Here is a 142403-nt window from a genome sequence, read left to right as displayed (position 1 = left end):
CAACAACAACGTGAGATACTGAAGATAAGCCTACTATCTTTTTTAACCTTAAAGTTCACAACGTTATTTGAAATGTCCCGGAGTTCTGGAAGAACAGGACGAGGACTGTCACGGTCGCTGAAGGTAAAACCTAAGGGCGCTGGAGTAAAGCCCTTACTGCTTAGCGGCAGCATCAATCTAGGTGTGGTGCAGGCCATTGAAATCCCATACCCTGAAGGTATGGATTCTGAGGCTGGGAAACATCACAAGGGGGTAGTCTTGAGGAAACATCCTGAGACTCTGACAGTGGATTACAAAAAAGCACTGAGGAACAGAGTCAAAACCAACTATGTTTTCTACACAGCGCACCCCACAGCCTGGCGTAGTGCCCTGCACCAAACCTACCCCGACACTGAAGAGAGAGACATCAACAATGCCGTACAGGTCAAAGCGTATGTGGATGACAGTCACTTAAAGGTTATTACAGTGAATCTTTATCACACCGGTACCGTCGTGGTCCAAGGCTCTCAGACCCAGCTCAACAACTTTCAACAGGACTTTCAGGAACTGAAGGAAAAAGCTGAGCTGAATAAAAGTATTGTCACATACCAAGGAGCATGTTAGAATTGCAAATGTATTGTGTTACATTTGTGGAAAATATAGTGTGTGTTTAGATAAGAAACATCTTAAAAGCATAAATGTGTACTTAATTGTCAATAATTGTATGCACTCATACATGATATAAAATATGTATTTTAAAAACAAAGAGACAGTGTGTGTGTGTAATACTGCCCTACCAAAAAAAATAACAGCCCCAATTTTCTCCAGAACACAATAGAGGCAGGATACTTGTCCACATGATTAAGCATTACATGTATTTAATGTAGCAAAATGACATGAACTCCTATCAACCAAATGAACAGCTACTGCCTTTTTGATTGGTTGGGCAGAATACAGCTACTCACTGGTCCTGTAGGTTGTCTGAGTTGGGGTGGCACTGTGTGTATAATACAGCTACTCACTGGTCCTGTAGGTTGTCTGAGTTGGGGTGGTACTGTGTGTATAATACAGCTACTCACTGGTCCTGTAGGTTGTCTGAGTTGGGGTGGTACTGTGTGTATAATACAGCTACTCACTGGTCCTGTAGGTTGTCTGAGTTGGGATGGTACTGTGTGTATAATACAGCTACTCACTGGTCCTGTAGGTTGTCTGAGTTGGGATGGTACTGTGTGTATAATACAGCTACTCACTGGTCCTGTAGGTTGTCTGAGTTGGGGTGGTACTGTGTGTATAATACAGCTACTCACTGGTCCTGTAGGTTGTCTGAGTTGGGATGGTACTGTGTGTATAATACAGCTACTCACTGGTCCTGTAGGTTGTCTGAGTTGGGGTGGTACTGTGTGTATAATACAGCTACTCACTGGTCCTGTAGGTTGTCTGAGTTGGAGTGGTACTGTGTGTATAATACAGCTACTCACTGGTCCTGTAGGTTGTCTGAGTTGGGGTGGCACTGTGTGTATAATACAGCTACTCACTGGTCCTGTAGGTTGTCTGAGTTGGGGTGGTACTGTGTGTATAATACAGCTACTCACTGGTCCTGTAGGTTGTCTGAGTTGGGGTGGTACTGTGTGTATAATACAGCTACTCACTGGTCCTGTAGGTTGTCTGAGTTGGAGTGGTACTGTGTGTATAATACAGCTACTCACTGGTCCTGTAGGTTGTCTGAGTTGGGGTGGTACTGTGTGTATAATACAGCTACTCACTGGTCCTGTAGGTTGTCTGAGTTGGAGTGGTACTGTGTGTATAATACAGCTACTCACTGGTCCTGTAGGTTGTCTGAGTTGGAGTGGTACTGTGTGTATAATACAGCTACTCACTGGTCCTGTAGGTTGTCTGAGTTGGGATGGTACTGTGTGTATAATACAGCTACTCACTGGTCCTGTAGGTTGTCTGAGTTGGAGTGGTACTGTGTGTATAATACAGCTACTCACTGGTCCTGTAGGTTGTCTGAGTTGGGGTGGTACTGTGTGTATAATACAGCTACTCACTGGTCCTGTAGGTTGTCTGAGTTGGGGTGGTACTGTGTGTATAATACAGCTACTCACTGGTCCTGTAGGTTGTCTGAGTTGGGATGGTACTGTGTGTATAATACAGCTACTCACTGGTCCTGTAGGTTGTCTGAGTTGGAGTGGTACTGTGTGTATAATACAGCTACTCACTGGTCCTGTAGGTTGTCTGAGTTGGAGTGGTACTGTGTGTATAATACAGCTACTCACTGGTCCTGTAGGTTGTCTGAGTTGGGGTGGCACTGTGTGTATAATACAGCTACTCACTGGTCCTGTAGGTTGTCTGAGTTGGAGTGGTACTGTGTGTATAATACAGCTACTCACTGGTCCTGTAGGTTGTCTGAGTTGGGATGGTACTGTGTGTATAATACAGCTACTCACTGGTCCTGTAGGTTGTCTGAGTTGGAGTGGTACTGTGTGTATAATACAGCTACTCACTGGTCCTGTAGGTTGTCTGAGTTGGGGTGGTACTGTGTGTATAATACAGCTACTCACTGGTCCTGTAGGTTGTCTGAGTTGGGGTGGTACTGTGTGTATAATACAGCTACTCACTGGTCCTGTAGGTTGTCTGAGTTGGGATGGTACTGTGTGTATAATACAGCTACTCACTGGTCCTGTAGGTTGTCTGAGTTGGAGTGGTACTGTGTGTATAATACAGCTACTCACTGGTCCTGTAGGTTGTCTGAGTTGGGGTGGTACTGTGTGTATAATACAGCTACTCACTGGTCCTGTAGGTTGTCTGAGTTGGGGTGGTACTGTGTGTATAATACAGCTACTCACTGGTCCTGTAGGTTGTCTGAGTTGGGGTGGTACTGTGTGTATAATACAGCTACTCACTGGTCCTGTAGGTTGTCTGAGTTGGGGTGGTACTGTGTGTATAATACAGCTACTCACTGGTCCTGTAGGTTGTCTGAGTTGGGGTGGTACTGTGTGTATAATACAGCTACTCATTGGTCCTGTAGGTTGTCTGAGTTGGGGTGGTACTGTGTGTATAATACAGCTACTCACTGGTCCTGTAGGTTGTCTGAGTTGGAGTGGTACTGTGTGTATAATACAGCTACTCACTGGTCCTGTAGGTTGTCTGAGTTGGGGTGGTACTGTGTGTATAATACAGCTACTCACTGGTCCTGTAGGTTGTCTGAGTTGGGGTGGTACTGTGTGTATAATACAGCTACTCACTGGTCCTGTAGGTTGTCTGAGTTGGAGTGGTACTGTGTGTATAATACAGCTACTCACTGGTCCTGTAGGTTGTCTGAGTTGGGGTGGTACTGTGTGTATAATACAGCTACTCACTGGTCCTGTAGGTTGTCTGAGTTGGGATGGTACTGTGTGTATAATACAGCTACTCACTGGTCCTGTAGGTTGTCTGAGTTGGGGTGGTACTGTGTGTATAATACAGCTACTCACTGGTCCTGTAGGTTGTCTGAGTTGGGGTGGTACTGTGTGTATAATACAGCTACTCACTGGTCCTGTAGGTTGTCTGAGTTGGGGTGGTACTCTGTGTCAGTACTCATGTTGTTGTAGCGACCACACTGGTCATCCAGACTGTAGGCCTGGTACTTATCAGACCAGTCCAGCTCCAGAGTCTGCTTGGCATCTCTGTTACACCTGATACACACACACACACACAGTAGGAGACAGTAAGGGGCATAAAGCCAGTGTGAGGGTCTGCACTCAGGGTACAATGGATAGTGGTCGGTGCGAGGGAACTCTCACTCAAACTATGAAAAGGATAAAACGAGGCGGCCTTGATACAAAGTGATAAAATGTGATGAATAAAAAGGACGTTTGGGCTTCAATGCCTTAACATCAGTGCTGTTTATCACCTGTTAGCACTTTTCATAGGCACTTTTTGCATCTCGGCCTCCTTGGTTTTTCCTTTGCATGCTTTGCGGGTGAGTAGCTACGTATTACAGACAGTACGGGGCGCCATAAGACAAAAAAAAGACATTGTTACCATATCAGGATCATTATTCATTAGCGTACACAGGAGCAAAACGTAGGCAAACAATTTGCACTGGAAAACGGAAAGCAGCGTTTGTTATTGGACAACCTCAGGTAGTCCCTCCCTGTTAGTACATTTTCCTTTGTTTGGTACCTAATGAATAGGCTGCTACAAAGATGGCTGACAAAAATACGAGGATGGAAGCAAATGTAAGTGATTATAACGTCATAACAAATCGTGCAAAAAATGTACAATTGACAGGAATATGTTAGTTAATGTAGAGACAAACGATTATGCATATTTTTTTGTCATAAAGTTCATTTACGAAAATCGCGATTTAGCAAGCTAGTTGACTAGCTAACATTAGCCAGCTTCATGGGCGTTGTGACATATGAGAATGACATTGTCATTTGTGTTTGTTTTAGGGACTCCTGAAACAACCAGCAAACCAGGCTGTTGTCTTGTGAAACAGCGGACGTAAAGAATCTAGCTAACTAAAGCATTTACTGCAAATTGAATGTACCATTTTGTAAGCTTGCCTTGTTGATAACGTAACTAGCTAACGATTTTCTTGTTTATTGTGCAGTGGAGGATAAAAATACCCGTATGCCTATGGATGTGTAGCTAGCCATCTAGCCGATCTGTGAATGGACCCAAACGTTTGGTATACATATTAGTTCAGAACCTATGAACCTCAGCTATCATAGCCGGTTGTATCGACTTCAAAACAGTCTGAATGACATCAATGAAGCCGATGGATTGAGTAGAATATAATATAACTTTGTGCCAAGGATGCAAGTCATATCTACATGCAGTTATTACATGCATGAGATCCCCACATTGTAGTCTGTACATTGAATATATTCACTGATCATGTATTCTACCTTGGCAAATAAAGAGATTTTTCAGTCATATCCAATACCAGGAGTATCAAACGGCATTCTTTGAATGATGCTGTGTCTGCATGTATGTATTACAAATATACACTTCAACAGGGTTTACCAATCCTGGTCTTGGGACATCAATGGTTGGTTACACATTAACTATGCAATAGACTACAAACATGATTTAACTAGTTAAAAGGCTGATTTGTAATTCATATATACAGAAACAGAATTTAAAAAAACTGTACACTACACTTCCTATGCATCATGTAAATAAGTTCATCTATCTAATTTCCTTCATCTGCACTGATCTGAGGACAGGATAGGTGTGGTATTTCATCAAATGAGAGACTTCAACCAGTAGAGAATGTAAACCACTTTATTGAAAGAAGTTCATTATCCAAGTGTTATAAATAAAACATATAATATTTATAGTGTAATATTTTTTTTTTTTTTAAATACAAGTACAATCTGTACTTCAATGAACTGCTATTTCGCAGTATATAAACAGAGGAAGAAAGGTGGGGAGAGAGGTGTGAGTGTAAAAGACAAAGGGAAAGAGGTAAGAACAGAGGAGCAGGGAAGGATTACAGTGCTACTAAACTTAATTACATAAGTGTCTCTAGAGATGTCTCCTAACCAGCCTTGGGCCCCAAGTTGGCCTGAAGGTTATCTTAACAGCGGGTGAGGTGGCGATGATGGGTCTGGGGGTTGGCATCCTCTCTCACATCAAAACATACCTGCAGACAAGAGACAGAATAAAAAAAACAAACAAGGCTTAATCATGCTATCACTGTCAGTCATCATAATCATCAGGGGGTAAAATTCTAAAACTCTGGGACTACTACATCTCTATTTCAATGTAAAGCACTCTTTAATAATACTTCCCGTTGACCCAACCAAGTGACCTCTCACCTCTGATAATGCTGTGCCCTCTATGAAGCCAGTTCAGATGCAGGAGGGGTTCACCGACACAGCTGATATAACCTACAGCAGGTATTCCCAAACGAGAACGCCAAATAAAAATGTGATTCACATTTCAATAACACATTTATTTTCAATGAACAAAAGGTTTTATATGTAAGATGGTTAAATAAATAGCAAATGTATTGAATATTATTATATTATTTTGTGCCCTTGTCCTATAAGAGCCTTTTGTCAATTCCCACGAGCCAGGTTGTGACAAACTCACACTCATTCTTATGTTTAATAAATGTATCGTATAGTGTGTGTGTGGCAGGCTTACAATGATGGCAAAAAACAACATTTGAGAGTGTGCTGACCCTGGTGCTAGAGGGGGTACGCAGCCGGTGGTTGAATGTTTGAAGGGGTACGGGACTATAAAAAGTCTGGGAACCACTGACCTAGAGGATTACAGGAGAAGGGGAGAGAGGGATGGAGTGAAGGAGACTGTTATTGAGAAAATAAGTCAGTTAAAGAGACGGTGTTCAACAGGAATCTGTGTGTGGCCTCACCTGGTGTCCACACTAAGTGGCTGCAGAGTACTTTATGTAGACACTCAAGTACAAACAATTTAGCGTAGTTATATAAATAATGAAGTGCCTTACTATTTCTCCATGGTTTGTCCTCTTGTCTATTATTTGAAGGTGGAAGGAGCCACAGTTATACACCTGAGCCTGCTTACTGCACAACACCATCAATCAGATCGATAGACAAGTGTGTAGGTGTGGGTTATAGGGTGTCTAATTGTTCTAAATGTTTTCAAAATGGGTGAGAGCCTGTTTTGTTTTTGTACAGACATCACTCCTACCTAAACAGCACCCTCACCTGCAAAGTAGAAATCAAAGGGAGAGAAACTGAATTGAATAACTGCAGTTGACATAGCTAAGTAAATGGAAGAACACTTATTGCAATGTGAGCCTTTGGTTGTGCATAGTGTAGTCTATGGTGTTGCCAGGGAACACCATAGAAGTAGGAGGTGAAGGTCTCCCGCACACAGATTGCCTCCTGTGCTGCATTGTCGGCCCCCATCCTGGCAACATCCTGCAGAGCAGCAGACCTCTCCTCTGGCACATGGTGGAGAGTTGCAGGTCCCCTCCTATTCATCATCATGAAGTTATGCAGGACACAGGTAGCCTTCACAGATGCCTGAAATCCCCCATGAGACAGTCCCAGATTGCCCTGGTCACCCAACTGTGCAGTGCCCTAAGCAGTAAATGTAGGCAATCATTTTGAAGAAATCTCCAGTTGCAAGGCATCTGTAGGAATATGGAAGTTAATGCCATTAGACTTTTACGTCACCAGGTCATTGTGGATTACTAAAGTATAATATATCTTATAACAAACATGATAACATTGGATAGATGCATGTGTAGCATGTGACAACAGCAGGATCATATCAAGGATAGCATCACAATACCACTTGAAGCTTGATGATGACTTGATCATTTGAATCAGCTGGGTAGCACTAAGGTAAAACTAAAAATGTGCACACCTTTGAGACCCCAGGAACAGGACTGGGAACCATTGCTCTTCATCTGCAGACAGGGTTTCACAGTTCTGTATCTGAGGACAGAAAACAGACTTCGTTATACTAAAATTAGACCGCACTGAATATTATGTTACTATTATCTCCGTCCTCACTTCTTTCTAGGGAGTGGAACTACACAACAGTACCTGCGCTATCCAGAATAGCCTACTCTACCTTTGACAGTTGGAGCAGCTATCCTTTCACTCACTTCAATGGCTGTTAGCTAGCTACCTACAAATGCATTTGGAGTTTGTTTTACAATGACAATTACATCAGGATAGCTAGCTAATATGAAGTTAGGTAACAGGTGATATTTAATTCAGTTAGCTAGCTATACAGTATGTAAAGTTGGCTAGATAGCTAGTTACGTTAGCAGCTCATTTGAGTTAACTTGCACTGTAGCTAGTTAGCTAATAATACAAACTGTGATCAAATACTTATACTTACCGCACTAACTATACTATATTTGTGAAGTAAATTGACTGTAGTATGCATATTGGTTATAGTTAGTCAACCAAAAGTTCCCGCATTTCGTACTTCATTCCCCAAAATTCAAAGTATACAAGCAGTTGACAACATTTCCGTGCTTTTAGGGCCCATAATGCAGTTCTTCCGAAAATGGGCGTGGCTTCAACGTTTTCAGATTTGAAGAAAATGGCGGAAAATATGCTGGCGAAGTCCGACGAGATACGAATTCATTGCTTTAACTAATTATGACAAATGCTAAGAAAATGTCGAGCAATGTAATAAAGTAATTACTTTTCAAGTAAGTTACACATGATTTTGCCAGACGATTTGTTAGCTACGCTATCCTTAGGAACCTCATAGCATATCAATACAGCACTATGTGCCGGTGTAACCGATGTGAAATGGCTAGTTAGTTAGCGGTGGTGCGCGCTAACAGCGTTTCAATCAGTGACGTCACTCGCTCTGAGACATGAAGTGGTTGTTCGCGGCTTTAGGGACGGAACCTACACGCGGCATGTTAGCTAGTTAAGTAACCCGTTAGTTGGCTACTAATACATCGAACTTGCCAGTATATTAACTCATTTATATGCTCTCTAACTACCCAACTGTGTGTTCGTAAATTGCATTTTGCTCTTGAAGCGTTCAGAGCGCACACTGGACGCTCACAATGGCAGTCAAGCTAACACTGGCTAGCTACTTCATTTTACTCGCCCTAGCATAGCTGGTTAGGTTGTTTTCGTTTTGTCCAGAGCGTTGGTGTCCAACTGTGCTGCTGGCAACAATTTAATTACGCCTTTTTGCCGATGTTTACTGACACCGGCCATATTCTATGGGCGTTAACTTAGGCGTTCGTAAATTCGTCAGTTATTCTTCGCTCTGGCACAGACGAGTGCTCTGAAATCGGAGTAGAGAGTGAATTTACATACGCAACCTACCGACTTGATTATTCACCTAATTCTTAGCGGTATAGCCGTTGAGCGTTTTTAATGGACATTGTTAATGAAGTCGTAAGAGGTCTTGTCATTTGTTTTACTAACAAGCTAGAAAGAAGTTGCATAGTAACAGCATCAACTTCCGAATTGGAAGGATACCTTTCGTTTGCTGTTTCCTAAAATTAACTAATAGTATATACACTCATTAAAGTATCTAGTATACATTGTTATGGGTATTCGAATAGTCTTTTCCCCCCCAAAGTGTATTTACTTGAATAGGTTCTCCCAGCAGCAATGTGGCCGATTGGAAACAGGGCAGCAACGTTTGTCACCAGAGCGGTTTAGAGCACTAATTTAACTGTTTATAAATGAATGAAATGTTGAATAGATTTAACTATTTACCCATTTAAAAACCAGATCTTCATACAAATTTACTCTGCTGAATTATTGTCGCACAACCGAACTGCTGCTGCCAGGATGCCCACAAGCGAGCCACGCGGTAAACAATTGTACACAGGCCATAAAATATCATTTTCATTTCATGCACTATACACACACCGATACACACAGTATAAATGACGCGACACACAGCTTTTGTTTCTTATATCCCATATATAACTGTATTGCAGAAATACAGTTTGACATTTGCTATCATTGTTTTCTATGTTGAGTGCACGCTGCATAGTTTACGTGGTAACAGTCATTGGTATAATTTAACCATTATCATTCTCAAGTAAATAGTCACAGTTCAAAGTAATGTCTTGTTTGCGTCTATTCCTCAGCAGTGATGGGTGCCGCGGTGTTCTGATAAAGGAGGTCCGACCTGGATCCCAGGGTTAAAATACGGTTCCGGAAGGGCGTTGGGAAATGCCCACCCTCTGCTCACTCCAGTGGAACTCTTTTTCCCTTTGACGAGTTTAAAATAGCTAAGTACAGTTATACATTTATATTGTGTACTGTTATTGCTAAAATAATGCATTTAACGTTATATCATTATTGTCTAAATGTAAAACTTGGTGGTTTGCAGACTTGCCTTGGAGCTGGCCACTCCCCTTATAGTCTCTGTGGAACGTCCCATCAGTGAGTTGATTTTGGTTTATGTACTTTCTGTTCCTGCACGTTATAGCTTAGTTCCTTTTTAACTTAATACTTTATAGGACAGTCCGTTTTTCAAGTCATTTAGCCCTTGGTATATTTTAAAGCACTTTGGTTTATTTCCTTGTCATAATTTGTATCATCCGAGTTTTGATAAATAAAAACCCTTATTGTTTAATTGTGACACTCACTTGATTTGATTGACAGCCTGACTCAGCGTTTTCTTCAACAGAGCCTGGATGCTGCTGATCAACTCCACCTCCTGCGGTACACAAACACAACCATCACCTTATTTTCAGATTGGTTTCTAGTGAAATCACGTCTAGGCAACATTTAGTAATGATACAAGTATTTAGGTGAACTAGAGCAAAGACAAGTCGATGTTATTGTTTTAATCACCTTAAGCAGCTCCTCCTCTACGCGGTCTTTAACCAGGTCGGGCCCCAGCCGCCGTTCTCGACAGGTTAGGTTATCCGTGGCAATGGCGAACGGGATCTCGGTGGCGTCCAGCGACTTCAACAGCCTTCTCTTCTGCCCCAGGAGGAGGTCTGTCTCGGCCACCAGCTGTTCGATGTGCCGCTGCAGCGCCGACTTCCAGAAGTGGATATGCTGTAGTCTCTCGCCCAGGTGCCGCGTCCCCTCAGCTTGGGTGTGCAGAGTCCCGGCCTCGGTCTCCTTATACAGTGTTTTGGAATCATGCCGATTCCTCTCTGCGTTGTTTGTCTGTAACCACCTGGTGAAGGGTAGAGAAAGGCTTGAAGTGCCATGCCTCCGGGCTGCCATTCCTCTGAACGGTACCCCGCGGTAGCCAAGCCGGAGGAGGGATACAAGTGTATGTGGGCGGGAGGCCACTCTAAAAGTGTGCAATGCCACAGATGTCTCAAGTTGAGGGAGCGTGCAATTGGCATGCTGACTGCATGAATGTTCACCAGAGCTGTTGCCAGAGAATTGAATGTTAATTAAAACTGTTGAAATTGTTGCATGTTACGTTTATATTTTTGTTCAGTATACATTCTCAGGTAACAACAAATGGTGCATGGATGAACACACACACTTTTCTAAAATGTATTCACCTGAAAATAGGCCTCTGTTCTTTTTTCAAACACTAATGGACCAATGTTAGTAAAGTAATGACTGTCTAGTCTGGATTATGTTCTAACAAATAGTCTAACTGAAGATGAGTCATGGTGATAATAGGCTGCTCATGCATGGTTAATGCTCTGCTGGCTACTAGGTCTTCTGTCTTCTCACTAACAAACGTATTTTCCGACCACAACGTTGTTTGTCGAGAACTATAAACACATTAACTCACCACAGCCACAATTTCCCCTCCAAACACACACACACGAACACAGCATATTCACACCTCTTCACTTTAAAACCCTTTAGTGAGTCAGAGGTCTCTGGTCTATTGATGGGAATCAGTGTCTTCAGGTCTGCATCCCAAATGACATCTGTTCCCTAGATACAGGAGTGTACTTCATTTGACCAGGGCTCATTGTCATTTGGGAAATGCCCCTGGTGTGAGTGGAATTTCCTGTTATACTGGGATTTGTAGTCACACAGTGATGATGCAATTACCCTGGAACTAGTGATTGGTCAATGGGTGTAGTTATTTTCCATCAGGCTTGTGTTCACTATTCAGCCACTTAAGATAACGTTGTTGCCTCATCTGCCTCACTCCTCCCTCCCCTCTGTGTATGTGCTCGTTCTCGCTCTCTTTCCTACTTGGTTCACTTTCTCACGGTCTCTTGAGGGTGTAGCAGGTCTGATCTTTAGCTCCACACAGTCCACAGTACCTCATCTCCTCCAGGAAACCAAAAAGGTAAGGGGCTGTCGCTCTGCTCGTGGCTGGGAAAGGGTGCTCTGAGTTGGGGGGTTTCAGAGTGGTTCTTTGCAGGATATAATAAAATATGAAAGAGTTGTGTGTAGGACTAGGAATATCTGTGTTTGTTTTGTGTGTGTTGCAACGTGAGAAGGAAAAGACTTGTTAGAAGCGGGTGTTTTTAAAAAATCAGTTTAGAGAAAACACAGCACCAGTCACCCTACCTTCTAACTCTGTCTTGGTGCCTAATGTTTGACAGCGCTGTTAGATGTGTACACACAGACAGTGGCAAACTGTACTTCACACATCAGTGAATTTATAGCTAACCAAACCATGATATCATTAATGGGGAAATGTCCAGCTGTTCTGTGAGATGTTGGATTAAGGAAATGAAAATAAAGCCTTGCGTAAATGTTTAACTGACTAGAATGTGTGAGTTTGGGTTTCTGCCCATTGTAAATGGGTATAGTAAAGGTCAGGGTTGGGGTCAATTTGAATTGAAGTCAGTTAGTTTAGGAAGTAATCTGAAATAATTTTTAAAAGGAAATCTATATTAAATGACTTCTCAATAAATGGAAGAGAAGAAGCCATTTATTTTAAAGATGTTAAATGTTTTACATTCTTTATGAAGCATGTGACAAATACAATTTGATTTGATTTCCATAATGAACTTTCCCAACTTCACAGTACAGCCCCCCAACTTTCTTTCTCTCTCACACCCACAATCACACACAAACACATTAACACACGTACACACAGACTTCTTTTGCATCATTTTATCTTGTCAATCACATTTGCAAGAAACGCCTCATCTAAGAATTTAAACTTCACTTGATGGCCCACCCAACTTTAACTGTCTTGATCAGTTTCTCTCTCTCTCTTTACTCTCTCACACACACCATACAGCGAGCGGGCAGTCTGTATCAGGCTCCATTGTGTAGTGTACTACTGTTGACCAGGGCCCATAGGGTAGAGTCCTACTGTTGACCAGGGCCCATAGGGTAGAGTCCTACTGTTGACCAGGGCCCATAGGGTAGAGTCCTACTGTTGTCCAGGGCCCATAGGGTAGAGTCCTACTGTTGACCAGGGCCCATAGGGTAGAGTCCTACTGTTGTCCAGGGCCCATAGGGTAGGGTACTACTGTTGTCCAGGGCCCATAGGGTAGAGTCCTACTGTTGTCCAGGGCCCATAGGGTAGGGTACTACTGTTGACCAGGGCCCATAGGGTAGAGTCCTACTGTTGACCAGTAGAGAAGGTGGGGGCAGAGACATGTGTTTTCTAAATGTGAAAACACAGCACCAGTCACACTACCTTCTTCTAACTCTGTCTTGGTGCCTTATGTTTGACAGCGCTGTTAGATGTGTACACACAGACAGCGCTGTTGGATGTACTACACACAGGCAGCGCTGTTGGATGTACGACACACAGACAGCACTGTTGGATGTACTACACACAGGCAGCGCTGTTGGATGTACGACACACAGGCAGCGCTGTTGGATGTACGACACACAGGCAGCGCTGTTGGATGTACGACACACAGGCAGCGCTGTTGGATGTACGACACACAGGCAGCGCTGTTGGATGTACGACACACAGGCAGCGCTGTTGGATGTACGACACACAGGCAGCGCTGTTGGATGTACGACACACAGGCAGCGCTGTTGGCTGTACGACACACAGGCAGCGCTGTTGGATGTACTACACACAGGCAGCGCTGTTGGATGTACTACACACAGGCAGCGCTGTTGGATGTGTACTACACACAGGCAGCGCTGTTGGATGTACTACACACATCAGTGAATTTGATAGCTAACCAAAACATGATATGGGGAAATGTCCAGCTGTTCTGTGGGATGTTGGATTAAGGAAATGAAAATGAATCCTTGTGTAAATGTTTAACTGACTAGGGTGTGTGAGTTCTGGTTCCTGCCCATAGTAAATGGGTATAGTAAAGATCAGGTTTGGGGTCAATTTGAATTGAGGTCAGTCAGTTCAGGAAGTAATGTGAAAAAATCTATATTCAATGACTTCTCAATAAATGGAAGAGAAGCTATTTATTTTAAAAGTTGTAACATTTTGTATTTAAAATTCAAAACACTTCCTGAATTGGGTGTCTTTAATTCTAATTAACCCACTGTTGACCAGGGCCCATCGGGTAGTGTAGTAGTGTTGACCAGAGCCCATAGGACTCCGATTTAAAAGTAGTGAATGACAGTATATAGGGAATAAGGTGTTCCCTCTCATTTTTTCATCACTGAGCAAATTTCAGGTCTGCTGAGCACAAACTTCAACATTCTGTGCAACTTCTGGTTCGCGTTTACTGTGACCACTGAGGCTGTACACACTTTAAGTTAGTTTTAACCAGGGGCGCAACTTTCACTGGGGACATGTCCCTCCCACATTCTGAAATTCCATTTCGCCCCCCCAGTTTTATCATTGGAATGTGATACAAAATGAGGCAACGTGGTCAGGGTGGTTGTTTTGGAGTGTTTATTCGAGCAGATGAAAATAATACAATTATGTCTCCCCCACTTCTAAAACCAAAGTTGCGCCCCTGGTTTTAACAGTGATCAAGTAGACTACTATTTGGTCACAATGTAGACCTACCAGTTTGGTCTACCATCAAAAACAATGGAGAAAATGCATCCCATAACATTTTAACATGGAAATAGCTGTTCTATCATTCAGCCTACAGTAGCAGCCAATGTGTGGTGTTCAGACTTTTGAAAAAAAAACATTCAGGGCTTGACATGAACCTGTTTATCCACTTGTCCTTCAGACAAGGAGGTGACTGAACATGTTGTTGAGTCGTTAGTGCACTGCTTTTGACAAGGGCCCATGGGGAATAGTGTGTCATTTGGGATTCGGAAAGTATTCAGAACCCTTGACTTTTTCCACATTTTGTTACGTTACAGCCCTATTCTTAAATTGATTAAATCGTTTTTTCCCCCTCATCAATCTGCACATAATACTCCATAATGACAAAGTAAAAACAGTTTTTTAGAAATGTTAGCTAATGTGTAAAAAACCAAACAAATGAAAATATAACATTTACATAAGTATTCAGACCCTTTACTCAGTACTTTGTTGAAGCACCTTTGGCAGTGATTACAGCCTCGGGTCTTCTTGGGTATGATGCTACAAGCTTGGCACACCTGTATTTGGGCTTTGGCTGGGCCTGTCTGGGCTTTGGCTGGGCCACTCAAGGACATTCAGAGACTTGTCCCGAAGCCACTCCTGCGTTGTCTTGGCTGTGTGCTTAGGGTCGTTGTCCTGTTGGATGGTGAACCTTCACCCCAGTCTGAGTTCCTGAGCACTCTGGATCAGGTATTCATCAAGGATCTCTCTGTACTTTGCTCCATTAATCTTTTCCTCGATCCTGACTAGTCTCCCAGTCCCTGTCGCTGAAAACCGTAGGGATGGTGCCAGGTTTCCTCCAGACGTGACGATTGGCATTCAGGCCAAAGAGTTCAATCTTGGTTTCATCAGACCTGAGAATCTTGTTTCTGATGGTCCCAGAGTCCTTTAGGTGCCTTTTGGTTAAATCCAAGCTGGCTGTCATGTGCCTTTTACTGAGTGCTTCCATCTGGCCACTCTACCATAAAGGCCTGGTTGGTGGAGTGCTGCAGAGATGGTTGCCCTTCTGGAAGGTTCTCCCATCTCCACAGAGGAACTCTAGAGCTCTGTCAGTGACCATCGGGTTCTTCGTTCCCTCCCTGACCAAGGCCCTTCTCCCCCGATTGCTCAGTTTGGCCAGGCGTTCAGCTCTAGGTAGAGTCTTGGTGGTTCCAATCTTCTTCCATTTAAGAATGATGAAGGCCACTGTGTTCTTGGGGACCTTCAATGCTGCATATTTTTTTGGTACCCTTCTCCAGATCTGTGCCTCGACACAATCCTGTCTCGGAGCTCTACGGACAATTCCTTCGACCTCATGGCTTGGTTTTTGCTATGACATGCACTGTCAACTGTGGGACCTTATATAGACAGGTGTGTGCCTTTCCAAATCATGTCCAATCAATTGATTTACCACAGTTGGACTCCAATCAAGTTGTAGAAACATTTCAAGGATGATCAATGGAAACAGGATGCACCTGAGCTCAATTTCGAGTCAATTTCATAGCAAAGGGTCTGAACATTTATGTAAATAATGTATTTCTGTTTTGTTTTTTTGAAATTTGGAAACATTTTAAAGAACCTGTTTTTGCTTTGTCATTATGGGGTATTGTGTGTAAATTTAGGATGATTTTTAAAAAACATTTTTTTAATCCATTTTAGAATAAGGCTGTGATTTAAATAAATGTGGAAAAAGTCAAGGGGTCTGAATACTTTCCCGAATGCACTGTATTTATAGCGCAGCAGTATAATCTATGCATTTCCTTATGATGTGTAGATTTTAATGAAAGATAGTTTGTTCTTAACGACTGACCTGGTTACTGTAAGTAAAGGTTATTGATGAGCCTGAGGTTAGAATGAATCAGGAAGTTAGAATTTGTATTTATTTATTGAACCTTTATTGAACCAGGATGTCCCATTGTGATCAGAAGACCTGTTTTCCAAGGGAGACCACATAGATCAATTATGTTTAGATGATGTGATGTATTATAGCTGATTCCAGATGACATACTGCACTGTGTAATACAGCTGATTCCAGATTACATACTGCACTGTGTAATACAGCTGATTCCAGATTACATACTGCACTGTGTAATACAGCTGATTCCAGATGACATACTCCACTGTGTATTATAGCTGATTCCAGATGACATACTGCACTGTACTGTTATAGCTGATTCCAGATGACACACTGTACTGTGTTATATAGCTGATTCCAGATGACATACTGCACTGTGTTATATAGCTGATTCCAGATGACATACTGCACTGTGTTATATAGCTGATTCCAGATTACATACTGCACTGTGTAATACAGCTGATGACATACTGCACTGTGTTATATAGCTGATTCCAGATGACATACTGCACTGTGTTATATAGCTGATTCCAGATGACATACTGCACTGAGTTATATAGCTGATTCCAGATGACATACTGCACTGTGTTATATAGCTAATTCCAGATGACATACTGCACTGTGTTATATAGCTGATTCCAGATGACATACTGCACTGTGTTATACAGCTGATTCCAGATGACATACTGCACTGTGTAATACAGCTGATGACATACTGCACTGTGTTATATAGCTGATTCCAGATGACATACTGCACTGTGTAATACAGCTGATGACATACTGTACTGTTATATAGCTGATTCCAGATGGCATACTGCACTGTGTTATATAGCTGATTCCAGATGACATACTGCACTGTGTAATACAGCTGATTCCAGATGACATACTGCACTGTGTAATACAGCTGATGACATACTGCACTGTGTTATATAGCTGATTCCAGATGACATACTGCACTGTGTAATACAGCTGATGACATACTGTACTGTTATATAGCTGATTCCAGATGACATACTGCACTGTGTATTATAGCTGATTCCAGATGACATACTGCACTGTGTTATATAGCTGATTCCAGATGACATACTGCACTGTGTTATATAGCTGATTCCAGATGACATACTGCACTGTGTTATATAGCTGATTCCAGATGACATACTGCACTGTGTAATACAGCTGATGACATACTGTACTGTGTTATATAGCTGATTCCAGATGACATACTGCACTGTGTAATACAGCTGATTCCAGATGACATACTGCACTGTGTAATACAGCTGATGACATACTGTACTGTTATATAGCTGATTCCAGATGACATACTGCACTGTGTTATATAGCTGATTCCAGATGACATACTGCACTGTGTAATACAGCTGATTACATACTGTACTGTGTTATATAGCTGATTCCAGATGACATACTGTACTGTGTTTGCCTATGACTGAGTACAGTGTCTCAACTATCTCAGGGGTCCATAATATGGCTTGGAACCTTTTACTGCAGTGAGTGATTCTTGGTAGTCTTAAACAAATCTACTTTGAAACCAAAGTATCCACCTCACACACATGGTTATGGACTTAAAAAAGAGGACACCTGTACCATGTCAGATATAGAGTTGAAATGTATTCAGTTCTGAGTTTGCATCCCAATACTACACTTTATATACATCACAGAGGACTTAAATATAACAAAACCGTTTGACATAGAAACACTGGATTTTCGTCATGAATAACATTCCACCCATGAGGTCACAGAGGGCACTTCTGGACATTGACTGCAGGAAAGGGCCATGAGGTCACAGAGGCCACTTCTGGACATTGACTGCAGGAAAGGGCCATGAGGTCACAGAGGGCACTTCTGGACATTGACTGCAGGAAAGGGCCATGAGGTCACAGAGGGCACTTCTGGACATTGACTGCAGGAAAGGGCTGCCTCTGTATTTTGTATTGTCAACTGATGTGTCATTGTGGATTGACACGTAAACGTTTTCTAACTGTTGATCATCCACCAGTAACATAGACCAGGGTTGGGGTTATTCTGATAGATTTAGCTCCGTGGTGAGTATACACAGTGGGTGTGTGGCATTCATTAGTGGTGGTGTTGTTATAGGCTTGTACTACTCAGATTCTAAAGGCCAAGTCTTTGTCCAATGAAATGTCACCACTCTAGTTATTTGTCCAATGAAATGTCACCAAACCTGCCCGGTTGAATACAGGGGTGTGTATCATTGTTATAAGCAACAGCTTGAACAAGGTGTGTGTGTGTGTGTGAGAAGGTGGGGGCAGAGACATCTTTTCTAAATGTGATATTTTCATAAGGCGTGTTCTCTCTCTTCAACCCCACCCAAGACAGTATGGAGAAGAGCCAGTTTGGACCCCCGCAGGACGCGTCGGCTCCCCCCTACCCCGGCCTCCCAGTGGGCTACCAGGGAAGTGACGGGGGAACAGCCTACCCCCCTCAGCCTGGCTTCCAGGGAGGTAAGAGATCAGATCTACACTGATACACTTAGGGACAGTGTTAAATTTACACTTAGAAAATAAGGTGTGATCTAGAACCTTCCTGGAACCTGAAAGGGTGCTCCTATGGGGACAGCCGGTGTGTGTGTCACAATAGCCATAGATGTCATGAACATCATTGTTAAGTTCTGGCCAACCACTCTGTATCCCTGGGTTTGTGTTCCCATAATGCTGGCCAACCACTCTGTATCTCTGGGTTTGTGTTCCCATAATGCTGGCCAACCACTCTGAATCCCTGGGTTTGTGTTCCCATAATGCTGGCCAACCACTCTGTATCCCTGGGTTTGTGTTCCCATAATGCTGTCCAACCACTCTGTATCCCTGGGTTTGTGTTCCCGTAATGCTGTCCAACCACTCTGTATCCCTGGGTTTGTGATAAATGACACAGTGTATTGATGTATTTATCTATCCCTTATTTATCAGGTCCCCAACCCGGCATGTACCCACCACCTCCCCAATACGACATGGGCATGGCACAACCTACAAATCCCCCTGGGGGTGAGTCACACACACACACACACACACACACTGAATAAAACTCCAAACTGACCAAAACTACCTTAATCGGTTCCTTATTTTATTATTCACAGTACCCCGTGAAAAACGAGAGCCAAGTTGTACACACACAAGGTATTGGCTGGACGTCCTGGCCTTAGCAACACCCAGCCTTAGCAACCCCTCGAATCCTCTACCTCTGTAGGGGTGTGAAATATAGAACTAACAACAAGCGACACCATTTTTTGGGGGCCTAAGTTGTTCTATCTAGCTCTGTCCAGTTCTATCTGGTTCTGACCAGTATTTCCCTCTCCCTACAGTAACCCGGGTGGTGGTGATTCTTTCTAGTTCTATCCCGTTCGATCCAATTCCATGAAGTTCTGACCAGTTATATCTGGTTCTAACCAGTATTCTCCTCCGTCTGCAGTAACCCAGGTGGTGGTGATGCAGCAGCCGCTGCCTAGAGACGTACCCGGCCAGATGACGTGTCCCCACTGTCAGGTCCAGGTTCTGACAGAGACCACACACACCACTGGACTGCTCACCTGGCTCATCTGTGGATCACTCGGCTTCTTCCTGTAAGTTGTACACACACACACACACACACACAATCACACATGTACCATATGCAGACATGTGGCACACATTCTTTTTTTCTCTCTCTCACAAACACACACACACTGAATCCCTTCTTTTTTTCTCTCTCTCTCTACCCCACCTCTCTGTCTCTGTCTCTCTCTAGGTGCTGGCCATGCTGTTTGATTCCGTTCTGTGTTGACTCCTGTAAGGACGTAGAACACCGCTGCCCCAACTGCAGGAGAGTGATCCACATCCACAAACGCATGTGAACACACCAAGATGAGACACCTGCCACAAAGTGATCCACATCCACAAACACATGTGAACAGACCAAGATGAGACACCTGCCAGAAAGTGATCCACATCCACAGATGAGACACCTGCCACAAAGTGATCCACAAACACATGTGAACAGACCAAGATGAGACACCTGCCACAAAGTGATCCACATCCACAACTAGCACCGGCCCACAGCCACTGCTGCCACAAAGTGATCCATACCTTTATGAATCCATTCCAATACACCACTAGTCTACACCACTAGTCTACACAACTACTCTACTCCACTACACAACTACTCTACTCCACTACACAACTACTCTACTCCACTACACAACTAGTAGGTCCAAGAACGCTTTTAGTACCTGAGTAATGGTGACTCATATTTCCAACCATAACACACACACACACACACACACACACACAATTGTGAAGCAACGTGCTCCTCATGAAAATGGAATGGCTGTTGATGAGAAGTCACAGTGTAAAGACACTAGTCTGTCTGTGGCTGAGATGACTACTGGAAGACCAGCTTAACATAGCTTGTTACACACTGACACTAGTCAAAGGCCACTTCTAGCAGACCTTTACACTGATTGTAATGTATGTTTGCTTTCGTTCTGTGAATCTTCATGTTAGACAAAGTATGATTCTATTTGTATTGATGTTTGGTATCGATTGGTTGTTGGGTTTTTGAAGGGACAGTCCACAGTTGAAACAATAAAAAAGCTGAACCCTGCCTCTGTTTTTATAAAAAGCTGCGGGATGGGGCTGGAGAAATGTAACCGCTCTCAATGACAGAGCTATGCATGCAATGACTGATCATCCTAAATTATAGCTTATATTTTGGGTTCTGATGGGGTACAACAGTTGAACTAAGCACAAGAGGCAGTCATAAGTTATATTCTTCAAGATCCAAAAAAATTATGTATTAATTGCGGATTGCCCCTTTAATTGATTTACAATAGTTGTTTTAGTAAAGGCAATAAAAACTTTGACTTTTGAGATGATAGTGGCCCTTTATTTCAGAAACACACTTTAATATTTATTTCTAAAATGTATTCGTCTGAAAAAAGGCCTGTGTTAGGTGGGTTATCTACCTTTTTTCCAAACACCAATGGACCAATGTTAAAGTAATATCTAGTCTGCATTACGTTCTAATAATCTAACTGTAGCTTTCTCATCATGATGATACTGTTTCATGTTTGATGCTCTGTCTGCTCACCAAAAACCGCATTTTCCAACCACAACAATTTGTTTATCGACAACTAACAGCATAACCACTATGTCTAAATCCCCCCACACCACACACACACACACACTCTCTGTCTCTCTCTCTCTCTGTCTCTCTCTCGGTGCTTGAGTTTCGTTGTCTCTTGAGGGAGTTGCATTTCTCATCTGTTGCGCTACAGTACCTCGTCTCCTCCAGGGCTCCAGACAGGTAAGGGACTGTCACTCTGCTCCTGACTGGGATCGGGTGTTCTGAGCTGGGGCAAGGTGGGCTGGGATCGGGTGTTCTGAGCTGGGGGAAGGTGGGCTGGGATCGGGTGTTCTGAGCTGGGGCAAGGTGGGCTGGAGTGAGGGGGTTAGAGTGGATGAAGAGAAATACTTGTTAGAAGAGGGGTGTCTTTTAATTTTGTTTAGAGAAAACACACAACTCGTCCATACCTTATTTGAGAGGTGAGGATTTTTTTTGTATGGATGTCAATGAGAGAGTGTTCTATTTGGTTAACAAAAACTGCAATGGCTTAGTTGCAATGTGTGGCTTATTTGATGGAGATAAGTTTGGTAATGATTAAGTCGTTACAAGAGTACTGATATAAGTAAGACGTGATATCCCGACAACTTTGAGAAAAAACACTTTATATCAGTATTGTGCCTGGTTACTAGTTACTACAGCCACAAAGTCCTAAACCCCCACTTAAAAATCTATCTTCTTAAAATGTGATTTTAAACCGAACCCTAACCACACTGCTAACCTTATATCTAACCCTAACCTTAAAAAAATACCAAAAAAGCAGATTTTAGTTTTCATGCATTTTTTTACGATATAGCTCATTTTGACTCTGTGTCTGTGGTAACTAGTATAAACCGTTGTGTCTGTTGTTCACACGTGTATCTATCTAGAATGTTCTCACCTGATCTTGCTTTTTTTTTTTACAACTCCTCCCGACAGCACCACTACACCAGCCCCCTGGCAGCTAAAGAGATATTTCACTGGAGATTCAATAGAGATATTTATTGGTGGATTTATTCATTGACATTTATCTCTTATTATCAGTTCTCCAACCAGACATGAACCAACCACCTCCCCAGACACAACCTACAATCACCCCTGGTGGTGAGTCTCACACACACACACACACACACCCTGAAGTAAACCCGTAACTGATGCACCAGAACTAACTAAATCGGTTCCTCATTTTGTTATTCACAGTTCCCCATGTGGAAAACCAGAGAACAGTTGTTTGTGGCAGGAAATTCTGACATAAGCAACACCTGGTCTTAGCAACCTGGCCTTAGCAACCCCTCTGACATGATATGAGGTCGTCGGGGTGCTAGTTCCTCATCCTCTACCCCGCATCTCTGAGGATGTGTGACATAGAGATCAAACAACAACAGAAACAGTTAACTGTAGTTCAAGTTCAATCCACTATTAAAATGGTAATCTCCCATAGAAATATCATCTCATTCTAGTTCTGTGATAACTCCATCCAAAGAGGTTCCATCCTGTTCTGACCAGCTCTATCCTGTTCTGACCAGTTATATCTGGTTCTAACCAGTATCTTCCTCCGTCTGCAGTAACCCAGGTGGTGGTTCTGTCCTATTCTATCCTGTTCTGACCAGTTCTATCCTGTTCTGACCAGTTATATCTGGTTCTAACCAGTATTCTCCTCCGTCTGCAGTCACCCAGGTGGTGGTGATGCAGCAGCCGCTGCCTAGAGACGTACCCGGCCAGATGACGTGTCCCCACTGTCAGGTCCAGGTTCTGACAGAGACCACACACACCACTGGACTGCTCACCTGGGTCATCTGTGGAGCCCTCTGCTGCTTCATGTGAGTTACATATATATATATATATATATGGTGGTTGTTGTCCTTGATTATCTTTTTGGCCTTCTTGTGACATCGGGGGGTGTGGGTGTCCTGGAGGGCAGGTAGTTTGCCCCCGGTGATGCGTTGTGCAGACCTCACTACCCTCTGGAGAGCCTTCCGGTTATGGGCGGAGCAGTTGCCGTACCAGGCGGTGATACAGCCCGACAGGATGCTCTCGATTGTGCATCTGTAAAAGTTTGTGAGGGTTTTTGGTGACAAGCCAAATTTCTTCAGCCTCCTGAGGTTGAAGAGGCGCTGCTGCACCTTCTTCACCACGCTGTCTGTGTGGGTGGACAATTTCAGTTTGTCCGTGATGTGTAGGTTATTTTCCTGACACCACACTCTGAGGGCCCTCACCTCCTCCCTGTAGGCCGTCTCGTCGTTGTTGGTAATCAAGCCTTCCACTGTAGTGTCGTCTGCAAACTTGATGATTGAGTTGGAGGCGTGCATGGCCACGCAGTCGTGGGTGAACAGGGAGTACAGGAGAAGACTGAGAACACGCCCTTGTGGGGCCCCAGTGTTGAGGGTCAGCTGGGTGGAGATGTTTCCTACCCTCACCACCTGGGGGCGGCCCGTCAGGAAGTCCAGGACCCAGTTGCACTGGACGTGGTTGAGACCCAGGGTCTCGAGCTTAATGACGAGTTTGGAGGGTACTATGGTGTTAAATGCTGAGCTGTGATCGATGAACAGCATTCTTACATAGGTATTCCTCATGTCCAGATGGGTTAGGGCAGTGTGTAGTGTGATTGCGTCGTCTATGGACCTATTGGGGCAGTAAGCAAATTGGAGTGGGTCTAGGGTGTCAGGTAGGGTGGAGGTGATATGATCCTTGACTAGTCTCTCAAAGCACTTCATGATGACGGAAGTGAGTGCTACGGGGTGATAGTCATTTAGCTCAGTTACCTTAGCTTTCTTGGGAACAGGAACAATGGTGGCCCTCTTGAAGCATGTGGGAACAGCAGACTGGGATAAGGATTGATTGAATATGTCCGTAAACACACCAGCCAGCTGGTCTGCGCATGCTCTGAGGTCGCAGCTAGGGATGCCGTCTGGGCCGGCAGCCTTGCGAGGCTTGACACGTTTAAATGTTTTACTCACATTGGCTGCGGTGAAGGAGAGCATGCAGGTTTTAGTAGCGGGCCGTGTCAGTGGCACTGTATTGTCCTCAAAGCGAGCAAAGAAGTTGTTTAGTTTGTCTGGGAGCAAGACATCGGGGTCAGCGACGAGGCTGGTTTTCTTTTGTAGTCCGTGATTGACTGTAGACCCTGCCACATACCTCTCGTGTCTGAGCCGTTGAATTGCGACTCTACTTTGTCTCTATACTGATGCTTAGCTTGTTTGATTGCCTTGCGGAGGGAATAGCTACACTGTTTGTATTCGGTCATGTTTCCGGTCACCTTGCCATGATTAAAAGCAGTGGTTCGCGCTTTCAGTTTTGCGCGAATGCTGCCATAAATCCACGGTTTCTGGTTGGGGAAGGATTTAATAGTGACCGTGGGTACCACATCACTGATGCACTTGCTAATAAACTCGCTCACCGAATCAGCGTATACATCAATGTCATTGTCCGATGCTATCCTGAACATATCCCAGTCCACGTGATCGAAGCAATCTTGAAGCGTGGAATCAGATTGGTCGGACCAGTGTTGAACAGACCTGAGCACGGGTGTTTCCTGTTTTAGTTTCTGTCTATAGGCTGGGAGCAACAAAATGGAGTCATGGTCAGATTTGCCAAAAGGAGGGCGAGGGAGGGCTTTGAATGTGTTGCGGAAATTAGAGTAGCAATGATCTAGTGTTGCCAGCCCGGGTCGCGCATTCAATATGCTGATAAAATTTAGGGAGCCTTGTTTTTAGATTAGCCTTGTTAAAATCCCCAGCTACAATAAATGCAGCCTCAGGATATGTGGTTTCCAATTTACATAGAGTCCAATGAAGTTCTTTCAGGGCCGTTGAGGTGTCTGCTTGGGGGGGATATACACGGCTGTGATTATAATCGAAGACAATTCTCTTGGTAGATAATGCGGTCGGCATTTGATCGTAAGGAATTCTAGGTCAGGTAAACAAAAGGACTTGAGTTCCTGTATGTTGTTATGATCAAACCACGACTCGTTAATCATAAGGCATACACCCCCGCCCTTCTTCTTACCAGAGAGATGGTTGTTTCTGTCGGCACGATGTGTGAAGAAACCAGGTGGCTGTACCGACTCTGATAACATATCCCGAGTGAGCCATGTTTCCGTGAAACAGAGAATGTTACAATCTCTGATGTCTCTCTGGAAGGCAACCCTTTGCTCGGATTTCGTCTACCTCATCAAGAGACTGGACATTGGCGAGTAGTATACTCGGGAGTGGTGAGTGATGTGCCCGTCTACGGAGCCTGACCAGAAGACCGCTCCGTCTGCCCCTTCTGCGGTGCGCCGTTGTTTTGGGTCGCCTACTGGGATCAGATCATTGTCCTGGGTGGTGGGCAAAACAGAGGATCCGCTTCGGGAAAGTCGTATTTCTGGTCGTAATGTTGGTAAATTGATGTTGCTCTTATATCCAATAGTTCCTCCCGACTGTATGTAGTTTAAACCTAAGATTACCTGGAGTAACAGTGTAAGAAATAATACGTAAAAAAAACAAAATACTGCATAGTTTCCTAAGATCGCTAAGCGAGGCGTCCATCTCTGTCGGCGCCAAAAAAAACATGTGTGTGCCAGGCGCACAGGAATACACACACACACAGTTTACAGGAATACACACACACAGTTTACAGGAATACACACACACAGGTTACAGGAATACACACACACAGGTTACAGGAATACACACACACAGGTTACAGGAATACACACACACAGGTTACAGGAATACACACACACAGGTTACAGGAATAATCACACAGAGGTTACAGGAACACACACACACACTGAATCTCCATCTCTCTCTCTATCTGTCTCTGTCTCTCTCTCTCTCTCTCTAGGTGCTGGCCATGCTGTTTGATTCCGTTCTGTGTTGACTCCTGTATGGACGCAGAACATCGCTGCCCCAACTGCAAGACAGTGATCCACATCCACAAACGCATGTGAACAGGCACACCTGCCACAAGTGATCCAAATCTACAAACCTACTGTATATTTGAACAGACCTAGTCACAACCCACTGACAGTTCAGTGCGTCATCCATATCAGAAAGACAATAGTCTCCTGTCTCTCTGAAATGACTACAGTAGGGCAGCTTCCTCTACTGTCTCTCTGAAATGACTACAGCAGGGCAGCTTCCTCTACTGTCTCTCTGAAATGACTACAGCAGGGCAGCTTCCTCTATTGTCTCTCTGAAATGACTACAGCAGGGCAGCTTCCTCTATTGTCTCTCTGAAATGACTACAGCAGGACAGATTCCTCTACTGTCTCTCTGAAATGACTACAGCAGGGCAGCTTCCTCTATTGTCTCTCTGAAATGACTACAGCAGGGCAGCTTCCTCTATTGTCTCTCTGAAATGACTACAGTAGGGCAGATTCCTCTACTGTCTCTCTGAAATGACTACAGCAGGACAGCTTCCTCTCTGTCAATGGGAATGTGTGACAGGGTATTCTTCACCATATGGGGCGGCTGCAAGGTAAAAATTTACTATAAGTTAAAAATTCATGAAACCAAAAATGTGCTTTTTGGTCTTAATTTAAGGTGAGGCATTAGGGTTAGCAGTGTGGTTATATTTGATGACTTTGTGGCTGTGCTACTGATTGTAAACAGAAAGTATTGTTCTTTGCAATGAATAAAGGTCAAGTTTATTGATTGGTTGTTTGCTTTAAATGATTGATGAGTAACAAGGATTTGAATCATCTCAATAATGACTTAGACTTTTGAGATGATCATGGTTATTGTATTCTTTCAGAAACACACACACATTCCACACACCACACACCACCTACCACACACACACATTCCACACACCACACGCACACACACACCACCCCCTCTTCACTAATCTGTCTGCACTCTAACCCTTTAGTCACTAAAGCTTAGTGAGTCAGAGGTCTCTGGTCTGAGGTCAGTTTCCTGTTCCGTGGCATACTGGGCGTTGTCTCACAGTCAAATCAATATAGATTTGCAGATATTACCACAGGTGCAGCGAAATGCTTGTGTTTCTGGCTCCAACAGTGCAGTAATATCTAGCAATACAAAACAATACACACAAAAACCACAAAGTCCAGGATATACAGAGCCTTCAGAAAGTATTCACACCCCTTGACTTTTTCCACATTTTGTTGTGTTACAAAGTGGGATTAAAATGGATTTAATTATCGTTATTGATACACACAAGAAACTGTTGAGCGTGAAAAACCCAGCAGTGTTGCAGTTCTTGACACACTCAAACCGGTGCGCCTGGCACCTACTACCATACCCTGCTCAAAGGCACTTAAATGTTTTGTCTCGCCCATCCACCCTCTGAAGTGCACACATACACAATCCATGTCTCAATTATCTCAAGGTTTAAAAATATTTTTTTTTAACCTGTCTCCTCCACTTTGTTAGGTTCTAATTCTCAGAGTAAAAAACTCAACAGACATTTATGAAAGCTTAACCAAGTTTATTACCCAGAGGGTCGATACAGCTGCATTCAGACAAAGACAAGGTTTCCCCTGTGGTAGTATTCATACCCCACTTTGGGTGGAGTCTCCTCCTCATCTCTAAACAGTGCATCGTTATTTCTAGTCAGGGAGCTGAGTGATCTGGGCCTTCAACTGTTCCTCCCCTTATCAGTACTGCCACATGCCATCGTGTTCCCTGCACTCAGCCCCTCCCAAGCTTCATTATGGCATCCCTCACGTCTCTTTTCTAACTAATGTTCCTATATTTCTGAGTATAACAATGTTCCAAGCTTAACCCCAAAACCAACACCTTCGTCTACACTGATTAAATTGGATTCAACAGGAGAACATCAATGAGGGATCATAGCTTTCACCTGGATTCACCTGGTCAGTCTATGTCATGGGAAGACCGTCTTCTAGATGGTAGAGGGGTGTACAGGCCGTGGCTCGTTTGGAGCAACTTAGAAATTTGCCGTTTGGAGAAACGTGGATAAACGTCAAAGGCTGAAGTCCAATTGGTAAAACTGTGAGATCTTGTTGAGATCAAAGCTGAATGTCTTCAAGATTACATCATGTCAGCATTCTACATAACACAACCCAATATAATAGCCTAGTATAAAGTTGCTGTAAGACAGAAAATACCACCTCATTTCCGATGAGATTTTAGGGTGATATTGCTCGCAGTTCTCTCCTGCGGCCAGAACTCAACAGCGCACGCCACTCGGAAAAATATGCGCTTTAATTGACACTAAACACAGGTATGCTACAGTTAGTTAAAACCATCTTCTTTAAAATGTGCTCACTGTACATAATTCAAAACAACACTGTACAACTCAACAAGATCTAAATACAGATCCCTGTTAAACTGATGGAGAACAAATGGTTGGTATGCAGAAGCTGCATGGACATTTCACTGGTAAAACAGGAGGAATTATCATTCACCATTGACAGTGAGAAATGTGAAGGGAGGGTGACCACAACAATGTGTGTGTAAAGTAGAGGTAAAGAGACACAGAATGTGATCAGGACCTTCAGCTGTTGGGAAGAGGCTTCCAGGAGGGCTGGACGGGGCGGGACAGGGAAGGGGAGGGACAGGGGCGGGACAGGGAAGGGGAGGGACAGGGGCGGGCCAGGGAAGGGGCGGGACAGGGAAGGGGCGGGACAGGGAAGGGGCGGGACAGGGAAGGGGCGGGACAGGGAAGGGGCGGGACAGGGAAGGGGAGGGACAGGGGCGGGACAGGGAAGGGGAGGGACAGGGAAGGGGAGGGACAGGGGCGGGACAGGGGCGGGCCGGGGGCGGGCCGGTAACCTACAGACGTTTTTTCCATCAGGCTTGTGTAGCTCATCATCACTATTCAGTCACTTCAGATGAAGTTATTACCTCCCTAGCAGCTTAGCCTGCCCCCCTCTCTCTATTGGTTACCTACAGACGGTTTAGCCTCCCTAGCAGCTTAGCCTGCCCCCCTCTCTCTATTGGTTACCTACAGACGGTTTAGCCTCCCTAGCAGCTTAGCCTGCCCCCCCCTCTCTATTGGTTACCTACAGACGGTTTAGCCTCCCTAGCAGCTTAGCCTGCCCCCCTCTCTCTATTGGTTACCTACAGACGGTTTAGCCTCCCTAGCAGCTTAGCCTGCCCCCCTCTCTCTATTGGTTACCTACAGACGGTTTAGCCTCCCTAGCAGCTTAGCCTGCCCCCCTCTCTCTATTGGTTACCTACAGACGGTTTAGCCTCCCTAGCAGCTTAGCCTGCCCCCCTCTCTCTATTGGTTACCTACAGACGGTTTAGCCTCCCTAGCAGCTTAGCCTGCCCCCCTCTCTCTATTGCTCAGTTCAATTCTTTATTGGCATAGGAAACATATGTTAACATTGCCAAAGCAAGTGAAGTAGATAATAAACAAAAGTGAAATAAACAATACAAATTAACAGTAAACATTACACTCACAAAAGTTCCAAAACAATAAAGACATTTCAAATGTCATATTATGTGCAAATAGTTAAAGTCTGTGTTTGTATGTGTGTCTTCCTCTCTCTATCACACTCTCTCTTCCTCAGTGCTTCAGTTTCTCTCTCTCTCTCTCTCTCCAGTTTCTTTGTCTCTTGAGGGAGTAGCAGCTCTTATCTTTAGCTCCACATTGTCTCCTCCAGGGCTCCAGACAGGTAAGGGAGTGTCGCTCTGCTCCTGGCTGGGAAAGGGTGCTCTGAGCTGGGGGTAAAGTGGGCTGGGATAGAGGGCTCTGAGCTGAGGTAAGGTGGGCTGGTATAGGGTGTTCTGAGCTGGGGTAATGTGGGCTGGGATAGAGTGTTCTGAGCTGGGGTAATGTGGGCTGGGATAGGGTGTTCTGAGCTGGGGTAATGTGGGCTGGGATAGGGTGTTCTGAGCTGGGGTAATGTGGGCTGGGATAGAGTGTTCTGAGCTGGGGTAATGTGGGCTGGGATAGGGTGTTCTGAGCTGGGGTAATGTGGGCTGGGATAGGGTGTTCTGAGCTGGGGTAATGTGGGCTGGGATAGGGTGTTCTGAGCTGGGGTAATGTGGGCTGTGAAAGGGTGTTCTGAGCTGGGGTAATGTGGGCTGGAATAGGGTGTTCTGAGCTGGGGTAATGTAGGCTGGGATAGGGTGTTCTGAGCTGGGGTAAGGTGGGCTGGAATAGGGTGTTCTGAGCTGGGGTAATGTGGGCTGTGAAAGGGTGTTCTGAGCTGGGGTAATGTGGGCTGGGATAGGGTGTTCTGAGCTGGGGTAATGTGGGCTGGGATAGGGTGTTCTGAGCTGGGGTAATGTGGGCTGGGATAGGGTGTTCTGAGCTGGGGTAATGTGGGCTGGGATAGGGTGTTCTGAGCTGGGGTAATGTGGGCTGGGATAGGGTGTTCTGAGCTGGGGTAATGTGGGCTGTGAAAGGGTGTTCTGAGCTGGGGTAATGTGGGCTGTGAAAGGGTGTTCTGAGCTGGGGTAATGTGGGCTGGGATAGGGTGTTCTGAGCTGGGGTAATGTGGGCTGGAATAGGGTGTTCTGAGCTGGGGTAATGTGGGCTGGGATAGGGTGTTCTGAGCTGGGGTAATGTGGGCTGGGATAGGGTGTTCTGAGCTGGGGTAATGTGGGCTGGGATAGGGTGTTCTGAGCTGGGGTAATGTGGGCTGGAATAGGGTGTTCTGAGCTGGGGTAATGTGGGCTGGGATAGAGTGTTCTGAGCTGGGGTAATGTGGGCTGGAATAGGGTGTTCTGAGCTGGGGTAATGTGGGCTGGAATAGGGTGTTCTGAGCTGGGGTAAGGTGGGCAGTTTTTCTTCAGCTTGTGTGTGTGTGTGTGTATTCTGCATTTGTGTTTGTCTGAAAGAAAAGAGAACGGTAGGCAAGTTAGTTGAGAACTAATTCGTATTTACAATGGCGGCCTACCACGGCCAAACCCGGACGAAGCTTGGCCAATTGTGAGCCGCCCTATGGTACTCCTGATCACGGCCGGTTGTGATACAGCCCAGGACCGAACCAGGGTCTCTAGTAACACCTCTAGCACTACGATGCAGTGCCTTAAACCTCTGTGCCACTCTGTCCATGCAATGAATAAGACTTATTCATTGCATGGACAGATCCTAGAACAGGACTCCTACTGTGAGAGGCTTTGTGGATATGGGCCCAGGACCCTTCTGCCCATGTAATCAGATTTTCTATGATATGAATGGCAAAACTGATGCTAGATCAGTACTGAGGCATCGTACTGCCACGGCTGACCCTGTAAAACAACACATTACTGAACCTATCCAGTGTATGTGACAACAGAACCTGGATAGGTTTAGGACACACCCATAGATAGAGAGGAGTTATATAACCTCTGCATTTCCTTATTAGTTCAGATTGTTATAAAATATGTTCTCAAGACTGACCTGGTTACTGTTAGTAAAGATTAAACAGATTGTTTTATAATACAAGGTTAGTATGAATCATGAAGTTAGAATTTCTATTTACTAGTTAAACTTTTATTGAACCAGGAAGTCCCATTGAGGTTAGAAGACCTCTTTCCCAAGGGTGACCTGGCTAAGAAGGGCAGCTCAGTAAAAACACAGATCAGTGATGTTTAGATGATGTGATGTATTATAGCTGATTCCAGATGACATACTGCCCTGTGTAATACAGCAGATTCCAGATGACATACTGCCCTGTGTAATACAGCTGATTCCAGATGACATACTGCACTGTGCAATACAGCTGATTCCAGATGACATACTGCACTGTGTTATATAGCTGATTCCAGATGACATACTGCACTGTGTTATATAGCTGATTCCAGATGACATACTGTACTGTGTTATATAGCTGATTCCAGATGACATACTGTACTGTTATATAGCTGATTCCAGATGACATACTGCACTGTGTTATATAGCTGATTCCAGATGACATACTGCACTGTGTTATATAGCTGATTCCAGATGACATACTGTACTGTTATATAGCTGATTCCAGATGACATACTGCACTGTGTAATACAGCTGATTCCAGATGACATACTGCACTGTGTAATACAGCTGATTCCAGATGACATACTGCACTGTGTAATACAGCTGATTCCAGATGACATACTGCACTGTGTTATATAGCTGATTCCAGATGACATACTGCACTGTGTAATACAGCTGATTCCAGATGACATACTGCACTGTGTAATACAGCAGATTCCAGATGACATACTGCACTGTGTTATATAGCTGATTCCAGATGACATACTGCACTGTGTAATACAGCTGATTCCAGATGACATACTGCACTGTGTTATATAGCTGATTCCAGATGACATACTGCACTGTGTTATATAGCTGATTCCAGATGACATACTGCACTGTGTTATATAGCTGATTCCAGATGACATACTGCACTGTGTATTATAGCTGATTCCAGATGACATACTGCACTGTGTTATATAGCTGATTCCAGATGACATACTGCACTGTGTTATATAGCTGATTCCAGATGACATACTGCACTGTGTTATATAGCTGATTCCAGATGACATACTGCACTGTGTTATATAGCTGATTCCAGATGACATACTGCATTGTGTTATATAGCTGATTCCAGATGACATACTGTACTGTGTTATATAGCTGATTCCAGATGACATACTGCACTGTGTAATACAGCTGATTCCAGATGACATACTGCACTGTGTAATACAGCTGATTCCAGATGACATACTGCACTGTGTAATACAGCTGATTCCAGATGACATACTGCACTGTGTTATATAGCTGATTCCAGATGACATACTGCACTGTGTAATACAGCTGATTCCAGATGACATACTGCACTGTGTAATACAGCAGATTCCAGATGACATACTGCACTGTGTTATATAGCTGATTCCAGATGACATACTGCACTGTGTAATACAGCTGATTCCAGATGACATACTGCACTGTGTTATATAGCTGATTCCAGATGACATACTGTATTGTGTATTATAGCTGATTCCAGATGACATACTGCACTGTGTTATATAGCTGATTCCAGATGACATACTGCACTGTGTTATATAGCTGATTCCAGATGACATACTGCACTGTGTATTATAGCTGATTCCAGATGACATACTGCACTGTGTTATATAGCTGATTCCAGATGACATACTGCACTGTGTTATATAGCTGATTCCAGATGACATACTGCACTGTGTTATATAGCTGATTCCAGATGACATACTGCACTGTGTTATATAGCTGATTCCAGATGACATACTGCACTGTGTAATACAGCTGATTCCAGATTAAATTCTGCACTGTGTAATACAGCTGATTCCAGATGACATACTGCACTGTGTTATATAGCTGATTCCAGATGACATACTGCACTGTGTAATACAGCTGATTCCAGATGACATACTGCACTGTGCAATACAGCTGATTCCAGATTACATTCTGCACTGTGTAATACAGCTGATTCCAGATGACATACTGCACTGTGTTATATAGCTGATTCCAGATGACATACTGCACTGTGTTATATAGCTGATTCCAGATGACATACTGCACTGTGTTATATAGCTGATTCCAGATGACATACTGCACTGTGTAATACAGCTGATTCCAGATTACATTCTGCACTGTGTAATACAGCTGATTCCAGATGACATACTGCACTGTGTTATATAGCTGATTCCAGATGACATACTGCACTGTGTAATACAGCTGATTCCAGATGACATACTGCACTGTGCAATACAGCTGATTCCAGATTACATTCTGCACTGTGTAATACAGCTGATTCCAGATGACATACTGCACTGTGTTATATAGCTGATTCCAGATGACATACTGCACTGTGTTATATAGCTGATTCCAGATGACATTCTGCACTGTGTTATATAGCTGATTCCAGATGACATACTGCACTGTGTTATATAGCTGATTCCAGATGACATACTGCACTGTGTAATACAGCTGATTCCAGATTACATTCTGCACTGTGTAATACAGCTGATTCCAGATGACATACTGCACTGTGTTATATAGCTGATTCCAGATGACATACTGCACTGTGTAATACAGCTGATTCCAGATGACATACTGTACTGTGTTATATAGCTGATTCCAGATGACATACTGCACTTTGTATTATAGCTGATTCCAGATGACATACTGCACTGTGTTATATAGCTGATTCCAGATGACATACTGCACTGTGTTATATAGCTGATTTCAGATGACATACTGTACTGTGTTATATAGCTGATTCCAGATGACATACTGCACTGTGTAATACAGCTGATTCCAGATTACATACTGCACTGTGTTATATAGCTGATTCCAGATGACATACTGTACTGTGGTTGCCTATGACTGACTACAGTTTCTCGAAACTCCATCTGATTGGTCCATAATATGGCATTTGAAACTGTATTTAGTATTGTCAGCTGATGTGTCATTGTGGAGTGACGCTTAAATGTTTTCTACCTAACTTTAACTGTTGATCATTGAATAGTACATTGCAAATTAACTGATTTTGAACATGGACCAAGTTTATGTTTTCTCTGCAAGACAAGTGTTACGTTCTGGTGATGTTAACTATGTCCCCTTTAAGGACGGAGCGCCCTTATATGGTTCTGATTATGAGCTGGGTACGTCATGTGATGTTTGCTGAAGATTTATTAGTAATAGTGCTGTCATAAATGACGCTCACTGGGAGAATCTCAATTGCATGCTCCTCGCGTCGTCTCTCCTCGCCTCCTTCTCAAAACCCATTGCAGGAGAATGAGGAGAGCAGAGAGAGAGCAGAGAGAGGAGAGAGTAGAGAGGACCCCATTGAGATTCTGACACTGTGTTCGCTATCTCCCTCTCTCTTCTCTCTCTCTCTGCTCCCTTTATCTCTCACTCTCTCCCACCTGTCTTCTCTTTTTCCCCGACCCCTCTCTCTCAATTCAATTCAATGGGCTTTATTGGCATTGCTAATGCAAGTGAAGTAGATAATTAACAAAAGAGAAATAAATGTGCAAATGGTTAAAGTACAAAAGGGAAAATAAATAAACATGGGTTGTATTTACAATGGTGTTTGTTCTTCACTGGCTGCCCCCCCCTCGCTCTCTCTCTCCCCCTCTCTTTCTCACTCCCTCCTCTCTCCCCTCAGCTCTCCCTACCTCTCTCTCTCTTCCCCCACCTCTCTTTCTCACTCCCTCACCCCCTCCTCTCTCAACTCTGCCCCCCCCAATATATCTCTCCCCCTCCTCTCTCAACTCTGCCCCCCCAATATATCTCTCCCCTTCCTCTCTCAACTCTGCCCCCCCAATATATCTCTCCCCTTCCTCTCTCAACTCTGCCCCCTCCCCAATATATCTCTCCCCCTCCTCTCTCTCTCTCTCAAACCCTTCCCCATGAAATTATTAAGTTGTCTTAACCTGGATGTCTTCATCCTAGGGCGACACTCCCCTACCCCGACAGTATGGAGAATGGTCAGCAGTATAGAAGTCAGTATGGATCCCCCCAGCACATCCCAGCTCCCTCCTACCCCGCCCCCCCAGCGGCCTACGGCGTACAGGGAGGTGACAAGGGTGGAGCCTACCCCCCTCAGCCTGGCTTCCAGGGAGGTGAGAGACCAGATCTACACTGATACTCTTAGGGACAGTTTAAGCCCTAGACTAAAGAGCTATTTCAATAGAGATTCTCCATTGAGCATGCTTTTCAGACCAGGACTAGGTTTATTCTGTGTTCAGGAAACCAGCCCTTACTCTTTATGTAAATTAAAATGTTACTGGACAGCAACTCCCTTCAGTAGTGTTTTCATTAAGTGTTTTGGAAGTGTGTCACGATAGCCATAGATGTCATGAGCATCATTGTTAAGGGCTGGCCAACCACTCTGTATCCCTGGGTTGTGGTACATTACGCTGCCCAACCACTCTGTATCTCTGGGTTTGTGTTCCCATAATGCTGGCCAACCACTCTGTATCCCTGGATTTGTGTCCCCATAATGCTGGTCAACCACTCTGTATCCCTGGGTTTGTGCTCCCATAATGCTGTCCAACCACTCTGTATCCCTGGGTTGTGGTACATTACGCTGGCCAACCACTCTGTATCTCTGGGTTTGTGTTCCCATAATGCTGGCCAACCACTCTGTATCCCTGGGTTTGTGTTCCCATAATGCTGGCCAACCACTCTGTATCCCTGGGTTTGTGTCACCATAATGCTGGCCAACCACTCTGTATCCCTGGGTTGTGGTACATTACGCTGGCTAACCACTTAGTATCCCTGGGTTTGTGTTCCCATAATGCTGTCCAACCACTCTGTATCCCTGTGTGGTGGTACATTATGCAAGATGGTTTCTGTTTAATTTATTGATGCATTTATCTATCCCTTATTTATCAGGTCCCCAAGCAGGCATGTACCCACCACCTCCCCAATACGACATGGGCATGGCACAACCTACAAATCCCCCTGGGGGTGAGTCACACACACACACACACACACACACACACACACACACACAGTGACGTGATTATTTAATCAAAATAGCTGTTATGAAAAGCCAAATTAAAAATGAAATTATATTTTCAATAATTTTTCTAAATTCTCACAATATCAAAAGTAATTTGTCTGATGATTCGGGGTTACAGCTCCTTCCGACCAGCAGACTGTAGACACAACGTTGTGAAGACAGAGTCACGGTTTCGACGGCTAGCTAGCGAGTTTGTGAGTGAAGTAAACAAAGCCAGGTTAACTGTGCCAGATGCACACAAGTGTTGAGTAGTGCAGACATTTTTGCTAATTTATTGAAAATGAAATACAGAAATGTCACATTTACATAAGTATTCACACCCCTGAGTCAATACATGTTAGAATCACCTTTGGCAGAAATTACAGCTGTGAGTCTTTCTGGGTAAGTCTCTAAGAGCTTTGCTCACCTGGATTGTACAATACTTGTCAATTATTCTTAAAAAAATTTTAAAAAAAATTCAGAAATAACTTATTTACATAAGTATTCACACTGCTTTGCTATGATACTCCAAATTGAGCTCAGGTTTATCCAATTTCATTTGATCATCCTTGGGATGTCAATATAACATGATTGGAGTCCACCAGTGCCCAATTCAATTGTTTGGACATGATTTAGAAAGAAACACACCTGTTGACAGAAACTGTACCATGAAGTCCAAGGACCAGTCTGTAGATCTCCGAGATAGAATTGTGATGAGGCATATATCTGGGAAAGGATATAAAATAATTTCTAGAATGTTGAAAGTTTCCAAGAGCACAGTGGTCTCCATCATTGAGAAATAGAAAAATATGGAAATATCCAAACTCTGCCTAGAGCTGGCTATCCGACAAAACTGAGCAGGCAAGAAGGACCTTGGTCATGGAGGTGACCAAAAACCCAATGACCACTCTGACAGAACTATAGAGTTCTTTGGCTGAGATGGGAGAACCTGCCAGAAGGACAACAGTCTCTACAGCACTTCACCAATCTGGGCTTTATGGGAGAGTGGCCAGACGGAAGCCACTCCTGAGAAAAGGCACATGACAGCACGTCTGGAGTTTGCAAAAAGGCACGCGAAAGACTGAGAACATAAGGTAAAAGATTCTGTGGTCTAATGAGACAAAAATGAAACTCTTTGGCCTAAATGCAAAGTGCTATGTCTGTAGAAAAACCAAGCACAGCTCATCACCCATCTAACACCATCCCTACCGTGAAGCATGGTGGTGGCAGCATAATGTGATGGGGATGCTTTTCAGTGGCAGGGACTGGGAGACTGGTAAGGATAGAGGGAACAATTAACGAACTTGGAAAATTAAAAGAGACTGAAGTGCAAATTCAGGTGGACCAATCAGTTTGACCACACTTCTGCAAAAGCCCACCAAGTGCCGTTCCCACTACAACAGACGGTCGAGGCAGAGCTTGACAGGCTCCAGACCACTGGAATACTCTAACCAATCTCTTACTTTGAGTGGTCTGCCCTCATTGTCCCAGTAATGAAGCCTGATGGAAATATCAGGATTTGTGGAGATTACAAGCTAACCGCCAATGTAGCTTCCAGGCTGGACCAGTACCCACTGCCAACAATAGAGGAGCTATTCACAAAGCTATTTGGTGGGACATGCTTTTCCAAGCTGCCAATGTCTCACTCATACCAGCAGTTGGTGCTGGCTGAAGAATCCTGCAAAGTGGCTAGAATTAACACCGACAAGGAGCTGTTTCAGTACACATGCCCTCTGTTTAGTGTCTCCTCTGCCTGAGTGATCTGTCAAAGCACAATGGAGAATCTGTTAACAGCACACTACTGTATAGATGGAGGATATCCTTATCACCGGTGTCATGGAGGAAGACCACCAACAAAAATAAACTTGAAAGATTAGTGTCAAGACTGGAGAGCGCAGGGCTTCTCCTGAAGAAATCAAAGTGTGTTTTCCTGTCCCTGAAGTGGAGTACTTGGGGCACAAAGTCCCTGCCAAAGGGTTTCAAACTCTGGACAATCAGAGGCCCCAGAACCCAAGGATATGAGTGACCTATGGGCCTACCTTGCGAAGTTAAACTACTATGGCCATTTTCTTCCTAACCTGGCCTCTGTCCTAACCCCACTGCAATAAATCTTACAAGTATGCGCATGGACGCCACATCAACATCCAAACGGAACATAAGCCCATGTTAGGGCTCCTTGGTGAGCTGAAGAACATACACCCATCCGCCTCCGGACGACTCCAAAGACCCTCATGTTAGTTCAATACCAATATGAGTTGCTGTACAGACCAGGCCCCTCCATCGCCAATGCTGATGGTCTCAGCAAGCTGCCACTTCCAGACATGCCCAAAGACCTCAAATGTCCCCTTGGATTGGTGTGCTTGCTGAAACAGCTCCAATAGACCATCGCCAACCCAAGAAATGGACCGTAAGAGACCCTCTTCTCTCCAACATCAGCCGCTTAGTCCAGGAGCAATGGCGTGTCCACTGTCCTGATTGGACAAAGTGGTGGAAGAGCAGGTGCAGTCTTGTGCTACTTGCCAGCAGGTATGAAATGCTCCAGCACAAGGGTCCCATAAGCCCTTGGGTGTGGCCTGGAAAACCCTTGACTTGCATTCACATTGACTATGCAGGGCCTTTCCTTGGGGGAGATGTTCTTGTTGGCTGTGGATGCTCACTCAAAATGGCTTGAAGTTTTCCCAGTCCACACTGCAAACTCAGCAACAACAACTGAGCATCTCAGGGAAGTATTCAGTACTCGTGGTCTTTCCCATACTGTCACATCAGACAATGCAGCCATCTTTATGAGTGGCAACCAATGGTATTCGCCACATTACCTCCACCCCTAGCACCCTTCCATGAATGGCTTAGTGGAGAGGGCAATCCAGACAATGAAAAGAGCCTTGGAAAAAGCAGCAGGAGGCACACTGAAAACCAGAGTTTCCCCATCCCTGGCAGCCTACCGCTGTACACCACAACCGGGATGTCTCCAGCTAAGATTATGTTTGGCCACCCTGTTCGGACCAGGTGTCAGCACAAGAGTTCTCCGCAGTCAGAACGGATGGCTACCAACAGGAAAAAACACCAAATCCACCAGGTCGCTGGAGGCCGGATCGCCCGTCCGGGTCAGAGACTTCTCAAGGAATGACAAATGAACACCAGGAGTGGATGTCACCACTACAGCTCCTCTCTTATACAGAGTGGATGTTGCTGAGAAGGTGGTGAGGTGGCGCCACATGGTTCATCTGCTGGCGAGGGGGGAAGGTGCCCAGGCAGCCTCAGATCGTCCTCCCATCTGGGACGATGATGGAGCGGCAGTGGAGCAGCCCCAGATACCCGTCCCAACCCCAGATACCCCAGATACCCGTCCCAACCCCAGATACCCGTCCCAACCCCAGATACCCCAGATACCCGTCCCAACCCCAGATACCCCAGATACCCCAGATACCCGTCCCAACCCCAGATACCCCAGATACCCCAGATACCCGTCCCAACCCCAGATACCCCAGATACCCGTCCCAGCCCCAGATACCTGTCCCAGCCCCAGATACCCCAGATACCCCAGATACCCGTCCCAACCCCAGATACCCCAGATACCCCAGATACCCGTCCCAACCCCAGATACCCGTCCCAACCCCAGATACCCCAGATACCCGTCCCAACCCCAGATACCCGTCCCAACCCCAGATACCCCAGATACCCCAGATACCCGTCCCAACCCCAGATACCCCAGATACCCCAGATACCCGTCCCAGCCCCAGATACCCCAGATACCCGTCCCAGCCCCAGATACCCCAGATACCCCAGATACCCGTCCCAGATACCCCAGATACCCCAGATACCCGTCCCACAGGCAGCTCAAGTGCCTGCTGTGAGGTAGGCAGAGGCAGCCCTTGTCCAATGCTCAGATAGAGCCAGCAAACCCCCAGAAAGATTGAACTTATAGTTAGTTACTGGGCAGTACACTTCTGGGCCATTCCTACCAGAACTGGTTAGTTCCCCCTTTTGACTCTGATTACAAATATATCCCCCCTGGTTTCCCTTCCCTTGGTTAAATATGTTGGGACTATGGGCGGAGGGACGTGGTCACCTGAGTTATGAGTTAGTTCTATAGGGAGTTGTCGATGTGGCCATAAGGGACTCAATGCTGTAAAACAGGAAATAAAGCAGTTCAGATTTACCTTGAGAGGGAGTCAATGAGCCTAGCATCGAGTCTGGTCAAGTTTATAATAGGCTTCATCCATGTTGATTTTTTAGTATTATCTTTGGTAATAGCCAGTGCTCAACCACTGACCTCACCGCACATCACACACACGCATGCACGCACACACACACACACACACACACACACACACACACACACACACACACACACACACACACACACACACACACACACACACACACACACACACACACACTGAAGAAAACTAACTTAATGGGTTCCTTAATTAGTTGTTCCCAGTTCCCCAGGTGGAGAGAAAGTGAACAGCTGTACACACAGGGTGTTGGCTAGATCTCCTGACTTTACCAACACCTGGCCTTAGCAACCCCTCTGACAGGACATAAGGTAGTCGTGGTGCTAGTTTCTAATCATCGACATATGTGGAGGTGTAGAGCAAAAAAAAAATAAACGGTTAAAAAATGTTGGGGTCGTTGTAGTAGCAGTTCTATCAAGTATTACTATAGAGGGTACTCCATCCTAAGGTGTTCTATATGGTCCTGTCCTGTCCAGTATTACAACAGCAGTACTCCATCCTAAGGGGTTATATATGGTCCTGTCCTGTCCAGTTCTATCAAGTATTACTATAGTATTACTCTATCCTAAGGTGTTCTATATGGTCCTGTCCAGTCCAGTATTACAACAGCAGTACTCCATCCTAAGGGGTTATATATGGTCCTCTCCAGTTATATCTGATTCTATCTGGTTCTGGCCAGTATTTCCTCCCCCTTCCCTCTGTAGTAACCCAGGTGGTGGTTCTGTCCTATTCTATCCTGTTCTGACCAGTTCTATCCTGTTCTGACCAGTTCTATCCTGTTCTGACCAGTTTTATCTGGTTCTAACCAGTATTCTCCTCCGTCTGCAGTAACCCAAGTGGTGGTGATGCAGCAGCCGCTGCCTAGAGACGTACCCGGCCAGATGACGTGTCCCCACTGTCAGGTCCAGGTTCTGACAGAGACCACACACACCACTGGACTGCTCACCTGGCTCATCTGTGGAGTCCTCTTCTGCTTCCTGTGAGTTGACACACACACGGGCCGACACACACACGGGCCAACACACACACACACACACACGCACACACACACACACACACACACACACACACACACACACACACACACACACACACACACACACACACACACACACACACACACACACACGTACATACAGGAATACACAGACACATAGTATTTGTAGCTTTTTTTCTCTCACACACACACTGAATATCCTTTCTCTCTCGCTCTCTCTCTTTGCCCCCCCCCCTCTCTCTCTAGGTGCATGATATTCTCTTGCATTCCGTTCTGTGTTGACTCCTGTAAGGACGTAGAACACCGCTGCCCCAACTGCAAGACAGTGATCTACATCCACAAACGCATGTGAACAGATCTAGACCAGACACCTGCCACAAAGTGATCCACATGCACAACTAGCCCAACCCCGGCCCACAGACACTTCTGCCACAAAGTGATTCTTACCTATATTAATCTATTCCAGTAGTGTTGATCCTCTTAGGGAAACTGCAAACCCAGTTTAATGCACCAGGATTGAAAGACAATGGGCTACTGTCTGTCGCTGAGATCACTACTGCAGTACCAGCTTTTCATCTACTGGGAATGTGTGACAGGGTATTATTATAGTCATAATTTATTATATCGTAAAAATTCATGAAAACAAAATGTGCTTCTTGGTCTTCATTTCAGGTTAAGGTTAGGTATTATGGTCAGCAGTGTGGTTATATTTGATGACTTTGTGGCTGTGCCAACTAGTGACCCCTCTACAGAGCTGCCTTCAGGGCAAGATTCATGACAATAAATGCCAACCTGCCCCTAATTAGGGGGAACGGGTTAAAGAGTAGACAGCCATACAAATGTACGTGCAAAGACCACGTTTAATAGGTTTTTATACTAATTGTAATGAAGTTTTTCAATTAAAACAGATCGTATTGTTCTTTGCAATGAATAAAGGTCAAGTTTATTGATTAGTTTTTTCTTTTTAATGATTGATTAGTAACAAGGATTTGAATCATCTCAATAATGACTTAGACTTTTGAGATGATCATGGTTATTGTATTCTTTCAGAAACACACACACACATTCCACATGGTGGTGCTATTCCACATGAACCACACCACCTCCAAACCACCTGTAGTGGTGTTAATGATGTAGCTGGATTGGACTGGACTGATCTGGGCCTGTATTCACTAAGGGTCTCAGAGTAGAAGAGCTGGACTGGACTGATCTGGGCCTGCATTCACAAAGAGTCTCAGAGTAGAAGAGCTGGACTGGACTGATCTGGGTCTGTATTCACTAAGAGTCTCAGAGTAGAAGAGCTGGACTGGACTGATCTGGGCCTGTATTCACTAAGAGTCTCAGAGTAGAAGAGCTGGACTGGACTGATCTGGGCCTGCATTCACTAAGAGTCTCAGAGTAGAAGAGCTGGACTGGACTGATCTGGGCCTGCATTCACTAAGAGTCTCAGAGTAGAAGAGCTGGACTGGACTGATCTGGGCCTGCATTCACTAAGAGTCTCAGAGTAGAAGAGCTGGACTGGACTGATCTGGGCCTGCATTCACTAAGAGTAGAAGAGTAGAAGAGCTGGACTGGACTGATCTGGGCCTGCATTCACTAAGAGTCTCAGAGTAGAAGAGCTGGACTGGACTGATCTGGGCCTGCATTCACTAAGAGTCTCAAAGTAGAAGAGCTGGACTGGACTGATCTGGGCCTGTATTCACTAAGAGTCTCAGAGTGAAGAGCTGGACTGGACTGATCTGGGCCTGCATTCACTAAGAGTCTCAGAGTAGCAGAGCTGGATTGGACTGATCTGGGCCTGCATTCACTAAGAGTCTCAGAGTAGAAGAGCTGGACTGGACTGATCTGGGCCTGCATTCACTAAGAGTCTCAGAGTAGAAGAGCTGGACTGGACTGATCTGGGTCTGTATTCACTAAGAGTCTCAGAGTAGAAGAGCTGGACTGGACTGATCTGGGCCTGTATTCACTAAGAGTCTCAGAGTAGAAGAGCTGGACTGGACTGATCTGGGTCTGTATTCACTAAGAGTCTCAGAGTAGAAGAGCTGGACTGGACTGATCTGGGCCTGTATTCACTAAGAGTCTCAGAGTAGAAGAGCTGGACTGGACTGATCTGGGCCTGTATTCACTAAGAGTCTCAGAGTAGAAGAGCTGGACTGGACTGATCTGGGCCTGCATTCACTAAGAGTCTCAAAGTAGAAGAGCTGGACTGGACTGATCTGGGTCTGCATTCACTAAGAGTCTCAGAGTAGAAGAGCTGGACTGGACTGATCTGGGCCTGCATTCACTAAGAGTCTCAGAGTAGAAGAGCTGGACTGGACTGATCTGGGCCTGTATTCACTAAGCGTCTCAGAGTAGAAGAGCTGGACTGGACTGATCTGGGCCTGCATTCACTAAGAGTCTCAGAGTAGAAGAGCTGGACTGGACTGATCTGGGCCTGTATTCACTAAGAGTCTCAGAGTAGAAGAGCTGGACTGGACTGATCTGGGCCTGTATTCACTAAGAGTCTCAGAGTAGAAGTGATCCTAGATCATCAGTGCTTTATGAATACTGGCCCTTATCTATATGGTGCTGAAAGCTTCTCTGGCTGGAGAGATAGAGAGAGAGACAGAGAAAGAGAGAGAAGGGAGGAGCAGAGAGAGAGAGAGAGAGAGAGAGAGAAAGAGAGAGAGAGAGAGAGAGAGAGAGAGAGAGAGAGAGAGAAGGCACAGCAAGAGAGCAGAGAGAGAGATGGATGGAGAGAAAGAAAGAGATAAATATATAGAGAGAGAAAGAGAGGGAGAGAGTAATGTATATGGACAAATGATTCACTTCCTGTACTAACTGTTTACAAGTTACTTTAACATCTCAAAACAGCCAATCACTAGTAAGTAAGTGGTTGAGGAGAGGTCAGACAGGAGAGGATGACCTCAGAATGACCCACAATGACCTTTGACCTAGAGTAATGTCCAAGCTATTTAGCCCCTCTACACACGCACACCTACTATACTGTGTGTGTGTGTGTGTGTGTGTGTGTGTGTGTGTGTGCGTATGGGGGGCTCGATCAAAACGTCAACCTCCCAGCTTTACAAAAAATAGACAGGAGAAAGAGTGGATGAATGGAGGGAGAGAAGAAGGGATGGAGTGAGGGGGAAGGGAGGATTATGGGATGTCCCATACTTCACAACCGCAGGGTAATGACGAGGTAATCACCAAGCCAGCACTCTACTCCTTCATAATCATTATCCTCTCTCACTCTGTCTGAGACTCTCTCTCTCCCCATCTCCCTCTCTCTCTCGCTCTCTCTCCCCATCTCGCTCTCGCTCTCTCTCTCCCAATCTCCCTCTCACTCTCTCTCCCGCTCCCTCCCTCTCTCTGACCCTCTCCCCCACCCTCTCTCTCCCCCTCTCTCACACTCTCTCTCCCCCGCCCTCTCTCTCCCCCTCTCTCACACTCTCTCTCCCCCCTCTCTCACCCTCTCTCCCCCCTCTCTCACCCTCTCTCCCCCTCTCTCTCCCTCTCTCTCCCCTTTGCTCAGAGGTCGACATCGTTCACACCTGTTGCATGGTGCTTATATCCCGATTTGCAATTTGTTGAACTGTTTAAGTGTTGTTAACTGACACACATAGTCATTGAAATTGACTGATTGATTTTCGTCTCACTACACCTTTACACATCGCTACACATTGGAGTTGAGTTTGAGAAAGACCCAACACTGCATAAAGCCATATCAGTCCATTCACCCAGAGCTCTCCTGCTCAGACCTACTCAGGGACGGATTGGACACATGGCAATTCTGGCAAATGCCAGATGGGCAGGTCCATCTGTAGCCTAGTGGGCCGGTCTGGATAGTTTTTTCTTCTTCTGCAGAATGACCATTATTTGGCTTATAATGTGGGCTTCAAGGGAAAAAAAGGCCCGGTCTCGGGGGCCCAGAGGAACAAAATGGGCCAGTGTGGGGGCCCAGAGGAACAAAATGGGCCGAAATACCTGGGACAATTTGTGGTCCGTCACTGGCCCCATTCATTCAGGTCATCATGTTGTTACTAGGCTAGTTGAGACATTAGTAGACACACTAATCTGCACTACTGACGTGTGTGTGTGTGTGTGTGTGTGTGTGTGTGTGTGTGTGTGTGTGTGTGTGTGTGTGTGTGTGTGTGTGTGTGTGTGAGCTACTGGAGATGATGACAGGAACCTTCTATGTTTAGCCTCTATTACTGGCATCTATTAAGAACTCTATTGTCTATTCATTAAGATCACTGCTCCTAACGACTCTCTCAGTACAGTACAGGGGCTGATCTAGGACCAGGTAACGACTCTCTCAGTACAGTACAGGGGCTGTACTAATAAACAGTCTCAGGGTAGGAGGGCTGATCTAGGACCAGGTAACGACTCTCTCAGTACAGTACAGGGTCTGTACTAATAAACAGTCTCAGGGTAGGAGGGCTGATCTAGGACCAGGTAACGACTCTCTCAGTACAGTACAGGGGCTGTACTAATAAACAGTCTCAGGGTAGGAGGGCTGATCTAGGACCAGGTAACGACTCTCTCAGTACAGTACAGGGGCTGTACTAATAAACAGTCTCAGGGTAGGAGGGCTGATCTAGGACCAGGTAACGACTCTCTCAGTACAGTACAGGGGCTGTACTAATAAACAGTCTCAGGGTAGGAGTGCTGATCTAGGACCAGGTAACGACTCTCTCAGTACAGTACAGGGGCTGTACTAATAAACAGTCTCAGGGTAGGAGGGCTGATCTAGGACCAGGTAACGACTCTCTCAGTACAGTACAGGGGCTGTACTAATAAACAGTCTCAGGGTAGGAGTGCTGATCTAGGACCAGGTAACTACTCTCTCAGTACAGTACAGTGGCTGTACTAATAAACAGTCTCAGGGTCGGAGTGCTGATCTAGGACCAGGTAACGACTCTCTCAGTACAGTACAGGGTCTGTACTAATAAACAGTCTCAGGGTAGGAGAGCTGATCTAGGACCAGGTAACGACTCTCTCAGTACAGTACAGGGGCTGTACTAATAAACAGTCTCAGGGTAGGAGGGCTGATCTAGGACCAGGTAACGACTCTCTCAGTACAGTACAGGGGCTGTACTAATAAACAGTCTCAGGGTAGGAGTGCTGATCTAGGACCAGGTAACGACTCTCTCAGTACAGTACAGGGGCTGTACTAATAAACAGGCTCAGGGTAGGAGGGCTGATCTAGGACCAGGTAACGACTCTCTCAGTACAGTACAGGGGCTGTACTAATAAACAGTCTCAGGGTAGGAGTGCTGATCTAGGACCAGGTAACTACTCTCTCAGTACAGTACAGGGGCTGTACTAATAAACAGTCTCAGGGTAGGAGTGCTGATCTAGGACCAGGTAACTACTCTCTCAGTACAGTACAGGGGCTGTACTAATAAACAGTCTCAGGGTAGGAGGGCTGATCTAGGACCAGGTAACGACTCTCTCAGTACAGTACAGGGGCTGTACTAATAAACAGTCTAAGGGTAGGAGTCCTGATCTAGGACCAGGTAACTACTCTCTCAGTACAGTACAGGGGCTGTACTAATAAACAGTCTAAGGGTAGGAGTGCTGATCTAGGACCAGGTAACTACTCTCTCAGTACAGTACAGGGGCTGTACTAATAAACAGCCTCAGGGTAGGAGGGCTGATCTAGGACCAGGTAACGACTCTCTCAGTACAGTACAGGGGCTGTACTAATAAACAGTCTCAGGGTAGGAGTCCTGATCTAGGACCAGGTAACTACTCTCTCAGTACAGTACAGGGGCTGTACTAATAAACAGTCTAAGGGTAGGAGTGCTGATCTAGGACCAGGTAACTACTCTCTCAGTACAGTACAGTGGCTGTACTAATAAACAGTCTCAGGGTCGGAGTCCTGATCTAGGACCAGGTAACTACTCTCTCAGTACAGTACAGGGGCTGTACTAATAAACAGTCTAAGGGTAGGAGTCCTGATCTAGGACCAGGTAACTACTCTCTCAGTACAGTACAGGGGCTGTACTAATAAACAGTCTAAGGGTAGGAGTGCTGATCTAGGACCAGGTAACTACTCTCTCAGTACAGTACAGTGGCTGTACTAATAAACAGTCTCAGGGTCGGAGTCCTGATCTAGGACCAGGTAACTACTCTCTCAGTACAGTACAGGGGCTGTACTAATAAACAGTCTAAGGGTAGGAGTGCTGATCTAGGACCAGGTAACGACTCTCTCAGTACAGTACAGGGGCTGTACTAATAAACAGTCTAAGGGTAGGAGTCCTGATCTAGGACCAGGTAACTACTCTCAGTACAGTACAGGGGCTGTACTAATAAACAGTCTCAGGGTCGGAGTGCTGATCTAGGACCAGGTAACGACTCTCTCAGTACAGTACAGTACATGGTCTGTACTAATAAACAGTCTCAGGGTAGGAGGGCTGATCTAGGATCAGGTCCCCCATGTCCATGTAATCTTATTCACACACACACACGCACGCACGCACGCACGCACACACACACACGGTCACAGAGTGGGGATTACCCCCATGTCAGTATAAGGAGAAAGCAGCATGTGGCTGAGTCATGGATTTTCTCTGTTACGTGACATCCTGTCTCAGTCCCCAAATGGCACCCTATTCCCTATGTAGTGCACTAGGGCCCATAGGACTCTGGTTTAAAGTAGTGCACTACACAGGGAATAGGGTGACACTTTGGACCAAGACACTCACTAAACTAAGGAGACAGCGGTTACGTGGACCTGACACTCACCTGTGTTCAGGACTCTTCTCCTTCTCTCCCCCTCTCAGCATACCTGCTCTAGCTGCCTTCTGGTTTCCCCCTTTGATTTGATTCTTCTGAAGATGTTTCACCTTGTATTGAATATAGGTCTCTGTTATAGGTTTCTGCTAAGAGGCTTTACCGTGCTCCCTATATAACGCACTACTTTCGCTGTCCTTGAAACCTTCCGCCAGGAGGAGACAGTCGGACGGAAGAGGACAAGAAAGTGGGGATGGATTATTCCACTATTAATATGGGATTGTAACGGTTGATTGATTGAATGAATGTATTTGGGGGTGGCAGGTGGCCTAGCGGTTAAGAGCATTGGACCAGTAACCAAAAGGTTGTTAGTTAGAATCCCTGAGATGACTAGGTGACAAATCTGCCAATGTGCCCTTGAGCAAGTCACTTAACCCTAATTGCTCCTGTATGTCGCTCTGGATAAGAGCATCTGCTAAATGACTAACATGTCAAATGTAAACCATTTAAAGTTGAAAGCTGCTACATTTGTAAGGAACCGACATTAAAGGCCGGTCTGATTATATACTTTATTATTGCATTGTGAAAGTGATAGAGATGTTGAGGAATCTCTGGATACTGAACTGTTGACCTCTGCATGGAGGAAGACCAGTGTAAATGCTCTTCTGACAGTGGGTGAGCAGAGGAGAGCAGTGCTTGGAAGTAGCATTGCAGCATCCCTGTGAGCCTCAAGCTGACAGCTGCAACCAAGTTGCTGTTTACATCCCCCGCAGATTTAGAGAGAGAGAGAGAGAGAGAGAGAGAGCGAGAGAGAGAGGAGAGAACTTTTAGTCAGGTTTGTTATATTTGGCTATGTGGGGGAGTGAAGTCAAGCGTGCCCCTGACACTTTTTTGGAGTGCTCATAGCGCGCTGTAGCATTGCCAAAACAATGATGTGATATAACGTGATACCATGGGAAAATAATGGAAACGCACCAGAGAGATGCTACAGACAGGAGTGAATTTAACGGACCTAATAACCGTCACAGCTCGCGCCACCGGGGACCGGATGGAATACAAACGGAATAGTCAACGAGTGACTCACCTTTTATACAGTCCGTTATTTATGGTGAGCGTGCGATCTGCTGTGCGCGCAGCTCGCCAACACGTCAGATAACGGTCACCTTGTAGTCGCCTGTAAATGAGTCTGCTGAACAAACGTCGTTGAACTAACAAGATGAATTATGAGTTTTGGATATCGACTATGTGGGACTAGAGATGTGACCTCTTTATTTTTTCCAAGTCATGAAAGTTATTATTAAGTAACCTAACGGAACATTCAACTAATCTCTCAAGGTGAGTTCAGTTCACAATAATTGAACAAATTTATATTTCAAGGATTACTATGCAGAATAAGTTTATGGATTATTGTTGTTTTTGGTGTCAGATGTAAAGACTGATTGCTTAATTACAACTTTTTGATGGCCCCTATTGTAGCCACGCCCCGGGCCATGACACTTTAAAAAAAAAAGTGTTTTCTTACAATGTTGAACTGTGTGTGTCTGTGTGTTTGTGTGTGTGCGTGTACTTGTCACTCAGCCTGTGTTGTGAAAACCCAGCGCTATGTAGGCCAACCCACTTGGCTGCTCGTTACTATGGGAACCGTGGCCCTGGCTGGCACAGGCTGAGTGGGCTGCTGAGGGCCATGCTGTGTGTGTGTGTGCATGTCAGTGTTTGTATGTGTGTGTGTGTGTGTGTGTGTGTGTGTGTGTGTGTGTGTGTGTATGTGAGAGCTTCCAAGCAGTTAGAGATAGAGAAAGGACATTACATAATAATGATATATTTGTGAAATGAAAGATGTAGCAGGAACAGTTAGTTCCCTCTAGCAGAAACTCATTCCACAGTCTCTTGTGGTCCAGCACTGAATGATACACTGACTAAACAAGTGACAGCAAGAGACAGGCCATTTTGGTGCTGTGTTGTTGACATGATTCAGTAACAACGTTTTGCTTCTCTCTCCCTCCCTCTTCTTCTTCTTCATTTCTCTCTCTCTATCTCAGATGGCCCTCAGTCCCGTCCTTCTCTTTCTCCTCTCTCTGATTGGCTGCGGGCACTCCCAGGATGACATCATCGACCCCGGCCGGGCCCCTCCCCCTCCTCTGGGTTGCGGTGTAAATGTGGACCCCCTCTACCGGACGTTGTGTGACCTGGAGTCTGTGTGGGGGGTGGTGTTGGAGGCCGTGGCCTGTGGTGGAGCCATCACCTCCCTGGTTCTCTCCGTGGTTCTCCTAGCCAAGCGCCACTCCATCCTTGACCCAGATCGGCGCTCCGGCCTGGGTCCTCTTCTCCTCCTGCTGGCCTCCCTCTTGGTTCTCTTCTCCCTGTCCCTGGTCTTCCTGGTGGGGCGTAACGAGGCCCTGTGTGTGGTCCGCCGGGTCCTCTGGGGCCCCCTGTTCGCCCTGTGCTTCTCCTGCCTCCTGGCCCAGGCGGTGCGGTTGAAGAGGCTGGTGTCTGGAAAGTCTAGCCCCAAAGGGAGCTCCCTGGCTGGGCTTGGCATGGCCCTGGCCCTGGTCCAGGGGATTATCTCTGGAGAGTGGTTGCTGCTGACAGTGGTGAGGGAGGGTCATGGGGCCTGCGACTACCCACCGTTAGACTTTGCCCTGGTTTGCAGCTACGCCCTGGGGCTGCTCCTGACGGCGCTTGGCCTCTCCCTGGCTGTGGTGCTGTGTGTAGGGGAAGGGGGAGAGGACGAGGCAGAGGAGGGGAGTGACGGAGGGTGCGAGCGGCGTTGGAAGTGCAACGCCGTATGGCTCTTCCTGTCCTGCCTGGCGTCCCTGTTGCTATGGGTCTCCTGGCTTGTGCTCTATCTCTATGGCGACGCGGCGTTGAGGGGGGCGTGGTCGGGTGGTGGAGAAGGGCGGCGACCGGACTGGGATGAGCCGGCGTTGGCAGTTGCCTTGGTGGCGCAAGGTTGGATCCTCCTGTTATTTCACGCTATCCCAGAAGCCCACCTGTGTCTGAGGGACCCGCCGATCCCCAGCCAGCAGGACTACTTTGACACCAGCCAGCCCCTGCAGCCCTGCTTCCAACAGGAGGTGCCATTACCTACACACACCCTCACACACAGGCCCTATGCAGACAACCAGACCTACTCTATCGAGGAACACAGCGCAGGTACACTGTGTGTGTGTGTGTGTGTGTGTGTGTGTGTGTGTGTGTGTGTGTGTGTGTGTGTGTGTGTGTGTGTGTGTGTGTGTGTGTGTGTGTAAGGCTATGTGTGGGTTTATGCAAATGTTTGTGAATATGCAAAAGATTTAAGTCTAAATAGAAGAATTGTCTACAGAAAAAAACGAACTAAAGATTAATTAGTAGCATCCACTTGATTTGTGTTTGCTCTCTCCCTGGGTCGAGTCTCAGCACTGAGAGGTGGGTCGTACCATAACGGACATGGGGGGATGCGTCCTGGGATCCCATTCAGAGGCCATATGTACCAGCCCACTGAGATGGCCCTGGTGATGAACGGAGGAACGGTTAGTGTGTCTTATCTCACACACACAAACGCACAACACCCATGTTCATATTATATTTAAGCAATAAGACCCGAGGGGGTGTGGTATATGGCCAATATACCACGGCTAAGGGCTGTTCTTATGAACGGCGCAATGCGGAGTGCCTGGATACAGACCTTAGCCGTGGTACATAGGCCATATACCACAAACCCCCAAGGTGCCTTATTGCTATTATAAACTGGTTACCAACGTAATTAGATCAGTGAAAATACATGTTTTGTCATACCCGTGGTATACGGTCTAATATACCCTGGCTGTCAGCCAATCAGCATTCAGGGCTCAAACCACCCAGTTTATAATATAATATTATTACATATTAACTCAACTACCTCTTACCCCAGTACACTGACTCGGTACCGGTACTCATTCTATATAGTCTGTATATAACATCGTTACTGTTATTTTATTGTGTTAATAGTTTATTTTTATCCATTTGCAAATGTTCTTACTTTTTAACTGCATTGTTGGGAAAGGGTTCATAAGTAAACATTTCATGGTAAAGTCTACACTTGTTGTATTTGGCGCATGTGACAAATAACATTTGATTTGATTTAACACATACACACATATGCACACACACACACACACACACACACACACACCCTAACCACTTGTCTGTCTGTAACAGATGCCTACCGCTCCGGTGAACTACACAGGGAGACAGCTGTGGTGAGAGGGGAACCTTGAAACCGGTCTCCATGGCAACACGGCATATTATGGTGCCGGAATGCTCCGGAATGTTTCCAATGTCATTCATAACCCCATCAATGCCTCTACCTCACCTCACCACTGACTGTACAAAGCACTGCAACAAGGAATTTACCCCTAGCCACAGATCTAGCATCAGCTCACACTAACTTTTTATACACTTTGGTCATTGAGAGGAAAAGGGAAAAACTGATTTGAGATCAGTGCTCACAAGAAATGTCATTCCAGGATTGACTGCACGAGATTCAGAGATGGGTAACAAAGACATTGCCTGCCCCTTCTTAACCCATGCAGACTGGAATATATCCCCAATGATGATGATGAACGTCAAGCTCGCTCAGTGAACAGTTATCGGCTGCGTCCCAAATGGCACCGGCTCGGGTCAAAAGTAGTGCACTACATAGGAATAGAGTTCCATTTGGGATACAATGATACAGACTTCTGTTTTAAAAATATATATATTTTTAGCTTTTCTGTTTTGTTGTTTTAAAAAGGGGGAAAAAAGCCTATGACACACCAGGTACAGCAGAACAGCGGTCAGTCCCAAATAGAACTCTATTGCCTATAAAGTGCACTACTGTTGGCCAGAGCCGTATGGTTCTGGTTCTGGTTGAAGCACTGCATTATAAGGAATAGGGTTCCATTCTGGAGGCATTCAGTATTTATGTCAATTCCATCCATCCACCGTGCTCACTAACCTCGCCTGCCCACTCATGTTCTCTACAGACTCTGTGCGACGCGTCTCAAATGGCATTCTATTTCCTTGACCAGGATCCAAAGGGTTCTAAAGTAGTGCACTATGTAGAGAATGGGGTGCCATTTGGGATGCGGAACACGAGAGTTGCTCCTATCGATGATGATTATGACTCTATTAGATGTGTTGGGACACGTAAACAAGTGTTTTTTTCTAAGACTCTCGGCTTTGTGTTTGGTCCACCGGAGTTGTTGTGATCAAGCACTTTATTAAGTTAATCTCTGCTGTCACTATTTGGGATATAACGTTCGTGTGGCATATTTCTATGGTGAATGTTATGATGGTGAAATTGAATTTATTATTGGTGTCACAAACGAGTACTGTATTTTTTTGGTGTGGTTCTATGTAATCAGTAGTTTTGTTATGGGGTTGTTGTAACACATTTTGAGAGTTTTTAACAGGGAGTGCAATATCAGTATGATTATATGGCAGAATATACAGTATATGAATTAATGGTAGGATCTGCACCTCATACTAAGGTTATATATTTCAGAGACTTCTTCTTTGCTCTTTGCTTGTTTTATCGCCCATCACCTGCACAGTGAGGCACCCCCTTGTCCTTGATTGGACTAATCTGCTGCCTCTTAATCCCTATGGTGCTCTAACCTTGGAATAACCCATTTAGGGAAACTGTTAGGGGGGATTGGTATTAGTGGCTTTACTCTGACCAGTCGTGTACTCCTGTATAAGGCTATTATATTATCATCCTATGTCCTGATACAGAGGAGGGCTTGGTTGCATGTCTCTTAAACACAATTCTCACACAAACTCAATTAAATAAAATATAGATTATAGATGAAACTGTTTGGATCGACACATTATTGAGGTGTCTGTAGAAGGCTTTGTAGCATGCAAATTTGAAGGCAGAAACATTTCTATATTAAACTGTTTGGAAGGTTTATTTTGCTTCTATCTAAAATGACAGATTGTTTGCGTTTTAACATGATATACCTTGCAGCAGCCGTGCTGTCTTGGTAATAATAGTATGTAGCATGGAAAGCTTAAAACAGAAAAGGTTCCAAATCTTGTAGGCTTAGGGCTTGTATCTATCTCTGGTAAAAGCCACTGGCATGGTAAGTGACTGTCATGAGCTGACCGTTCTAATAAGCTACAGGCTTTGCTAGTGAGCATCCTGAATGGCATCCTGGTCAAACGTAGTCCACTATATAGGGAATAGGATGCCATACTGGACACATGTAACAGCTAGGCTACAGCAGCCTAACGCCCTCTGCTGTTGGTAACAGAGTCTATTTGGGTTCCATAAAGCTAGAGGTTTTTAATGTCACATGCACAAGGACAGTAAAATACATTTATTGCCCAGCTCATAGCCCAACTATGCAGTAATCAATAACAATGTAATACTGAGAAATACAAGGTAGAAGAAAAACACACAGTAAATAAAAAATAAGAAATAAAAAGAACATGATAAAGTAAGTAAACATACTATATACAGGGTCATTACCATATTATAATGTACAGGGATACTGGATCTATAGAGGTAGATATGTATAGGGGTAAACATACTATATACAGGGTCAGTACCATATTATAATGTACAGGGATACTGGATCTATAGAGGTAGATATGTATAGGGGTAAACATACTATATACAGGGTCAGTACCATATTATAATGTACAGGGATACTGGATCTATAGAGGTAGATATGTATAGGGGTAAACATACTATATACAGGGTCAGTTCCAGTACCATATTATAATGTACAGGGATACTGGATCTATAGAGGTAGATATGTATAGGGGTAAACATACTATATACAGGGTCATTACCATATTATAATGTACAGGGATACTGGATCTATAGAGGTAGATATGTATAGGGGTAAACATACTATATACAGGGTCAGTACCATATTATAATGTACAGGGATACTGGATCTATAGAGGTAGATATGTATAGGGGTAAACATACTATATACAGGGTCAGTACCATATTATAATGTACAGGGATACTGGATCTATAGAGGTAGATATGTATAGGGGTAAACATACTATATACAGGGTCAGTACCATATAATAATGTACAGGGATACTGGATCTATAGAGGTAGATATGTATAGGGGTAAACATACTATATACAGGGTCAGTACCATATTATAATGTACAGGGATACTGGATCTATAGAGGTAGATATGTATAGGGGTAAACATACTATATACAGGGTCAGTACCATATTATAATGTACAGGGATACTGGATCTATAGAGGTAGATATGTATAGGGGTAAACATACTATATACAGGGTCAGTACCATGTTATAATGTACAGGGATACTGGATCTATAGAGGTAGATATGTATAGGGGTAAACATACTATATACAGGGTCAGTTCCAGTACCATATTATAATGTACAGGGATACTGGATCTATAGAGGTAGATATGTATAGGGGTAAACAAACTATATACAGGGTCAGTTCCAGTACCATATTATAATGTACAGGGATACTGGATCTATAGAGGTAGATATGTATAGGGGTAAACATACTATATACAGGGTCAGTTCCAGTACCATATTATAATGTACAGGGATACTGGATCTATAGAGTTAGATATGTATAGGGGTAAACATACTATATACAGGGTCAGTACCATATTATAATGTACAGGGATACTGGATCTATAGAGGTAGATATGTATAGGGGTAATGTGACTAGGCATCAGGATATATGATAAACAGAACAGCAGAACAGCAGCAGTGTGTATAGTCAGTATACATGTATGTGTGTGTGAGCAAATTATGGAGTGAGTGTTTGCCCACACTGCATGGTTGCATCCCAAATGGGTCAAAAGTAGTGGAGCAATAAGCACATGGGCTTTCCAGAGCTCTGCAACTTGATTGGAGATGTTTTGTTATTCTGCACGTTTTTGAGAGAGAGAACCACACACACACACAGCATATGAAAGAGAGAACGATAAATAAAAATACGAGGTGTAAAGAAGGGAGAGAATCAGGAGATAGAAGGAGCGTGCCGTTGAGCTTTGTTGCTATAGACACACGAGGACGATTACTAGAAGAGAATCTGACAGTATTTCCGGGTCAAGGAGCAGTACAGCACTGGTGTGCACACGTTTCTACGTGAGTCTTCAAAGTAAGTCAACTTTAATGCCGTTATTTCTAAATATTGAATGATGAAACGTTCAAGTAGTCTTCCAAGTAGCGAATTGCTGTGTTCACCCGTTACAACGTGTTTTATCACCGGTGACGGGTTATTTGGCCAGCTAACATGGCAAGCTAGCTAACCCTAACACCCCATGCACACATTCAAGCGATGCTGCTTGCTAGCATAACTTGATTTACACTGATCAAGCTGTTTTGTAAAGTACATTATAACCTAGGCAAATAGACTGGTAAATGTTCTTGTTTTGTATAACTTACCTGCGTTAACTGAACTGGCTGTGTTTGATTCTGCAGACGGCTTTTCATGACGAAGTGGTTTTCGTGTCCGAGAAGACAGGAAGATGCAACACCGTGGCAAAGGTCTTTATTGATCAGGTAGCTAACGTTAGATGAGATCACCATAAAATAAATCACATTATCAATTGATCAAATCACATCAACAACAATCATCAATTGATCACCAGTCAGTGTATGTGAATCACTGATTATAAAACACCTTCCTCCACATGTGCTGGGATTGGCTGCCAATTTGGATAGACAACCTATGAAACATAGTACTTTAGCCAACATCTACTGTAAAAGTGTACAGTTAGTTTTTAATCCAGGCTTTATCCCCTGTAGGCTCAACGTCTGGCCCTACAGAGGGAGATAGACAAGGAGTCCCAGTCCACGGTTTCGGTCAGATCGCTGGTTTGTATCTGGTTCTGTGTTGCTCTCCAAAATGACACTGATTGCATCCCAAATGCCACCATATCCCCTATTTAGTGCACCACCTTTGAACCAGGACACATTGGGTCAGAAGAAGTGCACTATATAGAAAATAGGGTTCCATTTAGGACACACACTGTCAAAATCAATATTGTGTCCATTTTAAACCTAAAATCATTCTCTACTATGTCCTTTGAAGTGTCTGCTTCTTTCAAACAGATACATATTGTGGGATGTTTATTTTTCTCAGATGGTCCAAGCCGACACAGGCAACAGGATGGTTACCATGAAGAAGACGAACAAGAGTGCCCGCGCTGAGGAAGAGATCTCAGAAAACACTTCCATAAACCAGGGGAATAACGAAGGAGTGAAGAAGAAAAAGAAGACGAAAGTAGAGACTCTGGTAGAAGAAGAGCAGGTGTCATCCAATGGGGAAGGGGGGAATACGGAAGGAGAGCAGGTGTCATCCAATGGGGAAGGGGGGAATACGGAAGGAGAGCAGGTGTCATCCAATGGGGAAGGGGGGAATACGGAAGGAGAGCAGGTGTCATCCAATGGGGAAGGGGGGAATACGGAAGGAGAGCAGGAGAAACAGAAAGGGAAGAAGAGGAAGTTGTCGTCTGGGACCAACGCTGAGGAAGCCATGACTAATGGAAATGACGGAGGCTGCGGCCAGAAGAAGAAAAAGCAGAAAGGTGTTAACACCGTCAACACGGAGGTAGAGACAGAACAGAGTGAACTAAACAACGAGAAAGGAGTAGTGGGAAATGGGCCGAAGCAGAAAAAAAAGAAGCTCTCTCAGGCAGAAGAGACAGAGATCAGCGTTGTCAAGGTAGAGGAAGGAGAGGTGATAGAAATAAAGAAAGGCAAGAAAAAGAAGGGAAAAACAGAGGAAGAAAAGAAAGTGAAAAAGATCCCTAAAGCTGCTGAACCAACTGGGGAGAATCAGGAGGAAGAGGAGAATCAGGAGGAAGAGGGGAAGAAGAGAGCAGTCGCTGAGAAAGGAGAGGCAGAGGAAGAAATGGTAGTAAAGAAGAAGAAAGGAGAGACGAAAGAGAGAGAGAGCAGAGAGGCAGAGAAAGAAATGGTAGTAAAGAAGAAGAAAGGAGAGACGAAAGAGAGAGAGAGCAGAGAGGCAGAGAAAGAAATGGTAGTAAAGAAGAAGAAAGGAGAGACGAAAGAGAGAGAGAGCAGAGAGGCAGAGAAAGAAATGGTAGTAAAGAAGAAGAAAGGAGAGACGAAAGAGAGAGAGAGCAGAGAGGCAGAGAAAGAAATGGTAGTAAAGAAGAAGAAAGGAGCTGAGGCCACAGTAGCAGTACAGGAGGAGGAACAGAATAAAACCAAAAAGAAGAAACCCAAGTTCTCCAGCAGCGCTGCAGACACCACCATGCAGACGGAAGGAAAGGAGGGCAAGATGAAGAAGGAGAAGAGAAAGGCCTCTGCACTAACAGAGGAGGAGGATGTGATGGTGGTGGACAAGCGGAAGCACAAACATATGAAAAGGGTGGATACGAAAGGAGTAGTGGAACAGGCGGAGGACGGAGAGAGCGAGGGAAGGAAGAAGAAGGTGAAGAAGAGCTCCTCTGAGGTAGAGACAGAAATGGAGGACAGCACCCCTCACAAGAAAGGGAAGAAGATTATGACAAAGGGGAAAAAGAAGATAAAGGTGGAGAGCTGCACCCCTGAAGACCAGGAGGTGAGTTAAAGGGGTTAAGGGTCAGAGGTGAAGAGGTTATCAAATCATGGGTCTCCTTCAGCAGGGTACAACATTGTGGAACGTTCAGATAGACATATATGATGTAGAACAAACATGTCTCTCTGACATGTAGAATGAGGAATCATGTCGGCTCTATTCCTGACATTTCTGTCTGAAACGGTCCACAATGTTTGCCTATGGAAGGTGGCCCTGATTCTAGAGCCATTTGAAAGTGGGGTCCTTGTTGAAAGTATTGTAAAAAGCATGCGCTGACACACACCCAAAATGCTGGAGGTGCCGACTAACAGAATAGTTAACTGTTAAATTAATATATGCTCCCAACAATTGAATGGGTAAAACAGTGTTGACTTTCTTACTTAATTGTTTCTACTTAAAGGTATTAAAATGCTGACAGTATCAGTATGAAGGTCTGTAGTTGTCTGATATGTTGTTTTGCTCCAACCCCCAGAGGGACCAGACGGACGTGGTTTTCCTGTCAGAGACCAGGGGAAACGCCTTCGAGATCAATATTGATCAGGTAGATCGCTAACGACCAATTAGATCTATTTGGATCCTGTGAATCCCACTTGCCAGTCCACCAATCCAAGTCTCCATTTCATCCCTCTGTCACTGTGAGAAAGGGAAATATAATTTCTTCCTGGTCTGAATTAAACATTGTATATTGATTTTCAAATCAAATGTATTTATATAGCCCTTCTTACATCAGCTGATATCTCAAAGTGCTGTACAGAAACCCAGCCTAAAACCCCATACAGCAAGTAATGCAGGTGTAGAAGCACGGTGGCTAGGAAAAACTCCCTAGAAAGACCAAAACCTAGGAAGAAACCTAGAGAGGAACCAGGCTATGAGGGGTGGCCAGTCCTCTTCTGGCTGTGCCGGGTGGAGATTATAACAGAACATGGCCAAGATGTTCAAATGTTCATAAATGACCAGCATGGTCAAATAATAATAATCACAGTAGTTGTCGAGGGTGCAACAAGTCAGCACCTCAAGAGTAAATGTCAGTTGACTTTTCATAGCCGATCATTGAGAGTATCTCTACCGCTCCTGCTGTCTCTAGAGAGTTGAAAACAGCAGGTCTGGGACAGGTAGCACGTCCGGTGAACAGGTCAGGGTTCCATAGCCGCAGGAAGAACAGTTGAAACTGGAGCAGCAGCACGGCCAGGTGGACTGGGGACAGCAAGGAGTCATCATGCTAGGTAGTCCTGAGGCATGGTCCTAGGGCTCAGGTCCTCCGAGAGAGAGAACGAGAGAATTAGAGAGAGCATACTTAAATTCACACAGGACACCGGATAAGACAGGGGAAATACTCCAGATATAACAGACTGACCCTAGCCCCCCGACACATAAACTACTGCAGCATAAATACTGGAGGCTGAGACAGGAGGTGTCAGGAGACACTGTGGCCCCATCCGATGAAACCCCCGGACAGGGCCAAACAGGCAGGATATAACCCCATCCACTTTGCCAAAGCACAGCCCCCACACCACTAGAGGGATATCTTCAAACACCAACTTACCATCCTAAGACAAGGCCGAGTATAGCCCACAAAGATCTCCGCCACGGCACAACCCAAGAGGGGGCGCCAACCCAGACAGGAAGACCACGTCAGTGACTCAACCCATTCAAGTGACGCACCCCTCCTAGGGAGCCAGTGACTCAGTCCCTGTAATAGGGTTAGAGGCAGAGAATCCCAGTGGAGAGAGGGGAACCGGCCAGGCAGAGACAGCAAGGGCGGTTCGTTGCTCCAGAGCCTTTCCGTTCACCTTCACACTCCTGGGCCAGACTACACTCAATCATAGGACCCACTGAAGAGATGAGTCTTCAGTAAAGACTCAAAGGTTGAGACGGAGTCTGCGTCTCTCACATGGGTAGGCAGACCATTCCATAAAAATGGAGCTCTATAGGAGAAAGCCCTGCTTCCAGCTGTTTGCTTAGAAATTCTAGGGACAATAAGGAGGCCTGCGTCTTGTGACCGTAGCGTACGTGTAGGTATGTACGGCAGGACCAAATCGGAAAGATAGGTAGGCGCAAGCCCATGTAATGCTTTGTAGGTTAGCAGTAAAACCTTGAAATCAGTCCTTGCCTTATTAACAGGATGCCAGTGTAGGGAGGCTAGCACTGGAGTAATATGATCACATTTTTTGGTTCTAGTCAGGATTCTAGCAGCCGTATTTAGCACTAACTGAAGTTTATTTAGTGCTTTATCCGGGTAGCCGGAAAGTAGAGCATTGCAGTAGTCCAACCTAGAAGTAAAAAAAGCATGGATACATTTTTCTGCATCATTTTTGGACAGAAAGTTTCTGATTTTTGCAATGTTACGTAGATGGAAAAAAGCTGCCCTTGAAACAGTCTTGATATGTTCTTCAAAAGAGAGATCAGGGTCCAGAGTAACACCGAGGTCCTTCACAGTTTTATTTGAGACGACTGTACAACCATCAAGATTAATTGTCAGATTTAACAGAAGATCTCTTTGTTTCTTGGGACCTAGAACAAGCTCTGTTTTGTCCGAGTTTAAAAGTAGAAAGTTTGCAGCCATCCACTTCCTTATGTCTGAAACACAGGCTTCTAGCGAGGGCAATTTTGGGGCTTCACCATGTTTCATTGAAATGTACAGCTGTGTGTCATCACCATAGCAGTGAAATGTAACATTATGTTTTCGAATGACATCCCCAAGAGGTAAAATATATAGTGAAAACAATAGTGGTCCTAAAACGGAACCTTGAGGCACACCGAAATTTACAGTTGATTTGTCAGAGGACAAACCATTCAGAGACAAACTGATATCTTTCCGACAGATAAGATCTAAACCAGGCCAGAACTTGTCCGTGTAGACCAATTTGGGTTTCCAATCTCTCCAAAAGAATATGGTGATCGATGGTATCAAAAGCAGCACTAAGATCTAGGAGCACCAGGACAGATGCAGAGCCTCGGTCTGATGCCATTAAAAGGTAATTTACCACCTTCACAAGTGCAGTCTCAGTGCTATGATGGGGTCTAAAACCAGACTGAAGCGTTTCGTATACATTGTTTGTCTTTAGGAAGGCAGTGAGTTGCTGCTCAACAGCTTTTTCAAAAAAGTTTGAGAGGAATGGAAGATTCGATATAGGCCGATATTTTTTTTATAGAGGCTTTATTACTGCCACTTTTAGTGAGTTTGGTACACATCCGGTGGATAGAGAGCCGTTTATTATGTTCAACATAGGAGGGCCAAGCACAGGAAGCAGCTCTTTCAGTAGTTTAGTTGGAATAGAGTCCAGTATGCAGCTTGAAGGTTTAGAGGCCATGATTATTTTCATCATTGTGTCAAGAGATATAGTACTAAAACACTTTAGTGTCTCCCTTGATCCTAGGTCCTGGCAGAGTTGTGCAGACTCAGGACAACGGAGCTTTGGAGGAATACACAGATTTCTAATGATCATGATCTTTTCCTCAAAGTTCATGAATTTATTACTGCTGAAGTGAAAGCCATCCTCTCTTGGGGAATGCTGCATTTTAGTTAGCTTTGCGACAGTATCAAAAATAAATTCGGATTGTTCTTATTTTCCTCAATTAAGTTGGAAAAATAGGATGATCGAGCAGCAGTGAGGGCTCTTCGATACTGCACGGTACTGTCTTTCCAAGCTAGTCGGAAGACTTCCAGTTTGGTGTGGTGCCATTTCCGTTCCAATTTTCTGTAAGCTTGCTTCAGAGCTTGTGTATTTTCTGTATACCAGGGAGCTAGTTTCTTATGACAAATGTTTTTAGGGGTGCAACTGCATCTAGGGTATTGCGCAAGGTTAAATTGGGTTCCTCAGTTAGGTGGTTAACTGATTTTTGTCCTCTGACGTCCTTGGGTAGGCAGAGGGAGTCTGGAAGGGCATCAAGGAATCTTTGGGTTGACTAAGAATTTATAGCACGACTTTTGATGCTCCTTGGTTGGGGTCTGAGCAGATTATTTGTTGCGATTGCAAACGTAATAAAATGGTGGTCCGATAGTCCAGGATTATGAGGAAAAACATTAAGATCCACAACATTTATTCCACGGGACAAAACTAGGTCCAGAGTATGACTGTGGCAGTGAGTTTTTTGTAACTATTTATGAAGGCATTATATTATACAAATGCTTATTAGTGAATGCTGCAGTCAAACATGTTGGACACACACCAACCAATATAAATGCTCTATACTGATTAAGTAATACCCAAGTGATTGCAAAGCCTGCAAAGTGATTCTGCTGTTTTGCCAATAATCAGATCTTTTGCCAATAACTGTTCAAAAAATCAAATGGGCAGCCATTGAAGTACACGTGGATTTGAGTATTTTTATTTTTTAGACTAGGAGTACAGTAAATAGAATCACCAACCACATGTTATAGACTATAACATGGACTATAGAGTATATGTTGTGTACTATATAACATGGCCTATAGAGTATATGTTGTGTACTATATAACAGAGCATATGTTGTGTACTTTATAACATGGACTGTAGAGTATATGTTGTGTACTATATAACAGAGTATATGTTGTGTACTTTATAACATGGCCTATAGAGTATATGTTGTGTACTATATAACATGGCCTATAGAGTATATGTTGTGTACTATATAACATGGCCTATAGAGTATATGTTGTGTACTTTAGAACATGGACTATAGAGTATATGCTGTGTACTATATAACATGGCCTTCATATAAAACGATGGTCCTATTATATTCCATAGGGGAGACGCCTGGCCCTGCAGAATGAGATCGACCAGAAGTCCAATCCAGTCCTACTCAAAGCAGCACCGGTACCATCGGTCAGTACTCTTATGATGTCAGGACACCAAGGTGTATCCCAAATTTGGGGTCACATACCAACTCTTCTCTGTTATAAATCATTATGTGGAATATAAATATGACATTGTTGTTCTTCCCTTCCAGGGTTTGGGCCAGTGGGGCACTGCCCAGTTTGACAGTTCCGACCAACACAATAAGTTCCTGCGGTTGATGGGCGGCTTCAAGAAGGGCGGGCAGCCAATGGCAGCGAGCGGTGCGACGGGAAGGCGGGCCAACATGGCGCTGACTAAAGACGGACAGCAGAGCTTGCAGCAAGGCCTACTGGGGGAGTTTGAGCGCGCTCAGTCGCGCCGCATGGACTTCACGGGAAAGGGGGCGGGACTTGGGTTCTCAGCGCCGTCCAATAAGAAGTTCTCGATTGACATCAACACAACCCGATCTGTGCGCTTCGATGACTGAGTCGGGACGGACCCTTGAGTGTGTGTCTAGCATCCAAAACAGATTTGGATGAGTGTGTGTACCTTTTCTCTTGCAGGGTCTTGGGATTGTCTGTCTGTCTGTGAATGTGGTGTGTATGAATGTATATACGGTACCAGTCAAAAGTTTGGACACACCTACTCATTACAGGGTTTTTCTTTATTTTTTACTATTTTCTACATTGTAGAATAATAGTGAAGTCATCAAATAACACATGGAATCAGGTAGTAACCAAAAAAGTGTTAAACAAATCAAAATATATTTTATATTTGAGATTCTTCAAAGTAGCCACCCTTTGCCTTGATGACAGCTTTGCACACTCTTGGCAAATATATTTTGATTTGTTGAACACTTTTTTTTTGGTTACTACATTATTCCATGTGTTATTTTATCGTTTTGATGTCTTCACTATTATTCTACAATGTAGAAAAAGCTAAAGAAAAATCCTGAAATGAGGAGTGTCAACTTTTGACTGGTAACAAAAATATAAATGCAATAATTTCAATGATTTTAATGAGTTACAGTTTTAAAGAAATCAGAAATAAATTCATTAAGCCCTAATCTATAGATCTCACATGACTGGGCAGGGGTGCAGCCATGGATGGGCCTACCCACTGGGAGCCAGGTCCAGCCAATCAGAAAGGGCATTTCCCCACAAAAAGGCTTTATTACAGACAGAAATACTCAGTTTTATCTGCTGTCTGGGTGGAGGGTCTCAGACAATCCTGCAGGTGAAGAAGACTGAACTTCGAGGTCCTGGGCTGGCTTGGTTACACGAGGTCTGTGGTTGTGAGGTTGGTTGGATGTACTGCCAAATTCTCAAAAATGACATTGGAGGCAGCTTATGGTAAAAAATTAACATTCAAATCTTTGGCAACAGCTCTGGTGGACATTCTTGTAATCAGCATGCCAATTGCACACGCCCTCAAAACTTGTGGCATTGTGACAAAACTGCACATTTGAGTGGCTTTTTGTCCCCAGCACAAGGTGCACCTGTGTAATGATCATGCGGTTTAATCTGCTTCTTGATATGACATCTAGGAAAAGGAGAAATGCTCACTAACAGGGATGTAAACAATGAGAAAAATAACTGTGTGTGTATGGAACATTTCTAGGATCTTTTATTTCAGCTCATGAAACATGGGACCAACACTTTTATATTTTTGTTCAGTGTATGTGAGTACTGTGTGACATAAGGCTGCACCTATCCACCTGTGGTATCAATGAGAGCAGAGCTGTGTGTGTTTCTGCCTTCTGACTGGTCCAGTATGATGTGATGCTTCCTGGCTGTATGATATGAGGTTGTTGGCATCCTGAATGGCACCCTACATAGTGCACTACTTTTGACCAGCAGCGTATGGGCCCTGTAGTGCACTATATAGGTAATAGTCTATTACGGTCAACTAATGCCTTAACTGAACATGACATGATAAAAACTGGCAGTTGATGAGCTGTCAATTAGACACATTTAAAACAGCATAGAATTGTTTACACACAGTCAACAAATGGACATCTATGAATGATAGTCAGTTGGGGCTCTATTATATAAAGGATTTCATTCAAAAATCTTTAAAATGAACCTGGTAACTAACATTGGAACAGGTTGAGAAGTTCATACATGATGCACTTTGGTATTCACTTTATTTGACTCTTAAAAACACATGTGCCTCTGCTGACAAGTACAGGAAGAAATAAGAAGTATTGTTTTGAAACGACAGAAGAAAACTCTTAGAGAAACCAGCAAGACATCTCCATTTCTCTGACTTGGTGCAGAAAGGACCACGTGGTCGTATGAGTCTTAAACGGTGCCACCGCAAAATGACAGTTTCAATTCCAGCGCTTTACTTTACTTCAACATCCCAAGTGTTAGCCGTCTAAGGCCCAATCCCAAATCAAGCCCTAGTCACTAGCGTGTAGGGTTTAAGGGTCGATTTGGAATTGTGCCTGTCACCCCAGGTGTGTGCACTCATTCACTACCCCTCATGGATTTAAAAGGAAAGGACTGGTGGAAGACATATGCTAGTAAATCCATGGGGGAATACATGAGAGCACACTTCAGGGAGAAGGTTACCCCAGACCAGAAGGTTACCCCGGACCAGAAGGTTACCCCGGACCAGAAGGTTACCCCGGACCAGAAGGTTACCCCGGACCAGAAGGTTACCCCGGACCAGAAGGTTACCCCGGACCAGAAGGTTACCCCGGATCAGAAGGTTACCCCGGACCAGAAGGTTACCCCGGACCAGTGCTATTTATTCCTGCTTCTAAAGGGCTACATGGGGTGCAGGCTTTTGTTCCAGCCAATCACTAACGAGACTGATTCAGCCAATCAAGGCCCCAGTGATCAGTTGATTCAGGTGTCATAGTGCTGGGTTGGAACAAAATCCTGCACCTCTACTGAAGCCTTGTAGAACCAGGAGGGAAAAAATGCTGCCTTGCTGTAGGTTGAAGAGGGAGGAATCTACTGTTGAGGTATCCCCCCTGAACATGATACCTGAACATAAGGCTCTGTGTGTGTGTGTGTGTGTGTGTGTGTGTGTGTGTCAAATCAATGACCCATGGACTCATGTCCAAGCATCTGTACATGACCTCAATATATACAATATTTTGGTCCTTTGTACTCACAATGCATTGTTTACAATCCAAGTGTGAGTGATTGTGTTTGTCTCTCTCAGAGATAGGGAAGCTGTGTGTTCCTTGAGGAAGGGAAAGGGGTCCCTGCCGGGGGGGCTGGAGAGGTGAGGGGTGCACGCCGCCCGCTGGTCCCTGCTCAGGCCTGCAGGTACTCAGGTTGCACCCTGGCCACCTTACGGAACTCTTTGGCGTGCGTCCGCGGGCACTGCATCTCACACCAGCTGATAGGTACCATCTGGGCTCCTGAGAGGAGAAACAGAAATATTCTACTGACAGACACCACCTGGGCTCCTGAGAGGAGAAACAGAAATATTCTACTGACAGACACCACCTGGGCTCCTGAGAGGAGAAACAGAAATATTCTACTGACAGACACCACCTGGGCTCCTGAGAGGAAAAAACAGAAATATTCTACTGACAGACACCACCTGGGCTCCTGAGAGGAGAAACAGAAATATTCTACTGACAGACACCACCTGGGCTCCTGAGAGGAGAAACAGAAATATACTACTTGACAAAAGTGTCCGTTGGTTTCAGTTAACCAAGGGTTGTGTTAAGGAGGGTAACCTAGGGTTAAGGACAGTCCTGGGCTAAGAACAGCAGTGTTGTTGTCATGTGACCAGTCTCACCTGCTTCACTGTGGGCTACCACCACCCCCAGCTCGTTCTCTGCTGTGGTCAACAGGTAGTTGGACTGGACGTCTCCCAGGGAGATCTGGGGGTCAGGAGGTTAAAGAACAACACTTGGAAAGGCACAGAATCAGTCATCTCGATCACATAATGAGTAGTTATTTGGGATGCAAGGTGATTCGTAGATCAGTGGTTTTGTGCGTTCTGTTGGGCTGATCTCTAACATTGCTTAAATGTCAAATTGTGAATATGGTGAAAGCTACACTAAGGGAACAGAACCAGCCCAATATCAGTCACTGGTTGACTGTCCCTGTGTTACTACCTAGTTAATGAACCGGGAAGACTGTCAAATGGAAGGATACGACTTTAGCCAGGACGATGTCTCCAGGACGGAAGCTTTTATACGTCTCCACCTGCAACAGAGGTCAAAGGTTATTAAAAAATTCAAGAATAAGCTAAGACGGTATGACGCCATGACAAACAGCAACAGACGGTATGATATTTCATGACAAACAGCAACAGACGGTATGATATTTCATGATAAACAGCAACAGACGGTATGATATTTCATGATAAACAGCAACAGACGGTATGATATTTCATGATAAACAGCAACAGACGGTATGATATTTCATGATAAACAGCAGACGGTATGATATTTCATGATAAACAGCAACAGACGGTATGATATTTCATGACAAACAGCAACAGACGGTATGATATTTCATGACAAACAGCAACAGACGGTATGATATTTCATGACAAACAGCAACAGACGGTATGATATTTCATGACAAACAGCAACAGACGGTATGATATTTCATCAAACAGCAACAGACGGTATGATATTTCATCAAACAGCAACAGACGGTATGATATTTCATCAAACAGCAACAGACGGTATGATATTTCATGAAACAGCAACAGACGGTATGATATTTCATGATAAACAGCAACAGACGGTATGATATTTCATGATAAACAGCAACAGACGGTATGATATTTCATGATAAACAGCAACAGACGGTATGATATTTCATGATAAACAGCAACAGACGGTATGATATTTCATGATAAACAGCAACAGACGGTATGATATTTCATGATAAACAGCAACAGACGGTATGATATTTCATGATAAACAGCAACAGACGGTATGATATTTCATGACAAACAGCAACAGACGGTATGATATTTCATGATAAACAGCAACAGACGGTATGATATTTCATGATAAACAGCAACAGACGGTATGATATTTCATGACAAACAGCAACAGATGGGTCTATATGATACCAAACATGATATTTTCACAATAGATTGATTCAAAAACATACCCTGTCTTTTTCTGTTGCTCGTACATCTTCTTTCCTGTGTATATTAGTGAAGTAAGCAGTAGATTAGTTTTGAACAGTCTTGACGGTTATTGCACCCTATTCCCTATATAGTCCCAAACAATATCCTGTTCCCTATATAGTCCCAAACGGAATCCTGTTCCCTATATAGTCCCAAACGGCATCCTGTTCCCTATATAGTCCCAAATGGCATCCTGTTCCCTATATAGTCCCAAATGGTATCCTGTTCCCTATATAGTCCCAAATGCCATCCTGTTCCCTATATAGTCCCAAATGGCATCCTGTTCCCTATATAGTCCCAAACGGCATCCTGTTCCCTATATAGTCCCAAACGTCATCCTGTTCCCTATATAGTCCAAATGGCATCCTGTTCCCTATATAGTCCCAATGGCATCCTGTTCCCTATATAGTCCCAAACGTTATCCTGTTCCCTATATAGTCCCAAACGCATCCTGTTCCCTATATAGTCCCAAATGGCATCCTGTTCCCTGTATAGTCCCAAACGGCATCCTGTTCCCTATATAGTCCCAAACGGCATCCTGTTCCCTATATAGTCCCAAACATCATCCTGTTCCCTATATAGTCCCAAACGGCATCCTGTTCCCTATATAGTCCCAAACGTCATCCTGTTCCCTATATAGTCCAAATGGCATCCTGTTCCCTATATAGTCCCAATGGCATCCTGTTCCCTATATAGTCCCAAACATCATCCTGTTCCCTATATAGTCCCAAACATCATCCTGTTCCCTATATAGTCCCAAACGGCATCCTGTTCCCTATATAGTCCCAAACGGCATCCTGTTCCCTATATAGTCCAAATGGCATCCTGTTCCCTATATAGTCCCAATGGCATCCTGTTCCCTATATAGTCCCAAACGTTATCCTGTTCCCTATATAGTCCCAAACGGCATCCTGTTCCCTATATAGTCCCAAACGGCATCCTGTTCCCTATATAGTCCCAAATGGCATCCTGTTCCCTATATAGTCCCAAATGGCATCCTGTTCCCTATATAGTTCCAAATGGCATCCTGTTCCCTATATAGTCCCAAATGGCATCCTGTTCCCTATATAGTCCCAAACGGCATCCTGTTCCCTATATAGTCCCAAACGTCATTCTGTTCCCTATATAGTCCCAAACGGCATCCTGTTCCCTATATAGTCCCAAACGGCATCCTGTTCCCTATATAGTCCCAAACGGCATCCTGTTCCCTATATAGTCCCAAACGGCATCCTGTTCCCTATATAGTCCCAAACGGCATCCTGTTCCCTATATAGTCCCAAACGGCATCCTGTTCCCTATATAGTCCCAAATGGCATCCTGTTCCCTATATAGTCCCAAACGGCATCCTGTTCCCTATATAGTCCCAAACGGCATCCTGTTCCCTATATAGTCCCAAACGGCATCCTGTTCCCTATATAGTCCCAAACGGCATCCTGTTCCCTATATAGTCCCAAACGGCATCCTGTTCCCTATATAGTCCCAAACGGCATCCTGTTCCCTATATAGTCCCAAACGGCATCCTGTTCCCTATATAGTCCCAAACGGCATCCTGTTCCCTATATAGTCCCAAACGGCATCCTGTTCCCTATATAGTCCCAAACGGCATCCTGTTCCCTATATAGTCCCAAACGGCATTCTGTTCCCTATATAGTCCCAAACGGCATCCTGTTCCCTATATAGTCCCAAACGGCATCCTGTTCCCTATATAGTCCCAAACGGCATCCTGTTCCCTATATAGTCCCAAACGGCATCCTGTTCCCTATATAGTCCCAAACGGCATCCTGTTCCCTATATAGTCCCAAACGGCATCCTGTTCCCTATATAGTCCCAAACGGCATCCTGTTCCCTATATAGTCCCAAACGGCATCCTGTTCCCTATATAGTCCCAAACGGCATCCTGTTCCCTATATAGTCCCAAACGTTATCCTGTTCCCTATATAGTCCCAAATGGCATCCTGTTCCCTATATAGTCCCAAATGGCATCCTGTTCCCTATATAGTCCCAAATGGTATCCTATGTAGTGTACTACTTGTGACCAGAGCCCATAGGTTGCCATTTGGACCCCAGACAAAAGTAGTGCACTGAATCGGGACTAGTGTGGCATTTGGGACACTCCATGAGAATAACAGTAATAAGACAATCCCTGTTACCTGATGGTTCCTCTAAAACGGTCCTTCAGTGGTGTGGAACCAACGTAGAGGATGTGGACCTTGGCAAACCTGGGGTTGATACTGGTCACCTGGACAGGAAGGGAGACCGATCAGGGCTGTTATCAGTGAGGTTAAACACACACACACCTATTGTTGAGAGCTTGGATCAGTGACAAGAGCACCTCATCTATCAAGCCTCAAAATTATTCTGTCCGGTTTAATCCAGGTGATATGCACAGCTTTTTAGCACTATGTAGGTCTACAATAACTACCAGGGTGTAGAAAAAGTTGACACGCACGTCAAGAGCTCTCCAAACCTCACCTTACAGGTGACTATGGCTCCTACATCTGGTAGTAGCTGAGCCTCGGTTTCTCTCACCACCGAGATGACTGGTAGCTGCACACACACACACACACACACACACACACACACACACACACAACTGAAGTGTCAATGTAAAGACAAGGAAGGACTAAGGTGTGAATATGTTACATTTCGTTCCCACAACACCGCATAATTCCTCAGGGGTTCCAAGTGAACAAACCTGGAGTGGTTTCTCTACTTCCAGGAATGTTACACAATAAATAACCATTGACATGAGTCCCACACCCAAACCCAGCCCCAACTGCTTTCCCCCATGCCAATAAACCAGCCACTCCCCTCTTATCCCCTCCTTTCACCTCCTCTCATCGTCCCTCCCCGTCACACTTCTGATCACACCTCATAAATCACATTTACATCAAATCAAATGTTATTTGTCACATACACATGGTTAGCAGATGTTAATGCGAGTGTAGCGAAATGCTTGTGCTTCTAGTTCCGACCGTGCAGTAATATCTAACAAGTAATCTAACCTAACAATTTCACAACAACTACCTTGTACACACAAGTGTAAAGGAATGAATAACAATATGTACATATAAGTATATAAATGAGTGATGGTATAGAACAGCATAGGCAAGATGCAGTAGATGGTATAGAGTACAGTATCTACATATGAGATGAGTAATGTAGGGTATGTAAACATTATATAAAGTGGCATTGTTTAAAGGTCATTTGGGTCATTCCAAAGCAGACACTCTTCTCCAGTGCAATTTCCAGTTGTTTTTCTTCAACTAAGGTAGGTGTTCCCGTGCAGCTCAGGTGGTAGAGCATGGTGCTTGCAACACCAGGGTTGTAGGTTTGATCCCCACGAGGGACCAGTATGAAAATGTATGCACTCACTACTGTAAGTCTCTCTGGATAAGAGTGTCTGCTAAATGAGTACAATGGAAAAACAAATGGAAAAAATGTAAGACAGCCACATATCACAGTCACAGGAAGTAAAACCCTCAAAACCCTAAAATCCCCGTATCTATAATCCGTGCTAGTCAGAAAAGACAAGGGATGTTAGTGCTTAAAATTACCAGCGCAGCAGGGGTGTGTTCATTAGTGGCAAACTGTAGCAAAATGTTTGGCTGTTTAGTGTTTACTCTAGGAAACAAACGGAACTGAACTACCTGAATTTGTCCAATAGAAACTTGTTTTTGTTGCAAATGGTTAAAGTTGATGTTTCTGCGACTAATGAATACACCCTAGTACTCCCGTCCCGTCTCACCTCCTCTCCTTCGTTCTTCCTGAGTACGTAGCCTGCTAGCGAGGAGTAGATGTAGCCGTGTCGTAGGTACACCCCAGTACCGGGCATACAATCATCTGTGCTGCATAGCCTATCACCTGCACACACACATGCAGAGAGTGAAACATTTGTACTTTTTGCAGATATCCAGAGAGACTTACAGTAGGTGCTTTCAACTAAGGTAGGAAAGACAACCACTGTCATTACAAGTAAACACACACAGGGAGATTGACACACACTGACACACACACACAGGCATAGAGAGAGAAAGACACACGCATAGAGAGAGAGAGAGAGAGAGACACATAGAGACACACACGCAGAGAGAGAGAGAGACGCATAGAGACACACACGCATAGAGAGAGAGAGACACACACACACAGAGAGAGAGAGAGAGAGACACACACACGCAGAGAGAGAGAGAGAGAGACACACACACGCAGAGAGAGAGAGAGACACACACACGCAGAGAGAGAGAGAGACACACACACACGCAGAGAGAGAGAGAGAGACACACACGCAGAGAGAGAGAGAGAGACACACACGCAGAGAGAGAGAGAGAGACACACACGCAGAGAGAGAGAGAGAGACACACACGCAGAGAGAGAGAGAGACACACACGCAGAGAGAGAGAGAGACACACACGCAGAGAGAGAGAGAGAGACACACACGCAGAGAGAGAGAGAGACACACACGCAGAGAGAGAGAGAGAGAGAGAGACACGCAGAGAGAGAGAGAGAAGCCTCAGGACCAGAACATCCAATCAATCAGAATAAACCAAATTACAACACAGTCAAAACAAAACTACATTGCTTATTGGGAAACACAAGCACAAACACAAAGCAAAATGCAGTGCTATCTGGCCCTAAATCGACAGTACACTATGGCTAAATATTTGACCATGGTTACTGATCAAAACCTTAGAAAAACCTTGACAAAGTACAGGCTCAGTGAGCACAGCCTTGCCATTGAGAAGGGTAGACACAGGAAAACCTGGCTCCCTGTAGAGGAAAGGCTGTGCAACCACTGCACAACAGCAGAACCTGAGACGGAGCTGCATTTCCTGACAAAATGTCAAAAATATAAAACAATTAGAGAGTGTCATTTTCCCAAATTTGAAAGCCTTATTCAAGGTTTCAAAGACCTCTCTGATGAGGATAGGCTACCCATCCTGTTGGGGGAGGACGCAGAGAGCTGTGGGTTGGCAGCGCACTACATTGCTGCCTGCCATAAGTTGAGGGACAGTGTCTGACAGACCAATAAACCTGCACATGTCCTCAACTGTATGATTATTGTTATTGTTGAATGTATGGTTATATTGACCGTTGGTTATTGTTGTTACTGTTGTCCCGTTGACAATTTTTTATTCTCATTTATTTTTTATTTTTTATATTGTAAATATCCAAAGTAAGCTTTGGCAATATGTACATTGTTACGTCATGCCAATAAAGCGAATTGAATTGAGACAGGGAGAGAGAGATGGGTAGAGAGAGAGACAGGTAGAGAGAGACATGGTTAGTGTAAACAGAGTCCAGCTGATCTGTCACATTTCCAATAGTAGAATATAATCAGTCTGGCAAAAACAATCAGAATCGCTAAATCACTCAAGAGTGTCTCGTCCCAGTTCCTGTCAAACAGATGTGTATATTAAACGACAATCAAAATAAAATCACTGCCCTTATAGTTTACATTTCGTTGACATTTAGTCCAAGTCCTCGGGGTTAATTTGACATTTGCACGTAGAGTCGATCACAACAAGAGACGGAACGCTTGGAATTAGTGGGCTCCCCGTTCGCTCCTCCCGGAGGCGGTGGGCAGGGCACTTAAAAAATGTGATGGGCTTGAAAAGTACCTAAAAGTCAACATCGCTAGCTAGACCTCATAAGCTCGTAATTTAGCAAACGATGTCATGCGTTGTACCAAGTGACTATGCATTGCGTTTGTATTTCAGATACTGTGGAATAAATATACTAGATTAGGTCACGTTAGTTAGCTAGAAAACAGTGAATTAGACTATGTGAGCTAGTTAGCTACCTAGCTAGGCTAGAACGTAAACGAGCATGGTGGTGGTTCAGCACACATTTCCCATGCTATAAATAGCAATATAACCTTCAAAAAACATATTGCCTAACGTATTTGTCTCATGGTCTCAAATGTGAAAAGAATGCCGTTATCAACTCAGTTTAAACGTTTGTAATCTCAGACTCACCTGGAACACACAGCTTCATGGGCGACATGTTTTCAAGAAGAGAAGAACGCAAGCCGATTGGATGTGACCTGAGCTCAAGTCTTTGACGGAAAGGTTGGTCCGCCATCTTTGTTGTGGCTTTCCGGATGAAATCCGTGTCCTGGTTCTGAGTGCATCAAGTCTAAAGCGACCTTCTCTCCGTTCCTTCACCCACACTCATTAGAAGATGAGTGCAGACGGGGAATAAAGAACAAGAGATGTATCCAGTATCATCAATGGAAATGTATTTGTTTTAGAGCAAATTAGAAAATAGTGCAGCTGGACATGTAAGACAGAAACTAACAGGCAAGAGGAGAGAGAACAGCTGCAGGGCTCACATTTGTTGTAATTGCTCCAGAGCTTGACTTGGGCAGGAGCTGAGTACCAGCACCTACATTTTCCTACTGCCTGAGCTCCTGAACCTCTTATAGAATATTAGCACAAAAGTCTCTGCTAGGTAAAGCCCTGCCTTATCTCAGCTCACTGGTCACCATAGCAGCACCCACCTGTAGCATGCGCTCCAGCAGGTATATCTCACTGGTCATCCCCAAAGCCAATTCTTTGGCCGCCTCTCCTTCCAGTTCTCTGCTGCCAATGACTGGAACGAACTGCAAAAACCTCTGAAGCTGGAGACTCTTACCTCCCTCACTAGCTTTAAGCACCAGCTGTCAGAGCAGCTCACAGATCACTGCACCTGTACATAGCTCATCTGTAAACAGCCCATCCAATCTACCTCATCCCCATACTGTATTTATTTATTTTGCTCCTTTGCACCCCAGTATCTCAACTTGCACATTCATCTTCTGCACATCCTACCATTCCAGTGTTTAATTGCTATATTGTAATTACTTTGCCACCATGGCCTATTTATTGCCTTACGTCTCTTATCCTACCTCATTTGCACATGCTGTATATAGATTTTTCTACTGTATTATTGACTGTATGTTTGTTTATTCCATGTGTAACTGTGTTGTTGTATGTGTCGAACTGCTTTGCTTTATCTTGGCCAGGTCGCAGTTGCAAACGAGAACTAGCCTACCTGGTTAAATAAAGGTGAAAAAAATAAAAATTGTGGAGCTCCTGCAACGATATATAAACAGTACTGGCACCCAAAATGAGTACTGGCACCTATCAGTCCAAGTCCAGCACTAAATTGCTCAATAGTCCAGCATACAGGTAATCAGCTCAACTCTGCCAAGTCAAGAAATATGCAGCTTATGAAACAGACAAGGGTCACAGTCATTTGACAGCTCATAAATAATAAGATGAATCTTTATTTATTCCACACAGAACACTAAGCACAGGTCAGCAGCATGGAATTAGAATGAGTGGAGGGGGTATAGAACCTCTCCTGAATGCGGACGCACGTTCTACCAGTTCTAATTCTATGGTCAGCAGTACAGTACAGAACAGGTGCGCCTGCCCCTTTAAACAATAACCACCATAACATACTGTTGCCGTAGAGCTACAACAATAACAATGAGATTCAAGGTTTCCTTTTTCAAACGTGCCCGTCAATGTTTACATACATGTTCACTCAGTGCAAAACTACATGGCAGAAAAAAGCACACTATCATTTTCCCCATTTAGATAAATACTCTATACGCTGGTCCTGATTCTGTGTTTTTGGATACTGTAAATACCCTATTAGCTGGTCCCTATCCTGTGTGTTTTTGGATACTGTAAATACCCTATTAGCTGGTCCCTATCCTGTGTGTTTTTGGATACTGTAAATACCCTATTAGCTGGTCCCAATCTTGTGTGTCTTTGGTCAACTCAAACGAGCTTGATGAACTCATATTATGATGATCCGTACAATCCAGTATTACTGATTCCTATTGGCTGTGTAATACTGATGTCTCAATGTGCAGGAAAAATATATATGTGCAGGAAAGCAAATACCTATCAAATCCACCTATAGTTTAATGTGATGTGTGTGAGTGTGTATTTGAAGTGTGTGTGTATGTCCTATGTGTGTGTGTGTGTGTGTATACACATCTGTCTGCGTGTAAACGTGATAATGTAGTTTCACGCTGTGTGAGTGATTATTATTATTATAACGTGTTCTAGCCGCACCGACGCCTTCTGACCACGGGGGGGGGGGGGGGGGGGGGTCTATTTCTTGGCCTTGCCCTGAGCAGCCACAGCCTCCATGGCCTTCTTCACTGTCTCCTCGTCTCCCAGGAACTGCATGGGCCCTACAGGCTTCAGGTTCTTGTCCAGTTCATACAGGATGGGGATCCCTGTAGGCAGGTTAAGCTCCATGATGGCCTCCTCTGACATACCTGGAAGTCACCAACAATAACAACAATCAGTAAATAATCAGTAACATATACAACTAAACACTAGGAAGGTTCAACTCCATGATGGCCTCCTCTGACATACCTGGAGGTAAATAACAAGAACAACAAGTCAACAATACTCAGAAAAACAACAATATCAGTAACATACCACTAATCTGGCATGACCATCACTGAGATGTAGGGAGGCTCTCTCTCTCTCCCATCCATCCATCCATCCCACCCCTAATGACCTACCCTCCAGGTGCTTGACGATGCCTCTGAGACTGTTGCCGTGGGCGGCGATGAGAACCCTCTTCCCGTCCTTGATTTGGGGCACGATTTCGTCGTTCCAGAAGGGCAGTGCCCGGGCAATAGTGTCCTTCAGGCTCTCACAGGACGGCAGCTGGTCCTCCGTCAGGTCGCCATAGCGACGGTCCTGCAGGAAAGAGATGGTTAGTGCTGCAAAGTCAAAGCCTGTTAGCCCAGGTCTGTATGGCTGACACCATGGTGTCTAATCACAGAATATGAGTTCAGTGATGTTGTAGATGTGTGTATGCCTCTATGTGCATGCTTCTGTGTGTGTACCTCTGTGTGCGTACGTGCGTGCCCCTCTGTATCCGCATCCCGTGTGTGTGTGTGTGTGTGTGTGTATCCCTCTCACCTGGCTGATGTTGTTGTAGTAGTTGTGCTCCTCCTCCATGGGAGGAGGCGGGGTGTCATAGCTCCTCCTCCAGATCTTAACCTGGGCCTCGCCGTGCTTCTCCGCTGTCTCCGCCTTGTTGAGCCCCGTCAGGCCTCCGTAGTGGCGCTCGTTGAGGCGCCAGGTGCGGTGGACAGGAAGCCACATCTGGTCGATCCCATCCAGGACCAACCACAGAGTCTGGATGGCTCTCTTCAGGACTGAGGTGTAGCACACGTCAAACTCATAGCCAGCATCTGAGGAGGAGAGAGAGAGTAGGGGTTAGAGAGAAAGAGAGAGTAGGGGCTAGAGAGAAAGAGAGAGTAGGGGCTAGAGAGAAAGAGAGAGTAGGGGTTAGAGAGAAAGAGAGAGTAGGGGCTAGAGAGAAAGAGAGAGTAGGGGCTAGAGAGAAAGAGAGAGTAGGGGTTAGAGAGAAAGAGAGAGTAGGGGCTAGAGAGAAAGAGAGAGTAGGGGCTAGAGAGAAAGAGAGAGTAGGGGCTAGAGAGAAAGAGAGAGTAGGGGTTAGAGAGAAAGAGAGAGTAGGGGCTAGAGAGAAAGAGAGAGTAGGGGCTAGAGAGAAAGAGAGAGTAGGGGCTAGAGAGAAAGAGAGAGTAGGGGTTAGAGAGAAAGAGAGAGTAGGGGCTAGAGAGAAAGAGAGAGTAGGGGCTAGAGAGAAAGAGAGAGTAGGGGTTAGAGAGAAAGAGAGAGTAGGGGCTAGAGAGAAAGAGAGAGTAGGGGCTAGAGAGAAAGAGAGAGTAGGGGCTAGAGAGAGAGCGTGTGTGTCAGAGGGAGAGCGTGTGTGTCAGAGGGTGGCGTGAGTACTCAATGAGTAATGTACACATATGGTTCTTTACTTGTGGGCACATCTTAATAGTCTCAAGTGGTTTCCTCGTCTCCTTTCCTTCATCTGCACTGAGGTGAAAGAATTACATGTTACAGTAAATAGCTGGTAAATATCCACCACCACCATATTACTTATGCAGGTGAAGGAAAGGAGAGGAGGAGTCCACTTCAGACTATTGAGATGCACCCTTATTTCCTCTTTTCGGGGGCGAGTTGCTTTCAGCTATCCAGGCTAGGCTATAATGCTAGGCTATAAGCCTAACACAACCTCAATTTGACCAGCTACGCTACACAGAGAACAGACATGCTTTCAGGTTGTAGGGGCTGATAACAGTTCACATTGTGCCACCGGGCAAGTCCTTCAAGTGATGGTTTAGATAATGCCGCAGTAACACAACTACCCGTTTCCTCAAGCCGCGCCTTGCGTAACGGGAATAGCCTACCCTACTATCTATCAGCAAAACTCTCCATGGCCCTCCATGCCCTGTCTTAATCCTATGAAAGAACGAAAGAGAAAAACATTATAGACCGGAACACCTTTTAGCGCCTGTCCTCCTCTCTTCGCCTCCTGCTCCCCGGTTTCACTGAGTTCCGCGTCGAACCATCCGCAGAAGCGGTTCTCCTGGTTCCAGCAGCTCTCTCCATGACGGATCAGAACCAACTTGTACGCAGCCATCTCGAATCCGTGACGTTTGAATCGACCTCCGCTGTATTTTCGGGAATTTAAGAGCAAAAATCGTATTGTCAAATGCGGAGAAAAGCCCCGCAGTAGTGTCGTGGCTGATAAGAAAGAGGATTCGGTTCGAGAGGTTACATAGGCTGGCTGTTCTGTTGTGAACTTGAAAGCTCCTTCTGAATAAGAATAATGCCGACAGACTTCCTGCCGCGCTAGACCAATCAGAAACCCTCTCGTGTGCGGTGCGGAGAAAGCGAACGCGCAGTGGAGCACGTCAGCCAGTGATGTTCAGTGGACAGAAAGCGCAGTAGCCTAGGCGACCATTATATCACAGTGATGAAATTTTAGGCCTATGTTGGGTGAATGCGTAGTATTGAGATACTTTACGGGTAGCCTATTATTGTATTGCTTGTTTTTACATGTATTATAGGCTACTCATATGCTGCCATATCTTTCCTCTCTCTGTCCCTTGCATGAAAAATGAAGTTTATTATGTCACAATATAAGCCCATGATAATGACACATTATTTTTGTATTGAAACAACTTTATTGATAACTCATTTCAAAAGAGATCTGCATCAGGTGGTTGTTAGATGACCCCCTGATACCAATCTGTCCAATCTGACAGCAGACTGTAAGGGTGGCAGTCACCATTGTGTAAAGGGAACCGTAGAAGCTTGGTATGCAAGCAAGTGTCCAATCAGTGAGTCTTGTAGAGCGGCAGTCTCTTGTGGAGTCGTGACTTGGTCTTCCGTCTGAATCGTCCCAGCTGCTCTCTGTACTCCCCGTGGAGCATGGGAACATAGCCACGCGGCTCACACAGCTCCTAGAAAGACAGATAGATAGACAGACAGATTGAAAGACTTACAAGCAGACAGACAGGCAGGCAGGCAGGCAGTCAGGCAGTCAGGCAGAGGAACAGAGGGAAAATGCATTGAAAGCTTTTATGAATAGGCTGAATAGAAGATCATTTGGAAATGAATACCCTAACCCCCCCCCCCAATGTCTAAATCATGGGGGTGGGGGTCATGGCTGAGACCTTCAGGGTTGTGTCAACAACACTCTGCGTTGTAACTAGAAACAATGCTCTTGTTTATTCAGAGAGTCAAGGGAAAATGAGAAACGCTTAAAAGACAGTTTGTGATTCACTGCTCTGAGACATGGAATATGAAGAAGACACTGTTTTCGTTCATATCCTAGTGATTTTAGTACAACACCTCTAGCAACCTTGTCAACAGGTGAAGCTGTTGGACTGGCAGGGATCCAGGTTCAAGTGTCAGTCGTAACTATCCCTCCCCCTTAAAATGTGCTGCACTATTATAAGTAAGAAGTATACATTGATTATGAAGAAACTGTCCTATTACATCTCAGTTTAAGACATGCTTCATAATGTAGCGACTGGACAACCCTCTTGGCATAATGCTGGTTAAGTCGTTATAGTACAGTGATCGGAGCTACCCCTGAATTCACTACAATGATGTACTTAGGAACCGTACTGGGTAGCAGGAGTAGAAGTGTCTGTAGCCCCCCTCCAGCAGGTAGAGCTCAGGGTAGAAGAGGAGAGGGTAGAGGGAGGCATGGAGCGCTCTGTCCAGCTCTCTCAGGTAATGACATCTACAGGGGAAAGGTGGGAACAGCCAGTATCAGGATCAGGAAGTTGTGTATGTTTGTGGGATGAGGGGGTGCATGCAACGTGTGGGTGGGAATGTGTGTGTTTCTCTGTATGTGTGTGTGTGTGTGTGTGTGTGTGTGTGTGTGTGTGTGTGTGTGTGTGTTGGTGCGCAGCCTATGTTCAGATGAGTGTGTGTGTTGTTCTCTTACAGCCGTGGGCCCCTCTCTGACGAGAACTCGCAGTGGAACACAATCAGTTTCCGTGGTGACGACCCCTCCATGGGTGACCCCTGTCCTGGTGGAGTGGTACCACTTCTGGGTGAATGTGACTGTGAGCTGGACCTCTGTAACACTCCACCCATGGAAGTACCACTGACGCCTGGATCTGGAGCCTGTCCAGGGGGGCTGGTGGGAGCTCTGCCCCAGGAGGAGAGCTGGTAGAGGGCAGGAAGCTGGAGTAAAACCTCCTGGATCTGAGCCTCGGTGTGGAGGTTGTCTGCCCCCTATGGGACACATGGAGAACAACATAAATATATAAATGTATATACAGTACCAGTCAAAAGTTTGGACACACCTACTCATTCTTTATTTTTTAAATATTTTCTACATTGCAGAATAATAGTGAAGACATCAAAACTATGAAATAACACATATGGAATCATGTAGTAACCAAAAAAGTATTAAATAAATCAAAATATATTTAGATTCTTCAAAATAGCCACCCTTTGCCTTGACAGCTTTGCACACTCTTGGCATTCTCTCAACCAGCTTCACCTGGAATGTTTTTCCAACAGTCTTGAAGGAGTTCCCACATATGCTGAGCACTTGTTGGCTGCTTTTCCTTCACTCTGAGGTCCAACTCATACCAAAGTATATCAATTGGGTTGAGATCAGGTGATTGTGGAGGCCAGGTCACCTGATGCAGCACTCCATTACTCTCCTTTTTGGTCAAATAGCCCGTACACAGCCTGGAGATGTGTTGGGTCATTGTCCTGTTGAAAAACAAATGATAGTCCCACTAAGCGCAAACCAGATGGGATGGCGTATCACTGCAGAATGCTGTGGTAGCCATACTGGTTAAGTAAGTGTGCCTTGAATTCTAAATAAATCACAGACTGTGTCACCAGCAAAGCACCCCCACACCATCACACCTCCTCCTCCATGCTTCACGGTGAGAACAACACGTGGAGATCACCCATTCACCTATTCTGCGTCTCACAAAGACATGGCGGTTGGAACCAAAAATCTCAAATTTGGACTCATCAGATCAAAGGGCAGATTTCCACCGGTCTAATGTTCATTGCTCGTGTTTCTTGGGCCAAGCATGTCTCTTCTTATTATTGGTGTCCTTTAGTGGTGGTTTCTTTGCAGCAAATCGACCATGAAGGACTGATTCACGCAGTCTCCTCTGAACAGTTAATGTTGAGATGTGTCTGTTACTTGAACTCTGTGAAGCATTTATTTGGGCTGCAATTTCTGAGTAACTCCAATGAACTTATCCTCTGCTGCAGAGTTACCTTATGTGGTAACTCTGGGTCTTCCTTACCTTATGTGCGACTGCACATGAAGAAACTTTCAAAGTTCTGAAATTTCCCGGATTGACTGACCTTCATGTCTTAAAGTAATGATGGACTGTCATTTATCTTTGCTTATTTGAGCTGTTCTAGCCATAATATGGACTTGGTCTTTTACCAAATAGGGCTATCTTCTGTATACCTTGTCACAACACAACACAACTGATTGGCTCAAACGCATTAAGGAAAGAAATTCCACAAATTAACATTGAACAAGTCACACCTGTTAATTGAAATGAAATACATTCCAGGTGACTACCTTATGAAGCTGGTTGAGAGAATGCCAAGAGTGTGCAAAGCTGTCATCAAGGCAAAAGGTGGCTACTTTGAAGAATCTCAAATATAACATATATTTTGATTTGTTGAACACTTTTTTGGTTACTACATGATTCCATATGTGTTATTTCATAGTTTTGATGTCTTCACTATTATTCTACAATGTAGAAAATAGTCAAAATAAAGTAAAACCCTTGAACGAGTAGGTGTGTCCAAACGTTTGACTGGTATAGTATATATATATATATGTGTAGAGAACTCAGATGAGCAGGCCCATACAATAGGTCATAAGTTATCAGACCGGTCAGCTGTTAACTTATTATGTATAATAAAATACATTTCATCAATATTATGGTCAAGGTTTTGGTTTATTTCTCTATTTGGTTTACTCAAAAACATCACCCTGATGTGTCCACCGTGGTATTCATAAGGGTAGCGACAGTCTATGATGAGGAAGTCTCCCACTGTACCGCTGTACTGTCCTCTTAGCAGAGACGCCACCTGCAGGCCATCAGGAGAAATGCACCTCCAGTTTACCACAGCAATGGTAACAACCTGGCAACAGTACTAGCAGGAGACTACCCTCTAGATACCATCCCTAACAGGAATGTTGAAGTCCAATAAGCAGTGTTGTAGTCCACATAGGTATGTGCTGTGGATATCCTTTATGATTATGATGAAGAGGATAAAGGAGAATATAGAGAGAATATAGAGAGTGGGAGTGGAGGAGCAAGGAAAGGAAGGAAGGAAGGAAGGAAGGAAGGAAGGAAGGAAGGAAGGAAGGAAGGAAGGAGAGATGGAGGAAAGGAGATGACATACTGTTTGGGCTGAGATGCAGTGAAGACCCTGGCCTTCCACTCTCTCTACTGGTAACAGTAATGGCTGTGGACACACACACACACACACACACACACACACACACACACTAAACATATTGTTCTAGCACAGCACTAACACACCTGATTCAACCAATCAAGGGCTTGTCCTAGCCTACTATCACCCAGCTGGAAAAAAAAACATGTTTTACAACGTTGTGAAAATGTTGATGTGAGGTTGCACACCTTGCTGTAATCTCCTGTCAGGGTGTGGTCCTCCATGGTAGAACCCAGGAGGCTACTGGGAGGGAAATACCGCCTCCTGGACTTGACCCGCCGTACAGAGAGCAATGTCTGATGAGATACATTGTTTTTAACCAGACTTCATAAAACTAATATGACACAAAAACCAGGGCCCCAGGTTTATAGGGGGATCCTATGTTTATCATTCTCTACCCTCCTCCCCGAAGTATGAACTTGTATGTAGTGGTGTAAACTTCAGGGAGCAGGGTAGAACATTGGAACACTGCAAATGGATCTCACCTCAACATCTGGCAGCTCCACGTCACCCTGACGGACACGCAAGGCTCCGCCTCCTGGCGGGGAACTTTGACCTTGACATCTGAGACCCCTGACCCCTGGGTCTGACCTCTGAACTGCAACGCTGCAGAACCGGGTCGACAGCTTCACACGCAGACGCTTCTGGACAACCAGAACCAGAACATCACATGATGATGTTCCTGAATACAGTTAGAGCCCAGAGTTTTTCCAGTCAGGTCACTCTGTTCCAATTCCAGTACCTTATTGATTATTATTCCCTCAGTTTCTTTGTAAATACTCACCATTTTAGGAGCAGAACATGCAGGGGAGAGAAACCTATAAAGTAAATGGTACAACAATGATTGAAAATGTAATTCAGACAGCAGACAGGAAGGAGGCTGCTGAGGGAAGGACGGCTCCTAATAATGTCTGGAATGGCGTGAATGGAATGATATCAAACACATGGAAACTATGTGTTTGATGTGTTCCATACCATTCCATTTATTCCGTTCCAGACATTACTATGAGCCATCCTCCCCAATTAAGGGGTCTCCAGACGCCTGTCATTTGTAGGCACCAAATAATCCCTTTGCAATTTTTGCTTATAGAATCCATGTGTCCTCACCTTTCTCCCCTTCTCCCGTTCCCGGAGTCTGTCAGGATGTTACCTACATAGAGAGAATATTGTGAAAAAAAATCTGACTTAAAATCTTTGAGAATAATTTATTTATCAAAAGGGAAGCTACACATGTAAATGATTCACAAACTGAAAATGTATGCTCAACATAAGATATAAAGAGATTTAAATTCTGGACAAACTGGATTTAAATCTCAATGTTTTTGTCCCAAATTGCACCCTATTCTCTATATAGTGCACTACCTTTGACCAGGACCTACATAGGGCTCTAGTCAGAAGTAGTGCACTATTTCAGGAACAGTGTCCCATTTGGGATTGAACCAATAGTTCAGCCTCTGATGCATTCTAACTCTACCCAGCGTCATCAAGCCATGAGGAACCGCTAATCATTCATTAGGGTATTTCCCCATCAGTCATCCAGAGCTTGCCCAGACCTGTCGGCGTCTCCTCTCCCCGGGGGACAAGCCCTCTGCCGCACGTCGAACCCAGCGTGGGCACAGGGGGACTGGGAGTCACTAGCTCCGGCGTCAGTCGCAGCTTTCTGCGCGGAGTGTCGCTGTGGAGTATGAAATTGACGTTTTTTTTTAACTAACAAAGATCAAAAGATTTTCAACTATATAACAACTGGACTTGATAGTCTCCAGTCGCTCTGTTGCGCACAACGTCCCAAAGTGCCCACATTGTATTACTTACATTATTCCACATCTCCTAGCCTTCACATAGCTCTCTTTAGCTTTTAAGTAACCGTGATAACTGTGTGTTTACTCACGCGCCGTCGTGGCATCGAAGGCTCTTTAGGCAGAAGGAGAGCTCGGATACAGGTGAGGGTCCGGTGCCCGGTGAAGGTGACAAGCTCCAAACGGGCTCGTTGTGTGACGGCCCCGGTAGTGCGTCTCCCGGAGAGATTTCATTCCCAAGTACATTGAATGTCTCCATTCCTCGTCGCCTATTCTATCATAAAACAAGAGCAACGAATTATGCTTATTTAGAAGTAATCAAGATGTGCCTCAATTCTGTTAAACGTCATGCGTAAAATGCATGCGTAAAACTACAATCATACGTAAAATTATAACCAGCGAACATACCTAAGTCTACACAATATGCATTCTATCAAGATACACTATTTGCGTAAAGCTTTTCCAAAAGTGTTGCCAGGTCTCACCTGTGTGATGATGATTATGTTATGGGTCTCCATCCTCCCATCACAGCAGGGATGTTTCATTCAGCCCCTTCTCCGTGGCAACCGTGGTTGCTACAACAAGCCAGCTAGACCGGGCATGCATTGGGCACGTCCCCGCCACCCTCACCAACCAAGCGGCCCTGTTTATCTCTCCTTTCTCCCAAAGTGTGCACTTGTTCACTTCCTTTCACTGATTTGAAAGGAAATTACTAAGAAATATACTCTTGGTTATATTTAGCCTATACCCATACAGTCCTTTAATGAATACTTACAGAAACTCTCCCTCTATCCCATCCTCCACCAATTCAGTGCTTTTAGATTTGTGGGAAGTAGTGAACGAGTGCAGACTTCAGTAGAAAGGAGATCGGACGCACACATAGCCTAGTCACCAACTCAAAACACTTACCGGCCAGGCGGCCACCCACCGTGACTGTGTTGGTGGTGGTTCGTTCCCCTGGTAACGCATCCGCGGGATGTTGCGGCATTTGTTGTCATTATGAGGACCTCCTTCACCTCATGGGGCCATATCAAGTTACACAATAAAAAAAGAATAATAAAAAGTTACACAGTAGCCTAAGTACGAAAAATAAATATTGACAATACATAGCTGAGGTCACTTCCAAAAGGTGGCCTATGTCCTTCACTGAATAGTAGGCTAAAGTTAGTAATATAAAGGTGTTTGGATGTATGAAGATATAATGCAATATCAGGCATTTCATGTTATCATTTCTGACACAAGGCCTATCTGAGACTAACGAGACACTGTTTTATTATCTCTCAACTTCCTGGTTAAATAAGAAATTACATTCTAATTGTTCTCCCTCTGGAAATTCATTCAGTTGGTCATCATTTACCACTATTCCATTGATCTGCAGCCATTCTACAAAATCTATTAGCCTAGGGCGCTATACTATGGCTAGGCTATATACTGCTCACACAATGTAAACATCTCACCTCTACAGAATGACTACCTAGTGTTGGCTTATTATAGGGCTATACGCATTTTGCATTAAGTGAACCTTATAGCAGTCTTCTTCCATGACTGATAGTAGGCTATTGATAGTAGGCTATGTTATTAATACAATACTTATTTTCAGTGCTGACTTGCCTAGTTAAATAAAGGTTAAATTAAATTCAAAGTCGAGGTCGCTACTCCTAGTGGTGTTCCGGGTGAACTGCAGTGTTGTCGTCAAAATGTAAAATGAAATATTGAAAAAGAACACGTTACAAACAATTAAGAGTACAGATAATTGTATGGGACAATATACAAACGTTTTTGAGAAAGATAGTTTGAAAAAAAAAACTAGGCAAGTCAGTTAAGAACAAAGTCTTATTTACAATGATGGCCTACCAAAAGGCGAAAGACCTCCTGCGGGGAGGGGGGCTGGGATTAAAAAATAAATACCATATGTTTTATTTTTGGGTTACCATCCTGCGGCCTCAACTCAATGAGGTACAGCAAGAGGGAATTATATAGTGCAATTTCTGAGAAATATAGGACAAAACACACATCACGACAAGAGAGACAACACCACACTACATAAAGTGAGACATATGACAACAACATAGCAACACAACATGACAACAACATGGTAGCAGCACAAAACATGGTACAAACATTATTGGGCACAGACAACAGCACAAAGGGCAAGAAGGTAGAGACAACAACACATCACGCATAGCAGCCACAACTGTCAGTAGGTGTCCATGAAATCAAATCAAATGAAATTTTATTTGTCACATACACATGGTTAGCAGATGTTAATGCGAGTGTAGCGAAATGCTTGGGCTTCTAGTCCCAACCATGCAGAAATATCTAACAAGTAATCTAACCTAACAATTTCACAACAACTACCTTATACACACAAGTGTAAAGGAATGAATAAGAATATGTACATATAAATATATGAATGAGTGAGTGATGACCGAACGGCATAGGCAAGATGCAGTAGATGGTATAGAGTACAGTATATACATATGAGATGAGTAATGTAGGGTATGTAAACATTATATAAAGTGGCATTGTTTAAAGTGGCTAGTGATACATTTATTACATCAATTTTTCCATTATTAAAGTTGTTAGAGTTGAGTCAGTATGTTGGCAGCAGCCACTCAATCTTAGTGATGGCCCAAAATACTGCATAGTTTCCTAGGAACGCGAAGCGAAGCGGCCATCTCTGTCGGCGCCGGAAGTAATCATGATTGAGTCTTTGAATGAAGAGATTGAGATAAAACTGTCCAGTTTGAGTGTTTGTTGCAGCTCGTTCCAGTCGCTAGCAGCAGCGAACTAGGGATGTGTGTGCTTTGGGGACCTTTAACAGAATGTGACTGGCAGAACGGGTGTTTGTATGGGGAGGATGAGGGCTGCAGTAGATATCTCAGATAGGGGGGAGTGAGGCCTAAGAGGGTTTTATAAATAAGCATCAACCAGTGGGTCTTGCGACGGGTATACAGATACGGCCAGTTTACAGCGGAGTAGAGACAGCAGTGATGTGTCCTATAAGGAGCATTGGTGGCACATCTGATGCCGAATGGTAAAGAACATCTAGCCGCTTGAGAGCACCCTTACCTGCCGATATATAAAGTATGTCTCCGTAATCTAGCATGGGTAGGATTTGTTGCATTTAAGGTAAAATGCAATGAATTTAAGGTTATTTGTTTATGTAAATATGGCGTCCGCAGAAATTATTTGTGAAAAAAGGCAGTCCCAGATGAAAAAGTTTGAATACCACTGATTTAGAAAGAGTTTTGATTCGTTGTCCTTTATTTAAATTGTGTGGCACTTTTTTGTCACATGCTTCAAGGGGGCGTTATGATTCCAGCCAATAGTTGCGTGCACAAAGATCCTTGACGGCCGGATGATAGCTCTGATTGGCCAAACACTCCAGCAATCACCAACTGGGCCCGCCTCTTCCCGGAAGCTGACTGTCAGCTGATTTGTTTTTATTGACAACGGTGACGTTACATTATCGGTAAATATCCTGAACACAAAAGCGCATCCCTTCGTCTTTCCCCCTTTTCTCTCTACCTCTCTTTCCTCCGCGTCCGCCGGTATGGACGAAACTAGTCCGTTGGTTTCCCCGCTACGGGACTCCAACGACTTCGGCTTCAGCCCCACCGAGCCCACCAGTCCCCGAGGCGGATTTGGAGGCACGCCGGGCTCGGTGGTTCGCATCCCGGCCGGGAGTCCGGAGCGCAGCCGGGAGAGACAGCCGTTGTTGGACCGGGACCGAGGAGGTTCACCGCGGGATCCGCATAGAAACGACTTCCCGGAGGATCCCGAGTTTCGAGAGATCATCCGCAAGGCGGAACGCGCCATCGACGAAGGGATCTATCCGGAGAGAATCTACCAGGGATCCAGCGGCAGCTACTTTGTCAAAGATTCACAAGGGGTAAGAAAGAGCGAAAAGGAGATCACAATCGATCGATTTAGCTAGCTCACCTAAGCAACTATGGATTTCATGTCGTCATATTTAGCTAGCATATATCAAAGATAAGTACAACACTTTGTTTTATTGTTTATGAATGACAACAATGAGATTGACAAGTCCATTAATTGTCATCCTTGAGTAATGATGCTTTGTGCGTCTTTTTATTGTCCAGAAGGCTACACTATTGCAGGTAAATTTCTCCCATCTCACCATGTACTCTAAAAGATGACAAGGCCTCTGGTTTATTTCCTTCAGTATGACTTGTAAATATATCCTCCCGCCGGAGAAACCGCCTGGGGAAACAGGTTTCTAACTTCAACCTCCATTGTACTGTTTATTCTCTCCAATATGGCCTAGTTTTGGTGTTGTGTATTGACTACTTCCATACAGTAGAGTTGACCCAGTTACAGTCTAGCCAATCTCTTATCTGGAACAGCTGTGTCACTGTGGCAACACCAGCTGAGGAGCCTAGTGCCCTCTACTCACTCTCATGTGTTGGCCTCGACTCACGTGTGTGTGTGTGTGTGTGTGTGTGTGTGTGTGTGTGTGTAACGCAGGGACAAATGACTCACAAATGGCACTGTATTCCCTATATAGTGCACTACTTTTGACCAGAGCCCGAACACACACGTACACTCCCACACAGCTCCATGCAACACAGTCTGTCCGTCTGCATCGGCAATCAGTCATTGTTGTGCTGAACTCATGGGGTTGTAATCACCCACACACTCTTGGTAATAATGGTGAATTGTCACAAGGTTTTGTTGTGATGGAAAATAGTGCTCTTTCTATTTGATTGAGCTCCAGTCTAGAGAATTCTAACCAAAATCTAATCTTTGGATAGAAACATGAGGGAGAAGCCAACTATGGTGACTTGGTGCACAGACATAGACCTAGTACTAGTAGCAACTTACCCAACATTTATCATCATCTGAAACTCCACGATGCGGTCACATTTCTTGGTTAAAAATGGAAGTGGCTCCCTGGACTTTGGAAGTCCTGACGTGTGGGGGAATCCACCAGATTTCAGTTCCTGTATGTGTAATTCCAAACCAGCCCATTGTCTACCAGTATTCAGCCAGGTCTGTCTATAGTATTGTAGCGACCCTGTGTTTATAAGCGCAGATATCTGCTCTGCCATGAAACATGCTCCTGTGGCAGTCGATATCCGCACATATAAACACAGGGTCGCCACAGAATCAACAGCAGGACGCTATTAGCCTCAGTTGCAGAAATGTGAGGGCTGTGAGCCGAGGCCAGGACTTTCTAGTCCTACAGTAACGTGTGTTTGGGATCTGTGAGCCGAGGCCTACAGTAACGTGTGTTTGGGATCTGTGAGCCGAGGCCTACAGTAACGTGTGTTTGGGATCTGTGAGCCGAGGCCTACAGTAACGTGTGTTTGGGATCTGTGAGCCGAGGCCTACAGTAACGTGTGTTTGGGATCTGTGAGCCGAGGCCTACAGTAACGTGTGTTTGGGATCTGTGAGCCGAGGTATACAGTAACGTGTGTTTGGGATCTGTGGTATTCGCATACAGTCACAGGATTTAACACAGAAGTGAGAGTATTTTATCCCTGAACTCTGGGTCATTCTGTCTGCCTCTCAATCCCCCCTTCATTGCCCCCTTTACTCTCACCCCCTCCCCTCTCCTAGTTAACAGAACAGTGTTGGTACAGTATACAGCATGGTAGTAGTTAACAGAACAGTGTTGGTACAGTATAAAGCATGGTAGTAGTTAACAGAACAGTGTTGGTACAGTATAAAGCATGGTAGTAGTTAACAGAACAGTGTTGGTACAGTATAAAGCATGGTAGTAGTTAACATGCAGCACCTGTGGAGAAATTTCTCTCTGTCTCCTCTGCATATTGTAACTTCACTCATCCCATCTTTTACCAATGTTACATTTGCTCACAGCACAGGTGAGTTTGCAATTAGAAAATGTCCACCTAAATCTCTCTGTCTCTCTGTGTAGAAGATCATCGGTGTATTCAAGCCTAAGAACGAGGAGCCTTACGGTCAGCTGAACCCAAAGTGGACCAAGTGGCTCCAGAAGCTGTGTTGTCCCTGCTGTTTTGGACGGGACTGTCTGGTCCTGAACCAGGGTTATCTGTCTGAGGCTGGGGCCAGTCTGGTGGACCAGAAACTAGAGCTTAACATAGTACCCAGGACCAAGGTAGGGAGAGACACACACACACACACTGAACCAGGGTTGTCTGTCTGAAGCCTGGGTGATCAGAAACTAAATATAGTCCCCGGGGCCAAGGTAGTGGTTAGACACACACACACTTAGACACGCAGGTACTGGGAGGTCCTGCGTCAGGGTTCTCTCTTGATTTCCTTCACTCTCTCTCTCTGTATCTCTACTAGGTGGTGTACCTGGCCAGTGAGACGTTTAACTATAACGCTATAGACCGGGTCAAGTCCAGGGGTAAGAGGCTGGCTCTGGAGAAAGTACCCAAAGTGGGACAACACTTCCACAGGATCGGCCTGCCTCCCAAGGTACGTCTGCTGCTTCCTGGTTGTGTTCCAAAGGGTACCCTATTCCCTTTATAGTGCACTACTTAGGTTACATACTGTGCTAGAACTACAGGCCGCCCAGAGGGAAATGCAGGACGAAGGGTTTTTAAAGTGAATCCTTAATTGAAGTAAAGAGATTTAGCAGATTAAAGTTTTAAAGTTGAGACTTTACTCTAAAACTTCTCCATTAGGATCTGTGATTTCCTCTGGATTTATGATGACTCTCTCTCTCCCTCCTGTCCTCCAGTTGGGTTCGTTCCAGATCTTCGTTGAGGGCTTTAAGGATGCAGACTTCTGGCTGCGGAGGTTTGAGGCAGACCCCTTGCCAGAGAACACCAACAGACAGATGCAACTACAGTTTGAGAGGCTGGTGGTCCTCGATTACATTATCAGGAATACAGGTACGTAAAGTTGGATGATAGGACCATGATAGGACCATGATAGGTAACCAAGGCAATGACGGTGAAGAAGGACAAGCAGGCCGGCTGACACCTGTGTGAATATGTGACATGTCAATCCCTTTAAGAAATAGTGATGTGGAAGGTACATTAAACTGTAACACCTCTCTGTCTCCACAGATCGGGGAAACGATAACTGGCTTCTAAAATATGACTGTCCCATGGACCAGGGAAGCAGGGTAAGCACACGCCCACACACCAGAATAGAATATGACTGTCCCATGGACCAGGGAAGCAGGGTAAGCACACGCCCACACACCAGAATAGAATATGACTGTCCCATGGACCAGGGAAGCAGGGTAAGCACACGCCCACACACCAGAATAGAATATGACTGTCCCATGGACCAGGGAAGCAGGGTAAGCACACGCCCACACACCAGAATAGAATATGACTGTCCCATGGACCAGGGAAGCAGGGTAAGCACACGCCCACACACCAGAATAGAATATGACTGTCCCATGGACCAGGGAAGCAGGGTAAGCACACGCCCACACACCAGAATAGAATATGACTGTCCCATGGACCAGGGAAGCAGGGTAAGCACACGCCCACACACCAGAATAGAATATGACTGTCCCATGGACCAGGGAAGCAGGGTAAGCACACGCCCACACACCAGAATAGAATATGACTGTCCCATGGACCAGGGAAGCAGGGTAAGCACACGCCCACACACCAGAATAGAATATGACTGTCCCATGGACCAGGGAAGCAGGGTAAGCACACGCCCACACACCAGAATAGAATATGACTGTCCCATGGACCAGGGAAGCAGGGTAAGCACACGCCCACACACCAGAATAGAATATGACTGTCCCATGGACCAGGGAAGCAGGGTAAGCACACGCCCACACACCAGAATAGAATATGACTGTCCCATGGACCAGGGAAGCAGGGTAAGCACACGCCCACACACCAGAATAGAATATGACTGTCCCATGGACCAGGGAAGCAGGGTAAGCACACGCCCACACACCAGAATAGAATATGACTGTCCCATGGACCAGGGAAGCAGGGTAAGCACACGCCCACACACCAGAATAGAATATGACTGTCCCATGGACCAGGGAAGCAGGGTAAGCACACGCCCACACACCAGAATAGAATATGACTGTCCCATGGACCAGGGAAGCAGGGTAAGCACACGCCCACACACCAGAATAGAATATGACTGTCCCATGGACCAGGGAAGCAGGGTAAGCACACGCCCACACACCAGAATAGAATATGACTGTCCCATGGACCAGGGAAGCAGGGTAAGCACACGCCCACACACCAGAATAGAATATGACTGTCCCATGGACCAGGGAAGCAGGGTAAGCACACGCCCACACACCAGAATAGAATATGACTGTCCCATGGACCAGGGAAGCAGGGTAAGCACACGCCCACACACCAGAATAGAATATGACTGTCCCATGGACCAGGGAAGCAGGGTAAGCACACGCCCACACACCAGAATAGAATATGACTGTCCCATGGACCAGGGAAGCAGGGTAAGCACACGCCCACACACCAGAATAGAATATGACTGTCCCATGGACCAGGGAAGCAGGGTAAGCACACGCCCACACACCAGAATAGAATATGACTGTCCCATGGACCAGGGAAGCAGGGTAAGCACACGCCCACACACCAGAATAGAATATGACTGTCCCATGGACCAGGGAAGCAGGGTAAGCACACGCCCACACACCAGAATAGAATATGACTGTCCCATGGACCAGGGAAGCAGGGTAAGCACACGCCCACACACCCGAATAGAATATGACTGTCCCATGGACCAGGGAAGCAGGGTAAGCACACGCCCACACACCCGAATAGAATATGACTGTCCCATGGACCAGGGAAGCAGGGTAAGCACACGCCCACACACCCGAATAGAATATGACTGTCCCATGGACCAGGGAAGCAGGGTAAGCACACGCCCACACACCAGAATAGAATATGACTGTCCCATGGACCAGGGAAGCAGGGTAAGCACACGCCCACACACCAGAATAGAATATGACTGTCCCATGGACCAGGGAAGCAGGGTAAGCACACGCCCACACACCAGAATAGAATATGACTGTCCCATGGACCAGGGAAGCAGGGTAAGCACACGCCCACACACCAGAATAGAATATGACTGTCCCATGGACCAGGGAAGCAGGGTAAGCACACGCCCACACACCAGAATAGAATATGACTGTCCCATGGACCAGGGAAGCAGGGTAAGCACACGCCCACACACCAGAATAGAATATGACTGTCCCATGGACCAGGGAAGCAGGGTAAGCACACGCCCACACACCAGAATAGAATATGACTGTCCCATGGACCAGGGAAGCAGGGTAAGCACACGCCCACACACCAGAATAGAATATGACTGTCCCATGGACCAGGGAAGCAGGGTAAGCACACGCCCACACACCAGAATAGAATATGACTGTCCCATGGACCAGGGAAGCAGGGTAAGCACACGCCCACACACCAGAATAGAATATGACTGTCCCATGGACCAGGGAAGCAGGGTAAGCACACGCCCACACACCCGAATAGAATATGACTGTCCCATGGACCAGGGAAGCAGGGTAAGCACACGCCCACACACCCGAATAGAATATGACTGTCCCATGGACCAGGGAAGCAGGGTAAGCACACGCCCACACACCCGAATAGAATATGACTGTCCCATGGACCAGGGAAGCAGGGTAAGCACACGCCCACACACCCGAATAGAATATGACTGTCCCATGGACCAGGGAAGCAGGGTAAGCACACGCCCACACACCCGAATAGAATATGACTGTCCCATGGACCAGGGAAGCAGGGTAAGCACACGCCCACACACCCGAATAGAATATGACTGTCCCATGGACCAGGGAAGCAGGGTAAGCACACGCCCACACACCCGAATAGAATATGACTGTCCCATGGACCAGGGAAGCAGGGTAAGCACACGCCCACACACCCGAATAGAATATGACTGTCCCATGGACCAGGGAAGCAGGGTAAGCACACGCCCACACACCCGAATAGAATATGACTGTCCCATGGACCAGGGAAGCAGGGTAAGCACACGCCCACACACCCGAATAGAATATGACTGTCCCATGGACCAGGGAAGCAGGGTAAGCACACGCCCACACACCCGAATAGAATATGACTGTCCCATGGACCAGGGAAGCAGGGTAAGCACACGCCCACACACCAGAATAGAATATGACTGTCCCATGGACCAGGGAAGCAGGGTAAGCACACGCCCACACACCCGAATAGAATATGACTGTCCCATGGACCAGGGAAGCAGGGTAAGCACACGCCCACACACCCGAATAGAATATGACTGTCCCATGGACCAGGGAAGCAGGGTAAGCACACGCCCACACACCCGAATAGAATATGACTGTCCCATGGATCAGGGAAGCAGGGTAAGCACACGCCCACACACCAGAATAGAATATGACTGTCCCATGGACCAGGGAAGCAGGGTAAGCACACGCCCACACACCAGAATAGAATATGACTGTCCCATGGACCAGGGAAGCAGGGTAAGCACACGCCCACACACCAGAATAGAATATGACTGTCCCATGGACCAGGGAAGCAGGGTAAGCACACGCCCACACACCAGAATAGAATATGACTGTCCCATGGACCAGGGAAGCAGGGTAAGCACACGCCCACACACCAGAATAGAATATGACTGTCCCATGGACCAGGGAAGCAGGGTAAGCACACGCCCACACACCAGAATAGAATATGACTGTCCCATGGACCAGGGAAGCAGGGTAAGCACACGCCCACACACCAGAATAGAATATGACTGTCCCATGGACCAGGGAAGCAGGGTAAGCACACGCCCACACACCAGAATAGAATATGACTGTCCCATGGACCAGGGAAGCAGGGTAAGCACACGCCCACACACCAGAATAGAATATGACTGTCCCATGGACCAGGGAAGCAGGGTAAGCACACGCCCACACACCAGAATAGAATATGACTGTCCCATGGACCAGGGAAGCAGGGTAAGCACACGCCCACACACCAGAATAGAATATGACTGTCCCATGGACCAGGGAAGCAGGGTAAGCACACGCCCACACACCAGAATAGAATATGACTGTCCCATGGACCAGGGAAGCAGGGTAAGCACACGCCCACACACCAGAATAGAATATGACTGTCCCATGGACCAGGGAAGCAGGGTAAGCACACGCCCACACACCAGAATAGAATATGACTGTCCCATGGACCAGGGAAGCAGGGTAAGCACACGCCCACACACCAGAATAGAATATGACTGTCCCATGGACCAGGGAAGCAGGGTAAGCACACGCCCCACACACCAGAATAGAATATGACTGTCCCATGGACCAGGGAAGCAGGGTAAGCACACGCCCACACACCAGAATAGAATATGACTGTCCCATGGACCAGGGAAGCAGGGTAAGCACACGCCCACACACCAGAATAGAATATGACTGTCCCATGGACCAGGGAAGCAGGGTAAGCACACGCCCACACACCAGAATAGAATATGACTGTCCCATGGACCAGGGAAGCAGGGTAAGCACACGCCCACACACCAGAATAGAATATGACTGTCCCATGGACCAGGGAAGCAGGGTAAGCACACGCCCACACACCAGAATAGAATATGACTGTCCCATGGACCAGGGAAGCAGGGTAAGCACACGCCCACACACCAGAATAGAATATGACTGTCCCATGGACCAGGGAAGCAGGGTAAGCACACGCCCACACACCAGAATAGAATATGACTGTCCCATGGACCAGGGAAGCAGGGTAAGCACACGCCCACACACCAGAATAGAATATGACTGTCCCATGGACCAGGGAAGCAGGGTAAGCACACGCCCACACACCAGAATAGAATATGACTGTCCCATGGACCAGGGAAGCAGGGTAAGCACACGCCCACACACCAGAATAGAATATGACTGTCCCATGGACCAGGGAAGCAGGGTAAGCACACGCCCACACACCAGAATAGAATATGACTGTCCCATGGACCAGGGAAGCAGGGTAAGCACACGCCCACACACCCGAATAGAATATGACTGTCCCATGGACCAGGGAAGCAGGGTAAGCACACGCCCACACACCCGAATAGAATATGACTGTCCCATGGACCAGGGAAGCAGGGTAAGCACACGCCCACACACCCGAATAGAATATGACTGTCCCATGGACCAGGGAAGCAGGGTAAGCACACGCCCACACACCCGAATAGAATATGACTGTCCCATGGACCAGGGAAGCAGGGTAAGCACACGCCCACACACCCGAATAGAATATGACTGTCCCATGGACCAGGGAAGCAGGGTAAGCACACGCCCACACACCCGAATAGAATATGACTGTCCCATGGACCAGGGAAGCAGGGTAAGCACACGCCCACACACCCGAATAGAATATGACTGTCCCATGGACCAGGGAAGCAGGGTAAGCACACGCCCACACACCCGAATAGAATATGACTGTCCCATGGACCAGGGAAGCAGGGTAAGCACACGCCCACACACCCGAATAGAATATGACTGTCCCATGGACCAGGGAAGCAGGGTAAGCACACGCCCACACACCAGAATAGAATATGACTGTCCCATGGACCAGGGAAGCAGGGTAAGCACACGCCCACACACCAGAATAGAATATGACTGTCCCATGGACCAGGGAAGCAGGGTAAGCACACGCCCACACACCAGAATAGAATATGACTGTCCCATGGACCAGGGAAGCAGGGTAAGCACACGCCCACACACCAGAATAGAATATGACTGTCCCATGGACCAGGGAAGCAGGGTAAGCACACGCCCACACACCAGAATAGAATATGACTGTCCCATGGACCAGGGAAGCAGGGTAAGCACACGCCCACACACCAGAATAGAATATGACTGTCCCATGGACCAGGGAAGCAGGGTAAGCACACGCCCACACACCAGAATAGAATATGACTGTCCCATGGACCAGGGAAGCAGGGTAAGCACACGCCCACACACCAGAATAGAATATGACTGTCCCATGGACCAGGGAAGCAGGGTAAGCACACGCCCACACACCCGAATAGAATATGACTGTCCCATGGACCAGGGAAGCAGGGTAAGCACACGCCCACACACCCGAATAGAATATGACTGTCCCATGGACCAGGGAAGCAGGGTAAGCACACGCCCACACACCCGAATAGAATATGACTGTCCCATGGACCAGGGAAGCAGGGTAAGCACACGCCCACACACCCGAATAGAATATGACTGTCCCATGGACCAGGGAAGCAGGGTAAGCACACGCCCACACACCCGAATAGAATATGACTGTCCCATGGACCAGGGAAGCAGGGTAAGCACACGCCCACACACCAGAATAGAATATGACTGTCCCATGGACCAGGGAAGCAGGGTAAGCACACGCCCACACACCCGAATAGAATATGACTGTCCCATGGACCAGGGAAGCAGGGTAAGCACACGCCCACACACCCGAATAGAATATGACTGTCCCATGGACCAGGGAAGCAGGGTAAGCACACGCCCACACACCCGAATAGAATATGACTGTCCCATGGACCAGGGAAGCAGGGTAAGCACACGCCCACACACCCGAATAGAATATGACTGTCCCATGGACCAGGGAAGCAGGGTAAGCACACGCCCACACACCCGAATAGAATATGACTGTCCCATGGACCAGGGAAGCAGGGTAAGCACACGCCCACACACCCGAATAGAATATGACTGTCCCATGGACCAGGGAAGCAGGGTAAGCACACGCCCACACACCCGAATAGAATATGACTGTCCCATGGACCAGGGAAGCAGGGTAAGCACACGCCCACACACCCGAATAGAATATGACTGTCCCATGGACCAGGGAAGCAGGGTAAGCACACGCCCACACACCCGAATAGAATATGACTGTCCCATGGACCAGGGAAGCAGGGTAAGCACACGCCCACACACCCGAATAGAATATGACTGTCCCATGGACCAGGGAAGCAGGGTAAGCACACGCCCACACACCAGAATAGAATATGACTGTCCCATGGACCAGGGAAGCAGGGTAAGCACACGCCCACACACCAGAATAGAATATGACTGTCCCATGGACCAGGGAAGCAGGGTAAGCACACGCCCACACACCAGAATAGAATATGACTGTCCCATGGACCAGGGAAGCAGGGTAAGCACACGCCCACACACCAGAATAGAATATGACTGTCCCATGGACCAGGGAAGCAGGGTAAGCACACGCCCACACACCAGAATAGAATATGACTGTCCCATGGACCAGGGAAGCAGGGTAAGCACACGCCCACACACCAGAATAGAATATGACTGTCCCATGGACCAGGGAAGCAGGGTAAGCACACGCCCACACACCAGAATAGGCACCGAGACCTTGTGTGTGTCTGTTCCTTTTTCGGTGTCTGTTCTGGGGGGGTGTTCTCTTATGCATTTATGTCTGACTCAGAGTGCTCTCTTTCCACCTCTCCGTCTACCCCCCCGTGTATCACCCCTCCTCTCTCCTCTCTCTGTCCAGGACACAGACTGGGTAGTAGTGAAGGATCCTATCATCCAACTAGCTGCTATAGACAACGGACTGGCCTTCCCTCTCAAACACCCCGACTCCTGGAGAGCCTGTAAGCACCGCCTTCTGCCTCCTCAACCAATCACTGAACAGCTTGTAGAGATGCTCTGACCAATCACAGAGCAGTTTGTAGAGACGCACTTTCCCACTGACCAATCGCAGAGCACCCTATAGAGATGCACCTTCTCTGTGACCAATCATTGCATTTCTTACTAAAGTTTATTCGTTTTTTGACCAATCGTAGACCCGTTCTACTGGGCGTGGCTGTCCCAAGCCAAGGTTCCGTTCTCCCAGGAGATAAGAGAGCTGGTTCTGCCCAAACTGGCCGATCCCAACTTTATCAAAGATCTGGAGGAAGACCTGTACGAACTGTTTAAGGTGAGGAGGAGGAAGGGAGCAAACTTCAAACTGAACTGATTATCCAATCTTTGATGGTGTTTCTATTTGAGTATTTTTGACCCTTGACCTGTGTGTTGCAGAAAGACCCAGGCTTCGACAGAGGGCAGTTCCACAGGCAGATAGCTGTTATGAGAGGACAGGTATGTTTTAAATATGCCATGCCTCTTTTTAAATAATATATCCCTGAAAACTTCAATTAAACACAGTGTGTCTAAACGCCGCCTGTCCATTTTTAATAGCCTGGGAATCGGCACACATTTCAGCAAATAAAAGCCGGGTCTAGATGAATTGTTTACAAGTGAAAGTCAGTGAGTAACGTAAAGCAGAGAAACGTCATTGGATGAGACAGCAGTGTGGTTTGACGTGGTCGGCTCAACTACAGCCGATACGAGAGACTGAATGAGAGAATGGTGCTGAAACATGACCTCTGGGGGTACTAGGCTGTCTCTGCAAGCCTAACCTGCGATGGATGTGTTACTCTGTTTATACTGGTCACAGTAAACCGTGTGGTAGTCTTAAACATTTTTATTGGGCAAAAGCTGTGCGAATTAAGGAAATAGAAGCCTGTCTCTAATAAGCGCCGGTCGTGTTCAGTGATTGAAGCAAATAAAAGTTGGGCTATTAATTGAAGTTAACTTGGAAATAACTATTTATTTAGAAATAACTTCTCATTCTTTGTAGATCAGTCAGTCACAATTGACCCACAATGCATCACAGATGTCATGTCCTTATGGAGAGTATCTAACCTGTCGGTCTCTCTCTCATTCCCCCCCCCCCCCTCTGGTGGCCTAGATCCTAAACCTCAGCCAGGCTCTGAAGGACAGTAAGACCCCCCTCCAGCTTGTCCAGATGCCTCCAGTTATAGTAGAAACAGCCAGAGCACCACAGAGGGCCAACAGTGAGTCTTACACACAGAGCTTCCAGAGCAGGAGACCCTTCTTCACCCGGTGGTAGAGGAGGAGTGAGCAAGTGTGTACGTCAAATGTATGTGTGTAAAGGGCAAACGAGTGAGGAGTCTTCCCCCCCCCGCCCTCTCCTACCCCCAACGGACAGACGGTATTGAGAATGACTGAGGAAGACGAGGAGGACAAAGGAAGAGAACGCATATCCCTCTGTCCATTTGTCTCTGTGCCTTGTGTGGATGTCAAAGACGACGATGATGATATATCTTCCTATAAGGAATGGAGTCTATATGATGGGCTTAGTAAACTCCCTTTCTATGGAGTTGCACACAGTCTACGTCCCAAAAGGAGCCCTATTCCCTAGTGCACTACTTTTGACCAGGGCCCATAGGGTTCCATTTGGGAAGCAGACGCTTAGCTCAGCCACTGCAGTTTTAAAGCCTCTCTCTCTCTTTCTCCCCCCGTTTGGGTGAGGTGGTGTTGCATTCCTTATGACGGCCACGCTGTGGACAGCAGCAGCCATGCGGACTCATTGCTCTCACGGCTCTCTACTGCCCCCTTTGTCTTCGGATGAGGAACTGCAAGGTACTGCAGCGCGTTGAAGTTTTAGGGAGCCACATTTGGAGAAACTACTACTTTTTCCCCCTTAATTTGGAAAGACCTGCATCTTTTCCTTTCTGAAAATAACAGGGGGAAAAGTAGATCCGATTTCTCTCTGCCATTCTGTAGTCGAATACATTTAAGATGTCTCCCATCGCTTCTGTTTACTTTGATTACTGTTGTTATTTTTTAAATCATTTTTCTGACTTGTGGGAGAAAGATGGACACGTTTTTTTTGAAAACACACTATCAGGACTTCCTGCTGTTGCCACAGATTCTAACTGACCTGAAATGTATTGTGACAATGCACTGTATAATTTGTATGTAATATATTTAATGAAAGATTATAACAAAACTATTACATTAATATCATGTATCTTGTCATTTGTTTTGATAAATGTGTTTTATTTAGAGAGAAGACTTTATTCTTATTTTCCCCCTACTTTATTTGGTGAGGACATTAATCTATTTGTCAGACAAACCTATGCACACAAATACATATATGCAAGTTTACTTTGACAGATTTGCATGTTAAGTGTCAACCAGAACCCTTAAACAGATAATTCACTCAAACTCAATCTTAGTTTTATTCATTAGTCCACTGTTGGACCACTTTCAGTACAGAGTCATAACTGTCGTGTGTTTTACATCATATGATGCCAAACACATGACAGTTAATGCTCTGTAAATGTCTTACCATGTTGTTTACACCTATCCAAGTCCTTTCAGGTTTAGTTGTAGGCTATCTACCAGGTATAGCTTTGTTATAGAGAACAATTTTCTAGTGTTACTGGCTTTTCTACGAAGTCCATGCCTTTTGGGATTTTTGGGCCACACATAGGCCGTGTTCGAGAGGGTCAAAACTGCAATGTATCATGGGTAAATTGTAACTGACCTATAAATAATGAGTTATTTGATGCAAGGTGATTTGTAGATTCGACAGTCACCTGCAGTCATTTTGATGCTCTCGAACACAGCCATAGTCACCTGCCGATAGTGTTGTAGATCGGTATGTCTGCTCTGATCAGTCAGTGAACAGCGACTGAGCAGGATTGATAATGTTCTCAAACAGTCATTGTGATGTTGCCAGTTCTCTCCCTTCCTTTGGTTTAAGTGACAACGTCTCGACAAGTAAGGTTAGGTTGACAGTTTGGTCAAAAACGTACTTCATTTAACTCCACACATAGCAACTCTGTATTGAACGACACCTCGCTCTGATTGGTGGGAATGGAAAAAGGACCAATCACAGAGCAGCTTTACGACATGTTTTAAGTTCAGCAGGTCAGTGCTCATTTCTCTCCATTGGCTCAGTGTAGAATGCGATGGAGGTAGCGTTCTGGGTCCTTGGTTCCCCCCTGCCGCATCGCGGCCCCCAGCCTCTCCAGATGGGGTCTCTCTGAGGGCCTCTGTGCGTCCAACGGGGCGCCCCCTTCTGCACTTGTCGACCCCCCGGGGAGGGGGTCCAGCTCTCCAATATCACTGGGGTCCTCCTCTTCATTGTCCTCCTCATGGTCCAAACCCTCCTTAATCCTGGAAGGAGAGGAGGAGGGAGAGTGCGAATAGGGGAGGGAGAGCATGAATGGGAAGGAAGGAAGGAGAGAGTGAGGGATAGAGAGAAGTGAGAGGGAAGGAAGGAGAGAGGGAAGTCTATTTAAAACAAAGTCACAGTGGAAACAACTGGAAGTGGTATTTCAGGCCCAACCCTGCTTCTACCTATGCGGTTGCTTCAGGGCCTGTATGTATCAAGCCTTTCAAAGTAGTAGTGCTGATTTAGGATCAGGTTTTGCCTTTTGGATCACAAAGAGTAAGATTAGATGGACATGGGGGATCTGATCCAAGATCAGCACTCCTATGAGATGCTTGATACATAGGGCCTCAGATGTGCAAACACTGACATGGGATAGAAGAAGAGACCATAGAGATCATTAGAAGCCTGACTACAACTAATTTAATCGATCCGTCAGTTAAACGGAAGTTAAATGTGGAGAGTCTGTCTAGTCAGGTGGAGGATGTAGTTAAAGGATTTGAGCTGATCTGTCTTGATGCCAGACCAAATACCCTTGACCTGGTTTCCACTCTTTAATTATCTGTCTCTCTTTGTCTCCTCTTTCCTTCTCTCGTTGTGCTCTCTCTCTCCATCTGTCTCTCACTCCTTTCTCTCCCATCTATCCCCCTCTTTCTCCTCCCTCTTACCTGAGGTGTCCAAATGCTTTCAGCAACTTGGGTTCTCTGTGTCCCTCCGTCCTGATACCACTCCTGCTTCTGGCTCTCACCCTGAACCCCACCAACGCCTGGGCCAGCCCTGCATCCATCTCTCCCTCCTCCCTCTCCTCCTCCTGCTCCTCTCCTCCCTCTCTCCCTCTGTCTCGCTCTTCTCTGCCCCACACCAGTCTTGCCCGCTGCTCTGCGTCCCGGTCCCCGGCCACGTGGAACAGCCGTCTTAGCTGACGCAGGTTTACCCCCGCGAAGATGTTGGAACATCCCGACTTCCTGCTTCGCCTCTTTTCAGGCTGCCAGAGCAGGGACGGACCATCCACCACAGAGGGGGGTTCCGGGTCCTCCATAACCCTCTGAGAGAGGGGAGATGGAGGGGTGAGGAGGAGAGAGGGAGGGATGAGGTAGTAGGAGGGAGATCAGGTTGATGAGAGATGGATTGAAAGAATAGAGGGATTCCAAGACAACTCCGTCAGCACCTGCAAACAAACAGACATCAATCATTAGCTAAACGTCGCTAGCCCCTGCCCAGCAACCTAGATACTCTGTGGGATGACAGCATTATCCTTGGGCCTCAGACCACACAATGTCTGCATCCCAAAATGGCACCCTATTCCCTATATAGTGCAATCTGGGCCCTGGTCAGAAGTAGTGCACTACATGAGAATAGGGTGCCATTTGGGATGTAGCCAAAGACACTCTGTAGGTTGTCAAGGATACACACGCACACATGCACTGTAAGCCTGATTAGAGAGGGGGGAGAGGAAGGAGAGAGAGAGGGGGGAGATGAGAGTAGAGCGAGGGGAAGAGGAAGGAGAGAGAGAGAGAGAGAGAGAGAGAAGAGGGGAGAACAGAACATTTAAAAGCTGGTTGTTGACTCCAACAATGGATAAAGACTGGATGTTGGACTGAGGCCCTTTGTGTTGTTACTAAACAACAGTGAGACATTTGTAATATATAACTATAAGATAGGAAGTTGTATTAGAATAAAACTGGCACTGTCTGAAATACTGATGTTGACAGAAATAAAGTGAAAGCAAAGGTTAAACAAAGCAACGTCCTCTCACTCAAAGAGCATAAAGAGTTTCATGAGGAGAGGCTGGTGTCTACTAGAGCTAGGTCATGGCTTAACGTTCATACACACAGGGCTGGCCACAGATACAATGAAGCATGACACTGTCTGATGCGCTCAGATTAGTAAACCTAGTGTAAATCATGTAATTATAAGTAGTATATCAAATGACCAATTGTTTACATAATGAGTAACTTGATGAATATCATAGATAATTGCCTACATCAAGGACCAACAATCATTATTATGCTTGACAGTCACAGGGGGAGCCACTGAAACGCGGGAATGTTGTCTGGAATTATAATCGACCTCCCCAACCCGCAGCGAAACGCAATCTGCTCCATAGGCGCTCATTTTGGCGAACAGTTTGCTGCGGGACGCCAGATGTTTCATGATCGAACATATTTGCTTATAGTATGCCTGCCAATAACGTACAAATAATGCTTATAAAATAGCATGGCGTGTTGTAAATCAACATATAACGTTACCTGCACAACAAAATCAATGAGCTATTAGTCAAGCGGATTTGCTGCGTGACAGCATCATAGAGATTAAAAACTCTTACCCCTTCAGCAAGTGAACGCAGTAAAACATGACACCTGCTCAGGCTTTGAGGAGATGTAGCCTACTGCGCAGACATGAAATTCCATATGGAAATTGACATTCTCCGCTACTTTATAGTAGCCTTCTTCTGCTGTCAAAGACGAGAAGCAAACAAAGTTTTTCTGTGTAGTGTGCGCTTGAGCCCTCACAATGAACTCTCACTCTCACCATCTCATTCTCTGTCTCGCTCTCTCTCTCTCGACAACCAATAGCAGCACTTGGGACACTCACCACTCCCCTCCCATTCGACCAGGGCTACCCCTTTCTGACCAATCACAGGCTTTGAGAGAGACGCGTCAGCAACTGTTCAGATCACACAGTGTACAAGGTGTGATCTGACATTGACGTCATCGGCGCGTGTGCTTACCTCAAAGCCAGGGTTGCCATGTCCGCGGTGAAACTATATTGGTCGCAGACAAGTTTCTGGGCTACCTCTAAATTGTACGGCGGCCGCCATGGCTTTTCTCTTAATTTTGTATGATATTGTTTTATATATATTTCACTGGGACCTGCTGCTGACTATCAGGCAGTGAGCAGGCTGTTACTGAGTGTGTTCATTTTTGATTGTTTATTTCACTTTTGTTTATTATCTATTTCACTTGCTTTGGCAATGTAAACATTTGCTTCCCATGCCAATAAAACCCCTTGAATTGAAGTGAGTGAGTGACAGAGTGGTGGGGAGGGAATTGGGGCCGGAAGGGGGTGTGTGTGTGTGTGTGTGTGTGTGTGTGTGTGTGTGTGTGTGTGTGTGTGTGTGTGTGTGTGTGTGTGTGTGTGTGTGTGTGTGTGTGTGTGTGTGTGTGTGTGTGTGTGTGTGTGTGTGTGTGTGTGTGTGTGTGTGTGTGTGTGTGTGTGTGTGTGTGTGTGTCTGTGTGTGTGTTGAGAGAGCGCTGCAGTTGATTTATGGAGACAGAGCAGCACACTCCTTGACAACTTTTTACATGTTGTAGGTAGGCTATTTAGATTGTCATTATGGAGACACCTACAGTGCATTCAAAAAGTATTCAGACCCCTTGACTTTTTCCACATTTTGTTATACTACAGTGTTATTTTAAAATTGATTATATTAAATCAGTCTACACACAATGACAAAGCAAAAACAGGTTTAGACATTTTTGCAAATGTATTTAAAAAAAACAGAAATATCACATTTACAGAAGTATTCAGTACTTTATTGAAGCAGCGATTACAGCCTGGAGTCTTCATGGGTATGACTTTACAAGCTTCACACACCTGTATTTGGGGAGTTTCTCCCATTCTTCTTTGCAGATCCTCTTAAGCTCTGTCAGGTTGTTTGATCTGGTTCTGGCTGGACCACTCAAGGACATTCAGAGACTTGTCCCAAAGCCACTCCTGTGTTGTTTTGGCTGTGTGGTTAGGGCGCTGTCCTGTTGGAAGGTGAACCTTCACCCCAGTCTGAGGTCCTGTGCACTCTAGAGCAGGTTTTGGTGCCAGGTCCTCCAGATGTGACACTTGGCATTCAGGCCAAAAACTTCAATCTTGGTTTCATCAGACCAGAGAATCTTGTTTTTCATGGTCTGAGAGTCCTTTAGGTGCCTTTTGGCAAACTCCAAGTGGGCTGTCATGTGCCTTAAGAACAGCCCTTAGCCTTGGTATATTGGCCATTTAACCTACCAAGCCTCCTCGGGCCTTATTGCTTAATCATTGCAGTCAAACAAGTCAGACATCCATTGTTGTGGCGAGTTTAATAAGGGCAAATCATATTTTACCTTGGGACATATTATTAAGGTCTCAATAATAATCATTTTAATGGAAAACTTTTCTTCTGTCGTTACAAATTACGTCGATATTCCTTCTTAATTCGCTAGGTAACGTTATGGGAAAGGGTTTCTTGGAGAAATGTGGCAAATCATCTCTTGCTGCAACAGAAATGTTGACCTAGTTTTCAGACCCTGTGGGAGGGTTTTGAGAGGTCATTGCCATTTCATTTCGACCTGGCAACCCTGCTCAAAGCAGAGGGGAAGAAACCATCAGGAGTGTAATTAATCCATGTGCAGTTCCTCCTCCACAGATTTATCTACAATCAACATAACAGTGTGTAATAAATTGTGTAAGACAGGGTAAATGCGTCCGCATGCTTCAGTTCGGCTGGCGTCTAGCCGAAGTCAGTTAGGCGAACCGAACTAGTATGCTCGCATGCACTCAAAATACATTTATTGAGTAGCCTTTCTGGATGTCTTCAAATAGCCATCTACGGCCAAACAAGAAAGTGAAGACACACCCAAACAAGGAAACCGAAGTAAAGTTGGTTTTATATTCACACATTCAGATATTCAACAGACATTCATCAAACATTCAACAGACATTTGCCAAAAGCAATTTAAAGCGGTATAAATCAATAACTAATTCACAGTTTGTTGCAGAATCATCAAAATAGGTATGATTTATTCTATAAATATCTAGTATACTTTTACAAGCTTTGCTTTGAGTAAACATTCAAGGTCTGACTTGATAGAAATACATAACATCTATGAAATGCCATTTCTGTCACGTGTGCTCCCTCTCCGGCCTCTAGATCGCCAGGCTGTTCGTTATGGCGCACACCTGTCACCATCGTTACGCGCACCTGCGTGTCGTCAGACTCACCTGGACTCCATCACTTCCTTGATTACCTGCCCTATATATGTCACTCCCTTTGGATCCTTCCCCAGGCGTCATTGTTTCTGTTTCGTCTCAGTGCGTTGTTCGAAGTTCTTGTTTTGCATTATGTTCCGTTTATTTTATTAAAACACTCACTCCCTGAACTTGCTTCCCGACTCTCAGCGCACATCGTTATGATTTAAAGCCATATAAATCAATAACGTTTTCACAGATTATGACAGAAAAATCTAACTCGGTATGTGATTTATTCTATAAATGTCTTGTATACTTTAACAAACTTTTGTTTTGAGTAAACATTCCAGTTTTGATTTGATAGAAATCTATAAAATGCAATTTAAAGAACTATAAACCAATAACTAATTCACTGTCACAGAAATATCAAACTAGGTATGATTTATTCTATAAATGTCTAGCATACTTTTACAATTTTTGTTTTGAGGAAAAATTCCAGTTTTGATTTGATAGAGGGCATCTAGAGGGTGTGTGGTCAAAGTTCTAACGAGTCTGTTAAACACTATTAGAAAGGGCCTGGTATATTAAATTAGACTACAGGTAAAAACTGAGGGATGAAGGGGTCAGACCTGACTAACAAAGAAGACAGGTGGATGGATCAAGAGGATGAACACGTGAAATTGTCAAGAAACTGAAGATCTCGTACAACGCTGTGCACTACTCCCATTCATTGTCTGTGGATGACAAACGACTTCAACAAAGCCAAAATAGAAAATTATTTGAAGGGTCCTCTTTGCTGTTAAATTAGACGTAAAAATAAATTATAGTTGTCTTCTAACTACTTTAAAATGTGGGACTGATTTGGAACTGATTGATTTGGCTTGATCAATCAATTTGGATTGATTTAAGATTGCAAACATTGTCCAACTTCACACAGAACAAATTGCACTTGAAATGAACATTTCTTAAAGTTATTGCAAATAAATGCTTATTAAAAAAAATTCTGCGACAATACACTGAATTAGTTATTGATTTCTTCATCTTTAACCTGTCTGGGCTAGGGGGCAGTATTTTCACGGCCGGATGAAAAACGTACCCAATTTAAACAGGTTACTACTCTGGCCCAGAAATAGAATAGAATATGCATATTATTAGTAGATTTTGATAGAAAACACTTGGAAGTTTTTTAAACTGTTTGAATGGTGTCTGTGAGTATAACAGAACTCATATGGCAGGCAAAAACCTGAGAAAATTCCAAGCAGGAAGTGGAAAGTCTGAGAATTGTAGTTCTTTTGATTCTCTTTTGAAACTACAGTGTCTATGGGGGACGTTGCACTTCCTAAGGCTTCCATTGGGTGTCTAAAGCCTTCAGAAAGTGGTTTGAGCATTTTCCTGTCACTGGGCAGATAATAGGAGCTCAGTTACTGAGTGGTCTGCCTGGCAACAAAGGGATTAGATATGCTCGGTCCCGCAAGCGCGCCCCTCCTTTTTCTTCTTGAATGAATATGCTATTGTCCAGTTGGAATATTATCGCAATTTTACGTTAAAAATACCATAAAGATTGATTTTAAACAGCGTTTGACATGCTTCTAAGTACGGTCATGGAACATTGACTTTTCGTCTCTCGTTCCACGCTCGCGCGTTGTGCCTTTGGATAAGTGATCTGCACGCACGAACAAAACGGAGGTATTTGTACATAAATATGGATTATTTCGAACAAAAACATTTCTTGTGGACGTAGCAGTCCTGGGAGTGCATTCTGACGAAGATCAGCAAAGGTAAGAGAATATTTCTAATACTAATTCTGAGTTTAGGTTGCCCCGAACTTGGCGGGTGTCTGAATAGCTCGCTGTGATGGCTGAGCTATGTACTCAGAATATTGAAAAATGTGCTTTCTCCGTAAAGCTATTTTAAAATCTGACACAGCGGTTGCATCCAAGGGTAGTCTATCAATAATTCTTAAAATAATTGTTATATATTTTGTCAACATTTGAGTATTTTTGTAAATTTATGTACACATTCACCGGTCGTTTTGGTGGGAATACATTTTCTGTACATCACACGCCAACGTAAAATGCTGTTTTTGGATATAAATATGAACTTTATTGAACAAAACATACATGTATATTGTAACATAATGTCCTAGGAGTGTCATCTGATGAAGATCGTCAAAGGTTAGTGCTTCATTTAGCTGTGTTTTGGGTTTTATTGACAAGTCCTTGCTTGGAAAATGGCTGTGTGATTATTTTTGTCTATGTACTCTCCTAACATAATCTAATGTTTTGCTTTCGCTGTAAAGCCTTTTTGAAATCGGACAATGTGGTTAGATTAACGAGAAGTTTCTTTAAAATGGTGTAAAATAGTTGTATGTTTGAGAAAGTTGAATTATGACATTGTTGTTTTTGAATTTTCCGCCCTGATATTTCACTGGCTGTGTCCCGCAGGTGGGACGCTAGCATCCCGCGTAGCCCATAGAAGTTAAATGCAATATTTGAGATTTTATGTATTTCTATCAAATCAAAACTCGAATTTTTACTCAAAACAAAGGTTGTAAAACTATAGACATATTTAGAATTAGTCATATGTAGTTTGATGACTCTGAGACAAACGGTGAATTAGTTATTGATTTATACCGCTTTAAAGGGCATGTTATAGATTTATGTATTTCTATCAAATCCAAACTAGAATGTTTACTCAAAACAAAGGTTGTAAAAGTATAGACATATTTAGAATTACTCATATGTAGTTTGATGACTCTGGGACATACAGTGAATTAGTTGTCACGTTCATCGTAGTAATTGGACCAAGGCGCAGCGGGTTGAGTGCTCATTTTCACTTTTTATTTTGAACACTTAAATAAACAAAACAATAAACGAACAGTCTTGCAGGTTAACCACAGCAGTGCAAAGAACAACCTCCCACAAATCCCATAACAAACATTCTCCTAATTGTAGGACCTTCAATCAGAGGCAACAATAAACAGCTGCCTCCAATTGAAGGCCCCAATCCCAATTACCTAAACATAGATCTAAACACCCTAGAACAGACATAGAAATATACAAACATCTAACAGACCAAAACCCCGGAATACATAAATCAAACACCCCTCTACATAAACACACCCCAAACCACATAAAACAAATACCCCCTGCCACGTCCTGACCAAACTAATATAACCAATAACCCCTTTACTGGTCAGGACGTGACAGTACCCCCCCCCCCAAAAGGTGCAGACCCTGGATGCACCTCATACAAAAATAAATACAAAATAAACCCCCCAAACAAAAGGGAGGGAAGGGAGGGTGGCTGCCGTCACCGACAGTTCCCGTGCTACACCCCCCCTCCCCAAATCTCCTACTGTGGAGGTGGCTCAGGTTCTGGCCTTAGTCCACCACCTAACCTGTCCACCCCCGCAGAATACCTTTGGCTGAAGCGCCTCGCTGTAGACCTCGGGCTGAAGTGCTTCGCTGTAGACCTCGGGCAGAAGAGCGACTCCGGGAGCTCCAGACTGTAGTGCGACTCCGGGAGCTCCAGACTGTAGTGCGACTCCGGGAGCTCCAGACTGTAGTGCGACTCCGGGAGCTCCAGACTGTAGTGCGACTCCGGGAGCTCCAGACTGTAGTGCGACTCCGGGAGCTCCAGACTGTAGTGCGACTCCGGGAGCTCCAGACTGTGGGCCGTCTCACTCGGTTCCAGACTGTGGGCCGTCTCACTCGGTTCCGGACTGTGGGCCGTCTCACTCGGTTCCGGACTGTGGGCAGTCTCACTCGGTTCCGGACTGTGGGCAGTCTCACTCGGTTCCGGACTGTGGGCAATCTCTAGACGGGGCACTGTCGTTGGACACTCCCCGACGAGGCACTGTTGCCGGAAGCTCTGGACGGGGTACTGTCGTCGGAAGCTCTGGACGGGGACTGCGCACTGAAAGCCTGATGCGTGGGGCTGGTAGTGGAGGTGCCAGTCTGGAGACACGCACCCCAAGGCTAGTACGAGGAGCAGGAACAGGACGAGTTGGACTGGGCTGACGCACTGGAAGCCTGGTGCGTGGGGCTGGTAGTGGAGGTGCCAGACTGGAGACACGCACCCCAAGGCTAGTACGAGGAGCAGGACGAGTTGGACTGGGCTGACGCACTGGAAGCCTGGTGCGTGGGGCTGGAGGTATCAGACTGGAGACACACACACCAAGGCTAGTGCGAGGAGTGGGAACAGGACGTACTGGACTGGGCTGACGCACTGGAAGCCTGGTGCGTGGTGCTGGTACTGGAGGTATCAGACTGGAGACACGCACCTCAGGGCTAGTGCGAGGAGCGGGAACAGGATACACTGGGCCGTGAAGCATCACTGGAGCATACAACCCCTACGGCCTGAGTGCTCACTCGAGCATGGCACTTGCGAGGGGCTGGAATCATTTTCACCGGACTGTTTGTGCGCATAGGCGAGATCGTGCGCACTTCCACATAGTACGGTGCTCTTCTGATCCTCTGTTCCCCATAATAAGCACGGATAGTTGGCTCAGGTCTACTGCCTGCCCTGCCAAACTACCCATGTGCCCCCCCAAATTTGTTTTTTGGGGCTGCCTATCCGGCTTCCTTGCCAGCCGTGTTCCCATATAATAGTCCCGGTCTTCATTCCACCTTCGCCGTTCCTCCCTCGCTATTTCCACCTGTTTCCATGGGAGGCGATCCCATCCAGCCTGGATCTCCTCCCATGTGTAGGATCCTTTACCCTCCAAGATGTCTTCCCAAGTTCAGCACTCCTTATAGTCCACAAAATTCCTCTTATGCTCCTTACCCCACTGCTTGGTCCATTGGAGGTGGGAGATTCTGTCACGTTCGTCGTAGTAATTGGACCAAGGCACAGCGGGTTGAGTGCTCATTTTCACTTTTTATTTTGAACACTTAAATAAACAAACGACCAAACAGTCTTGCAGGCTAACCACAGCAGTGCAAAGAACAACCTCCCACAAATCCCATAACAAACATTCTCCTAATTATAGGACCTTCAATCAGAGGCAACGATTAACAGCTGCCTCCAATTGAAGGCCCCAATCCCAATTACCTAAACATAGATCTAAACACCCTAGAACAGACATAGAAATATACAAACATCTAACATAGACCAAAACCCCGGAATACATAAATCAATCACCCCTCTACATAAACAACACACCCTGAACCACATAAAACAAATACCCCCTGCCACGTCCTGACCAAACTACAATAACCAATAACCCCTATTACTGGTCAGGACGTGACAGTTATTGATTTATACCACTTTAAAGGGAATCGTATAGATTTTATGCATTTCTATCAAATCAAAACTGGAATGTTTACTCAAAACAAAGGTTGTAAAAGTAGGCTAGACATTTATAGAATAACTCAAACCTAGTTTGATGATTCTGTGACTAACGGTGAATTAGTTATTGATTGATACCGCTTTAACCGGCGTCTTATAGATTTGATGTATTTCTATCAAATCAAAACTGGAATTTTTACTGAAAACAAAGGTTGTAAAAGTATACTACACATATATAGAATTACTCATATGCAGTTTGATGTTTCTGTGACAAACGGTTAATTAGTTATTGATTTATACCACTTTAAAGGGCATCTTACAGATTATATGTATTTCTATCAAATCAAAACTGGATTGTTTATGCAAAACAAAGGTTGTAAAAGAGTACTAGACATATTTAGAATTACTAATATGTAGTTTGATGTCTCTGGAACAAACGGTTAATTGATTTATACCGCTTTAAAGGGCATGTTATAGATTTTATGTATTTCAATCAAATCAAAACTGGAATGTATACTTAAAACAAAGATTGTAAAAGTATACTAGACATTTATAGAATAAATCATACCTAGTTTGATGATTTTGTGACAAACGGTGAATTAGTTGTTGATTTATACCACTTTAATTTGCATTTCGTAGATTTTATGTATTTCTATCGAATCAAAACTGGAAAGTTTACTCAATACAAAAGGTTGTAAGGTTTACTAGAGAATTACATAATACATCGTACCTAGTTTGATGATTCTGTGACAAACGGTGAATTAGTTATTGATTTATACCGCTTTAAAGGGCATTTTTTAGGTTTCATGTATTTCTATCAAATCAAAACTGGAGTTTTTACTGAAAACAAAGGTTGTGAAAGTATACTAGACATTTATAGAATAACTCATACCTAGTTTGATGATTCTGTGACAAACGGTGAATTAGTTATTGATTTATACCGCTTTAAAGGGCATGTTATATATTTTATGTATTTTTATCAAATCAAAACTAGAATTTCTACTCAAAACAAAGTTTATAAAAGTATGCTAGACATTTATAGAATACGTCATACATAGTTTGTTTTTTCTGTGACAAACGGTGAATTAGTTATGGATTTATACACACTTATAATGGCATCTTATAGATTTGATGTATTTCTATCAAATCAAAACTGGAATTTTTACTAAAAACAAAGGTTATAAAAGTATACTACACATATATAGAATTATTCATATGTAGTTTGATGTTTCTGTGACAAACGGTGAAATAGTTATTGATTTATACCACTTTTAATTGCAATTTATAGATTTTTTGTATTTCTATCAAATCAAAACTAGAATTTCTACTCAAAACAAAGGTTGTAACAGTATTCTAGACATTTTTAGAATAAATCATACCTAGTTTCATGTTTCTGTGACAAACGGTTAATTAGTTATTGATTTATACCGCTTTAAAGGGCATCTTGTAGATTTGATGTATTTCTATCAAATGAAAACTAGAATTTCTACTCAAAACAAAGGTTGTAAAAGTATACCACACATTTATAGAATAAATCATACCTAGTTTCATGTTTCTGTGACAAACGGTTAATTAGTTATTGATTTATACCGCTTTAAATGGCATCTTACAGATTATATGTATTTCTATCAAATCAAAACTGGATATTTTACGCAAAACAAAGGTTGTAAAAGAGTACTAGACATATTTAGAATTACTAATATGTAGTTTGATGTCTCTGGAACAAACGGTTAATTAGTTATTGATTTATACGGCTTGAAAGGGCATATTATAGATTTTATGTATTTCTATCAAATCAAAACTGGAATGTATACTTAAAAGAAAGGTTGTAACAGTATTCTAGACATTTATAGAATAAATCATACCTAGTTTCATGATTCTGTGACAAACGGTGAATTAGTTATTGATTTATACCACTTTAATTTGCATTTCATAGATTTTATGTATTTTTATCGAATCAAAACTGGAAAGTTTACTCAATACAAAAGGTTGTAAAGTTTACTAGACATTTACATAATAAATCGTACCTAGTTTGATGATTCTGTGACAAACGGTGAATTAGTTATTTATTTATACCGCCTTAAAGGGCTTCTTATAAATGTTATGTATTTCTATCAAATCAAAACTGTAATGTTAACTATGAACTAAAAGGTTGTAAAAGTAGGCTAGACATTTATAGAATAACTCAAACCTAGTTTGATAATTCTGTGAGTTACGATGAATTAGTTATTGATTTATACCGCTTTAAAGGGCATCTTGTAGATTTGATGTATTTCTATCAAATGAAAACTAGAATTTCTACTGAAAACAAAGGTTGTAAAAGTATACTACACATATATAGAATTATTCATATGTAGTTTGATGTTTCTGTGACAAACGATGAAATAGTTATTTATTTATACCACTTTTAATTGCATTTTATAGATTTTATGTATTTCTATCAAATCCAAACTAGAATTTCTACTCAAAACAAAGGTTGTAACAGTATTCTAGACATTTTTAGAATAAATCATACCTAGTTTCATGTTTCTGTGACAAACGGTTAATTAGTTATTGATTTATACACACTTTAAAGGGCATCTTGTAGATTTGATGTATTTCTATCAAATGAAAACTAGAATTTCTACTGAAAACAAAGGTTGTAAAAGTATACTACACATATATAGAATTACTCATATGTAGTTTGATGTTTCTGTGACAAACGATGAAATAGTTATTTATTTATACCACTTTTAATTGCATTTTATAGATTTGATGTATTTCTATCAAATGAAAACTAGAATTTTTACTGAAAACAAAGGTTGTAAAAGTATACAAGACATATTTAGAATTACTCATATGTAGTTTGATGACTCTGGGACAAACTGTGAATTAGTTATTGATTTTTACCGCTTTATTGGGCATGCTATAGATTTTTTGTATATCTATCAAATCAAAACTAGAATTTCTACACAAACCAAAAGGTTGTAAAAGTATACTAGACATTTATAGAATAACTCATATTTAGTTTTATGATTCTGTGACAAACGGTGAATTAGTTATTGATTTATACACACTTTAAAGGGCATCTCATAGATTATATGTATTTCTATCAAATCAAAACGGGATTTTTTTACACATTTTCAAAGGTTGTAAAAGCATACTAGACATATTTAGAATTACTAATATGTAGTTTTATGACTCTGTGACTAACGGTGAAATAGTTATTGATTTATACCACTTTTAATTGCGTTTTATTGATTTTATGTATTTCTATCAAATCAAAACTGGAATTTCTACTCAAAACAAAGGTTGCAACCATATTCTAGACATTTATAGAATACGTCATACATAGTTTCATGTTTCTGTGACAAACGGTGAATTAGTTATTGATTTATACCGCTTTAAAGGGCATCGTACAGATTATATGTATTTCTAGCAAATCAAAACTAGAATTTCTACTCAAAACAGAAGGTTGCAACCATATTCTAGACATTTATAGAATAAATCATACCTAGTTTGATGATTCTGTGACAAACGGTTTGTTAGTTATTGATTTATACCACTTTAAAGGACATCTTGTAGATTTTATGTATTTCTATCAAATGAAAACTGGAATTTTTACTGAAAACAAAGGTTGTAAAAGTATGGAAGACATATTTAGAATGACTCATATGTAGTTTGATGACTCTGGGACAAATTGTGAATTAGTTATTGATTTTTACCGCTTTATTGGGCATGCTATAGATTTGATGTATTTCAATCAAATCAAAATTAGAATTTCTACACAAACCAAGAGGTTGTAAAAGTTTGCTAGACATTTATAGAATAAATCATACCTAGTTTGATGTTTCTGTGACAAACGGTTAATTAGTTATTGATTTATACCGCTTTAAAGGGCATCTTATAGATTCTTTGTATTTCTATCAAATTAAAACTGGATTTTCTACTCAAAACAAAGGTTATAAAAGTATACTAGACATATTTAGAATTACTTATATGTAGTTTGATAACTCTGGGACAATCTGTGAATTAGTTATTGATTTATACACACTTTTAATGGCATTTTATAGATTTGATGTATTTCTAGCAAATCAAAACTAGAATTTCTACTTAAAACAGAGGGTTGTAAAAGTATGCCAGACATTTATATAATAAATCGTATCTAGTTTGATGTTTCTGGGACAACCTTTGAATTAGTTATTGATTTATACCGCTTTAAAGGGCATCTTATAGATTTTTTGTATTTCTATCAAATTAAAACTGGATTTTTTACTGAAAATAAAGGTTGTAAAAGTACACTAAACATTTCTAGAATAAATCATATCTACTTTTGTCACGTCCTGACCAGTATAGGGGTTATTTGTTATTGTAGTTTGGTCAGGACGTGGCAGGGGGTGTTTGTTTTATGTGGTTCAGGGTGTGTTTTGTGTATGTGTTTAGGTAGAGGGGTGATTTGATTTATTAGTCCGGGGTTTGTTAGTCATTGTTCTATGTTAGTATATTTCTATGTTCTATCTAGTCTTTTGTAGTTCTATGTTTAGTTAATTGGGGTTGGACCTTCAATTAGAGGCAGCTGGTTATTGTTGCCTCTGATTGAGGGTCCTATAATTAGGAGTTTGTTTTTCATGGGATTTTGTAGGAGATTGTTCTTGTTTAGCTGTTTGCCTGACGAGACTGTCAAGTTCGTTTTTGTTTTGTATACGTTGTAAGTGTTTACCTTCTTCACCAATAAAAAAAGATGAGTATACATTTTCCCGCTGCGTCTTGGTCTCTACCCTATGACACCCGTGACAGAATCTCCCACCAACCACAGATCCAAGCAGCGGAGGAAGCAGCAACAGAGGGACTGTCGGGAATCATGGACATGGGATGACATTCTGGACGGGGCTGGACCATGGCACCAGGCTGGGGAATATCGTCGCACCGGAGGAGATAGAGGCAGCCACGGCGGAGCGGCGCTGGTTTGAAGCCTTGTACGCGCCGAGGGGGAAGCACGAGAGGCACCCCCAATATTTTTTTGGGGGGGGCACACGGGTAGTTTGGCGAGGCCAAGATTGAGCCGCAAGCCAACTCCCAGTGCTTATTATGGGAAGCAACTGGAGGGGAGAGCGCTGGAGTATGCGGAAGTGCACACGATCTCGCCTATGTGCACGCACAGTCCGGTGCGAGCGATCCCAGCCCCTCGCAAGTGCCGTGCTAGAGTAGGCATCCAGCCTGGAAGGAGGATGCCTGCACAACGCATCTGCCCACCAGTGCGCCTCCTAGGCCCAGGCTACCCTACACCTGCTCTACGCACGGCAACCATCAGGCCTCTGCACAGCCCAGTTCGCCCTGTGCCAGCACTCCGCTTGTGCAGGGCTGCTATTTCCATCCAGCCAGGATGGGTTGTGCAAGAAATGCGCTCCAGACCTCCAGTACTTACCCATGGCCCGGTATATCCAGTTCCTGCTTCTCGTGCTGACCCTGAGGTGTGTATCCATAGTCTGGCGTCTCCTAAACCAGCACCACGCACCAGGCTTCCAGTGGTTCAGCCCAGTTCAACCCGTCCTGTTCCTGCTCCTCGCACTAGCCTTGAGGTGCGTGTCCCCAGTCTGGTACCTCCACTACCAGCCCCACGCATTAGGCTTCCAGTGCGTCAGCCCAGTCCCAGTCCAGAGTGTCCGGCAACAGTCCCTCGTCCAGAGTGTCCGGCAACAGTCCCTCGTCCAGAGTGTCCGGCAACAGTCCCTCGTCCAGAGTGTCCGGCAACAGTCCCTCGTCCAGAGTGTCCGGCAACAGTCCCTCGTCCAGAGTGTCCGGCAACAGTCCCTCGTCCAGAGTGTCCGGCAACAGTCCCTCGTCCAGAGTGTCCGGCAACAGTCCCTCGTCCAGAGTGTCCGGCAACAGTCCCTCGTCCAGAGTGTCCGGCAACAGTCCCTCGTCCAGAGTGTCCGGCAACAGTCCCTCGTCCAGAGTGTCCGGCAACAGTCCCTCGTCCAGAGTGAGATGGCCTACAGTCCGGCACCGAGTGAGACGGCCTACAGTCCAGAGCTCCTAGAGTCGGCCTACAGTCCAGAGCACAGTCCAGGGTCCTCAGTGACTGGCCACTGGCAAAGGTATGCAGTGGGGGTGGTTTGGTTAGGTAGGGGATTAAGGCCTGAGCCTAAGCCACCTCCACTGTAGGAGGTTTGGGGAGGGGGGTGGGTGTTAGCACAGGAGCCGTCGGTGACGGCAGCCACCCTCCCTTCCCTCCCTTTAGTTTTGGGATTTATTTTGTTTTGGGGGTTATTCTTGGTTATTTGTATGAGGTGCATCCGGGGTCTGCACCTTTGGGGGGGGGGGGGTACTGTCACGTCCTGACCAGTATAGGGGTTATTTGTTATTGTAGTTTGGTCAGGATGTGGCAGGGGGTGTTTGTTTTATGTGGTTCAGGGTGTGTTTTGTGTAGGTGTTTAGGTAGAGGGGTGATTTGATTTATTAGTCCGGGGTTTGTTAGTCATTGTTCATGTTAGTATATTTCTATGTTCTATCTAGTCTTTTGTAGTTCTATGTTTAGTTAATTGGGGTTGGACCTTCAATTGGAGGCAGCTGGTTATTGTTGCCTCTTATTGAGGGTCCTATAATTAGGAGTTTGTTTTTCATGGGATTTTGTGGGAGATTGTTCTTGTTTAGCTGTTTGCCTGACGAGACTGTCAAGTTCGTTTTTGTTTTGTATACGTTGTAAGTGTTTACCTTCACCAATAAAAAAAGATGAGTATACATTTTCCCGCTGCATCTTAGTCCTCCACACATGACAATCGTGACAACTTTGATGTTTCTGTGACAAACGGTAAATTAATAAATGATTTATACAATTTAAAATGGCATTTTAAAGATTTGATGTATTTCTATAAAATCAAAGCTGGAATTTGTATTCAAAACGAAGGTTGTAAAAGTATACAAGACATTTATATAATAAATCATACCAAGTTTGTTTCTGCAACAACAGTGAAATAGTTATTGATTTATACTCATTTAAATGGCATTTTATAGATGATCAGATCAATGCAGATGAAGGGCATTCTGTTTTAAATTCAATTTCTGTATGTAGGAATTACAAATCAGCCTTTAACTAGTTAAATCATGTTTCTAGTCTATTAGTTACAATGTGTAACCATTGATGTCCCAAGACCAGGATTGATAAACACTGAAGTGCATAATTGTAATACATACATGCAGACACAGCATCATTCAATTCCAGAATCTGGAATTTGATACTCATGGTATTGGATATGACTGAAAAATAATCTCAAAGACATTCATACCTGAACTGCACCTTTATTTGCCAAGGTAGAGTACATGATCAGTGAATATATTCAATGTACAGACTACAATGTGGGGATCTCATGCATGTAATAACTGCATGTATATATGACTTGCATCCTTGGCACAAAGTTATATTATATTCTACTCAATCCATAGGCTTCATTAATGTCATTCAGACTGTTTTGAAGTTGATACAACTTATCACTGTAAAAAAACAAACTCCAAATGCATTTGTAGGTAGCTAGCTAACAGCCATGGAGGGCGAAAGGATAGCAGCCCCAACTGTCAGTGAGAGAGGAGGCTATTCTGGATAGGGCAGATACTGTTGTGTAGTTCCTGTCCCTAGAAGTGAGGATGGAGATAATAGTAACATAATATTCAGTGCAGTGTAATTTGACTATAATTTAGTCTGTTTCTTGATAAAGAGAGCTATGAAAGCCTGTCTACATATGAAGAGGTCCCAATAAAGAGCAGTGGTTCTCAGTCCTGGTCCTGGGGTCTCAAAGGGGTGCACATTTATGTTTTTGCCTTAGCACTGCACAGCTGAGTCAAATGATCAAGTCATCAAGCTTCAAGTGGTATTTATGTAGTCATTTGTGATGCTATCCTTGATATGATCCTGTTGTCAAATGCTACACATGCACATATGTGTGCCCATGCATCTATCAATCCAATGTTATCATGATTTGTTATCAGGGATATTATACTTTAGTAGTCCACAATGACCTGGTGATGTAAAAGTCTAATTACATTGTCTTCCATATTCTTACAGATACCTTGTAACTGGAGATTCCTTCAAAACGATTGCCTACAGTTAACGTGTAGGGCACTGCAAGGCTTTGTGACCAGGGTCATCTGGGACTGCCTCCTGGAGGAATTCAGGTGTGTGAAGGCTACCTGTGTCCTGCATAACTTCATGAGGATGGACACGAGGACAAGGAGGGGATCTGCAGCTCGCCGCCGTATGCCAGAGGAGAAGTCTGCTGCTCTGCAGGATGTTTCAAGGGTGTGGTCCAACAACGCAGCAAGAGAGGCAATCCGTGTGCGGGAGATCTTCACCTCCTACTTCTTCGAAGAGGATGCTGTTCCCTGGCAACACCATAGACTACACTATGCACAACCAAAGGCTCTTTTAAGAGCCATTCACATTGCAATAAGAGCATTCTTCCATATACTTAGGTATGTCAACTGCAGTTATTCAATTCAGTTTCTCTCCCTTTAATCTACTTCTCAGGTGAGGGTGCTGTTTAGGTAAGGGTGTGATGTCTGTACAAAAACAAAATTTAGAACAATTAGACACCCTATAACCCACACCTACACAATCATGTATCAATCTGATTGATGGATTGTGTTGTGCAGTAAGCAGGCTCAGGTGTATAACTGTGGCTCCTTCCACCTTTGATGAATATGCAAGAGGGCCAACCATGGAGAATAGTAAGACACTTCATTATTTCTAGAACTACGCTATATTGTTTGTCCTCGTGTGTCCACCAGGTGTGTCCACCAGGTGTGTCCACCAGGTGTGTCCACCAGGTGTGTCCACACAGACAGATTCCTGTTGAACACGTTCTCTTTAACTACCTTATTTTCTCAATAACAGTCTCTCTCCTTCACTTCATCCCTCTCTCCCCTTCTCCCTAAATCCTCTAGGTTATATCAGCTGTGTCGGTGAACCCCTCCCTCATCTGAACTGGCTACATAGAGGGCACAGCATGATCAGAGGTGAGAGGTCACATGGTCAGGTCAACAGGAAGTAATATTAAACAGATGCTTTACATTGAAATAGAGATGCAGTAGTCCCAGAGTTAATGATCCTAGGTCAGCTCTGCATTTCACCTCCTGATTATTGATGACTAACAACGTTAGAATAAAAACACAAGGCTTAAACATGCTCGCTCTCTCTCCATCTGTCTCTCGTCTGCAGGTATGTTTTGATGTGAGAGGATGCCAACCCCCAGTCCCATCATCGCCACCTCACCTGCTTTTAAGAACCTTTGTGCCGACGAGAGACACTATTATGTAATTGATGAACTGAGAGAATATTTATGTAGCACTGTGATTCATTAATCATGTGCTGCCTTCCCTGCTCCTATGTGCTTACCTCTTTCCCTTTGTCTTTTACACCTCTCCCGCCACCTCCTCTTCCTTCCTCTGTTTTTATAATGCACGGCAGATGGGCATTCAAGGACAGATTGAACTTGTATTTATAATATTACAATTATAATGCATGTATTTATAACACTTGGATAATGAACTTCTTTCAATAAAGCGTTTCACATTCTCTACTGGTTGAAATGAAGTCTCATTTGATGAAGTACTACACCTATCCTGTGTTTATCAGATCAATGCAGATGAAGGGCATTAGATATTGAGATGAACTGTTTTTAGACTATTTACATGATGCGTAGGAAGTGTGATGTACTGTTTTTTAAATAATATTTCTGTATATATGAATTACAAATCAGCCTTTAACTAGTTAAATCATGTTTCTAGTCTATTAGTTACAATGTGTAACCATTGATGTCCCAGGACCAAGATTGGTAAACACTGTTGAAGTGTATAATTGTAATACATACATGCAGACACAGCGTCATTCAAAGACTGGAATTTGATACTCCTGGTATTGGATATGACTGAAAAAGTATCTCTTTATTTGCCAAGGTAGAGTACATGATCAGTGAATATATTCAATGTACAGACTACAATGTGGGGATCTCATGCATGTTATAACTACATGTATATATGACTTGCATCCTTGGCACAAAGTTATATTATATTCTACTCAATCCATCGGCTTCATTGATGTCATTCAGACTGTTTTGAAGTCGATACAACCGGCTATGATAGCTGAGGTTCATAGGTTCTGAACTAATATGTATACCAAACGTTTGGGTCCATACACAGATGGGCTAGATAGCTAGCTACACATCCATAGGCATACGGGTATTTTTATCCTCCACTGCACAATAAGCAAGAACATAGCTAGCTACGTTATTTTATCTATCTGCATTGATGGCAAATATCAGCAAGGCAAGCCTAAAATATTGTACATTCAATTTGTAGTAAATGCTTTAGCTAGCTAGATTCTTTACGTCCACTGTTTCACAAGACAACAGCCTGGTTTGCTGGTAGTTTCAGGAGTCCATAAAACATTAAAACAACCAGAATTACAATTTCATTCTCATGTCACAACACCCATGAAGCCAGCTAGCTGGCTAATGTTAGCTAGTCAGCTAAATCGCGATTTTCGTAAATTAACTTTATGATTTAAAAAAATATGCATAATCGTTTGTCTCTACATTAACTAACATATTCCTGTCAACTGTACGTGTTTTGCATGATTCGTTATGACGTTATAATCGCTTACATTTGCTTCCATTCCAGTATTTTTGTCAGCCATCTTTGCTGAAGAAAGAATAACATTCACTAGCGCGTGCAGCAGCCTCCCCCAGGTCCCAGTGCCCTCCCCCAGGTCCCAGTGCCCTCCCCCAGGTGCCAGTGCCCTCCCCCAGGTCCAAGTGCCCTCCCCCAGGTCCCAGTGCCCTCCCCCAGGTCCAAGTGCCCTCCCCCAGGTCCAAGTGCCCTCCCGTTAAGAAGTTTAAGATGTGATGGAAAGGTTGACGCAAAAAAAGAAGTCACAGAGAAAATATTTTGATTTATTTAGGGAGGGCTAATGAATATTTTAGGAGCCCCCCCAAGTTCCAAAAGAGTCTCTCTCTCTTTCTCTACCACTATTACTTTTGCTACCTCTATTACTACCTCTGTCACTACCTCTGTCACTACCTCTGTCACTACCTCTATCACTACCTCTATCACTACCTCTATCACTACCTCTATCACTACCTCTATCACTACTATGACTACCACTATCACCACCACTACCACATTCATGCATATCCAGTTCACTTCCTGAATGCCTTCATGAAAACACAAGTTGACTGTAAATGAATTGAGGATTAAACCAATATATTAATATACACAATTATTTCCCCCTTTCTCTTCATGCTCAGATGGTCCCACAGAAGATTCCCCACACACACACACGCACGCGCCTGGACCTGCTAGAGCAGTACTGCCAGACCTGGGCCCTGGCAGTAAACCCCAAAAAGACTCAAATAAATATTTTCCAGAGAAGATCCAGCTCTCAGGGAATTAGACCAAAGTTCTCAATTGGTACAAAATATATAGAGTACTGCACACACTACAATTACTTAGGTTTAAAAATAAGCTCAACTGGACACCTTAATGAGGCAGTGAATGAACTGAGAGAGAAAGCATGCAGGGCATTCTACGCCATTAAAAAACACATTCAAATTGAAATACCTATTAAAATTTGGCTAAAACTAATTGAATGTGTCATTGAACCAATTGCACTTTATGGCAGCGAGGTGTGGGGTCCACTTGCAAAACAAGATTTCATCAAATGGGACAAACACCCCATTGAAACCCTGCATGCAGAGTTCTATAAGATTTTCCTACATGTCCAGAGGAAAACTACAAACAATGCATGCAGGGCAGAATTAGGCCAATATCCACTAATAATAAAAACTAAAAAAAAGAGAAATTAAGTTTTGGAAACATCTAAAATACAGTGACCCCCTCTCATATCATTACCAAGCCCTGCAACGCCAAGAGCTGAGCAAAGAAAAGAGTCCCTTCATCCAGCTGGTCCTGGGGCTGAGTTCACAAACCTGTTCTACTAACACACTGAAGCCTCAGGACCAGAACATCCAATCAATCAGAATAAACCAAATTACAACACAGTCAAAACAAAACTAAATTGCTTGTTGGGAAACACAAGCACAAGCACAAAGCAAAATGCAGTGCTATCTGGCCCTAAATCGACAGTACACCGTGGTTAACTATTTGACCATGGTTACTGATCAAAACCTTAGAAAAACCTTGACAAAGTACAGGCTCAGTGAGCACAGCCTTGCCATTGAGAAGGGTAGACACAGGAAAACCTGTCTCCCTGTAGAGGAAAGGCTGTGCAACCACTGCACAACAACAGAACCTGAGACGGAGCTGCATTTCCTGACAAAATGTCAAAAATATAAAACAATTAGTGTCCTTTCCCCAAATGTTAAACCCTTATTCAAGGTTTCAAAGACCTCTCTGATGAGGATAGGCTACCCGTCCTGTTGGGGGAGGACGCAGAGAGCTGTGGGTTGGCAGCGCACTACATTGATGCCTGCCATAAGATGAGGGACAGTGTCTGACAGACCAATAAACCTGCACATGTCCTCTGCTGTATGCTTATTGTTACTGTTCAATGTATGGTTATTTTGACCCTTGGTTATTGTTGTTACTGTTGTCCCGTTGACAATTTTGATTCTTATTATTTTCATATTGTAAATATCCAAAGTAAGCTTTGGCAATATGTACATTGTTACGTCATGCCTATAAAGCAAATTGAATTGAATTGAATTGAGAGAGAGAGAGAGAGAGAGAGAGAAGAGAGAGAGAGAAGAGATGTATATGTATAGAGAAGAGAGAGAGAGAGAGAGATACAAGAGAGAGAAGAGAGAGAGAGAGAAGAGAAGGAAGATACATATATGTATAGAGAGGAGAGAGAGAGAGAATTAGGCCTATACCTGCTATTTATCAAAATCCAGAAAAGAGCAGTTAAATTCTACAACCACCTAAAAGGAAGCGATTCCCAAACCTTCCATAATAAAGCCATCACCTACAGAGAGATGAACCTGGAGAAGAGTCCCCTAAGCAAGCTGGTCCTGGGGCTCTATTCACAAACACAAACAGACCCCACAGAGCCCCAGGACAGCAACACAATTAGACCCAACCAAATCATTAGAAAACAAAAATATTATTTCTTTACATATTGGAAAGAATTAACAAAAAAAACGGAGCAAACTAGAATGCAATTTGGCCCTAAACAGAGAGTACACAGTGACAGAATATCTGACCACTGTGACGGACCCAAACTTAAGGAAAGCTTTGACTATGTACAGACTCAGTGTGCATAGCCTTGCTAATGAGAAAGGCTGCCGTAGGCAGACCTGGCTCTCAAGAGAAGACAGGCTATGTGCACACTGCCCACAAAATGAGGTGGAAACTGAGCTGCACTTCCTAACCTCCTGCCAAATGTATGACCATATTAGAGACACATATTTCCCTCAGATTACACAGATCCACAAAGAATTCGAAAACAAACCCAATTCTGACAAACTCCCATATCTACTGGGTGAAATACCCCAGTGTGCCATCACAGCAGCAAGATTTGTGACCTGTTGCCACAAGAAAAGGTCAACCAGTGAAGAACAAACTGTCACGCCCTGACCTGAGAGAGCCTTTTTATGTCTCTATTTAGGTTTGGTCAGGGTGTGATTTGGGTGGGCATTCTCTGTCCGTGTTTCTATGTTTGGGATTTCTTTGTTTTGGCCGGGTATGACTCTCAATCAGGAACAGCTGTATATCGTTGTTGCTGATTGGGAGTCATACTTAGGCAGCCTGTTTTTCCTTTGGGGTTTGTTGTTAAATGTTTTGCGTAAAGCTACTTTGCCTTATGGAACTGTGTAGTCGTTGTTTTGTTTATTTTGTAAGTGTTCACTTTTCTCAATATTAAAAAAGATGAGCATTCATATTCCCGCTGCGTTTTGGTCCTGTGTTCACGACGACCGTTACACAAACACTGTAAATACAACCCATATTTATGCTTATTTATTTTCCCTTTTGTACTTTAACCATTTGTACATCGTCACAACACTGTATATATATATATATATATATATATATATATAATATGACATTTGTAATGTTTTTATTCTTTTGGAACATCTGTGAGTGTAATGTTTACTGTTAATTTTGATTGCTTATTTCACTTTGTATATTATCTACCTCACTTGCTTTGGCAATGTTAACATATGTTTCCCATGCCGATAAAGCCCCTTGAATTGAATTGAATTGAATTGAGAGAGAGAGAGAGTAGAGATAGAGAGGAGAGAGAGAAGAGAGAGAGAGAGAGTAGAGAGAGAGAGTAGCGAGATAGAGAGTGAGAGGAGAGAGAGAAAGAGAGAGAAAGAGAGAGAAGAGAGAGAGAGAGAAGAGAGATAATAACATAATAACATCTGCATAGTAAATAGTAACTTACTTATTATTACTATTATTGTTAATTCTATTATTGTTGTTTATCATTTCAAATTGTAGTGGTATGGGTAGTAGGGTGATGGTAATGATAGCAGTTTAGTGATGATGGTAGTAGTAATGATGATGGTAGTTGTAGTACTGACGTAATGGTGAAGATGACAGTTATTTAGTTATAAGTTAGTTATAGTTTCATATTCCATGTTTAGCTTTCTATATTTATTCCATTTCTACTATTGACTTACCATTTTATTGTTGTTATTTTTGTATTTCATTTTGTATTATTATTTACTTCCATTTTATATTATTATTTGTTATTGTTTATAATTTTATTTCAATGTATATTCTATACATTGTTGCTTTGGCAATATTGACACAATGTTTTTCATGCCAATAAAGCAGCTTGAATTACAATTAGAATTAGAATTTAAATTTGAGAGAGAAAGAGAAACATCTGCTCCCTGACCCCCAGTGTAACGCCCTGGCCATAGAGAGGGGTTTTTTGTTCTTTATTTTGGTTAGGCCAGGGTGTTACATTGGGTGGGCGTTCTATGTTCCTTTTTCTATGTTTTGGTATTTCTTTGTTTTGGGCCGTGTGTGTGGCTCCCAATCAGGCACAGCTGAAGCTCGTCGCTGCTGATTGGGAGTCACACATAAGGAGCATGTTTTTCCTTTGGGTTTTGTGGGTAATTGTTTCTGTTTGAGTATTTGCCTAACAGGACTGTTTGCTGTCGTTTTGTTCATTTTGTAGTGTTCTCTTGTTTGTTTGAATTAAAATTCTAATGATGAGCACATCCTCTGCTGCACCTTGGTTCCCTCTTACAGACAGCCGTGACAGAATTACCCACCAACAACGGACCAAGCAGCAGAGGAAGGAGCAGCACAAGGAGAGGCACCAGGAGAAAAGCTATCTGGAGTCATGGACTTGGGAGGAAATCCTGGATGGGAAAGGACCATGGGCTCAAGCTGGGGAGTATCGCCGCCCGCAGTGGGAGATCGAGGCGGCGAGAGCTGAGAGGCGCTGGTACGAGGCAAGGGAGCTCAACGGACACGGGAGGCAGCCCCACAATTTTTTTGGGGGGGGGCACACGGGGAGATTGGCAGAGTCAGGTGGTAGACCTAAGCCAACTCCCCGTGCTTACCGGAAGCAGCGTGGTACTGGTAGGACACCGTGTTATGCTGTGGAGCGCACGGTGTCCCCAGTGCGCGTTCAAAGCCCGGTGCGCTACATACCAGCCCCCCGCAAGTGCCATGCGAGTGCAGGCATCGAGCCAGGGCGGATGGTGCCAGCTCAGCGCGTCTGGTCTCCAGTGCGCCTCCTCGGTCCAGGTTATCCTGCGCCGGCGTTGCGCACTGTGTCTCCAGAGCGCTGGGAGGGTCCAGTTCGCCCAATGCCTGCTCTCCGCCTGTGCCGGGCCAAAGTGGGCTTTCAGCCTGGAGTGTGGGTAAAGAGTGTCCGTACCAGAACTCCAGTGCTCCCCCACAGCCCGGTTTATCCTGTGCCTCCTCCTCGGACCAGGCCTCCAGTGGGTCTCCCCATCCTGGTCCATCCTGTGCCACCTCCCAGGACCAGGCCCCCAGTGGGTCTCCCCATCCTGGTCCATCCTGTGCCACCTCCCAGGACCAGGCCTCCAGTGGGTCTCCCCATCCTGGTCCATCCTGTGCCACCTCCCAGGACCAGGCCTCCAGTGGGTCTCCCCATCCTGGTCCATCCTGTGCCACCTCCCAGGACTAGGCCTCCAGTGGGTCTCCCCATCCTGGTCCGTCCTGTGCCACCTCCCAGGACTAGGCCTCCAGTAGGTCTCAACTGTCCTGAACTGCCAGAGTGGCCAGGGACGCCCGCCAGCCCGGTGAGTCCTGTGCCTACGCCTAGGGCCAGGCCTCTGTCATGTCTCCCCAGCCTGGTGAATCCTGGGTCAGTGCCGTCGGAGCAGCCAGGGTCGCCCGCCAGCCGGGCGCAGCCAGGGTCGCCCGCCAGCCGGGCGCAACCATCGCCGGCCGCCAGCCGGGCGCAACAAGGGTCGCCCGCCAGCCGGGCGCAACAAGGGTCGCCCGCCAGCCGGGCGCAACCATCGCCGGCCGCCAGCCAGGCGCAACAAGGGTCGCCCGCCAGCCGGGCGCAACCATCGCCGCCCGCCAGCCGGGCGCAGTCAGCGTCGCCCACCAGACCTTTGGCGCGGCCAGGTGCGCCACCTAAGAGGGCGACGTCAAGGGTGGAGCAGAGGCCACGTCCCGCACCTGAGCCGCCGCCGTAAGAAGGCCCACCCGGACCCTCCCCTTCAGAGTCAGGTTTTGCGGCCGGAGTCCGCACCTTTGGGGGGGGGTACTGTAACGCCCTGGCCATAGAGAGGGGTTTTTTGTTCTTTATTTTGGTTAGGCCAGGGTGTTACATTGGGTGGGCGTTCTATGTTCCTTTTTCTATGTTTTGGTATTTCTTTGTTTTGGGCCGTGTGTGTGGCTCCCAATCAGGCACAGCTGAAGCTCGTCGCTGCTGATTGGGAGTCACACATAAGGAGCATGTTTTTCCTTTGGGTTTTGTGGGTAATTGTTTCTGTTTGAGTATTTGCCTAACAGGACTGTTTGCTGTCGTTTTGTTCATTTTGTAGTGTTCTCTTGTTTGTTTGAATTAAAATTCTAATGATGAGCACATCCTCTGCTGCACCTTGGTTCCCTCTTACAGACAGCCGTGACACCCAGGCTCTCTGCTCTCTGACCCCCAGGCTCTCTGCTCTCTGACCCCTAAGCTCTCTGCTCCCTGATCTCTGCTCAACTCTCCCTTGGCTGGGCCTCCACTGTCCCTCTATCCTGCTTGGACTTGGAGTTGTGTGTGTTTTTATACAGTGAGGGAAAAAAGTATTTGATCCCCTGCTGATTTTGTACGTTTGCCCACTGACAAAGAAAAAAAAAATCCAGAAAAACGAATGTCAAAAATGTTATGAATTGATTTGCATTTTAATGAGGGAAATAAGTATTTGACCCCTCTCAATCAGAAAGATTTCTGGCTCCCAGGTGTCTTTTATACAGGTAACGAGCTGAGATTAGGAGCACACTCTTAAAGGGAGTGCTCCTAACCGCAGCTTGTTACCTGTAAAAAAGACACCTGTACACAGAAGCAATCAATCAATCAGATTCCAAACTCTCCACCATGGCCAAGACCAAAGAGCTCTCCAAGGATGTCAGGGACAAGATTGTAGACCTACACAAGGCTGGAATGGGCTACAAGACCATCGCCAAGCAGCTTGGTGAGAAGGTGACAACATTTGGTGCGATTATTCGCAAATGGAAGAAACACAAAAGAACTGTCAATATCCCTCGGCCTGGGGCTCCATGCAAGATCTCACCTCGTGGAGTTGCAATGATCATGAGAACGGTGAGGAATCAGCCCAGAACTACACGGGAGGATCTTGTCAATGATCTCAAGGCAGCTGGGACCATAGTCACCAAGAAAACAATTGGTAACACACTACGCCGTGAAGGACTGAAATCCTGCAGCGCCCGAAAGGTCCCCCTGCTCAAGAATACATATACATGCCCGTCTGAAGTTTGCCAATGAACATCTGAACGACTCAGAGGACAACTGGTGAAAGTGTTGTGGTCAGATGAGACCAAAATGGAGCTCTTTGACATCAACTCAACTCGCCGTGTTTGGAGGAGGAGGAATGCTGCCTATGACCCCAAGAACACCATCTCCACCGTCAAACAGGTGGAAACATTATGCTTTGGGGGTGTTTTTCTGCTAAGGGGACAGGACAACTTCATCGCATCAAAGGGACGATGGACGGGGCCATGTACCGTCAAATCTTGGGTGAGAACCTCCTTCCCTCAGCCAGGGCATTGAAAATGGGTCGTGGATGGGTATTCCAGCATGACAATGACCCAAAACACACGGCCAAGGCAACGAAGGAGTGGCTCAAGAAGAAGCACATTAAGGTCCTGGAGTGGCCTAGCCAGTCTCCAGACCTTAATCCCATAGAAAATCTGTGGAGGGAGCTGAAGGTTCGAGTTGCCAAACACCAGCCTCAAAACCTTAATGACTTGAAGAAGATCTGCAAAGAGGAGTGGGACAAAATCCCTCCTGAGATGTGTGCAAACCTGGTGGCCAACTACAAGAAACGTCTGACCTCTGTGATTGCCAACAAGGGTTTTGCCACCAAGTACTAAGTCATGTTTTGCAGAGGGGTCAAATACTTATTTCCCTCATTAAAATGCAAATAATTTTATAACATTTTTGACATGCGTTTTCTGGATTTTTTTGTTGTTATTCTGTCTCTCACTGTTCAAATAAACCTACTACTAAAATTATAGACTGATCATTTCTTTGCAAGTGGGCAAACGTACAAAATCAGCAGGGGATCAAATACTTTTTTCCCCCACTGTAAGAGAAACACACACCCCCAGCCCCTTGCCCGCTCAGGACCCCTGCGCTCCAATTACTGGCAAGTAGGAAGGACGGCTCTCCCTTCCTGCTGCCGGGTATCACCCACGGTAACAGTATAAATCAACTCATGGTTGTTTAATAAAGTCCTGATAGTGATTGTGTGTACGTGTGTGTGTCAGTGTTTGGCCACTGAACGATCTTACTGCAGCCTCGTTCCCATAGTAACGGGAACCATTAAAAACCACTGACACTGATTAGTTTCTTTGTCAGTTTCTTTATTTACTTCATGATCACGTCCTGAGAGAGAATTTACTGCCACTGTTTGTGCTTTTATTGTTTTAATTCAGAGATCCAAGGTTTCAAATAACATTGATTGATCACCTGGAAGCCTGCCAATCAGGAGATGGTAGACTCCTGGAAGGCATGATGTCATCCTCGTGATGTCATCCTCATGAATATTCATTTGGAGAGTGGCGAGGAATCAGACAGTTGTTTATCTCATTGGTTGAGAGTTTCAGCCGATGAAATGGTTAATTCTCTTTTTTTGATTATTCTTGAAAATACATTTTTAGTTTTAATGAAAGTCTGTCACGACTATCACGCCGAGTTTAGACCAACAAATGTAGTCATTTAACAAATCAACTGAGAGACAGAGAAAGAGATTTAATAAATAATACATTATTCACAGGGTGTCGTGCAGTGTGGCCATGGGTAGACTGGCGTCATACTAACATCCATTACAGACACACACACACACACACTAATTCTCTCTGCTGGCTAGACATGGCATCCATTATACAGTACGTCAGGAAATTAAATGTCTGTTTATGTATTCATCAGAGCGGGGGGGTGTCCTGGCCTGATGCATACCCTGGGATTTACTGGGATCTACATTTTTACATTTTAATCATTTAGCAGACACTCTTATCCAGAGCGACTTACAGTAGTGAATGCATACATTTCATAAATGTTTTTTCCCATACTGGTCCCCTGTGGGAATCAAACCCACAACCCTGGCATTGCAAACACCATGCTCTACCAACTGAGCCACACGGGACCTAGTGTGATCTAGTGTGATTTAATGTGATTTACTGTGATTTACTGTGATTTAGTGTGATTTAATGTGATTTAGTGCAATTTGGTGTGATTAGCTGTCCCCTAAATGGGATTGGCCCTATGGTGAACGGAGGGCTGGGTTGGGTTGTCAGGTTGGGTTGTCAGGGCAGAACTGTTGGAACACACAGAATAGCTGATCTGGAACCATTCATCTGTAGAGAATGGAATATAGATGAGGTAAAGAGTTCAATGGAACTCGACCCAAAGAATCTAATTGCCATGGAAACGCATGGGGGAAAGATGCCATTGGGGAAAGATCCCGAATCTCCTCATTGCCCCCAGCAAAATGAACCAACATTTAGGCTATTAATTATATGCTTATTTCACACTATGTTGAGGTAAAAATCTAGTCAGTGCTCTCCTGCAGTTCCACAGAAAACCACTCACTGTCTGGTAGACACACCTCTCCTAGTCAGTGATCTCCTGCAGTTCCACAGAAAACCACTCACTGTCTGGTAGACACACCTCTCCTAGTCAGTGATCTCCTGCAGTTCCACAGAAAACCGTTAATTCCCTCTTTATCTCTACTTTGGTATTATAAACTGTCAGTAAACGAAGTTGTTAATGAGAGTGTTTGCAGTTGTAATGAGGAAGTTATTTAATCAGCTAGCTCCGTCACCCGCCGAGACCCAACATCAGTCAGGGAAGAGCTGATTCCAGAGCTTTAATGAGATTTCCTTCTAAATGTACGATGAATAAGGACCCTGTTAACCAGGTCAGTGTGGATAGAACCTAATGAAGTGAGTGAATCTTTGCCAGCAGATAATGCATCCCTCTGAAAAACAGAACTGTTTTGGACAAATCATTTCTTTAATTTTAAATGTTTCACTGAAAGTACTGTGTGGAACTTGGAAAGTTGTGTATGTAGAAATTATCAGCATTGGCTTAATAACAGGAAGTGTATTTACTTGGATTGAACTACTTTTTACACACAAAGACACAGGAACAGACACACACACATGCATGCATGCAAAAACACACACACACACACACACACACACACACACACACACACACATACACACACACACACACACACACACACACACACACACACACACACACACACACACACACACACACACACACACAACTAAAACCACCTCACTCTCTTTACAGCTCAGAAGCTCTCTGTCTTTAAAAGATAAACTAATTATTTTCTTCCTCTGTCTAGCTCAGTCCAGACACAGTTAAAGGTGCAATCTGTGATGTACACATCGATTTTTGTACTTTTACATTACTGATATACAGATCACATGGACTGTCAGTCCTTGCATCTAGAGTGATTTGAGAGAGTGGTTACATTTCTCCAGCCCCATCCCCAAATGGTTTACCAAAACAAGTGACAGGGTGACCATTTTGTTGTTTTCCGAATCCTGGATTTCCCCTTTAACTACCAACTCCATTACCAAGAGTGAATGACTTATTGATTGGAGGAATACATCTGCTGTGAGGTGGATGCTGTTTAGGTGAGGTGGGTTTAGTGACTTCAATCAGCTCTTCCCATCACACCTAGGTTCAATTACTATTCCAAATTTGTCAAATATTTTTAGCGTTTTAGCCTGGGACCATTCTATTGGCTCCATCAAGCCAGGTAACCTCAATCAAGCACAGATACAATGCTTTGAAATGGATTTCGAATAGTATTTCAACCCAAGTCTGGTTCCTATAGCAGATCAGTAGATCATTCAAAATGACTACAGGATATTGGACCTGGGCCTGTATTCACAAAGCGTCTCAGAGTGCTGATCCGGGATCAGGTCCCAACCTGTCCATATAATCTTATTCATTATGATCTAAAAGGCAAAACTGATCCTAGATCAGCACTTCCACTCTGAGAAGTTTTATGACTACAGGCTCTGATCTGATCCTTCAACCAAAATGCTTCCGGAGATAAACAATCAATCAAACAAACAACAAACAACAAACAAAGCAATGCAATGAAGCCCAAGCCCAACTGAAATAGAACTTCATTGAATTCTTCTGTAATAGAACCCCATTGAATTCCTCTGTAATAGAACTCCATTGAATTCTTCTGAAATATAACTCCATTGAAGTCTTCTGAAATAGAAGTTTATTGAAGTCTTCTGAAATAGAAGTCCATTGAATTCTTCTGTAATAGAACTCCATTGAATTCTTCTGAAATATAACTCCATTGAAGTCTTCTGAAATAGAAGTCCATTGAAGTCTTCTGAAATAGAAGTCCATTGAATTCTTCTGTAATAGAACTCCATTGAATTCTTCTGAAATAGAAGTCCATTGAATTCTTCTGTAATAGAACCCCATTGAATTCCTCTGTAATAGAACTCCATTGAATTCTTCTGAAATAGAACTCCATTGAAGTCTTCTGAAATAGAACTCCATTGAATTCTTCTGTAATAGAACTCCATTGAATACTTTTGTAATAGAACTCCATCGAACTCTTCTGTAGTGTATCAACTTGTGGAACTTTTGGAAGTTTAGTAAAGAATGTTTGTTTAGATTGATCGGAGACTGTTTCTCTGAGTTTGCAGTGTGTATGTGACCTTATGATTGCTTTGACTACAATCAGATTTCAACTACAGAGTTTGTGCTCCAATAGCCATATTCAAACAATATAAATAGATTTTCTCCAGCTAGGGAAATTAAAGTCCATCTCCAGGGGCTCCTAACAGACTTAGCTTCCAGCCCAATGGATTTCTCTTCTACGTATCTGATTTCATTTCTGTCTCTCTCAGGTACGTCTCCAGACGGAGACGACGGAGAGAAAGTCGATGAGTCGGCAGGTTTGTGTGTGCGTGTGTGTGCGTTGGTGTGTTTAGGAACAATCCTGGACCCGCTCCCCTGCCAGTCACCCAGAATGCTGTGCATTTCATTCCATGTTGCCCACAGCGTTGCTTACAAGGAAAACACTTTCCCAGGTCAACAGTGTGTGGTAACGTTTAAAAAACAGAGTAAGCACTTTTAAACTCTGTCAATGAATGCACTCATACACACACACACACACACACACACACACACACACACACACACACACACACACACACACACACACACACACACACACACACACACACACACACACACACAGACACACACATTTTCCCTCCTCTCCTTCTTCCCACTCTTTCTGTCCATCTCTCTCTCTCTCTCTCTCTCATCTTTCTCATCTCTCTCCCTCATCTCTCTCTGTCACTTTCTCTCTCATCTCTATCTCTCTCCATCTCTCATTCTCTCTCTCTCTGTCACTCTCTCATCTCTATCTCTCTCTCCCCATCTCTCTCTCTCACACACACTCTCTCATATCTCTTTCTCTCTGTCACTCTCAGTTTATCAGAATTGGGTTTGTTTTCAAATTCTTTGTGTATCTGTGCAATCTGAGGGAATATGTGTCTCTAATATGGTCATACATTTGGCAGGAGGTTAGGAAGTGCAGCTCAGTTTCCACCTCATTTTGTGTAGATATGTCTCTCTCCACCTCCAGCTCTCTGGGTCTGGATAAGGGGGTGTTGTTGTGCTGGACTGTTGTCTGGGTCTGTGCTGACTGGAGTGTAATCACCTGCTGTTCCAGCTCCACCTGCCTTACCTCCAGCTGGGAAAATGTATCCTTCATTTCAATGAGGGAGTAGTACTCTGTGCTGGGAGGTTGACTTTCCGCTTGGGGTTGCTCGTCTGTGGGGTTAAATAATGAAGAGGTCTGGTCTGACCCGCTCGGGGTGGGGGTATCTTTCTCCAGGGAGAGCTTCTCCTGCTGGGCTAATTCTTTGATTAGGTGAAAGTCCAGCTGAAACTGTTTGGGGTTGCCCTGTACCAATACTGTTCCAGACTTATATAGATTTATATTAGCTGACTCAGAGTCCTCAGAGCCCCCCCATGTCAGAGGATGGTTTGTGTGGAAGATGAGGTTTTATAATAGTCAGCAAAAAGTGTCTCTTGATTTTCCATAAGGTTCATCATTTTGTGATCTTTTCTTGCCTTATCATTCTATACATACACAGGGTTCTGTATTTAACTACCTCTGAACAGCAGGAGGCAGCTTCTAAGGACTCTCCATTTGGTTGGAGTTGACTGTTCCACTCTCCTGCCATTGTTGGGCTAAAGGGCTTTGACACCTCTCACTTGACACCTCAGTACTAATTAAAGTTGTATCAAGCTTAGCAGCCTTAATTTAGCATTCAGTCCTTATAAAGTAATGTAATGTATTTTTCTTCTTGACTTTTGGAAATAAACATAGCTTCAGACTAAACATTACTCACTCAGTTCCAGGTTGGATGGTGTTTTCAGGTTTCTGTTGTTTCCCAGAGCATTTGCTGTATAGCTTTGGAATAATAATCTTTGGTAGTTGTAAGCCTTCCAGGTGATTCCGTAATTCCATCCAAAATCAGGTTGTAGATTTTTATTTTTGATATGGAGTGAAGGTTATGTTGTAGAGGGTTGCATCCTGTATATGTTCCTGACAAAAAAATCCAAGTTTATCTAACTCTAAATCTATCTTTTCTCTCTCTCTCTCTCTCTCTCTCTCTCTCTGTCACACTCTCTGTCATTCTCTCTCTCCCTCTCTGTCTGTCACTCTCTCTCTCCCCCACGTATCTGTCTGTTGGATTTTTATTTGCCCTGCACACGAAGAGACAACACACAATATGTTAGCCCTTGGCGCAGTCACAGCTCTCAGGCACCTGCGCGAGCACATGGAAACTCACTCAAACACTGTCCCAAGTACTCACAAGTTACAATAGGTACCCTAGTTAGCGAGCTCGGTGAAACCTGTTACCATAAATCTTTATATTGTCCACATTGTAACAAACTTATGGTTGCATAACAGCACATTGTGTAACATTACCACGGTTTTATATTGAACAATTGCGGAGCCAAGGACAACATACCTCGTAGCTGAAGGTCAGGCAAAAGAGAACAACAAGGGGTACGGAAATACAGATAACCCGCGATGGACCAAACCAAAATATACACAACTTTTACAATCACGTGTATTTACAATATAGATATGAAAAGTGTTTGTACATCAAAAAAAATAACATTAGCTATGCAGCTGTAATTAAATTAAAAAAACACATTGAATTATTATTATTATTATCAAATGATTAACATCCCCTCTTGACCTGGCCTATTCGAACTGGTCCTTGTGTGCAACTTGGTGCATAATCTAGGGGAACAACATCACACTGTTACACCTGCAGCTGCTGGGTAGTTTGATTGGAGCTTCACTAAAATGTTTTGACACCCTCAGGGGATTGTGTGTGCGTGTGTGTATCCAAAAGTGCATATGGAAAGTATTCAGACCCCTTGACTTTAACCACATTTTGTTGCGTTACAGCCTTACTCTAAAATGGATTCAACAGTTTACACACAATACCCCATAATGACAAAGCAAAAACAGGTTTTTAGAAATGTTTGCACATTTATTACAAATAAAAAACCCAAATATTACATTTATATAAGTATTCAGACCATTTACTCAGTACTTTGTTGAAGCACCTTTCACAGTGATTACAGCCTCAAGTCTTCTTGGGTCTGATGCTACAAGCTTGGCACACCTGTATTTGGGGTGTTTCTCCCATTCTTCTCTGCAGATCCTCTCAAGCTCTGTCAGGTTGGACGGGGAGCGTTGCTGCACAGATATTTTCAGGTCTCTCCAGAGATGTTTGATCGGGTTGAAGTCCGGGCTCTGGCTGGGCCACTCAAGGACATTCAAACACTTGTCCCGAAGCCATTCCCACGTTGTCTTGGCTGTGTGCTTATGGTCGTTGTCCTGTTGGAAGGTGAACCTTCGCCCCAGTCTGAGATCCTGAGCGCTCTGGAGCAGGTTTTCGTCAAGGATCTCTCTGTACTTTTCTCAGTTCATCTTTCCCTCGATCCTGACTAGTCTCCCAGTCCCTGCAGCTGAAAAACATCCCCACAGCATGATGATCCCACCACCATGCTTCACTGTAGGGATGGTGCCAGGTTTTCTCCAGACGTGACGCCTGACATTCAGGCCAAAGAGTTCAATATTGGTTTCATCAGACCAGAGAATCTTGTTTCTCATGGTCTGAGAGTCTTTAGGTGCCTTTTGGCAAACTCCAAGTGGGCTGTCATGTGCCTTTTTATTGAGTAGTGGCTTCTGTCTGGCCACTCTACCATAAAGGCATAATTGGTGGAATGCTGCAGAGATGGTTGTCCTTCTGGAAGTTGAGCCCATCTCCACAGAGCAACTCGAGAGCTCTATCAGAGTGACCATCGGGTTCTTGGTCCCCTCCCTGACCAAGGCCCTTCTCCCCAGATTGCTCAGTTTGGCCGGGCGGCCAGCTCTAGGAAGAGTCTTGGTGGTTCCAAACTCCATTTAATGAAGAAGGCCACTGTGTTCTTGGGGACCTTCAATGCTGCAGATTTTCTTTTTACCCTTCCCCAGATCTGTGCCTCGACACAATCCTGTCTCTGAGCTCTATGGACAATTCCTTCGACCTCATGGCTTGGTTTTTGCTCTGACATGCACTGTCAACTGGTTGACCTTATATAGACAGGTGTGTGCCTTTCCAATTCATGTCTAATCAATTGAATTCACCACAGGTGGACTCCAATCAAGTTGTTGAAACATGATGATCAATGGAAGGATGATCAATGGAAACAGGACTCAATTTCAAGTCTCATAGCAAACAGGCTGAATACTTATGTAAATAAGGTATTTATGTTTTATATTTTTTATAAATTTGCAAACATTTCTAAAAACCTGTTTTCGCTTTGTCATTATGGGGTACTGTGTGTAAATTGATGACAAAAACAATGAATTTAATCAATTTTACAATAAGGCTGTAATGTAACAAAATGTGGAAAAAGTCAAGGGGTCTGAATACTTTCTGAATGCACCGTATGTGTGTGTGTGCATGTGTGTGGTCGCTCCAAAAATAGACACATTCCCTTCAGAGCCAACCTGGGCTCCGTCTCGATCTGATGCTGATGATGATGACAGAGGTCTAAAGTTCAGACCAGAAGTTGATTAGACTGGAACCCTGAGGTGTGTTTCACTCTGACAGAGACATCACCATGGAGTTAGAACTGTACAATTCAACTTCCATTCTGCTGTGAAAGTGATTTTTTATCATTTTTAATTTCATGTTGCTTAAAATGCTGTCAGTTCCGCTGTAATAATAAATAGAGAGAGATTGACAGACTGACACCGTTCAGCGGGTGTTACAGAGTCTGACGCTCTCCTCCTCTCTTCCTCTCCCTCCAGCATCACACTGACAGGTGACTAGGGTTCCCATGAGAAGATTGGATGGATGGATGGATGGATGGATGGAGGAGGGGTGCGACAAGAGGAGGAGAAGAAGGAGATGATTAGGGAAGAAAATATATTTGTGCCAGAAGAGAATATAGGCGAAGTTTTCAATTTGGTGCTGTGGGGAAAATGGAGACGCGAGAATTTAATTAACGAGTCTGTTAGCTAGTCTACACAGCCTCACATCACTGTGTCTGTCGGCTGTTAGCTAGTCTACACAGCCTCACATCACTGTGTCTGTCGGCTGTTAGCTAGTCTACACAGCCTCAGTGTGTCTGTCGGCTGTTAGCTAGTCTACACAGCCTCACTGTGTCTGTCGGCTGTTAGCTAGTCTACACAGCCTCACATCACCGTGTCTGTCGGCTGTTAGCTAGTCTACACAGCCTCACATCACCGTGTCTGTCGGCTGTTAGCTAGTCTACACAGCCTCACATCACTGTGTCTGTCGGCTGTTAGCTAGTCTACACAGCCTCACTGTGTCTGTCGGCTGTTAGCTAGTCTACACAGCCTCACATCACTGTGTCTGTCGGCTGTTAGCTAGTCTACACAGCCTCACATCACCGTGTCTGTCGGCTGTTAGCTAGTCTACACAGCCTCACCTCACTGTGTCTGTCGGCTGTTAGCTAGTCTACACAGCCTCACATCACCGTGTCTGTCGGCTGTTAGCTAGTCTACACAGCCTCACTGTGTCTGTTGGCTGTTAGCTAGTCTACACAGCCTCACTGTGTCTGTCGGCTGTTAGCTAGTCTACACAGCCTCACTGTGTCTGTCGGCTGTTAGCTAGTCTACACAGCCTCACATCACTGTGTCTGTCGGCTGTTAGCTAGTCTACACAGCCTCACTGTGTCTGTCGGCTGTTAGCTAGTCTACACAGCCTCACCTCACTGTGTCTGTCGGCTGTTAGCTAGTCTACACAGCCTCAGTGTGTCTGTCGGCTGTTAGCTAGTCTACACAGCCTCACTGTGTCTGTCGGCTGTTAGCTAGTCTACACAGCCTCACTGTGTCTGTCGGATGTTAGCTAGTCTACACAGCCTCACTGTGTCTGTCGGCTGTTAGCTAGTCTACACAGCCTCACTGTGTCTGTCGGCTGTTAGCTAGTCTACACAGCCTCACCTCACTGTGTCTGTCTAATATACTGATCTAACATACTGATCTAATATACTGATCTAATATACTGATCTAATATCCTGATCTAACATACTGATCTAATATACTGATCTAACATACTGATCTAATATACTGATCTAATATACTGATCTAATATACTGATCTAACATACTGATCTAACATACTGATCTAACATACTGATCTAATATACTGATCTAATATACTGATCTAATATACTGATCTAACATACTGATCTAACATACTGATCTAACATACTGATCTAATATACTGATCTAATATACTGATCTAACATACTGATCTAATATACTGATCTAACATACTGATCTAACATACTGATCTAACATACTGATCTAATATACTGATC

The 142403-nt window shown here is 44.5% G+C and overlaps 8 protein-coding genes and 3 long non-coding RNA genes across 23 annotated transcripts in view; 7 read left to right on the top strand and 4 right to left on the bottom strand.

Annotated features, from left to right (window-relative positions):
- The window catches only part of LOC115147607 (uncharacterized), a 1407-nt gene extending 662 nt beyond the window's left edge, over window positions 1-745 (top strand). The window contains exon 2 of the long non-coding RNA XR_003866419.1: window positions 1-745. This exon is cut by the window's left edge and continues 55 nt beyond it. This is a non-coding gene — a long non-coding RNA (uncharacterized LOC115147607).
- Window positions 746-3510: 2765 nt separating this feature from the next.
- LOC115147606 (uncharacterized) lies at window positions 3511-4512 on the top strand. Its single transcript, XR_003866418.1, has 2 exons — window positions 3511-4199; window positions 4416-4512. It is a non-coding gene; the product is annotated as an uncharacterized LOC115147606 (long non-coding RNA).
- A 790-nt stretch (window positions 4513-5302) lies between these two features.
- Window positions 5303-8211, bottom strand: LOC115147605 (uncharacterized). Its single transcript, XR_003866416.1, has 5 exons — window positions 7813-8211; window positions 7330-7400; window positions 6158-7093; window positions 5790-5861; window positions 5303-5614 (listed from the first exon to the last, which is right to left on the bottom strand). It is a non-coding gene; the product is annotated as an uncharacterized LOC115147605 (long non-coding RNA).
- Window positions 8212-11532: 3321 nt separating this feature from the next.
- LOC115147602 (lipopolysaccharide-induced tumor necrosis factor-alpha factor homolog) lies at window positions 11533-42832 on the top strand. 3 transcript variants are annotated; one of them, XM_029689881.1, is made up of 6 exons: window positions 11574-11685; window positions 18512-18636; window positions 35716-35760; window positions 36536-36610; window positions 41711-41861; window positions 42126-42832. In XM_029689881.1, the coding sequence occupies exons 2-6, from the start codon at window positions 18513-18515 to the stop codon at window positions 42229-42231; spliced, it is 501 nt and encodes a 166-aa protein (XP_029545741.1). In that variant the 5' UTR covers window positions 11574-11685; window position 18512; the 3' UTR covers window positions 42232-42832. The 3 variants fall into 3 exon arrangements, with proteins under 3 accessions (XP_029545743.1, XP_029545741.1, XP_029545742.1); XM_029689883.1 differs by lacking the exons at window positions 35716-35760; window positions 36536-36610; window positions 41711-41861; window positions 42126-42832 and adding exons at window positions 19099-19173; window positions 19598-19748; window positions 19913-20767 and having other exon boundaries at window positions 11533-11685; window positions 18508-18636; XM_029689882.1 differs by lacking the exons at window positions 11574-11685; window positions 18512-18636 and adding an exon at window positions 29798-29855 and having other exon boundaries at window positions 35591-35760.
- Window positions 21384-26901, top strand: LOC115147604 (lipopolysaccharide-induced tumor necrosis factor-alpha factor homolog). The gene is made up of 4 exons (XM_029689884.1): window positions 21384-21469; window positions 22310-22369; window positions 22935-23085; window positions 26090-26901. The coding sequence occupies exons 2-4, from the start codon at window positions 22324-22326 to the stop codon at window positions 26193-26195; spliced, it is 303 nt and encodes a 100-aa protein (XP_029545744.1). The 5' UTR covers window positions 21384-21469; window positions 22310-22323; the 3' UTR covers window positions 26196-26901.
- A 7062-nt stretch (window positions 42833-49894) lies between the features above and the next one.
- Window positions 49895-54406, top strand: gprc5bb (G protein-coupled receptor, class C, group 5, member Bb). The gene is made up of 4 exons (XM_029689879.1): window positions 49895-49934; window positions 50639-51752; window positions 51996-52108; window positions 52776-54406. The coding sequence occupies exons 2-4, from the start codon at window positions 50639-50641 to the stop codon at window positions 52818-52820; spliced, it is 1272 nt and encodes a 423-aa protein (XP_029545739.1). The 5' UTR covers window positions 49895-49934; the 3' UTR covers window positions 52821-54406.
- A 2202-nt stretch (window positions 54407-56608) lies between these two features.
- Window positions 56609-64428, top strand: knop1 (lysine-rich nucleolar protein 1). 4 transcript variants are annotated; one of them, XM_029689877.1, is made up of 8 exons: window positions 56609-56715; window positions 57039-57104; window positions 57366-57434; window positions 57703-57870; window positions 57955-59148; window positions 59618-59686; window positions 63873-63950; window positions 64075-64428. In XM_029689877.1, the coding sequence occupies exons 4-8, from the start codon at window positions 57703-57705 to the stop codon at window positions 64387-64389; spliced, it is 1824 nt and encodes a 607-aa protein (XP_029545737.1). In that variant the 5' UTR covers window positions 56609-56715; window positions 57039-57104; window positions 57366-57434; the 3' UTR covers window positions 64390-64428. The 4 variants fall into 4 exon arrangements, with proteins under 4 accessions (XP_029545737.1, XP_029545738.1, XP_029545735.1 ...); XM_029689878.1 differs by having other exon boundaries at window positions 57039-57119; window positions 57997-59148; XM_029689875.1 differs by having other exon boundaries at window positions 57039-57119.
- A 1588-nt stretch (window positions 64429-66016) lies between these two features.
- On the bottom strand, window positions 66017-75090 carry exosc1 (exosome component 1). The gene is made up of 8 exons (XM_029689874.1): window positions 74999-75090; window positions 72772-72887; window positions 71496-71570; window positions 71174-71262; window positions 69005-69038; window positions 68030-68080; window positions 67668-67752; window positions 66017-67281 (listed from the first exon to the last, which is right to left on the bottom strand). The coding sequence occupies exons 1-8, from the start codon at window positions 75024-75026 to the stop codon at window positions 67175-67177; spliced, it is 585 nt and encodes a 194-aa protein (XP_029545734.1). The 5' UTR covers window positions 75027-75090; the 3' UTR covers window positions 66017-67174.
- A 1168-nt stretch (window positions 75091-76258) lies between these two features.
- On the bottom strand, window positions 76259-79714 carry LOC115147596 (phosphoglycerate mutase 1). 2 transcript variants are annotated; one of them, XM_029689872.1, is made up of 4 exons: window positions 79358-79712; window positions 77960-78234; window positions 77554-77734; window positions 76259-77301 (listed from the first exon to the last, which is right to left on the bottom strand). In XM_029689872.1, exons 1-4 carry the CDS (start codon window positions 79494-79496, stop codon window positions 77132-77134), a joined length of 765 nt encoding a protein of 254 aa, XP_029545732.1. In that variant the 5' UTR covers window positions 79497-79712; the 3' UTR covers window positions 76259-77131. The 2 variants fall into 2 exon arrangements, with proteins under 2 accessions (XP_029545732.1, XP_029545733.1); XM_029689873.1 differs by lacking the exon at window positions 76259-77301 and adding an exon at window positions 77340-77401 and having other exon boundaries at window positions 79358-79714.
- Window positions 79715-80023: 309 nt separating this feature from the next.
- Window positions 80024-86529, bottom strand: LOC115147594 (M-phase inducer phosphatase 1). 7 transcript variants are annotated; one of them, XM_029689865.1, is made up of 12 exons: window positions 86112-86529; window positions 85719-85900; window positions 85384-85505; window positions 84938-84980; window positions 84615-84648; window positions 84316-84474; window positions 84019-84126; window positions 83777-83839; window positions 83360-83458; window positions 81318-81610; window positions 80993-81110; window positions 80024-80322 (listed from the first exon to the last, which is right to left on the bottom strand). In XM_029689865.1, the coding sequence occupies exons 1-12, from the start codon at window positions 86169-86171 to the stop codon at window positions 80197-80199; spliced, it is 1407 nt and encodes a 468-aa protein (XP_029545725.1). In that variant the 5' UTR covers window positions 86172-86529; the 3' UTR covers window positions 80024-80196. The 7 variants fall into 7 exon arrangements, with proteins under 7 accessions (XP_029545725.1, XP_029545727.1, XP_029545728.1 ...); XM_029689867.1 differs by having other exon boundaries at window positions 85719-85895; XM_029689868.1 differs by having other exon boundaries at window positions 86035-86120.
- Window positions 86530-89009: 2480 nt separating this feature from the next.
- On the top strand, window positions 89010-102410 carry pi4k2a (phosphatidylinositol 4-kinase type 2 alpha). The gene is made up of 9 exons (XM_029689864.1): window positions 89010-89521; window positions 91532-91732; window positions 91927-92058; window positions 92324-92477; window positions 92655-92713; window positions 100095-100194; window positions 100387-100520; window positions 100622-100681; window positions 101334-102410. The coding sequence occupies exons 1-9, from the start codon at window positions 89183-89185 to the stop codon at window positions 101493-101495; spliced, it is 1341 nt and encodes a 446-aa protein (XP_029545724.1). The 5' UTR covers window positions 89010-89182; the 3' UTR covers window positions 101496-102410.
- Window positions 102411-142403: the final 39993 nt, after the last annotated feature.

Source organism: Salmo trutta, chromosome 14 (genome assembly GCF_901001165.1).
Source record: "Salmo trutta chromosome 14, fSalTru1.1, whole genome shotgun sequence".
Taxonomy (NCBI): Eukaryota; Metazoa; Chordata; class Actinopteri; order Salmoniformes; family Salmonidae; genus Salmo; species Salmo trutta.
Note: the sequence above shows the minus strand (reverse complement) of the source record. Positions and strands in the feature narration are given on the sequence as shown.

Excerpts from the sequence above, each read along its gene's own strand:
- LOC115147602 (XM_029689881.1), top strand. The coding sequence starts at position 18,513 with ATGGAGAAGAGCCAGTTTGGACCCCCGCAGGACGCGTCGGCTCCCCCC. Across the intron at positions 35,761-36,535 it reads TCAGCCTGGCTTCCAGGGAG|GTCCCCAAGCAGGCATGTAC; the intron begins GTGAGAGACCAG and ends CTTATTTATCAG. Across the intron at positions 41,862-42,125 it reads GGAGTCCTCTTCTGCTTCCT|GTGCATGATATTCTCTTGCA; the intron begins GTGAGTTGACAC and ends CTCTCTCTCTAG.
- pi4k2a (XM_029689864.1), top strand. The coding sequence starts at position 89,183 with ATGGACGAAACTAGTCCGTTGGTTTCCCCGCTACGGGACTCCAACGAC. Across the intron at positions 92,059-92,323 it reads GGATCGGCCTGCCTCCCAAG|TTGGGTTCGTTCCAGATCTT; the intron begins GTACGTCTGCTG and ends CCTGTCCTCCAG. Across the intron at positions 92,714-100,094 it reads CCATGGACCAGGGAAGCAGG|GACACAGACTGGGTAGTAGT; the intron begins GTAAGCACACGC and ends CTCTCTGTCCAG.
- exosc1 (XM_029689874.1), bottom strand. The coding sequence starts at position 75,026 with ATGTCGCCCATGAAGCTGTGTGTTCCAG. Across the intron at positions 71,263-71,495 it reads GAGCCATAGTCACCTGTAAG|GTGACCAGTATCAACCCCAG; the intron begins GTGAGGTTTGGA and ends CTTCCTGTCCAG. Across the intron at positions 67,282-67,667 it reads GGTAGCCCACAGTGAAGCAG|GAGCCCAGATGGTACCTATC; the intron begins GTGAGACTGGTC and ends TTCTCCTCTCAG.
- LOC115147604 (XM_029689884.1), top strand. The coding sequence starts at position 22,324 with ATGAACCAACCACCTCCCCAGACACAACCTACAATCACCCCTGGTG. Across the intron at positions 22,370-22,934 it reads ACCTACAATCACCCCTGGTG|TCACCCAGGTGGTGGTGATG; the intron begins GTGAGTCTCACA and ends CTCCGTCTGCAG. Across the intron at positions 23,086-26,089 it reads GGAGCCCTCTGCTGCTTCAT|GTGCTGGCCATGCTGTTTGA; the intron begins GTGAGTTACATA and ends CTCTCTCTCTAG.
- LOC115147594 (XM_029689865.1), bottom strand. The coding sequence starts at position 86,171 with ATGAAACATCCCTGCTGTGATGGGAGGATGGAGACCCATAACATAATC. Across the intron at positions 84,475-84,614 it reads CATGTTCTGCTCCTAAAATG|AAGCGTCTGCGTGTGAAGCT; the intron begins GTGAGTATTTAC and ends CTGGTTGTCCAG. Across the intron at positions 81,111-81,317 it reads TCAGAGAGGGGCCCACGGCT|ATGTCATTACCTGAGAGAGC; the intron begins GTAAGAGAACAA and ends TTTCCCCTGTAG.
- gprc5bb (XM_029689879.1), top strand. The coding sequence starts at position 50,639 with ATGGCCCTCAGTCCCGTCCTTCTCTTTCTCCTCTCTCTGATTGGCTGC. Across the intron at positions 51,753-51,995 it reads TATCGAGGAACACAGCGCAG|CACTGAGAGGTGGGTCGTAC; the intron begins GTACACTGTGTG and ends GTCGAGTCTCAG. Across the intron at positions 52,109-52,775 it reads TGGTGATGAACGGAGGAACG|ATGCCTACCGCTCCGGTGAA; the intron begins GTTAGTGTGTCT and ends TGTCTGTAACAG.
- knop1 (XM_029689877.1), top strand. The coding sequence starts at position 57,703 with ATGGTCCAAGCCGACACAGGCAACAGGATGGTTACCATGAAGAAGACG. Across the intron at positions 59,149-59,617 it reads GCACCCCTGAAGACCAGGAG|AGGGACCAGACGGACGTGGT; the intron begins GTGAGTTAAAGG and ends TCCAACCCCCAG. Across the intron at positions 59,687-63,872 it reads TCGAGATCAATATTGATCAG|GGGAGACGCCTGGCCCTGCA; the intron begins GTAGATCGCTAA and ends TATATTCCATAG.
- LOC115147596 (XM_029689872.1), bottom strand. The coding sequence starts at position 79,496 with ATGGCTGCGTACAAGTTGGTTCTGATCCGTCATGGAGAGAGCTGCTGG. Across the intron at positions 78,235-79,357 it reads AGGAGGACAGGCGCTAAAAG|ATGCTGGCTATGAGTTTGAC; the intron begins GTGTTCCGGTCT and ends TCTCCTCCTCAG. Across the intron at positions 77,302-77,553 it reads CATCGTCAAGCACCTGGAGG|GTATGTCAGAGGAGGCCATC; the intron begins GTAGGTCATTAG and ends GGTGACTTCCAG.